We start from the raw sequence: 144179 nt of genomic DNA, 5'->3' as shown, positions 1-144179 counted from the left end.
GTGAAGTTATTTCTGATGTAGATTCAAAGATTTTGGCAATGGAAACTACCTGGAAACAGAATTTTAAGAAATTACAGCTTAGTTTAGATAGAGATATTTCAGCTAAGTTTAACAATCTGTCAGAGAATTTTCAAGAAGCCTTTACTAGAATGTCTAACACTTTTAGATTCATTTTCAGCTCCTCGTCAGGTACCTGTCGACAGCACCATGGGTAACGGTGCGACAGATACCCCGGCTTGTGAACCCCGTCGTGGTGAAGGCCTAGGGGGGATCCGGTCCGGGCAGGTGCCTAACGAATCTTTACCCAACGTGTCCCCTGTTAGTCCCGTAACAGTGCCAAAGGGCGCTTATTTAGGAGAAGGGGGGAGGGATATTAGTGTCAGGCCTAAGATAGCTAGTCGTCAGGATTTTACTTCAGGGGAAGTTTTTAAGTTAGGATCTGACGATGATGATGATGATGACGCGGATTCGTGTGATATTGATGTTTCCTCGAATGGATGTCATGATGTAGAATTCAAGAAACTTTTTGATTTAATTTTGAGTTTTCTTCCTCAGGCGAGGCCTAAAGAGCAGAAGCAGCCTCCGCCTCGTTGTATTACAGAAGGGATTTTTCTTGACGGTCCTTCCCGGTCACGGGAATTTTTACGTTTTCCCTTTGCCCAGAGGTTCGCGAGAGTGAGGGCGGACGTTGCCGCTAAACTTCGAAGGTGATCGGGGAAGGGAAGAGGAAGCTCTCTTCTCTTCTACGACACCGGAGAGGAGTTTACCAGGTGGCGGATGATTCTTCATTCTCTCGACCCCCCAAGCCAAATCCTGATTTTGTCCGACTTTCAAGTCAACCCTTGCCTTCTAAGGCTTCGGTCTCTGTCTCAATTGAAGATTTTATTGCTATAGAGTCTGTTATGAGCTCCTTACAAGAAGCTCAATCCTTCAATATGTGGGTCCTCGGAGGGCTTTTAATGTATATCAAGGACTCCGGGTTTGTTCCTCCTGATGCTCCTCCTGATGCTCCTCATTTCAATCGCTTCTGTACATCAGAACGAGCTTGCTGCTTCAGTGCAGGCCTTTCTTGTTTCTCTAAGGCGTAACCTGTATTTGTCACAGTTACCCTCCTCTGTATCAGAGATTCAGAGAACCCGTCTGTTGTCCTCTTCTTTTGGCGATTTCCTTTTCGATATTTCTGTGCTTTCTGAGGTTTTGAAGGAACATCAAGGTGATGCCTCTTCCCAAGCTCACTGGGCCTTATCAAGAGCTTTTTCCTCTGGTCTTCCTCCCGTTCCTTCAAGGAGTAAGCGTAAGTTTAGGACCAGATCTGTACCTTCTGCTCCAGCCCAACAACCTCCTTCTGGCTCTTTTTTCCAGAGTACATCTCAGGTTGCTGGTGCCTCTACTTCATCCTCTGGTGCTCACCCTTTGAAACGTGGGAGAGGTTCTTGGCGTGGCTCTAAGGGCAGAGAAAGAGCTCAACCTCCAGGAGGACCTTCTTCTTCTTCTTCTTCTTCCTTGTCTCTGCGTAAGAATTTTCGGAAGTAGGAGTCATCACCTCGCCTGGAGACCGCAGTAGGAGCTTGTCTCTCCCACCATTGGTCAGCTTGGCAGGGGAGGGGAAGCAGGCCGGTGGATGCTTGGGTGGTGGAGGTCCTGAAGGAAGGTTACGAGATCCCTTTTGTTTCCAGACCTCCACTTTCCAATCGTCCTCTCGAGTTCAGCAGTTATTACCCTCACTCAATCAGGGGTCAAGCCTTGGAGAAGGAGCTTTCGGCCCTCTTGGAGAAGGATGCCATAGAGTGAGCTCCTCCTTCTCCCGGGTTTTACTCTCGGATGTTTGTAGTTCTAAAGGCCTCGGGTGCCTGGCGCCCCATCATAGATCTTTCGGTTTTGAACAAGTTCATTCTAAAGTCCAAGTTCAGGATGGAGACGGTCCAGACTGTTCTTTCATCCGTCAGGAGGGGGGACTGGATGATTTCCATCGATCTGCAGGATGCTTATCTGCAAATCCCCATCCATCCAAGAAGCAGACCTTACCTTCGGTTTTTCACGGACTCGGGAGTTTTCCAGTTCAAGACCCTTTGTTTCGGCCTCACCACTGCTCCACAGGTCTTTTCTCGGGTGATGGCTCCTGTTTCAGCTATTCTGCATCAGTTAAATGTAAGGATGCTTCGGTATCTGGACGATTGGCTAGTCCAGGCCGAATCTCTAGAGAAATGTCTCCGGTCGAGGGAGATAGTTCTGTCTCTTTGTGTCGAGTTGGGCATTCGTGTCAACTTCGACAAGTCCAATCTAATCCTTTGCCAGATCATGACATATCTGGGGATTGTTTTGAATTCCCAGATTTTGAGGGCTTCTCCCGCTCAGAAACGGATAGACAAGCTTCTGAGTCTGATCGAAGAATTTTTGTCCTCCGTAACGCAGCCAGTTTCTCTTTGGAGGTCTCTCCTGGGCCATTTGTCATCCCTCATCCAACTGGTTCCCGGAGGTCGTCTCAGAATGAGGTCCCTTCAGTCGACACTTCGCCAGTCATGGGATTTCGTGTCCGAGGACACGATAGTCGCCTCTTCTCCACAATGTCGGAAGGATCTCCGTTGGTGGATGCAAGTTCACCGCCTCAAGTCAGGGACATCTCTTCTTTCAGTTCCTCCGGACCTAATGTTTTGGTCAGACGCCTCGGATCAAGGTTGGGGCGCACACCTGGGCTCCGAAGCCGCTTCGGGCCTTTGGTTAGAGGAGGAGAGGAGCATGTCAATAAATTGGAGGGAACTGAGGGCAGTGTACCTAGGCCTTCTTTCATTTCAGGAACAAGTGTTGGAGTCGGTTGTCGCGATCTTTGTCGACACACCACAGCAGTCTCGTACTTGAGAAACCAAGGCGGCACACAGTCGGATCTTCTCACTCAAGAAGCCCAATCAATCCTGTGTTGGGCAGAAGACAGGGGGATTACGTTGGTCCCTCAGTTTATCCTGGGCCATCACAACGTCTTAGCAGAAACCTTGTAGAGACCGAACGAAGTTCAAGGGTCGGAGTGGACACTTTGCCAGGAAGTCTTCGACAGCCTCAGGAAGAAATGGCCTGTCACAGTCGATCTGTTTGCCACCCCACTGAATTTTCGGTGCCAGATATTCTTCGCCCCTTACCAGACTCCTCAGAGTGCCGGGACAGACTCTCTTTTGCAGGACTGGGAGGGACTTCAAGCCTATGCTTTTCCTCCGTTCTCTCTGGTGAGGTCAGTCCTCAACAAAGTGAGGGCAACCAAGCGTCTGGATCTCACCTTGATCGCCCCCTTCTGGCCACAGAAGGAGTGGTTTCCCGACCTTCTGGAAGCACTGGTGGAACCCCCCATTCGCCTGCCAGAGAGACCAGATCTTCTCAAACAACCCCATTTTCATCGGTTCCATCAGAGGCTCCACATGCTTCATCTTTATGCCTGGAGACTGTCAGGAGGTTCTCCAAGCACGAAGGGTTCTCCTCCAGAGTGGCGCGACAGTTGGCTCTTGCCAGACGGCAATCAACCAGAGTAAATTATCAGGCTAAATAAAGGTCTGGTTTACAGACGTTGGTGTAAGTCTCAAGGACATTCAATTTCTAGACCTTCCTTACCGAAAGTAGCGGAGTTTTTAGTTCATTTACATCATGACAGGGCCCTGTCACCTTCGTGCATTAAGGGTTATAGGTCTATGCTTTCCTATGTTTTTAAGGCAAGGCTTCCTGAGATCTCTTCATCTTATGTCATTAGAGATTTACTTCGATCTTTTTCCCTATCTCGACCCAGGCCGCAGTGTTCGCCTCCGACATGGGACGTTAACAAAGTCCTTCAAGCCTTAAGGGTCCCTCCGTTTGAGCCTCTGAATTCTGCCAAATTTAGGGACCTCTCTTCTAAGACATTCTTCCTTGTCTCACTGGCTACAGCCAAGAGGGTGGGTGAACTGCAAGCACTCTCTTTTCTGGTTGCCAGATCTGGACAAGACATGATTTTGTCATACCTTCCTGAATTTGTCGCAAAGACTGAATCGTCTGATAATCCCATTCCCAGGTCTTTCGTACTGAAGTCGCTGGTCGACTTTGCCCTGTTAGGGCGCTCTCATGTTATTTACGCCGCACGAAGGACATTCAGGGTCGTCCCCGTCATCTGTTTGTTTCACCCCGAAATGTCAAGAGACCTATTTCAAAGAATGGTGTATCCTTTTTTCTCAGAGATCTGATCGTTAAAACTGGTGGTTCGGCTGCTGGGGAAGACCAGACGCCGAGAGCACACAGTATTAGAGCAGTTGCTACATCAGTAGCTTTTATGAAGAACGTCTCAGTCGCCAAGGTGCTTGAGGCGGCGACTTGGCGTTCTAATTCTGTTTTTGCCTCTTTTTACTTGAGGGATATTTCTCTAGTTCTAGGCGACCTTCGTTCTTTGGGCCCGTTGGTGATGGCAGGACAGGTCGTCAGACAGGAGAATTAGGTAGTCTTCCTGTTTTACGTTTGGTTGCTACCTGTATATTATTCATTAATTTTTGTTTTGTTGTATATATTTTTTGTTTTTGTATTGTAACCCATGGCAGTTTTTGACGTAGTTATAATGGGAATTAGGCAGTTTGGTATTTAGGTGTTGTTGATGACAAGGACTGACTGCTTGGCAACTCATGCTGCTTCCATTTTCAGTGTGAAATGGTTCCAGCCACTGGGTTGTCGGCACTGGCGACTACGCTTCTCCCAGAGTCGATGCTGACCTAGGACTAGCCACTGGTTCGCTTGTCCTGACGACTCCTGCTTCTTCCACTGTCCTGGACAGGGAATTAGTCGATGGATCGTCTGCTGTCAACTGGTGACTCGCTCACCATCTACTTTTTGTCTCACCTGTCTTCTCGGAGTCAGACACTCGTGTGAGATCAGGCGACATTTAGTAGCCCTGAGTTTCTTGTTGACGAAGTCGGTTGCGTTGATACACCCCCGATGATCGTGTAACATGAGACCAGGTTGGACTGTCAGGCATTCGTCCTTCGGGACTGAATCGCCTTTTTGCTCCGCGCTCTTTCTCTTGGCACCAGAAAGCTCGAGTTAGGAGTTGCTCATGAGCCGATTCGTTGCTGGCGACGTCGGGTTGCGTTGATACACCCCCAAGGTTTGCTTAGCTTTGAATCGCCCAGACAGTCCAGACACTCATCCTTTAGGGAAAGAATAGTGCTTGATAGTCTTCAGGGTGCAGCCTTGCTGTCCGCAATTCGTCTGACTGGTCACCTGGTCGGTCACCTGACTTTAGTACAGACGGACTGACTATGCACTTACTCCTTGTCCTGTGCTACCGCAGTTTGGTGGCATTATGGTAGGAGACTTTGAGTTGTTAGTATCTTAGACCTTGGGTTGAGTTTTGACTGCCTATGATATATATTTCTTTGTTTGTTTTCTCCTATTCTGTCCGAAGGGGAAATTGTATTCAGATTCCCTCCTCCTTTTAAATGTGGTTAATCGGGCTAGATAAATTATATTAAGGTAATGTTTATTAATATGGAATTTTTATTTTTATTAATATTAATAATACTTACCTGTATAATTTATCTAGTCCCACCCATCCTACCCCACGATCTGCCTATCACAACTGATTTGAGGGAAGGTTTTTGTATCTGTCAACGACAGTGTTGCCAACTGGTGGACAGAATAGGAGGTAACAGGGTTGCCAATGTGGTAAATTTTGGTGCGGTTTTTGGGGATTTAGGGCTAGATAAATTATACAGGTAAGTATTATTAATATTAATTTTAGAATAAAAATTCCATTTCTGTTAAAGTCAACTGAAGACTTTTCATAGGTAGCATGTAAGGATTTTAGAGTTGTGAAGTAATTTTTATTGAAAGTAAAATTTCAGTGTGGATGACACGTCAGGATAAGCTTGACTCCTTGTTAAAAATAGCAAAAATTTAATTGTATCATTCACTCATTAGTTATATAGCATTTTCTGTAAATAAAGGGATTTTGACGTAGGAAAAATCTATTTCTGGGCGAAGGGCCCGTGTCGCCCAGTGAAATAGGTTCCTTTAGCATATTTCTAAGGTAAAATATTGTTTTAATACCAGAGAACCGCTAAATTGGAAATGCCAAATATTCTAGCTCGCTCACCTTTATTAATAGGTGTCGGTATGGTTTCTGGGGCGAGTGAAACCACTACCACAGGTCCTTTTCCAATTAGCCTCTCCTACATCAAAAAACCTCAAAAAGAGAGGAGCCGACCTATGGCTCACTACCTGCTACCGTGTAGCTAGCGCCTCTGACGTCATACCTGCAGATAGCACCCAAGCTTGGTGCACAGCTGGGGGGGTGGGGGGGGAAGACAAGGGTGGGATTTCACTGGGCAACACGGGCCCTTCGCTCAAAAATAGATTTTTCCTATGTCAAAATCCCTTTTCTGGGCTTGGCTGTGTCGCTCCGTGAAATAGTACCAGAGAAAATACCAAGCTTGGAAAAAGGAAGAACACAAATTACTTTCCAAAAGGATCAAATGAAAAACAATTAAGGTTAGTTCATTGTAATCTAGATTAAGTTACAAACTAGTAACATAAAGAGTAAATAACCTTAAAATTATCATACAACATAAATTATCATAGTAAATAAACATTTTAGATAGAAGGTTCTTATGAACTAATCAGTATGTACAATATGTTACATCCAAGGACCAGTACGACAGTGACGTAACTGGGGCTAAGGCAAGAATGCTAATGAGGCCGGTAGGAAGGAGAAGGCAAAGGAGAGACATAAGCTGGACTATTGACTACTATCACCGGTGGTATCGGGGGAAACTGTGTTTCCCGCCCCCACCGCCGGGTACTTAAGGGCTTCCAAGGACTTAAGATAATGGCGTTTGAATACTGTCGGAGATTTCCAGCCAGTGTACTTCTTCAGATCTTCGAATTTCATATGTTGGAAAAAGTTTATTGAGGTAGCTATGTAAGTGTTACATAATAAAAATATGGAATGATATTCCATATATATAAAAAAGAGGTCAACCAGATTGCTTCCAGGAATGTGATCAGACCAGAGACGATAAAGTATGCTAAGATGACGCATACAACAAATGGTCCTTCATTTGTTTTGAAAACATTAGTCCAAGCTTCCTGCTTGAGACAACTACCGCGACCTATAATTCAAACGGCCTACGTGATTTGTATCTATGTCATCTGTAAGTATGTTCATATGTTCGAGCTACTGTCTGCCTCCTTTATGATTTGTAACCGAGATGGTAGTCAGAGTTGAATTAGCCATCATCATTGGCAGAAGCGATCAAGCCATCGTCATTAGAAGACCTGTACATCCTTATCTAAGCTTCATCATGTAGATTTGAATTAGCCATCATCATTGTCAGACCTGTACAAATTTCCTCTGATCTTCATCATGTAATCTCAGAGAATAGAACTATTTTTTATACTTCGTGTTTTCTACTAGAAACCTCATATCAGAAAGAAGATATCATCATGAGTTTAACACATCGTCGTCATAACCAAAGAAGATACCGACTTCGTAAGTTATCAACAAAACCCAAGACACTCCAATGAGTATGGAAGTGCATAACCAACTGACTTAGCGTAAGATTATCGCAAGTCTAACATAACCTCATAGGGCGCCTTATTATACAAGGCAACAGCCCTTTCATTGGTGGCAGCGACTTCAGAAAACAACAAGAACTCTTCAACGTCTTCCGAAGAATAACGAATAATGTATCATATCAGAAGTCAACGACGACGAAAGCAAGAGATTCTTCAAGCAACTCAGTATCATCGTTTAGTGAGCGACTTCAGAAAACAACAAGAACTCTTCAATGTCTTCCGAAGAATAACGAATAATGTATCATATCAGAAGTCAACGACGACGAAAGCAAGAGATTCTTCAAGCAACTTAGTATCATCGTTTAGTTAGCAATTTCAGCAGTGCATAACTTCAAGAAACAAACCCGACGTGTCTTCTTCCTACGGCAACGCAAGCTTCGTCTCTCATTAGAATCATTCAAGAAAACATCGTTTATTGAGCGTTTCCAGCACTTCAAGAAACAAACCGAACGCGCCTGCGGCATCAGATCGTCAAGGACTTGAATCATCCAAACAACGCGCACGGGGGAAACTCAAGCCAAACCAGGTCATCCGCTAAACAGAGGAGGAGGGCCAAGGCCGTATCGGAACACCGTGACTTCCCACAAAATCCCCTCCGGTGAAGATCAAAGTGGCCATCTCTTGGGAGAGGATGTATGGCCTCGCCTTGCCTACATTCTGCCCGAAGCCGCCCACCCATACCTTGAGGGTGGAAAGAGCAGCATCCTGAACAGACTGGGCTGCCTGTAAGAGAAGGTTAATGTTAAACTTAAACTTATCTCTTGTACTATAACTTAACTTAGGAGGTATATGTTTGACATATATATTACAATGGTCCACCCTGTATCTCTATGTACACGCTGGAGAGTCACTTACATCAGAGGAGACTCGTTCCACGAGATCGTAGCAGGTGAAACAGTTCTCGTGATGCCACACTACTGAACCTTCTAGTTGGACTGCGCAGGTGGCGTGGGTCCGGCAGACGTTGTGCCCACAGGGATCCTGGAGGACAGCGTTGCAGCCGGTCTCCATACAATGGGTGGCCTGTAAATGGAATGATACATGAGTACCATTGTTAACCATCCGGACAATGTCCGTGGTTGATATGCCATAACACCGGAGTGGTCCGGTGTTGTAGAATTATTCCTGACTCGGCCGTCTCTTGCCATGCACCATGCTGGGGAATCCGATAGAGCTATTAGCAAGTAGTTAACTGTGTTTCCGGTGACACCGGAGAACAGAAAACTACTGAAGCGGGGTAGCTACTATTGTCATACACCAGAGAGGAGTAGTCCAAGCAGGTACCGGGTGTCAAGATTGGAGAGATCAGGTGAGGCGGAGGAGCTTGGTGACTCCGCCATAACACTTAAACTAAAAGGGAGGGGTAGCTCCCGGAGAAGCACATTGGCTTCGACAGTAAAATTAAGCCAAATACAAATACAAGGAAAATTATAAAGGGTAAATGAAACAATGTAAGCCCGTCGGAGGCCGGAGCCTCCGCATAGTCATCACCCTCAAGGAATCCGGCTATGCCGGAATCCTATTTCCGCCAGAGCGGGTGGGAGGGAGTGACTGAGGGCGAGGGAATGGCCCAGAGAGCTGAGGGAAGCCAAGCTCACCCAAGCCTGGTGGCCGGCCGAGGCTGGGTAGAGCCGAGCTCCTCCCCTACTCTGGGATGAGAACAGCTGGGTAGCGCCACCCTCAACCGTGGGGGTCTCCCTCCACCCCCAAGGGGGAGCTCGGATCGGTTGTCAGCGACAACGTGAGCGAGATATCAACCCACTTGGGTGGGAGATGGTGGGGATGGGGGGGGGGGGGGGGGGAGCGGTGCGGTAGCGTGGTGGGTACTACGTGACCACCTGGACTTCTCGCGGTTGGGTGCGGGCACCCACGAGGTGAAGAAGGCCAGGCGAAAGGAAGGCTTATAGGCCAACCAAAGCCAACTCAGCAATGAGATAAAATAAAATAAAATCTACAGTATACACGGGGGGAAAGGAAATAAAATGAGATGAAGAGAAAGAAGAACGTCCTGGAGGGAATAGGTATGACCAACCGGTAAGGGTGGTCAAGACCTGGAAACTCCGAGCAGCTGGCCTAGTGTCGTGACGAATAAACGCGGGACAGGCAGCCAGGGTAGGCTAGGACTAAAAGTAGGACTAGCATAGTCTCACAAAGCCTAACAAGGTAACCTAACCAAAAGGAACAAGCATGCATGAAAACTGGATCGGTAGGGTTCCGAAAGGCTACGAAACTGGAACACGTGCTTGGTAGAATCCCCCGTGTAGACACAATCGTCAATAATGCATTACCAATAATAATAAAAATATAATGACATAACAATACTGCTATAATAATTCAAGCTCACTAGGTATGGGAGACCACGTGAGACACGAAAGGAGGAGACACAAAGGAGCACGCTGCTATGGCGGCTCGGGGCCGACGCCGCGTGGGACGTCGACTAATAAAAACCTAAATAATTCAGTTAAAAATGACGAAGGCAGCCCCTAAATAGTGTCACCTATGATAGCAGTACTTAACTTGGATGCAGAAGCAGATTGACGATCCATGGTGAAATAAAATTCCAAAAAGTGAGAAACACAACACAGCAAAAGAAAACGCGTGTGCAGCGTAGTAGTGCTATCAAAGGAATGACGTCAGAGGCGCTAGCTACACGGTAGCAGGTAGTGAGCCATAGGTCGGCTCCTCTCTTTTTGAGGTTTTTTGATGTAGGAGAGGCTAATTGGAAAAGGACCCGTGGTAGTGGTTTCACTCGCCCCAGAAACCATACCAACACCTTTTAATAAAGGTGAGCGAGCCAGAATATTCTGGCATTTCCAATTTAGCAGTTCTCTGGTATTATAACAATATTTTACCTTAGAAATAGTGCTAAAGGAACCTATTTCACGGAGCGACACGGCCAAGCCCAGAAAATATTCTAACATTGAATACTGTTTATGCTCTAAAATTTTCTGGAAAATTTTTGAAGCTTACCATAAAATCATTTGTGACCATAAAACCATATGTTCTGAAATCGGTAACATTTATTTACCCTGTATTAGGTTGGGCGGGAGGAAGGTGAAGATCGTGAAGAGGTTCTTGAACGACTTGCTGAGTTGGAAGCCAAAAAGAACGAACTGTTAGGAGACATCCAGAAGTATCGGGACTGTGATCCAGAGGTTCTCAATGAAATGAAGAGTGGTATATTGGTAAGACTGAACCTGTTTACTTTTAGCCACTCGCAGAAATTCACTTTACCCTATAAGTTTGAATTCAAAATCTTCTGAAAGCTGCTGGTTTTTTAATATAAATTTGTAAAATTTTCTTCAGAAGCCTGGGTAATTTTTGGGAACTTTAAAGATTAAGCAATATCACAGGATTACAAAATGTGTTCATACTTTGTACATGGCACAATATTTTACATGAGCTTTTACATGTCAACACCTGCTTTTACTGTTAATTGGTTACTTAGGTTTCAGTAATGTCAACTGTAATGGCTGGTCCACTTGAAGGCAGGTACTGCTCCTATGACTGGCAGGGGTATATACATATTTTTATGAATAGAACTTACCTGGCAATTATATATATATATATAGCTATAGCCTCTGTCGGTCCGGCAGATTTTTCAAAACTCGCGGCAACCTCTGAGTGGTAGTTGTTCGGTTAGGTAGTTAACAACCCTTACAGGGTGGTACTTGGAATCATTCCCGTTTTCTGTTCCTCAGATCATCTCTGCCGGTTGGACTGACAACATCGTTGCTAGTCCGCCGTCGGGTTTTTCGCTCGCTTCCCTGTGTCGCTGTATTTCAACTGATAATTGGTGACGTATACTGTGGATTGGCAATCGCTTTTGTGGCTTATTCTTTTGATTGTTCTTTGGATACGATGTCTCAGAAACATTTTCGAGTGTGTGTGAATGAAGAATGCAAGGTGAGGTTGCCGAAAGCTTCGGTGGACCCTCACACTGTTTGTTTGGGGTGCAGGGGTTTTGTGTGTGCTCGGATAAAAGGTGTAAAGAATGCGAGGTTTTGGATGAAAAGAAATGGATGGAGATGAAACGCTATGTGCATAAATTAGAATTGGATAAAGTATTCTAAATCTAAATCTAAGTCGAGGTAGTAGCCCCTGCTCCTTCTACAGGACCTGTAGCTACTTTGGATGACCCTCAGTATGTCAGGATGGCGGCTGAGATGAAGGACCTTAAGGACCAACTTGCAGCCTTGAAGGAAGGTAAGAGTGCAAGTGAAATTAGTGAAAGTGCAGTGGAGGTGGCAACTGATTGATCCCGTCACGCCTCTAGGTCTAGACCTCTACCAAGCTCCCAGGACCAAGGGAGAAGGTACGTCAACGACCGCAAGGGGGTGAGAGGAACGTATCCTCGGTCAGCCGTCGCCTCAAGCAATCCTGTTGCTATTTCCCAGGCTGCTTATGACCGCCACGGAAAAGGCGTGTCGGACGTGGTAGTGTCTTCTCTGAGCCCCTCTCCAAGACGCAGATGGCAGTATGAGGAGTCGAGGCCGACCAAGAGAAGGTGGATGCAACAAGCTGACCAGACACGTACTTGCTCCCCTTTCGAGTAGATGGAGTAGCCCGGAACCTTTTCCTTCCAATGACGATTGGGACGCCTCTCCAGCGAAAAGGTCAAGACCTAGAACGGACGATTCTCCGCAGGACGCATGGAGGAAGGAGAGATCTCCTCTTCCTTCAGGTTACGGAGAACTCTCGAGAGATCCTTCTCCTGCTACCAGCATGGCTCGGCAGCCTTCTCCTTCGGAACCGCAAGACCCAGCAGCGGTTGCGAAATCCTTCATGACCATCATGCAAGACCAACTGGTTTCTATAGTGCAAGCTTTTAGCCGCCCTCCCCCCCAGTCGGGCAGACGTAAGGACGACAAGTTACCAGTGAAGAGGTCAAGGAAAGAAACGCCTGCAGAGGTTTCTTCAGTTTGTAAGAGGGAACGGAGTTCCTCTCCCTTTCGGGACTACAGACAACACCGTTCTCGCGGTGAGGGGAGGATACGTCACACTTCGCCCAGGGAAACACCCCTCTCTCAGCACCGCGAAGTTCCTGTCACCATTCAGGGTTCTTCTCCCGACTCTCGGCACCGCGATACATCAAGCTCTCGTCGCCTCGCGGCTCCATCCTCTAGACGACAGGAATTTTCTTCCTCTCGCCGATATGATGATTCCTTTGCTCGACACGATGAGACATTCAGTTCTCCACGCCGTGAAGACATCAACTCTCGTTCTCGACAGACCAGCACTCGACAAGACGGTTCCAGCTCTCGACGACAGGACGCATACAGCTCTCGATGTCAGGACGCATCCAACTCTTTACGTCAGGACGCATCCAGCTCTTGACGTCAGGACGCAACCAGCTCTCGGCGTCAGGACACATCCAGCTCTTGACATCAGGACGCATCCAGCCTGCTACTCCAGGACGCATTCAGCTCCCAAGGTCAGGACGCATCCAGTTCTCGACGCCAGGACGCATTCGGCAATCGGCTTTACTCCCCTGACGCAGGTGTACAGCAAGAAGAGAGTGATACTTGTGCACACCGGACGGAACATAATTTGGATGCACAAGAGACCTCCGACTTAGTTCCTTCAACTCAAAGGGAGACTAAGGAGTTGGAAGGAATTCTTGAATTAGAGGATATTTCGGAGGATGAAGATAAACCTGCTAATGCGGCTGCTGATTATAAGGTTCTCTCTCGCTCCCTCCTAAAGCTGTATGGAGAGGAGTTTAAACCGGCTGCTCCTCGTTCTCCTCAGTCACAGTTCATCAGGAAGAAATCGAAGAAACAGTCAGCTTTCATCAAGATGAAACTGTCGATTTCGGCAAAGAAGGCTCTAGTAAGGATCAATGACTGGCTTAAAGAACGTAGGCAGGCAGTGAAGTCTACCTTCTCGTTTCCACCAGCTAGGCTTGCCTCTAAGGCGGGCATGTGGTATGAGACTGGAGAAGCTCTTGGCCTGGGAGTTCCTGCCTCCTCCCAGGGGGACTTCTCCGGCATAGTAGACTCGTCTAGGAGACATGCCCTCAATTCTGCCAAAGTGATGTGGTCTATGACGGAGCTAGACCACCTCATCAAAGGAATCTTTAGGTCTTTCGAGGTGTTCAGCTTCTTAGACTGGGTACTTGGGGCTCTGGCCAGGAAAGAAGAACCCATACAAGCCACAGGAATGGAAGACCTAACCAATATTATGGCCTGTATGGATAAGGCTCTAAGAGATGGGGCAAACGAGATGGCTTCCCTGTTTACTGCGGGGGTTCTGAAGAAGAGGGCTCTGTTATGCTCCTTCACGACCAAAGCGGTTACAGTCATACAGAAGGCAGAACTCCTATACGTACGCCCCTCTCTCGGAACATCTTTTTCCTGAGTCCCTGGTCAGGGACATTACCTATTCTCTGACGCAGAAGGCTAAGCAGGATCTTCTGATGCGCTCCGCAAGGAAGGGTCTACCGGGGAACCCGTCATCTTCGAAGAAGAAGGAGAAGAAGGTTCTGCAGCCCTTTCGAGGTAGAGCTCCAACTAAGATGGACTTCAGAGGAAGAAGGCAGGAGATGGGCAGTAGAGCGAACAGGAGGACATTCAGAGCCCTCGCTAGGAAATGAGACACAAGTCCTCCAGACAGCAGTAGGAGCAAGGCTGTCACACTTTTGGCAGGCCTGGAAGGGAAGAGGGTCGGACACCTGGTCCCTCTCAGTCATCAGGGAAGGGTACAAGATCCCTCTCATGATAAAGTTGCCACTTTCAAGAACACCAAGAGCCTTAGTGGCTCAATACTTGAACGCTGTGAAACGAGGGGCACTCCTGGATCTAGTAGACCAGATGCTGGAGAAGGGAGGGATAGAACCTGTACTGGAACTAGAATCCCCAGGGTTCTACAATCGCCTGTTTCTAGTGCCCAAGGCCTTGTGTGGATGGAGACCCGTTTTAGATGTCAGCGCACTGAACGTCTTTGTAGAAAAGACCAAGTTTACCATGGAGACGACTCAGTCGGTGCTGGCAGCGGTCCGTCCAGGGGACTGGATGGCGTCTCAGGACTTGCAGGACACTTACTTTCATATCCCCATCCACCCGACTTCAAGGAAGTTCCTAAGATTTGTAGTCCAGAACAGGTGCTTCCAGTTCAAGGCCCTTTGTTTCAGCCTCAGCACGGCCCCTCAAGTTTTCACCAGAGTAATGGCAAACGTGGCGGGATGGCTTCATCAAGAGGGGATAAGAGTATCCCTGTACCTGGACGACTGGTTGATAAGGTCCCAGTCAAAGAACAGGTGTCTGGAGGACTTGCACAAGACTTTTCTGATGACCCAGGAGCTGGGTCTCATCATCAACAAGGAGAAGTCCCAGATCGAGCCGAGTCAGACGATTCTTTATTTGGGGATAGTTCTGGACTCAGTTCGTTTTCGGGCTTCTCCCTCCCAAGAAAGGCAAAACAGGTGCTTCAAGAAGGTGCAGGAATTCCTGGGGAGAGAGAAGTGCTTGGCGAGGGATTGGACGAGTTTGCTGGGCACCCTCTCCTCGCTCGAGCAGTTTGTCTCCCTGGGAAGGTTGCATCTCAGACCTCTGCAACACTTCCTTCCAAGAGTCTGGGACAGGAAGAATCAGGAGGACTCCTTTTCCTTTCCCATTCCAGCGGAGATCAAGAGACATCTGAGTTGGTGGCTGGATCCGTTGAAATTAGGGGAAGGAATCTCCCTGCTCAGGAAGAACCCAAACCTAGTGTTGTTCTCAGACGCTTTGGAGTCAGGATGGGGAGCAACACTGGGGAGCAGGGAGGTCTCAGGCTCTTGGGAAGTGGAACAGAACGAATGACACATCAACAGGAAAGAGTTGATGGCCATTCTGTTAGGATTGAAAGCCTTCAAAGACTGTCTCGGGGAGAGTAGTAGAAGTCAATTCAGACAACACCACAGCCCTGGCTTACATAAAAAAGAAAGGAGGGACTCATTCTCTGTCCCTGTACGAAACAGCAAGAGAGCTCCTTCTGTGGGCAAAGGAGAATGGCGTAGAGCTTTTAACAAGATTTGTGCAGGGACAGAAGAATGTAAGAGCAGACAGGCTCAGCAGGAAAGGGCAAGTTCTGCCCACAGAATGGACCCTCAACCTTCAAGTTTGCCAGAGACTGTGGAAATTATGGGGGAGGCCTTCAATAGATCGCTTCGCCTCCAACCAGAAAAAGAGAATCCCCAACTACTGCTCCCTAGTCCCGGACAGGGAAGCAATAGCAGTAGACGCCTTCTTGATGGACTGGACACTTATGCGTTCCCTCCCTTCAAGATTATCAACCTGGTCATCAAGAAATTCGCTCTCCTCGAGGCAGGGAGAATGACCCTGATAGCTCCATTCTGGCCAGCAAGAGAGTGGTTCACAGAGGTAGTGGAGATGCTAGTGGACTTTCCAAGAAGCCTTCCTCCAAGTCCAAGGCTTCTCAAACAGCCCCACTTCGAGAGGTATCATCAAAACCCCCTTGCTCTACAACTGACTGCTTTCAGACTATCGAGAAGCTTGTCAGAGCGAGAGGCTTTTCAGCACAAGCTGCGAGTGCAATCGCCAGAGCGAGGACGGTATCTTCACAGAGAGTCTACCAATCAAAGTGGGAGACCTTTAGATCATGGTGTAAGCAACGCAAAGTGTCCTCAACCTCTACATCTATGAGCCAGATAGCTGATTTTCTATTGTTCCTCAGGCAAGACTCTAAGCTGGCCGTATCCACCATAAAAGGATACAGAAGTATGCTTTCGGCGGTCTTTAGGCACAGAAGCATAGATTTATCGCAAGATAGAGACTTGAAGGATCTCTTAAAGTCGCTTGAAACGACTAAACAGACATTAGGACGGACCACCGGCTTGGAATTTGGATGTGGTTTTGAAGTTCTTATGCAGCAGGAAGTTCGAGCCCATCTTGCAAGCGACCCTTAGAGACGTAACTAAGAAAACACTATTCCTGATGGCTCTTGCCACAGCAAAAAGGGTCAGCGAGATTCAGGCAATAGAGAAGCAGGTGGGCTTCAATCAAGATGGAGCAGTATGTGCGTTAAGGCTCGACTTCCTCGCTAAGATTGAGAACCCATCCAAACCCTGGCCGGGGACGTTTGAGGTTCCTAACCTCACAAATTTAGTGGGCCAAGAGGAGGAGAGACTCCTCTGCCCAGGTAGAGTCCTCAGGGCATATTTATCGCGGACAAGGAATTTAAGAGGTTCATCCAGTTCTTTATGGTGTTCAGTTAAGGATCCTCAAAAGTCCCTCTCAAAGAATGCGTTATCATTCTTCTTGAGGGAGACGATAAGAGAAGCTCACCTCTTATGTGAGGAGGAGAACTTCGGTCTGTTAAGTGTGAAGGCTCAAGAGGTGAGAACCATTTCAACGTCACTGGCATATCGGAAGAACATGTCAGTTAAGCAAATAATGGACTCAACATTTTGGAGAAGCAACTCTGTGTTCACTTCTCATTACCTCAGAGAGGTAAGAGTTGATTACGAAAAGTGTTACACTTTGGGCCCATACGTAGCTATGTCTTCGTTATTGGGTAAAGGAGTTACTACCTCCCCTCAACCTTAACTATGGTACGGTATGCCTGTATTTGGGTTTGTGTTTTTATGGTTGTCTGAGGAAACTAACTTGTGGGAACAGCACCCTCAGACTAGCTAGATAGGTAAGATATCTAGCCTGCAAGGTTAGGTGGTTAGGTTGAGTAAGGTTGCAGATAATAAAAGGGGAAATAGATAGTGCAGAAGTCTAGTCACATTGTTGGTCTCGCCCCGTTTGACAGACTCGAGTGAGTTGTTTCAGCATAACAGGTCTCCACCTGGCTGGTGCTCCTAAGGGAAAGCGACTCAAGAGGCAGGGACCTTTGAAGTCAGCGACCTTAGCAGGTAAGGAATCAAGGTGATTACCTACAACTTTTAGTTGCTTCCCAACGATGTTGGCTGTCTTTCACCCACCTCCAAATGTGTGAATCAGCTATATATATATAACTGCCAGGTAAATTCTATTCGTAAAAATGAAGTTTTTATGATAAAACAAAGTTTTTTGAATACTTACCTGGCAGTTATATATATATTTTAAGTCCCATCCACCTCCCCTCAGGAGACAGGTTGGGCAAGAGATGATCTGAGGAACAGAAAACGGGAATGATTCCAAGTACGACCCTGTAAGGTTTTTTAACTACCTAACCGAACAACTGCCACTCGGCGGTTGCCGCGAGTTTTGAAAAATCTGCCAGACCGACAGAGGCTATAGCTATATGTATATATATATATATATATTAACTGCCAGGTAAGTATTCATAAAACTTTGTTTTTATCATAAAAACTTCATTTTAGGCTCAGAGTAAGTTAGTTACCCAGCCTCAAGATTTGTTTCTGTTACTCTCCTGGCTCACAGTAGTCAATTGCCAGATTAGCTGTCATTGTTGCTGCTGTGGATGAGATTTCCAGAGTTTTCTAAGGCCCCCACCCACAAGGTCGAGTTTTGTTCGATGTGATGTCAGAAGCACAGATAAAGTAGGAAGAGTTCCGACTTTCCCCGCTTCTGACATCATATCGAACACAGCCGTCAAGCAAAGCTTAATTGTGTGGAAGGGGCTTAACACTCTTTGGACAGCTTATTTCATAACTGCTTTGGCAGATGTTTTGAAGATGGATGCTCTTCTGCATTTCATCCCTCCCTATCCAGCCTTGGGAAATGGTTGTGGTGCATGGAATGTTAATAAAAAAGATAAACTGTAGGATATCATTAGTCACGTTAAACAAAAGTGCAAAACAGGTATGCAGTGCATACTGTTGTAAAACTGAACATTTATAGATTCACAACACAGATTCTTATTTCTCAAGAAATAAATGTCTAGCACATAGGCTTAATTACTGGACTACTAATTAAGCACCTCATTCTAATTTTTGTAATGCTACTTAAAAACTTCTCTTCCAGTGATTGAAAAGACTATTTATTAAAACACCCAAAAAGGATGACATGTCAACTGCAAATGAAAAAAGTAGAAGACAAATCATGTAGCAAAATTTTGTCAGAATCTTTAGCATTGTCCTTCACTCATTTGCTATTCTTGATTAATTATTATTTACTAAATAATTTTTCCTACCCCATATCCAAGTAAAACTGTTGTTCAGGTGGAAATAATAATGACATTTTAGGGCCTATGAATTTGACCTGCATGTCGTACCAAAATTATCACCATCTTGTCTTCTGACATTATTCCTTAGGACATCTTGCTCATTCCCCAGGCATTTTTTGAGTTGGTTGCATTACCATTTGGTGACTAATAAATGATGGTTAAGGATAGTAAGGGCTGGCAGTTAATGATCTCACATGGGTATAAGTAGAGTTCCTTCTTAGGTCTTTAAAAGAGAGAGAAGCTCACCAACATCTATAATGTTGGTGAGCTTCCATAGTTAAAAAGTGCTTTTTAGAACAACCATTTTGGCTCTTCTTTATTCTCCAATTTTTCTGTTCTTAGGGACCCTTTCCTGTTTTTCATTATACGTAGTTGTAAGAGTGGCTGTTGCCAGATGAAGAGGAGGAATCTACAGGTGTCCAAGAACCTTGCCTACTAGAGGTTGAGGCATATTAGGTTGGGTGGGTACTGAGACAGGTATGCCTTCTATCTCCAGTGTTGTTTGACCTCATTTTAGAGAAAATAATGCAGAGTATCAAGGTTGAGGGTAGGATCATCTTCGGAGATACAAATTTCAGTCTTTCATTTCCAGATGATGTTTGTCTGTTTGTATGGTGTTTTTACGTTGCATGGAACCAGTGGTTATTCAGCAATGGGACCAACGGCTTTACATGACTTCCAAACCACGTCGAGAGTGAACTTCTATCACCAGAAATACACATCTCTCACCCCTCAATGGAATGCCCGAGAATCGAACTCACGGCCAACTAGGTGGCAAGTCAACACCATATCGTCCATGCCACTGAGGCACTGATCCAGATGATGTTGATTTCTTAGGTATAGATATACTAAATATAGAACATTCGTAAATACCATTCAAAGAAACTGCTGCCAGAGTGGGACTAGAGATTAGTGGAAGTAAAAACAAAATTACGTGTATGAGATTGTCAAGGACCAACAACAAAATATGGTAGATACTGAGAACGTGAGGGAATTTAAATAGAAGGGAACAGATGATTTAGCAGTACAACATCTTTTAAAGAGAACGCCACAAGGTCTACCAAATTAAGAATTTTGCAAAACCACTATCAGGCCAGTAGTACTATTATGTTTATGAGACCTGGACACTGACTAAATGTCAAGAACAGACTGCTGGTTTTTTAAAACACCATCTTCCATAGATTAACAGGTCCCATTTACGATATTAAATGAAGATGTTTGGAGAAAAAGGCACAACAAAGAAATGAGAAATTTAAGCAGACACCACTAACTGGCTATGTCTTTGGGAAGCTCAGGAAAACAAACCTTAGCAGGGTAGTAACATTCATTGTTTTTACAAGACATCACCACAAACAAGAGATGCATTTTAGCAAGTTGCTGATAGTTCCTCTTCTGGAGACAATGTGAAAAGATTTTGCAACCAGAATTTTCTGATAAGTGTTAAAGAGGTATGGAACCCATAAGCTCGAATAAAATGGCAGCATTATGTTATGCCTCCAAAATGACAGATGCTGTGGTTACCATAGAAAGTAAATTGAAAGGAGTGTCATAGAAACATTAGAGAAAGAGAAAACTCTAGTTGGTTTCATGAAGAGGGGCTTTACTATGCACGAGCTGTCTCACACCATGTTATACAGGTGCTTGTCAACCTCACTCTTCCTCAAAAAGCAAATGGGAGAAAAAAAAAGCCATATAGGTGTTTTCAGGAAGAATGATTCCATTGCAAAATGTCCCAAAAAGCTTAAAACACAATTGGGAGCTAAAATTTGTCTTCTTTTCACAAGTGAGCTTGTGCAAAACAAAAAGATAACCATTACAAAACCATGACCTAAGCAGAAGACCTGAGAAGGTATTTACACAGTAAATTAGTTTTATCATATAGTTAGGGAAGACCCAAAGAATGAAGTTCTGACTGATTAAAAAACATATTACAGAAAAATTGTGTTTACATATACTATGGTAAGGAAAATAAGAGATGGATCTCTGAATCTCTCATGTTTTCTTACTTTTTGTACAGTTCTTAATTGACAGAAACCATTATTTTATTAAAGAATACAGGAATCTGAGTAACATCACCTGATGCATACCTGGGAATGTATCAGGTGATGATTTTGAGAGATGAGTTACAATAAACTCTGTAGCACTCCCGATACTTCCATTGATGAATCAATGGAAGAAAAGGAAGGAGACACAGGAACACCAGAACCAGCATCAGGAAGAGTAATCGAGGGAGAGGGAGCAGCCAAATCATCCAGACGAGAAGATACCCCTCCCAAGAAGGAAGAGTCGAAACCCTGTGATGTTCCCTCTTCCTATAAAACGCCATCAGGAAGAGTAATCGAGGGAGAGGGAGCAGCTGAATCGTCCAGACGAGAAGACGAAAACCCCTCCCAAGAAAGAAGAGTCGAAACCCTGAGATGTTCCCTCTTCCTATAAAACACCCTCCACTGTGACTTATGCCAGGCACAACATTCTGGGCAGGGGTTAGTCACTGTACAAAAATTTGCTCTGCACCTACTGCAAGTCATATGCGGATCTGTAGCTAACAATGCCAAAACCCTTGAGCACGAAAAACCCTGTATGCCTGGGCACATGCGTTGACAAGGCCATGAAGACTTGGAAGAAGCCATAATAACAAATACAGACACACTGAAAGACAGAACACGGGCACAAACAACCGGCTTGGAAGGAGAGCAATGTGTAAGCGTCTATACTTCCCGAGGCTGTTAAGGAAAGACTAAAGCATTACGAGGTCCAATACATGGTCTCTGACCAGCTTTCATCTCGTATGCGCAGGCGTTGCCAGATCTCACAGATTTCTTGCTTCACAATCTGTGATTGTTTTAACTGGTTACCAGCTGGCACTTCCAAGAAGGAGGAGTCAAAACTCTGCGATGCTCCCTCTTCTTATAAAATAACTTCCACAGAGCCTTAGGCCAGGCACGGCATTCCGGGCAAGGGTTCGTCACTATACAAAAATTAGCTCTGCACCTACTGCAAGTTGTATGCGGATCCGTAGCCATAGATGCCAAAAATCTCAAGCACGTGAACCCTCGGATGCACGGGCACATTTGCTGGCGAGGTCGTGGAAACTCTGAGGAAACCATAACTCAATAACACAACACACTGAAAGAACAGAACATGGGCAAAAAACAACTGGCTTGGAAGGAGAGAAAAGCGTGTCTACTCTCCAAGGTGGTTAACATCACGAGGTTATGCACGGTCGCTGACCAGCTTTCACCTCGTACACGCAGGCTTGCCAGATCTCACAGATTCCTTGCTTATAATCCCTTGATTGTAATAACCGGTTACTAGCTGCGCTTGGAAAATACAGTGGTACCTCGAGATACGAAATTAATCCGTTCCGAGGCGCCTTTCGTATCATGAGGTTTTCGTATCTTGGACCACATTTTACATGTAAAATGGCTAATCCGTTCCAAGCCCTCCAAAAACACCCAGGTAAATTTCATAATAAAGCTAAATTGACCTATAAACAATGAAATACTACAACAATTTGGACCATTCAATACCTAAATTAATAACGTACTGCTAATTACCTGTAAATAAAGTGTATTAGTGTACATGGTATACAAGAAATACTGTACATATGTAGTAAAATGTGGAAGCTTACCTTTCGAGTGAGGCTATCTCCGAAAGTGGTGACAGAGGAGGAGGACAAACGGCAGATACGTACGTACACTTAACTTTACGAAACACATAAAAAAATGTAAGGAAAACTAAACTAAAATTTACTAAACACATTAGCAAAACTGTAACACTTTAACTACAAAAAACTAAAATAAAAAAAAATATTTTTGTCTTTCTTTTTATTTTTTTTTACTTTTTTATACTTTACGTAGGTTTTTTTTTTTTTTTTTTTTTATACAAAATTTCAACTTCATCACCACTTTCAACTTTCTGTTTTTTAGTATCACTTGGTTCTTCCTTTTTACTTACTCCTGCTAATACTAAAGGCCTCTTTAAAAAATAACTATCCAAGGAAGATTGCTTAAGCCTACTTTTCACAATGTTCCTGAATTGACTCAGGCAAAAGTCATCGAACTGAGCAAGCATACGACCTGTGTGAGCCTTTTCGGGGTGTCTTTTTTTCTACAAATGATTGCACTTTATGAAAAGCGGCTAGAACATCCTTAATTTCTGCCGTTGTCATAGGGTTGTCCTCCTCCTCCTCCCCGCTGCAAGAGAACTCCTCTTGAACGACGTTATGTTACATGGCCTCCAACTCCTTCAGGTCATCCATTGTAAGCTCCTCTTGGTGCTCCTCGAGAAGGTCGTTGATGTCGTCCTCGTCGACGACCAGCCCCATGGACTTGCCGAGTGCAACGATCTCGTCAAGATCTGGTTCCAAAACAGTTTCAGGATCGTCAACTGTTTCTGAATCTGCAGCACCAGCTTCGCCCACATCGAATCCCTCAAAGTCTCGGGCAGATACGGCATCAGGCCAGAGTTTCCTCCACGAGGAATTCAAGGTTCGCCTCGAAACCTCCTGCCAAGCTTGGTCGATGAGTTGGATGCATATGACGATGTCGAAATGCTCCTTCCAAAATTCACGCAAGGTGAGGTTTGTGGTATCGGTGATGTCGAAACATCTCTTGAAAAGATGTTTCGTATACAGCTTCTTAAAGTTCGATATCACTTGCTGGTCCATGGGCTGGAGGAGAGGGGTGGTGTTAGGCGTAAGATAAAGAATCTTGATGAAGGGATGCTCCGCTAGGATATCTTCCTCGAGGCCAGGAGGGTGGGGAGGGGCATTGCCAACACCAGCAGACATTTCAGAGGGAGGCGCATCTCTTCCAAGAATTTACCCACTCCGTGAACAAAAGCCTCGTTACCCAGGCTTTCGCATTAGCCCTCCACATCACTGGAAGCTTCTCCTTAAGCACTTTGTGGGCCTTGAAGGCTTGAGGAGTCTCAGAATGATACACCAGTAGGGGCTTCACCTTGCAATCCTCACTGGCGTTTGAACAAAGTGTGAGCGTAAGCCTGTCTTTCATAGGCTTATGCCCGGGTAGCTTCTTCTCTTCCTCCGTGATGTACGTCTGACGAGGCATTTTTTTCCAAAAAAGGCCAGTCTCATCACAGTTGAAGACTTGCTGAGAACTGTAGCCTTCCTTGGTCATCATCTCGTTGAACGTCTTTTTAAAGGCTTCGGCCGCTTTCGTGCCCGGGCTGGCAGCCTTCCCATGCCGCACCATCGAATGGATACCAGTCCGTTTACAGAATTTCTCGAACCACCCATGCGAAGCCTTGAACTCTGGGGTTGGTGTTGATGTTCCTTCTCCTCCGTCGTCTTCCGCCTGGGCAATCAAATCGCCGAAAATAGCGCTGGCCTTGTGGGAGATTGCCATCTCCATTATTGTATCGGCAGCAATTTCTTTGTCTTTTATCCAGACAAGAAGCAGCCGTTCCATCTCGTTGTGCACGTGGGTCCTCTTGCTGGACAAAATAGTGATGCCCTTGGAAGGTGTAGCTGCTTTGATGACATCCTTCTGCTTAAGGATGGTGCCTATTGTCGATGGATTTCAGCTGTATTCCTTGGTGATCACACTCAATCGCATACCAGCTTCATACATCTTGATAATCTCCATCTTTGTCTCCAAAGAGAGCATTCGCTTCTTTCCGTGAATTTCAACTTTCTTGGGACCCACCCATGACTACGTTATACTGTACGTAATTTACGTATAAGTAGAGTAAAGTTTTCACACAACATGATAAAGTACGTATACTGCAACGAAATCACTAACGAATTTACGTTAAACGAAATCGTTAGACCGAACGAATACCTAGTGCGTACGATAACGATGCTGGTACCGAGTGGCCGAAGAAGCACGCCGCTACGTAGATGCATCATGGGAGGGATGCTGACCAATAGGAGAGAAGGATCTCATGGCGGTGACTAGCATCAGGAACCAATGGGAGAGCAGGAGGATGGTGGCGAGTCTACTCAGTTGGCGGCGCGCGAGTTTCAAAATTGTTATCGGTGGTTCGGGCGAATCTCGGACTTTATAGAAACCTTTCGTATCTTGAAAACTTTTTGTATGTAGAGCCGTTAAATTTTTCGTGTTAGCTTTCGTATCTCGAGTTTTTCGTAAGTTGAGCCTTTCGTATCTCGAGGTACCACTGTATCCTGTTGTTAAGACCTCAGGTTTATTAGCTATGAAAAATACAAATTGATTTTTATAATTTGTTGAACAAAATATATGTATGGATCACCAAATTTCCTCTTATGACCCATTAGTATCATAATTTCAGATAAAATACCATGGGAGAAATATTCCTGGGTAAAATAGATTTTGTTTGTTTGGAGAAATTTAGTTGGAGTAGATATACATTCATGTTCTTTAAAACCAGCTTGGACAGGAATAGAACAAAGTATAATGTGGAAAAACTCAGATGAGAATATATTACTGAGATTAATCAAGACTGTGTAAGGGTCAAGTCAAGAGTAATTAGCCCTGGTGTGTAACAGTGTTATTAAATTTTCTTACATCTCTACCATATGCTGTACCTGCACAATTAATTATTTTAAGTCTTTATCTTGATCTAGTATTTTCCTCTTGATCTAGTATTTTCCTCAAAAAACAGACTTGTGCTAACAGCTTTTGATGTATGGATTCCACATGACTGGCAAATTGATGTACGTACTTAAATATGCTATTCCTTGTCAACTTGACACTGTTACTCTTTTTAGGTTGCCCGTGATGCTGCTAACCGATGGACTGACAACTTGTTTTCTGTAAAGACATGGTGCAAAAACAAATTTTTCATTGAGGAGTCTGTTATCAATAAGCAGTTTGGTATACCAGAAGATCTTGACTATTTGTAACACACAACACTCCTATTCTGTCCCACATGAAGTATTTTATGACCAGAAGAAACTACAGAACCACTAACAGTCAATACTTCAAAGGATAATTGCATAATTATATATATATATATATATATATATATATATATATATAGATATATATATATATATATGTATGTATGTAGAAGACAGGTACTATGTCGTACCTCTAAGTAAATGGGGATACAATCTACAATGAAGTAAAATCCTCTTGTACAAGTAATATATACTTTAACCTGCAAGAGGATTTTACTTCATTGTGGATTGTATCCCCATATATATATATAGATATATATATATATATATATATATATATATATATATTATATATATATATATATATATATATATATAATTATAGGTACAGTGCAATTGAACTGTTTTAACAAGCTATTCTGCAACCTTTAGTTCCCATATCAACATTAAAATTCATATATGACATTGCTCATGAAAAGAAAATTATATTCAAGGAATTAATAAAATACACAAGGCCCCATAAAAGTTCAAATGTACAAACTGAGGATCATTTATGTAAATTCAAGAAGATCTAGATTTTGAAAACATCACAGATGTTTATACAATGGCATGAATACTCTATAAAAATTTATCTTTCATTGTACAATACATCATTTCAATCTATAAGTAAAGAGACAGAAGACAGTCACTGCAATTACGTAGTTTTAATATCCACAATTTTCTACATCAGTGATGGCTATCATTTATGCTAAATGAACAGTTAAGAAAGGTCATACATTGGCATATGAAAAATATATAACTTATGTAAGTAATTATAGTGAAACTACAACTGATACATTTTTTATTCTCTTACATAGAGTACAAAAATATTAAATGCAATTCTAAATTATCATAATGGAATAAACTCTATATAGTCCTAACATATGCCTGTAATTTTTCTCTCAAAGTTTTACTCATGGAAAAAAACGATACTATTTACCTAAGTACAGTGAATGAGTAAACTCTGGAGGGAGGGTGGTAAAAGTTCCATTAATTTGCAAATTTTCATAACATCAACCAGTGATGTAATATAACCTCATGACCACTAGTGTATTCTCACATTCATTTGTCTGTTGCAAATGTATGTTATACACACATTGCTGTTAATAATATCTGTAGTATTAAAAAAGCAGTACAGAAGCCTAATGATTTGTTCGAGGTGTTACTTTGTTGTAAATGGTATTTTTGGATTGTCTATTTTTATATTACAATTGATATAAAATATGCTGTATCTCATTTTTGTTCCCTATTTAGTAGAATCTTACCCTTTCTTATGTTTTTATGATCTTTTATTCATTTCATACATTAATGACTTCAGTCTCCTAAACTATATTTTTCTGGGCTCAGCCCGTGTCGCTTCTTGAAATATCCTTTTAGTTCATATTTCTAAGGTAAATATTGCTAACATTACCAGAGAAAAAACTAAAATGGGATGTCAGAGTATTCTGACTCGCTCACCCTATAAAAAGAGGATGTCGGTATGGTTTCTGGGGCGAGTGAAACCACTACCACGGGCCTCTTGTCATTTAGATCCCTCCTTCACAAAATCCCCCTGCTAGAGAGAGCTGATACACAGCCCGCGCCAGCGATTACTACTACCAGCGCTCCCATGCCTACACCAGCGCCTCCAGCGGACATCCTTTTCGTTAGCAGCATCCCCCGCACGTGTTTTTTCTCGCTGTGCTTTTGTGCTTCCGTTTTGTGGATTATCTTTCTCTATGGAGCTTCAAGCCATCGCCGCAGCTAAGTTAAGTACTGCCTAAGTGTTTCACGTAATTTTAGCCGGCTAGGGCCCATTTTACCGCTTTTATTTAGGTTATATGACGGTGCCTTCTGCGACATGGCTACAGGCTCGCCCCAACCGGCTCGCCTCGTGTGATTCATTATTCAAGCTCCTTCGGTCTCCCATACCGCTGTAGCTATGACTGTGCAGTATTTATGATTATATTTCCGTGTTGTGCAAGATGTGCTATTCTATTTATTATGGGAATCTAGCTCGATTGAGCTTATGCCTTGTTACCTTAGCTCAGTGTTCATGCATGCATGTGCCTTTGTCTAGGTCTGTTAGGCATTTAGGACATGTGTCCTTCTATCTTTAGTCCTACTACCCTGGCCGTCGCCCTCCGTTCTTACGTATCAGCAGAGGCCAGCTCCTGAGTAGTTAGGCGCCCTCCTTCCCAGGTCGGTTAGCCTAGCTTCTCTAGGACATTTCTTTTTCTATTACTAATGATTCCTTTCCTTTCTGTTATGATAACTATGCTTATTTTATGTTGCATGTTTTAGATGGTTAGTTGTAGCCTAAGCTATCTCAGTTCGCCTGGCCTATCCGACCGCGTGGTCCTACCACGTTCACGGTGGACCAGGCGATCGCCATGAGCCACCCGCTCAGTCCCCCCTCCCTGCTTCCCTCTCCCCTACGGGGGGTGGGGAGGCAGGTATCGCTCACTCATGTTGCCACGGCAACCATCCGGGCTCCCTCCCCTCTTCCTCTCTACTTGGAGAGGATACAGGAGTCATGGGGGGGGGTACATTTGAGACTGTCTCTTCATACCGTTCAAACAAAAAACCCTGGTCACCCCCTTTATACCCACCACGCCAGCGGCGGGCTCCGCTGGCTCTGCCAGCTCCTTTAGGGGGTGACGGAGAGTAGCTCCGCTACATGCATCCATATATTGTTTTTCTCTTGTTGTCATTTTGTATTTTGTATATGCGTAATTTCCAAAAATTCTGCTAGCCGGCGGAGTGCCCACTCACCAACCAGGTTCTCCTCCTGCCTGCGAATTTTTTCTACGGCGGAGCTGTGCTCCCTCTAATCTTGTTATGTCTTATTACTGGGTTAACCCTCTCATGTTCCTCCCCGCCGTCCTTGTACTCTTCACCCCAGCGTATAGGCTGGTTACTAGTTTGGTGGAACTCCTTACCCCGGTACGCCAGGAACTTCTAACTAGTATACCAGACCTACTGGACACTCACCACTACAGGAGAACAGGAGAAGGTTAACACCTATATTTCCACTCTGGCATATGGCGGAGTGTCATATCTCTTAACGGGCTTGCCCTGTTAGTCAGTGTTGATACTCATGTATCTGTCCACTTACAGGCTACCAATTGCCAGGAATCCGGTTGCAACGCCGTGTTGCAGGACCCCTGTGGCCACGAGGTCTGCCGGACCCACACCGTCTGCGCCATCCGCTATGGGGACATAGCAGTTTGGCACCATGAAGCCTGCTCGATCTGTTATGATCTTGTGGAGCAGTTTTCCTCCGATGTAAGTATATACCGGAGTCTATTCACTATATAATTTGACTATACAATTGCAGTCCTATAAGAGATACATAATGATATTTTGACTTATATGATTAATCATAGAACTTTAGACTTCCGCCTTAGGGCTTACAATAACCCTCTCTTCCAGGCTACCGCTGTGAAGGACGCCGCATCGGCCACCCTGAAGGCCTGGGTCGACGGTTTTGGTAAGAACGTAACGAAGAGGCAGCCATACATCCTGGACAAGAATATGGCTGTCCGTCTCTTCCCGGGAGGCAAGTCAACCTGTTACGTCGACCCAGCAGTGGCGGCCCCGTACATTGCCACCATCCAGCTTCAGGTGGCCCAGGCGCTGGAGGCCCAGGGCAACCCCGAGATTGCAGACGACGTGGCGACATTGGATTTGAACCTGGAACCAATGGCGGTAGGTGATACAGGTAGTATGTTGGATGAGGCAAGTTTGTTGGGGGCTCAAGGGCTTTCCTTGGGTCCTTCTGGATCTTCTTCCCCTGTTCCGTCTTCTACTTCCTTCCAAGGCTTTTCAGAGAGTGAACGTTTGGTCAGACCGAAGTCCACTCAGGCTATCCCTAAGGTAAAAGGGAAGCGTGAGTTGAAGACCCTTGAGAAGACAGCGTCCAAAAAGACCACGTCTTCTTCATCTCATAAGCCTTCGACTCACCAACCCGGAGCAGAGAAATCGAAGTCCTCTTCTTCATACTCAAAAGGGTCCAGAGGCAAATCCTCGAAGGATAAGGCCCAGGCATCTACGGATCCTGAGCCTTTGACCTCTATGGGGGCACGCCCCAAGACTCCTACCGTGGTCAAGGACCCTAGTCCTTTTGACACAAAAGCGTTTGCTGCAAACATCATTCAGCAAATGGGGAACTATGTCAGGAACTTAGTTCGAGACAAGTTCGAGCAGATGTTATCACACATCTCTACTTCATTCGAGGAGTCGGGTCAGTCAATCCGGAACATTTCGGAGAGACTGACCAACCAAGAGAATCTGATGGCAGGTCTCCGGGAGAACCCTGCAGCAGTTCTACCACAGCCTGGTATGGTGGTGCAAACCATGCCGGACTACGATACCCTTCCTCCTTTCACAGCAAATAACCCATGGAGGGTGTCATCGTATGCCCCTTTCAAAGACGGCATGCTGACGTTGCCGGACTGCGGTACTCGAAGGCTGGAAGACTTCGAGTTTCACCTCGCTGACCTACAGGTACCATTCATTGGTTATGCCCGTCTTACAGAGACGGCGATGAGAAGGGAGGACAGGAATCCCAAAGAAACAGTAATCTACTGCTGAGATCAGGCCCAGAGGGAGTGGCTGAGGAGCTTGGAGGATTGGGATTGCGTCAATACCAAGCTTCAAGCTTTTAAGAGCCCCTTTACTATCTTTTACCAAGCTTCAAGCTTTTAAGAGCCCCTTTACTATCTTTGTGGCAGACGGAGAAACCCCTATTCACCACAAAGTTAGCGGAGTTGACTCTCCAAGCCGCCATGAAAGACGAGCCCATGCCTCAACTCCAGGAAACGGAGCCCACATCCCTTCTCCTCCCAGGCACCGAAGACCTGTGGACAGATCTCCCAGCTACATTCACGGTAGGGAAACTCAAGCCGGATTGTGCAATAACACAATTCAGCGAGAGGCTTCCCAGGCTCCCAGACAATCTTATTCAAGCCGAATTTGATGCTAGGACCAGGCTAGGGAGGACCTTAAATGCCCTAGTAATGACGGAGGTTGCGGCAGTAACGTACGGCACGGAACCTCTGTTCAAGTTGTTGGCCAAAGCACAGACTCACACTGTTCAGTGTGATCTGTATGATTTTACAGTCGCAAGGCACAATTGCAGGAAACACGTACTGCAAGAGGCGACTATTCGCCACGAACCCAATAGGTTGCTCGCGGCTTCTATTTGGGGTGCTGACCTCTTCCCAGAAGCCTTGGTCAATGAGGTTCAGCACGAGGCAACAAGGCTGAATCAGAGCCTTAAGGTCCGTTGGGGTCTGTCAAGTAAGAGGAAGACTGAACCTACTTCCTCTTCGGCAAAGAAGCTGAAAAAGCCTAGGAAATTCCCACCTTTCCAGGCTACCCAACAGCAACAGGTGGTACAGGCTGTGCCGGTCTCCCAGATGGTACAACCCTCCACCTCGAAGAGTCAGTCTCAGCCTTTCCTCCTACTGACTTCCCAGAACCAGCCTTCTACCTCGTTCGTGGTGTCACCGGCCTTCAACCCAGTCTTTGAAGGGCAAGCGTTCCAACTCTTTAATAGATTTGGAAGAGGCAGCAAGGCTAGGGCTGCCCCAAGTCAGTGAGAACCCTCAGGTAGGAGGGAGACTGTTCCTCTTATCGCCACAGATGGGGGTTCAGCAATTGGGCACAAAGTATTGTGTCCAAAGGACTGGGATGGAGCTGGATCAAAGGTCCTCCTCCATCCAAGACCTTCCTTCAGAGACCAACATCGGAATTGACGGAGTATGCTCAAGAACTCCTTCAGAAAGGGGTAGTATCAAAAGTCAAGCATTTAAAGTTTCAAGGTCGCTTGTTCAGCGTGCCAAAGAAAGGCTCAACAAAACGAAGAATAATCTTAGACTTGTCCCGTCTAAACTTATTCATTTGTTGCGACAAGTTCAAAATGCTGACTATCTCGCAAGTGCGGACCCTACTTCCCCGTGGGGCTGTCACCACCTCTATCGAATTTACAGACGCATACTATCATGTCCCAGTGGCCAGACACTTCCGCCCGTACCTAGGCTTCAGGCTAGGAAACCAGGCATTCTTCTTCAAAGTGATGCCCTTCGGGTTGAACGTAGCCCCCAGGATATTCACGAAGATCGCGGAGTCAGTAGTTCAACAACTAATATCTCAAGGGATAATGGTAGTGGCGTATCTGGACAATTGGCTTGTTTGGGCAACAACCGTCGAAGAATGCCGCAAAGCTACGGTCAAAGTAATACAGTTTCTGGAACATCTGGGGTTCCAAATAAACAAGACCAAGTCCAGGCTAACGCCGGACTCCCGCTTTCAATGGCTCAGCATTCAATGGGACTTAAACTCCCATACTCTGTCAATTCCGTTGGTCAAAAGGAAAGAAATAGCCAAGGCAACAAAACAATTCCTCAAATGCAAACAAACATCAAGGAGAAACCAGGAAAGAATCCTAGGTTCTCTCCAGTTTGCCTCAGTTACAGATGTTCTGCTGAAGGCAAAGTTGAAAGATATAAACCGGGTCTGGCGCTCGAGAGCAAACAACAAATCTTGGGACAAGTTATCAGCCATCCCGCCAATTCTCCGCAAACGACTCCGCCCCTGGGCGGAGGTCAAGAATCTATCCAAATCGATTCCTCTTCAATTTCCCCCTCCGTCGTTGGTTATCCACACGGATGCTTCTCTAACCGGATGGGGAGGATATTCCCAATTCAGGAAAGTACAGGGGACTTGGTCTCCTCAGTTCCGCCAGCTTCACATAAATGTATTAGAAGCTATGGCAGTGTTCCTCACATTGAAGAGGCTTCTACCAGCCAAGAAATCTCACATCAAGCTGGTATTGGACAGTGCAGTAGTAGTACACTGCATCAACAAAGGAGGATCCAAATCAAGTCATGTGAACCATGTCATGATAACCATATTCTTACTAGCAGCCAAGTACAAATGGCATCTATCCACCACTCACCTGGCGGGAGTAAGGAACGTGATAGCAGACGCCCTGTCTCGTTCAGTTCCTCTAGAATCAGAGTGGTCTCTGGACAGGCACTCATTCCAGTGGATATGCCAAAAGGTCCCAGGCCTCCAGGTGGATCTTTTCGCATCACAATCGAACCACAAGCTCCCGTGCTATGTGGCTCCCAACCTGGACCCTCTGGCTTATGCCACAGATGCCATGGCCATAGATTGGAATCAGTGGAAGAAAGTATACATCTTTCTTCCAGTAAATCTTCTGTTGAAAGTCCTGAACAAACTCAGGACTTTCAAGGGGCAAGTTGCTCTAGTAGCCCCAGATTGGCCCAAGAGCAACTGGTTCCCACTACTTCTGGAATTGGGTCTCCGGCCTCAACGGATTCCCAACCCCAAGCTATCTCAACCAGTACAAATGAGGACTGTGTTCGCTTCCTCAGGAATTCTCAAAACCCTAACTTTATGGACTTCATGAAGTTTGCGGCTAAAAGAGATGAAAACATTGATCCTCAAAACATCCTTTTCTTAGAATCGGATAAAAGAGAATCAACTTTACGTCAGTAAGACGCAGCTGTTAAAAAGCTAGCAAATTTCCTGAAGGAAACGGAATTTCGAATAATGACTACTAACCTGGCTATCTCCTTCAGATCCTTATTTGAGAAAGGTTTAGCAGCCAGTACTATTACTACCAATAAGTCAGCTCTAAAGAAAATTTTTTAATTTGGCTTTAAAATAGACTTAACAGATTCTTATTTCTCGTCTATTCCTAAAGCTTGTGCTAGGCTCAGGCCATCAGAGAGGCCTAGCTCAGTTTCATGGTTCTTAAATGATGTTCTCAGACTGGCTTCAGATACTGACAACGATTCATGTAGCTACATACCACTCCTAAGGAAAACATTATTTCTTTTAAGTCTGGCTTCAGGAGCCAGGTGGCTTCAGGAGCCAGAGTATCTGAACTGTCGGCCCTTTCTAGAGACCCAGGCCATATTGAATTTCTCCCATCAGGAGAAGTTCTCCTCTCCCCAGATCGGAAATTTTTGGCCAAAAATGAGGATCCTTTAATGAAGTGCTGACAGTATTCAAACGCCACTACCTGAAATCCTTAGAATCTCTTAAATTTCCAGCAGTGGCAGCGGGAAACACAGTTTCCCCTGACACTGTTTAAGTAGTTTAGTCGTAGATCCAGATCTCCTTTCTACCTGCCTCACTAACATCCTTCCTGTGATCCTGCCACCAGGTTCTACCCTGTTTTCAGCCTTAGCTGCCAAAAGGCTATATCGTGATGTTTTCCTTATTTTTATGCTAGGATTACTCACATTTGTATATAATCTATCATTGTATATTTTAAGTTATCGTAAGTTAGCATAAGTTTAGTTTTAATAAAACTCCTGTTATTTAATCATAAGGCTAACATAAGTTACTATAAGTTATTTTAAGTATGTTTATGATAACTTCTGTAATTATTACTCTAGATTATACTCATTTAGTATATTTGGTTTTTTCTTATTACCTTATACTATTGAACTTTCCCCAGCTTGTGGCCATTTCTCTGGTACTATTTCACGAAGCGACACGGGCTGAGCCCAGAAAAGGGATTTTGACGAAGGAAAAATCTATTTCTGGGCAAGGGCCCGTGTGTCGCCCAGTGAAATATCCTTTTAGTTCATATTTCTAAGGTAAATATTGCTAACATTACCAGAGAAAAAACTAAAATGGGATGTCAGAGTATTCTGACTCGCTCACCCTATAAAAAGAGGGTGTTGGTATGGTTTCTGGGGCGAGTGAAACCACTACCACGGGCCTCTTGTCATTTAGATCCCTCTTTCACAAAATCCCCCTGCTAGAGAGAGCTGATACACAGCCCGCGCCAGTGACTACTACTACCAGCGCTCCCATGCCAACACCAGCGCCTCTAGCGGCCATCCTTGAAGTAAGAAGACCAAGCTTGGGCCCAGGGGTGGGAGTAAAAAAGGGGGGGATTTCACTGGGCGACACGGGCCCTTGCCCAGAAATAGATTTTTCCTTCGTCAAAATCCCTATTTTGTATCTAAGGTCATTTTCTAGGAAAAGTACAGTTATTATCACCAGTTACTTCAACACTACTGGAATGTTTCTTGATCCAATACTTATACAACTCAGCCAATTTTAGAATAGAGACAGAATTTGTTTGCATTGACTAGCATTCAGTACATAATGTCATCTACTCAAGTATTTAGACGTATATTTTGTTATTGTTAAATGTAGCATCATCTCGGTGCACATCAACATATCAAAAACCTTAATTTTAATTTCTGGTTTGGAGCAAGGATGAATCTACTGTAATATATTATTGCGGAGACAACAAGTAAAAATGATGGTGAACGTTCCAGTATAAATGTACAGAAAGTATTCATAACTGATTCTGACAGCAGTGTATCTAAAGAAATATACGTATATGTAAAGGTAAATTTTATATTAGGCCGTGGATGCTATCTTTCAATTTTTTTTTTTATCACGCAGGCCTCTAAAATGGGCTGTCCAAGGGGTTCTTGTACAATTATAGCTCTTACTGAGATTAATGCAATAAAGCTGATTTCTATTAAGAGTAACACACAACCCAAAGAATCATGTTACTTGTAATTCTTGAATCTAACTAAAACACTTTAAAGGAACTTGCATATTCAACTTTGGTGATTCTTCTTCTTTTGAAGTCACTGAAGTTCATGGATTAATGTGTCAGTAACATATTGCTAGTCCTGTACTGGATTTGGAAGCTTCGAAACAACCCAAGAGTTTGGAACTGAAAAAGATGGAGTGATAGCTCAAGGACTAAGTTCAGCTACATGAAGATATGTATATACAGGCACTTATAAAAGTGCTGGTTTGACATTTATAAATGCAAAAGCATAAATTAGGATGAGAGAATACAGACATAAGCTTGGAAAAAATTGCCAAATCAGACATATGGCAAAAACTGAACATGCCATAATATCAGTACATTGAGAATTTAAATTAACTTGAAAAATATTACATCATGCTAAAGTAACCCAAAGCGCCTCAGTGGCTTGGTTGGTATGGTATTAGCATCCCACCTCGGAGGTCGCCTGTTCGATTCTCGGCCATTCCATTGAGGAGTGAGAGATGTGTATTTCTGGTGATAGAAGTTCACTCTCGACATGGTTTGGAAGTCACGTAAAGCCGTTGGTCCCGTTGCTGAATAACCACTGGTTCCATGCAACGTAAAAGCACCATACAAACAAACAATAAAGTAACCCAAAACTGTGATAAAAAGATAAACCAATGGCAATGGAAAATCTGCCAAAAACCAAGAAAGATGGCTGTCATGACAAAATTCAAGTACCAATACACAAACAACAACATTTAAATTTCATGACATGGGTCTCAACTCACTTCCAAAGTGCCTCAGAGAATTTTTGTAGACCTGTCTATCCTGAGGAAATGCCTTTACAGTAACTGGATAAAAACTTTTGTTTTATTAAAATTTTTTATCCCAAATCTTAGTATTAAATAGCGTGTTGTTCATGCTTTAAAAATTCTTCATAATCTGACCATTCTTCATATTCAGAGCTTTCTAAACTATACCATCCAATACATAGTGCACAAGTTACAGTTAATTCAAACTGTCTTGCCCTTCCTTTTGCAAGGCCCAGTACAAGTTTTCTAGAAGTTGTGTTTTGGCTGCATCCAAAATAAGGAATGATCATCAAGTCGGGTAGTTCAATAAGAATTTAAACCTGGATGCAACTGCTTTTTTATTGCTCATGCTCATACATTTGATTTTTTATCCTATTTATTTTGTTTATTTCTATTACAACTTATTCTTTATTACAGTATTTTTTCTTATTGGAACCCTTGGGCTTGTAGCACTCTCATCTCCCAAGTTGTGCTGAGGCTTTGCTTGTGAAAATAATAATTTCTGGGTTCTACCTGTGTTGGCCGGTGAAATGTTCCTATAGCACACATTTCTAGGTATAAATAGATGCTAAATATACCAGAGAAAAAAGCCATATGGAATGCTGGAGTTACTACCTCCAGCTCGCTCGCCCTCAAAGGGTGTCGGTATAGCACAAGGGCGAGTGGAAGCCACTACCACAGATACTTTGCCAATTAGAAGTCTCCTCTCAAAATCCCTCTCTAAAGAGGTGCCGTTACAACATCTACCTTCCGCTCGCTACTACTACTACCTCTGCCCAAAACCTTCATTCCTGTAATAGCACTTATCGTGCCCGCACGCGCCGTTTTTCGCTGTTCCCAGGAAGTGTTTTTTGGCGAAGCATGTCTTCTCTAGATCTTCAAGCTTCTTCAACTAAGTTGAGTATTCCATTTATCATTTTTTTAATCTCATTGGGGCACGATGCATCCAATTTTGACCCTTATTTTTAGTCCTTTTGTCCTCATGAGCTGGGTATGGCACTCTTTCGATCCGCCATTTTGGGTGCATGACTGGCGGCGTGCATGATTATTTCAGTTTTTATCTTGTGATGTATTTTGTCCACCGTTTAGCACTTCACTATTTAGGCTACTGTTTTCATATTCTTTTTCATCATTCTCGCTCCTGTCGAATTCTGGAGCCTTATTTTTACAGTTTTTATCCTTACGTTATTAGCCTATTATAGGGCCCATCTCACTCCTGACGTATTTTGAGACCTTGTTTTTTACGATTATCTTACGTTATTAGCCTTTTGGGGCCCTTTTTCGTTATCCTCAGCCCCTCAGGAGCTTGTTGGTTCCCCTTCTTGCGTAGGTTATATGCTTCATATGTTATGCGCGAGTATTGTGTTTTTGGCATTCTAGGCTAGCCTAGCGGTACGCCAGTTATTGTTGGAGAGGAAGATTCCTCTTTCTTTCGCGGTACTCATGCATGTATGTTTCTAGTTTAGTTTTCGATTATAGTCAGTAATGCACTTGATTATATGCACTTTTGTGATAAACTACTCAAATAATTGTATTACTTTTTGATGAGGTTGGAAGTTCTTCGCGATATCCTTCCCTGGCCTATCCGACCAGACCTAGGCTAGGTTTTGGAGGGTAGGCCAGGCAGTCTTGTATATCCCTCCACCCTTAGTGGCTCCTTTTAGCGCCACCCGACCAGGCAGATATGTTTGCTTGGAGGGTGGTCCAGGTCTCTCTCTTGTCATGCTTGTAGGGTATAGATCTATCATACCTGACCAGATCGGAAGATTCGATTTTGGAGGGTTGAGTTAGGTTCTATCCGTCCTCTTCATGACGTCCATATTGGGGCCATCCTAGCCTACCTGACCGGATCTGTACCGATCTCGGAGGGTTAGACTGGGATCTTAGCTGGGTGCATTCCTCTCTCTCCCCCTTCCCCCCCCTCCCCACCCTTTTCGCAGTTCTTCCAGTAATTCCTCATCAATTAATTTATGAATTGTCTTTGTTGAGTGTAGCATGGGCCGTTGCCCCCTTTAGGGTGTCATTTGGCCTACCGTCTTCTGGCCTTTTAGTGGTAGGCTAGTTTACGGCTCCCGAGAAGTGGTTTTCACTGATCGGTTGCTGTGGCCAGGCGATCACGACCCGTCCACTCTCCTCCAGACACTCCCCCCCCCCGTCCCGCACTCGTTCCGGCGCTGCCTAGTTAGCTCGCTGCTCAAGTAATCCTACCGATGAACGACAGCTAGAGCGTAGAGCTTGGTCCAGGGGATTAGTCGGAGGAGATTGGGGGATTAGTAGATTATGTAATCTCTATTGGTATGTCTCCAGGCCTGTGTGTATTCTGGCGTGGTGTGGTCTACCATCACACCCGCCAGGAGGCTCTATGCCAGATTGTACGTACCGCTGTTCCGCCGCTCTGTTTTCCGTTCTCCTCTATGTTATCACTGCTTTCCCACTCTAATGGGGGCGGAACTGGGCTTAGAGCTGCGTTTCTAATTGACTTGGAACTGCTTCTCTTCTCCAGTGCGATCAGACTCAGGCCTAGGTTTTACCTATTTTCCCTGTTCTGCTCGTATCAGCCCAACCCCGCCGGTTTTAGCTATTGTGATAATGAGATTATGGATTCCGGAGTAGGGAGAGACGTTCAGAGCATAATGTTAAGAAAATTCTTTTGTGTAGCCTCTGTTGGTATGTCCCCGGGCCTGTATTTATTCCGGCGAAGTGTGGTCTACCATCACATGCGCCAGAAGGTATACACCGGAGTTCTACGTACTGTTGTTCCCGCCGCTCTGTTTTCCATCTTCTATGTTATCGCTGCTCCCCACTCTGGTGGGGGCGGAACTGGGCTCAGAGAATGCGCCTACAATTGGTTATGGATTCCGGAGCAGGCGGAGACATCCAGAGCTTTATTAATAACAAGTAAGTTGAAGATTATACTCTATATTACCTTTAGCTGGTTAAGTAACTAGTTGAAGTGTACTCATACCGCTGGAATAAACTCTAGCAGCATTATCTGACGATACTCATTTATCTTTCCAACTTACAGATGGTTCGATGCCAGGAGACGGGTTGTCCGGCCGTCCTGTACAAGCCGTATGGGCATGAGGTGTGCCGGTCTCATGCCAGCTGTGCCATCCACTTGGAGGGATGCGCGGTCTGGCACCCGGAAGCCTGCACAGTGTGTTACGAGCTGTCGGAGGAGATGTGCGCCCTCCTCTACCCCAACGCCCAAGTTTCGGCAGCAGTAGCGGCTCCCATCATTGAGCGTATCCGCCAGGAGACCCAAGCCCCCCCGAAGGACCAAGAGGGCTTCTGTGATGTCGTGATGGAGGAGGTGGCGGCCATCAGCCTGCACCGAGAGCCTATGGCAACGGAGGAACAGGACGTAGGTAGGGAGGTAAGTGAGGCAGGTAGTCGTGGGACTAATCTTCTCTCTTTCAATCCAACTCCTTCTTCTTCTCCTTTTCAGGGTTTCCCTGGGAAGTCCACTTCCACTTGGAATAGGTCGGGCTCGGTAATCCCCAAGGTAAAAACCTTGAAGACGAAGTCCCTGCCGAAGGCGGGTAAACCAGCCAAGCCTTCTCCGGCAGACTTCGCCAGGTCGTCATCGCCCCCCAAGCCTTCGACTTCCTCGGCCAAAGCTACTCCCCCGCCCAAGGGGTCGAGAGCTAAGTCTTCCAAAGCCAGACCGGCAGAGTCTGGCTTCGACCACGAGGCTTTCGCCACTCTTCTCGTGCAGAAGATGAGCGAAGTAGTGGACTCCAGACTCCAATCGATGTCCACTCAACTCGACTCAGGTCTAGAGACATCGGGTCAGTCCATCATGTCTCTGACCCAGAGATTACAGGCCCAGGAGGAATTGGTGACTGGATTCCTCCACTCCGGAAACACACCGCAGTCCTTTGCGGTGCCGGACGCATCCAAGCTTCCGCCATTCGAAAATAGCAACCCATGGCGGTTGGCTCTGCATGCCCCGTTTTCAGAGGGCAAGCTTACAATTGAAGGTTACGGAACCCGACCCGTGGAAGACTATGAGTTCTTCCCGCTGGGCCTACAATTCCCCTTCCCAGGCTACGCTAGACTAGCCGAGGATGCATTGGTCAGGGTAGACAAGGTCCCGAAAGAGACGGTTATCTACCCTAGGGATCAGGCTCAGTCAGCATGGGTCCGCACCCTCACAGAATGGGAGTGTGTCAACACCAAGTTGACACCCCACAAAGGTTGCTATACCATGTTTGTAGCGCCGGATGACGTTCCGACTCCTTGCATGTCAAAGATTGCAGAATTGACACTGCAAGCCGGAATGGAGGAAAAACCTATGCCTCAGCTAAAAGAGACGGAGGCTACCTCTTTGCTTTTTCCCGGAGATCTAGAGTGTTCTAGGCTATGCCAACGTGGGCAAACTCGACCCGGAGTGTGCCTCCACACAATTCAGTGAACGTTTGCCTAGAATTCCGGACCCCATGGTTAAGGCGGAATTCGAAGCAAGATGCAGGCTGAGCAGGTCAATTAACTCAGTCACCACTGCAGAGTTGACGGCCACGGTCTTTGCAGATGAGCCTCTATTCCAGGTCCTGACAAAGTCACTACTGCAGGCCTTTCAATCGGAGCTGTATGATTTTATAGTGGCTAGACGAGCCTGCAGGAAGCATGTCTTTGCTATGCCTCCATCAGGCATGAGCCGAACAAGCTCATAAAGGCGTCAATCTGGGGTGCCAACCTCTTTCCTGAGGACATGGTTAACAGCGTCCTCAGCGAGGCAGCTAGAGCTAACCAGAACCTTTGTGTCTGCTGGGGACTTCCCTTCAAAAGGAAGTTCGAGACCCCCGGACCACAACCCAAAGGTAGGAAGAGGCCTAGGAAGTATCAGCCTTTCCAGACCTCTCAGTCTCATGCAGTAGTGTAGGCAGTTCCTGTCTCGCAGATCATCTGCTGCAGAGTCAACCGACTCAACAGCCTTCGAGTTTGGCTGCCCTTGTAACTTCCCCAGCTTTCAACGCCTCCTTTGAATCACAAGGGGTGTTTCGGGGCTTTAATAGATACTTAAGGGGTAGCAGAGCCACAGGTGCCTTCCGGCAGAGAGCTGGCTCTAGAGAGAGGCTTTAGAGGAGGCAGAGGAAGTAAGACCTCAACCAGTCAATGAGGCCCTGCAGGTGGGCAGGAGACTGTACCTCTCCCGGGACCATTGGACCTTCAGTACATGGGCCCACAGTATTGTATCGAAAGGTCTGGGGTAGAAATGGAAGAAAGGGCCTCCTCCACCAGTCAGTTTTCACCAGATTCCAACGACAGACCTTCTAGACTATGCCAAAGACCTTCAAAAGAAGGCAATAAAGAAAGTCAGTCACCTGAAATTTCATGGACGTCTGTTCAGTGTACCGAAGGAGGACTCGGACAAACGAAGAGTGATTCTGGAGACTTGTCCCATCTCAACTCATACAGTCAATGCGAGAAGTTCCGCATGCTGACCGTCTCGCAGCTGCGGACCTTACTTCCCCATGGGGTCGTCACCACCTCTATCGATCTTACAGACGCTTACTATCATGTACCGATAGCAAGAAATTTCTCCCCATACCTAGGCTTCAACTAGGAAAACAAGCTTACTCGTTCAGAGTCATGCCATTCGGGCTCAACATAGTGCCCAGAATATTCACCAAACTAGGAGAGACAGTAGTTCAAGAACTAAGACCTCAGGGGGTAGACAGTAGTTCAAGAACTAAGACCTCAGGGGGTAATGTTAATAGCTCATCTAGACGACTGGCTCATTTGGGCAACCATCGACGTGGAATGTCGCAAAGCAACAGCCAAAGTAATAAAATTCCTAGAATACCTGGGTTTCCAGATAAACAAGGAAAAGTCCCGTCTCATTCCAGCGTCTCGCTTTCAACGGTTGGGAATTCAATGGGACCTAACCACACACAAACTATCTCTTCCGCCAAAGAAGTGCAGAGAGATAGCGAAAGCTACGAGACAATTCCTCAAGAACAAACAGGCTTCAGTTTGCCTCAATAACAGATGTTCTGTTGAAAGCCAGACTGAAGGATATCAATCAGGTTTGGCGGAAAAGGGCCAACAACAAGTTCAGAGACAAAATCTCCTTGATTCCGCCGATATTAAATAAAAGACTCCGCCCATGGACGGAAGTCCAGAGTCTCTCCAAATCAGTACCACTACAATTTCCCCTGCCGTCTCTGATAGTCCACACGGACGCCTCTCCGAGAGGTTGGGGGGGCTACTCCCAGTACAAGAAGGTTCAAGGAACGTGGTCAAAAACATTCCGCCAGTTCCACATCAACGTCCTAGAGGCAATGACCAATTTTCTGACCTTGAAACAACTAGCTCCAGTCAGGAACATTCATATCAGACTAGTCTCGGACAGCACAGTGATAGTTCATTGCATAAACAGAGGGGGCTCCATGTCAAGCAAAATAAATCATGTAATGATTGCGATATTTTCGTTGGTAATGAAAAATCATTGGCACCTGTCAGCTACTCACCTGGCAGGAGTACAGAATGTCATTGCAGACTCACTATCCAGACCAATTCTGCTGGAGTCGGAGTGGTCCTTGGACACAAAATCATTCCATTGGATTTGCCAACAAATCCCGGGCCTTCAGGTGACCTGTTCGCCATGGAGTCCAATCACAAACTTCCGTGTTATGTGGCTCCCAATCTGGATCCTCTCGCTCAGGTCACAGATGCGATGTCCATAGACAGGAACAATTGGCAGAAGATTTACCTATTTCCGCCAATAAACCTCTTGATGAAAGTTCTACACAAACTCAGATCTTTCAGAGGACAGGTAGCATTGGTAGCACCCAACTGGCCGAAGAGCAATTGGTTTCCTCTTCTACTAGAGTTGAAACTCCGTCCCAGATGGATTCCCAACCCAAAACTGACTCAAATAGTACAAACTCGGACTGTGTCAGCTTCCTCAAGAATTCTGAATGCCCTAACTTTATGGACTTCATGAAGTTTGCGGCACAGAAGGATGCTAGTATTGACCCACTAAACATCCTTTTCATTGAGTCAGACAAAAGAGAATCAACACTCAGGCAGTATGATTCAGCAGTAAGGAAGCTAGCCATCTTTCTAAAAGAATCAGATGTCCAGAAGATGACTACAAATCTGGCAATTTCATTTTTTAGAACTGTTCGAAAAAGGCCTAGCTGCTAGTACCATTACTACGACTAAATCTGCCTTGAGGAAGATATTTCAGTTTAGTTTTAATATTGATTTGACAGATTCGTACTTCTTGTCTATCCCTCGAGCATGTGCTCGTCTGAGACCAGTGGACCATCCTCACACTGTCTCCTGGTTTTTAAACGATGTACTCAGGTTGGCTTCAGATACTGATAATGAATCATGCTCATATATAACCCTTCTCAGGAAAACATTATTTCTAATGAGTCTGGCTTCAGGCGCCAGAATATCTGAACTGTCGGCTCTCTCTAGAGAACCAAATCATATTGATTTCCTCCCGTCAGGAGAAGTTCTGCTCTCCCCAGATCGGATATTCCTAGCAAAGAATGAAGAACCACAAAACAGGTGGTCTCCATGGAAGATTGTACCTCTCCCACAGGACCCACCATTATGTCCTATCGTTACATTAAAATCTTATCTAGGCAGAACTTCTAAAAGATCTTCAGGTCCTCTTTTTATTAGAGAGAAAGATGGAACCATTTCCTTGAAGGCAATCAGACAACAAATTCTTTATTTTATTAAACAAGCCAATCTGGATTCAGTCCCTCATGTCCATGATATCCGGGCAGTGGCTACCTCAGTTAATTATTTTCATAATATGAACTTTGAGGATCTTAAAAAAATATACGGGTTGGAAATCCCGACAGTATTTAAACGCCACTATCTGAAAAATTTAGAGGCCCTTAAATATTCGGCAGTGGCTGCAGGGAGCATTGTCTCCCCTGATATGGCCTAGTTTTGTAACTCTATATCTGTATGCTATTATTTTACCAATAAATTTTCTTTTGATACTCACTCTCACCTGCCTGCCTCACTTGTAAATCCCTGCCTTTCTGCCTTATGTTCCGGTCTAGATTGCTCATCAACCCACTCCTGGACATGTACATAGTTCATTATTATATTTGTTTTCATTTTCACTACCTGTTGTTTTTTCCCAGGATAGTATGGATTTGGTCATATTTGGTACTTTTTACCATTTGTAATTTGCTTTCCTTACCTTGGTTATTAAAACAATAATTTTAAGAAAATTTTTTCTGGGCTCAGCTCGTGTCGGCCTATGAAAGTATCCTTAATATCATTCTTTCTAGGCAAAATTAATCTAAAATTACCAGAGAAAAACAAAATTAAGAAAATGTCAGTAAAACTGACTCGCTCACTATAAAAGAAGTGTCGGTATGAGGATAGGGGCGAGTGGGATCACTACCACGAGTCATTCACCATTTAGACCTTCCAATCAAAATCCCCACTAGAGAGAGCTGATACTAACGGGTGATGCGGCCGCTACTACTACTACTAGGGACGCCACGGACAGCAGCGCCCCTAGCGTACATCCTTAATCATTAGACGGTACGCGTTGTACGCTTTTTTCCTTGTGCCGTATTATCTTTGGATTTACCTCCTTATTAACCATGGAACGTGCTGCCATCGCATCGGCTAAGTTAAGTGCCTCATAAGTAGTATTTTACCGTATTTTAGTCTTCCAGGGACCAGTATTTTCCTTCTAATAGGTCATATACGGTTTCCCGGTCGACTCGTGGCGGCGCCATGCCGCCTCATGTTAAGAATTCCCGGTCTTCCATACTGGGACTTCTTGTACTTATGGGCTTACTATATCACGTTCATCGTTTTTTACATCGCCTTTTTAGCTAGGTCAGCCCTTTTACCATTTCTCTTAGTTTGGTATTTAGGGCTATTCTGTGTTTCTGACCCAGCATCCCGGCTCTTGCTCTTCATCGGCTATCGCTGGCTCCGAGTAGTCAACTGTTCCTCGAAACAGTTTGCCTCCTCCTGGGCTTCTTTTTCTTTTACTAAAAGTGTCTTTTCCACCTTTTACGATGTAATTTTAGTTTTATTTAGGGTGTTATGCTAGCCTAGGTACATGTCCCCATGTGTTGGTACAGTCTGGTTCACGTGGCCCTCCCACGGTTGTGTTGCTATCGCGGCTTAGGCCACTTGCGGTCACGTGTTCCATAGCACCTTACCCTTCCCCTTCCCTTTCCCTCCCTACCAGGTATAGGGAGGGGTCTGGGGGACCCCTTGGTTGCCATGACAACCTCAGTAGCCTTCCTCCCTCCTTCTCTGAGGAGGCCAGGGGTTCCTCCCAGCTGGGGTATAGGGCGACCACTTGTCTCGGGTACCGAGTCACCGAGCGGGTAGTTGTTGGGACGGGGAGGAGTAGGCCACCCCCCCCTCTCTCTCTCCCGCCGCGTCACGCCGGGAACCCCCCCCCCATTGCTCAGTCCCACCTTTCCCCCACTGTAACGAACGGTTATAGTTCGTCTGGCTCCGCCAGCGGGCGGGGTGGTCACTACTAGTGGTCTATTGCTTGCCTACTATATCCTGCCCTTTTTTCCCGCTACCGGAGGAGAGCTTGCTTCTTACCCGGGCACTCTTCTAGTAGACGGGGGAAAAGATTTATATATATTTCGTTATAATGTAAGGATATACCCTAATTTTACGGTGATTTTAGTATTATCTAACTGTGTGTTTACCATCTCCGTCGTTTTCCGTCGTGGTTTCATAGCTCACCACCACACCTGGTTGGATTCTTTCTCTTGTCTCCGGCGTAGCCTTAGACAACTCCAACCACCTTGTTACCACACGTATTATGGCGGGGCTCTGGTTTAATCTAACTTTCTCGCTCCGGCATGCAGCGGAGCAATTGTTAGGCTGTAAGTGTTCTCCTGATACTTATGTATCTTTCCACTTACAGGCTACCAACTGTCAGGTCCTGGGGTGCAATGCGACGCTGTACGACCCCTGCGCCCACGATGAGTGCAGGACTCACGCCCCGTGTGCCACGACCCACAACGCCATGATCGTCTGGCACCCAGAAGCCTGCACCATCTGCTATGACCTTGTCAGTCAGCTGGTGGGGGGGCTAAGTCGATTTTAGACTTCTTTATCGTATTACTAATAACAATTAGTCATAAGATTGTTAAACCCCCCCCGTCCCCGCCACTAGAAGCTTCATTTCGCTTCTCTTTCAGGCTGCCGCCGTGAAGGAAGTCGCCCTAGCAACCCTGAAGGCTTGGGTGGGCGGCTTCGGGAAGAACGCCGCCAAGGGCCAGCCGTACATCTTGGATAAGAAGCTGGCCGTTCAGATCTTCCCCGGCGGCAAATCAACAGGATACGTTGACCCTATTTCTGCAGCCCCTCTCATCGCCTCCATTCAGCAAGAGGTGCAGCAGTCGTTCGGGTCCGTGGCCACGCACGAGCCGGTCCCAGACGTCGCAACTTTGGACCTGAACATCGAGCCTATGGCGGTAGGGGCGGAGGATTTGTTGGTTGAGGTAGGTGTGTCGGGCGCCCAAGGTCTTTCCTTGGGCGCTCCTGGATCTTCTCCTGTCCCTTCTACTGCTTCTTTTCAAGGCTTTACGGGATCTGAGATCCCTGCCCGCTCTCCCGCTCTCTCTGTACCCCCTAAGGTGAAGGGGACAGAGAGAACAGAAGACCCTCCATAAGACGACTTCTAAGAAGTCGTCGTCGTCTTCTTCAGTAAAGAAGTCTTCGACTTCCTATGCTGACGCGGTGAAGGCTAAGCCGAGCTCTTCATACTCAAAGAGCTCTAGAAGCAAGGCTTCTAAGGAGAAGGCTCGCGCTCCAGCTGAGCCAATGCCTTCTCCGGCCTCCACCGCATCCACTCCGGCAACGCCGGTTGGAGTAGCGGGACCCAGCACCTTTGATCCCACTGCCTTCTCAGCAGTGGTGATGCAACAGGTAGGAGAGATGGTAGGCTCGCAGGTCTCCGCCCTCGGAACCAAGTTCGAACAGATGTTTGCACAGCTGTCGAACACCCTTAGTCAGTCGGGCCAGTCCATCCAAGATCTCTCTAACAGAGTGAGAGAGAATGAGGACCGAGTAGCTGGGCTTGCTCAGGCTCCTCATCCAGTCTCCCCAGTAGCAGGTGCTGGCATTCTCCAGCTACCTCCTTATGAGTCGCTACCAGCCTTCTCCATGGATAACCCATGGAGAGTGGCCGCTTACGCTCCATTCAAGGACGGTATGATCTCTGTCCCGGAGTGTGGAACTCGAAGGATTGAGGACTTCGAGTTTTATCCTCCGGGATTGACTCAGCCTTTCATTGGATATGCTAGGCTGACCGTGGCGGCCCTCACTAGGGAGGACAAGATCTCCAGAGAGAACGTGCTTTATAGTAGAGAGCACGCTCAGTGGGAATGGGTTCACTGCCTGGAGGACTGGGAGTGTACCAACACTAAGCTCCAGGCTTTCAAGAGTCCTTTCACTATTTTTGCGACGGAGGAGGAGGCTTCTCTTCCGTTCGCTACCAAAATAGTGGAAGCGACTCTTCAGGCAGTCCTCAAGGATGAGCCCATGCCACAGCTGAGGGAAGCGGATTCTACTTCTCCGCTCTTTCCAGCCTTCGGAGAATTGTGGGAGAACTTGCCTGCCACATTCACGCTTGGTAAGCTTAAACCAGACTGTGCAATGGACCAGTTTGGCGAAAAGCTTCCAAGGCTGCCTGATACCTTGATCCAGGCAGAGTTCGATGCTCGAACTAGGTTTGGGAGATCCCTCAACTCTTTAATTATCACTGAGATGGCGGCACTATTGTATGGCACAGAACCACTATTTAAGATTCTGGCCAAGTCTCGGCTTCAAACAGTTCAGACGGATGCTTTCGACTTCTTCCAAGCTAGGAGGAACTGCCGAAAGCACGTTCTGCAGGAGTGCACTATTAGGCACGAACCTAATAGACTCCTGGCTTCCAGCATGTGGGGGGCCGGACCTCTTCCCAGAGTCCGCTGTGAATGAGGTGCACCATGAGGCTGCTAGGCTCAACCAGAGCCTTAGAGCTAGGTGGGGTATCTCCTCTAAGAGGAAACAAGAATCCGCCCCCCCCGCTGCTGGTAAGAAAAACTCAAGAAGACTGGTAAAAGGTTCCAACCTTACCAAAAACATCAGCAGCAACAGCAGTTCGTTCAGGCCGTCCCAGTTACCCAACATGGACAACCATCAACCTCAAAACAGACCCAACCCATCCTCCTGTTGTCTCCTCAGTCACAACCCTCGACCTCCTACGCACTCTCGCGGCTTCAACCCTATGTATGAAGGTCAGGCTTACCCTCCCTTTAATAGGCAGTCGAGAGGTAGCAGAGCGAGAGGCCACTTTCGCCAGCGTGGCACAGGAAGAGCGGCAAGGGGAAGACAGTTCAGAGGAGGGCGTGGAGGTCAACCCGCCCAACAACAGTGAGGCTCCCCAGGTAGGAGGGAGGCTGTTCCTCTTCCGTCACAGGTGGGGGTTCAGCAATTGGGCACAGAGCATAGTGTCCAAAGGATTGGGTTGGAGTTGGATCAAAGATCCCCCTCCAATCAAATCATTTTATCAGGAACCATCAAAGGAATTGACAGATTACGCGAGGGAACTCCTTCAGAAAGGAGCTATTGCGAGAGTCAAGCATCTAAAATTTCAAGGTCGCTTATTCAGCGTGCCAAAGAAAGGCTCAACAAAAAGAAGGGTAATCTTAGACTTGTCAAGGCTAAACTCTTTCATTCGTTGCGACAAGTTCAAAATGCTTACCATCTCGCAGGTAAGGACCTTACTTCCTCGTGGAGCCGTCACATGCTCCATCGATCTTACAGACGCATACTATCATATCCCTATAGCCAGGCACTTCCGCCCATTCCTAGGCTTCAACTAGGAAATCAGACATTCTCATTCAAAGTGATGCCCTTCGGTCTGAATGTAGCCCCCAGGGTATTCACGAAAATAGCAGAAGTGGTGGTTCAACAATTGAGAACTCAGGGGATAATGGTAGCAGCATACCTCGAACGATGGTTGATCTGGGCACCAACAGTCGAGGAATGTCTCAAAGCCACGAAAAAGGTAGTTCAAGTTTCTGGAACATCTGGGGTTCCAGATAAACAAGACGAAATCCAGACTTACCCAGAGTCTCGTTTTCAGTGGCTAGGAATCCAATGGGATTTGTCTTCCCACAATCTGTCAATTTCCGGTGGTCAAACGGAAAGAAATAGCCAAGTCTGTGAAACAATTTCTCAAATGCAAACAAACATCAAGGAGAAACCAGGAAAGAATCCTAGGTTCTCTTCAGTTTGCCTCAGTGACAGACATCCTCCTGAAAGCAAGGCTGAAAGATATAAACCGAGTTTGGCGATCGAGAGCAAACGCCAAATCTCGAGACAAGTTGTCAGTAATTCCACAGATCCTTCGCAATCAGCTCCGTCCATGGACAAAAGTGAAGAACCTGGCCAAACTAGTACCCCTTCAATATCCCCTTCCAGTGTTAACCATTCACACGGATGCCTCCCTGTCCGGGTGGGGGGGGATATTCTCAATTCAAGCAAGTTCAGGGGACTTGGTCAGTTCAGTTCCGCCAGCTCCACATAAACGTCTTGGAAGCAATGGCAGTATTTCTTACCCTGAAGAGACTTCTTCCCCCGAAAAAGTCTCATCTAAGACTAGTTTTGGACAGTGCAGTGGTAGTTCATTGCATCAACAGAGGAGGGGGGTCCAAATCCAAAACATGTGGAACCATGTCATGATAGCCATCTTTGCATAGCAGACAAACACAAATGGCATCTGTCCGCCACTCACCTGGCGGGGGTAAGAAATGTGATAGCAGACGCTTTGTCCCGGTCAGTCCCTCTGGAATCAGAATGGTCCCTGACGACAGGTCCATTCCAGTGGGGATATAGCCGGAGAGTTCCCAGGTCTCCAAGTGGATCTCTTCGCTTCACAAGCAAACCACAAGCTCCCTTGCTATGTGGCCCCCAACCTGGACCCTCTGGCTTATGCCACGGACGCCCTGTCGTTAGATTGGAATCAGTGGAGGAAAATTTATGTCTTTCCTCCAGTGAATCTTCTTTTGAAAGTCTTGAGCAAGCTGAGGACTTTCAAGGGACTAGTAGCTCTGATTGCTCCAGACTGGCCCAAGAGCAACGTGTATCCTCTGCTTCTGGAATTGGGTCTCCGACCTCAACGGATTCCCAATCCCAAGCTGTCACAATCAGTACAAATGAGGACTGTGTTCGCTTCCTCAGGAATTCTTCAGACCCTAACTTTATGGACTTCATGAAGTTTGCGGCTAACAAAGATGCTAACATTGATCCACAAAACATCCTCTTCCCAGAATCAGATAAGAGAGAGTCAACTATTAGACAATATGACTCAGCTGTTAAAAAATTAGCATCCTTCCTGAAAGAATCAAACACTACACCATGACAGTTAACTTAGCTATATCCTTTTCAGATCCTTGTTTGAAAAGGAGGGGTTTAGCAGCTAGCACTATTACTACTCATAAATCGGCTTTTGAAGAAGATCTTCCAGTTGGGTTTCCAGATAGACCTAACAGAATCTTACTTTACGTCTATTCCTAAAGCCTGTGCTAGACTTAGACCTTCTCAAAGGCCTACTGCAGTCTCATGGTTCTTAAATGATGTCCTCAAACTAGCCTCAGATACTGACAACTCGTCTTGACATTCATAATGCTTCTTAGAAAGACGTTATTCTTATTAAGCCTAGCTTCAGGAGCTAGAATTTCAGAACTGTCGGCTCTATCCAGAGATGCGGGTCATGTGGAATTCCTCCCCTCAGGAGAAGTTCTGCTTGCTCCGGATCGTAGTTTTTTGGCTAAAAATGAGGATCCTCTTGCAAGAAGGTGGGCTCCTTGGAAAGTCATCCCACTTCCGCAAGATCCTTCTCTCTGCCCAGTATCAACTTTAAGAGCCTTTCTATCTCGCACATCCTCAAGATCCTCAGGTTCTCTCTTCATGAGAAGAGAAAAAGGTGGTACTTTATCAGTAAAAGGAATTAGACAACAGATCCTTTACTTCATTAAACAAGCCAATCCTGATTCATTTCCAAAAGCACATGACATCAGAGGAGTAGCCACCTCAATTAACTACTTTCAACATATGAACTTCGATGATCTTAAAAAGTATACTGGATGGAAATCTCTGACAGTCTTTAAACGTCACTACTAAAGTCCTTGAATCTTTAAAATTTTTCTGCAGTAGCAGCGGGAAACATTGTTTCTCCTGATACTGTATAGTAGTCATAGTATAGATCCAGGTCTCCTTTCTACCTACCTCGTCCAACATGCCTCACCCTATCGCCATGCTATTCGGATACTCTAGCCTTAGCCGCTGAGATCATATTGGTGGATTGTCCCTTATTTTTTTGCTAGGGACATCCACACTATGTACTTATAATGTACTTCAGTGTACCTACCCTTATTTTTATGCTAGGGTAGGACACAATGTGTTTGTATATTATGTAAATACCTTACTTAAGTGAATCTATTTTGTTAATTTGCATTGCATTATTGTATATTACTATGTGTAATATAAGTTAATTTTAAGTACTTTATAGTATTGGCTTTCTTTTTTATGTCATTGTTTAGCATAAGTTAGCTTTAAGTACTTATTTTGTATTCTGTAATATACCTGATTCACTTATATTATATCCCTCGTTTTTACAACTGATTTTCATTTGTCCTTTTTCCCATCTTGTCTGTTTCTCTGGTACTCTTTCATAGGCCGACACGAGCTGAGCCCAGAAAAGGGATTTTGACGTAGGAAAAATCTATTTCTGGGTGATTGGCTCGTGTCGCCCTATGAAACCCACCCTGTCTTTGTTTACCCTCCCTGCAGGACAAGATGTTCATAGATTAAGGATGACCGCTAGGAGGCGCTGCTGTACGTTGCGTCCCTAGTAGTAGTAGTAGCGGCCGCATCACCCGTTAGTATCAGCTCTCTCTAGTGGGGATTTTGATTGGAAGGTCTAAATGGTGAATGACTCGTGGTAGTGATCCCACTCGCCCCTATTCTCATACTGACACTTCTTTTATAGAGTGAGCGAGTCAGTTTTACTGACATTTTCTTAATTTTGTTTTTCTCTGGCAATTTTAGATTAATTTTGCCTAAAAAGAATGATATTAAGGATACTTTCATAGGGCGACACGAGCCAATCACCCAGAAATAGATTTTTCCTACGTCAAAATCCCTTTATTTTCCATATATAAAATTTTGTGGTTTACCAAGCTTGGATGGCCAATTCTCTGCTACTATTTCACCGGCCGACACAGGTCGAACCCAGAAAAGGGATTTTGACGAAGGAAAAATCTATTTCTGGGGAAAGACCTGTGTCACCCGGTGAACCCATCCCTCTCTTTTCCTTTTTTCCCAACCCTCTAGCTGGCCCAAGCTTGGGTGCGTATTCCAGGAATGAAGGTTTCGGGCAGAGGTGGTAGTAGTAGCGAGCAGAAGGTAGACATTGTAACAGCACCTCTTTAGAGAGGGATTTTGAGAGGAGACTTCTAATTGGCAAAGTATCTGTGGTAGTGGCTTCCACTCGCCCTTGTGCTATACCGACACCCTTTGAGGGTAAGCAAGCTGGGGGTAGTAACTCCAGCATTCCATATGGCTTTTTTCTCTGGTATATTTAGCATCTATTTATACCTAGAAATGTGTGCTATAGGAAAATTTCACCGGACGACACAGGTCTTCCCCCAGAAATAGATTTTTCCTTCGTCAAAATCCCTTTTTTTTTCCAACATTTGGGTATTTTCCCTAACAGGGGTGGTTCCCAACAAAATTGAAGACAATGATTAAGGATGCATCTGCAATCAAACTACATAATTGAGGATGAAGCAACCAGATACATCCTCTTACTTTTACCTCCTTATGATTAGCAAATAAAAATAAGGTATGGAGTTGCAGGCCCATGCCTCCAGCCATTTAATGACTTTCACACTGTCCTGTGTGGCGAGAAATATTATAATTTTCTGGGAGTCTGTATGAGTGAGAAAAAGACTGCCACTGGCCAACTTTGAGGAACATTATAACTGCACCACAAACATTGACAGTTTCTATAGCAAACAAGCATACCACTTAATACCAACCCCCGTAGGGAAGGAAGTACTGTCAGTGCCTCTCATGCAGTGCAATGTAAGCATTACTTAAGGTTCTTTGCAGTATGCCTTTGGCCCCTAGCTGCAACCCATTTCATTCCTTTTACTGTACCTCCTTTCACATTCTCTTTCTTCCATCTTACTTTCCACTCTCCTAGCAATTGATTAACTGCACTTGCAAGATTTTTCTCCTGTTACACCTCTCAAATCTTTCACTATCAATTTCCCTTTCAGGACTGAATAACCTCATACCTAGGTCCAAGTTCTTGGCCTTTAGCCTAAAATCTATATTCAATTCAATTCACTTCCTAATACCAACATGACGGCTGCCCAGAGAGAGAATGCGTACTGATCTGATAAGGGGTAGTGGTTGCCTAGGAAGATGAGTTCCTGTGTCATTTCAGTGACATCTTCGCTCATTAGGAATTCACAACCCTGTTATGAGTGCTCTTCAATCTTGAGACAGACTATGTTGTACAGTAATACCGTACAATGGCACAAATTGGGGCATCAGTGCATAGGTAGCACGACTTACTTCCACTAGGCTACAAAGCAGCCAAAGTTAATTGACTGATAAGACCAGTATAGGCTAATAGGAAACAGTACACAAATACCTAATAATACTAATATCATAGGGGTTAATGTTAACTTCAATTACTTAAATACCGCCTTCCAAGCTAACCAATAATAAAATTTATACAAGCCATTAGAAACGGCAAAATAGGGAATTGCCTCTATAACAAACCTTGCCTGACACATTCTACCCTAATCAACTTAGGTAGTATTTTACCTAGGCTTCACATGTTATTGACAGCAGATTTATTCTCTTTTGGTTTTAAAACTATCACCTATCTTTCAGTTGACTGTAATCTAAATAGCCTAATCTATAAAAATTTTGGACTGTAGGCTAACTAGACCCAGCTTGCTATAAAAAATTACTAAACAATACCCCAGGCCTTGCCACTGACAACAAAGATACAATTGGGCTGCCTTGCCTTTAAGCCATTGCACTTCAAATAGAATTCACTGCTTTAAACACGTCTGAGTATATATTTGAAATTAAAAGTTTCGTCCGCACTTGGGCAAAACCGGGATAATTTACACTGAATATATTTTGTTTTTCAGAAGCTGTTCAGCCATGAAGCCAAGAAAATTGCTACCGTGTCTATTCTATCGCTTGGGGCGACCAAACCACGGACATTAAAGTAAGTGACAGCAGTCAAAAAACATTCTCTTCAAGGGTGAGTTGACCTCAGGTTATTTTGTTATGTACCATCTGTGTTTTTTGTTTCTTTCTTTCTTCTTTTAGCATCAACCATCACCAAAGTCAGTCCTTCATAAATGTTGCCATGAGTTGCTGTATTATTAATGGCGTGTAGTAATGTGTTGTGCCATTAAATCTAATTTTTCTTCCGTCCAAAGACAAGTATGATGAAACCATTTAGCCTCTTTATATATACGTGCATACTACATAATACACATATATAAAAACTCACACACACACGTGTCTGTGTGGAATAATTTTCACATTCTATAAGGGGTGATGATAATAAAGGAGAGAATTATGTGGACAAATCTGCATTAGCATATCAGGAAAGGTGCAATGTAGTACAATTTTAACCAATACATAGATGACAGAAACTGATAGGGGGGAGAACTGTGTGGTTTTAGCAGAGACAGGGAAGATGATGTGTGTGGATCAAGTGTTTCTTACAAACAACTAAGTGAGAAGTTTGGAAGTCCAGGGAAAAGTTGCATACATGGATGCAGAGAAGGCTTCTGATAATAAAAAGAAGGGTAATATGAAGCCTGTTAATAGTGTATGATGTTGAGGGTAAAGGTAGGTTTACACCTACGCACTTTTGTGCTGCGGGCTGTTACGCAAGAAACCGCCACAAAACTGATGTGGTGGGGAGAAAAAATGACCGTTATTGGGCGGCGTAGCGCGGACCCGGGCGGTGGGTTACAGGCACGTCACGGCGTGTTCCTGCGGTTTCTAGCAGAGTGTTACGGAATTGGCGCAGTGTTATGGTTGTTGTTGCTATGCCAGGGCACTCCCTCTTGCGGCTTTGTTACTCTGTGTAGCTGTGGGTTGCGGTGTTGTTGAGGAGTGCGTGGACATCCACACGAGACACGACGTGCAACAGTGCATGACTGTTGCACATGCACCGTGCCACACCGTGCCAGATATGAACCTTGGGTATATACAGAGGCCTGCCAAGCACATCCTTCATTCCACGCCCAACCAGCATGCAATATGGACCTAAACAGCCTCTCACCCCAGGAGACCCAGAGATTTTTGGTAGCTGTCCTGTGTCTCTGTGCAGTCCAGGTCATCAATGGTTGAGAAGACATACTACAGTGCCACAGCCACCTGCACCACACAGAAAGGATGGCAGGGCAGGGCGGATTTGGGCTCGGGAGTGGCTGACACGGCGGCAACTACATGGGGACTACAACCAGCTACTACAAGAACTGAACAAGGAGAACCGCAAAGGACACAAGAACTTTCTACGCATCTACCCTGAATTGTTCGAGGAGAGGGTCGAAAGGCTGACGCCCCTGTTGAAGAAGAAGGACACGAAGATGCGGCTTGCACAAGAGGTGGGACTCAAGTTGGCGGTCCCTCTCCGCCACCTGGCAAGTGGTAACGACTATAAAAGCCTGCAATACAGCTTCAGAGTCTCCAAGAGTTCCATAAGCCGATTTATCCCTTTAGTCTGCCAAGCCATTATCGACACATGCAAACCAGAAGTGATGAAGTGCCCCAAGACACCAGAAGAATGGAATGATGTAGCAAAACGATTTGCCTCCAAGTGGAACTACTTCAATTGTGTGGGAGCCCTGGATGGGAAGAATGTCGCGATCAAGAAGCCCAAAGGTGGAGGATCACTGTATTTCAGTTACAAGAAGTTTCACAGCATAGTCCTCATGGCCCTCTCCGATGCAAAGTACAGGTTCCTGTTTGTCGACGTCAGTGCAGAAGGAGGTGCTGGGGATGGAGGAACCTGGCAGAAGTGCAACCTGGCCAGGGGCATCACAAACAACCGAGCAGGACTCCCACAAGACAGAAATCTGCCCAACGACGACGAACCCATCCTCTTTCACATAGTCGCCGACGATACCTTCGCTCTCAATCTATGGTTGATGAAGCCCTACTCCCACCAATCACAAGATCCCACCGAACAAATAACAGCTACAGATTATCTTGCGCTCGTCGTATGGTGGAAAACGTATTCGGCCTGCTGCAGATGAGATGGCGAGTCTTCGGGACGACGATGCAACAGGATGTACAGGTGTGCAAGAAGATAACTTTGTGCGCATGTGTCATGCACAACCTGGCACTGCAACGCTACCCACTTGCTGGCACTGACGTCGACTATGAGGACCAACACCATAACATCGTAGCAGGTACTTGGAGGGAGGAGTCGCTGAACCTCATGGAACGACTCATGGCAAGAAGGGGACCAAACTACACACGTCGAGCAAAGGCCGTCAGAGATTACCTGGCCCAGTACTACTCATCGGATGCAGGCGCAGTGGAATGGCAAGAGCGAATGGTGTTTTCTCTAGGACGACCAGCTACTGACGAGTAGAGGACCCAAAGAACTGTAATAAAACATAACCAAACAAATGTACATAATTGTAAATAAAGATCATGATGTATTTCCCATTGTTTTATACTCCAATACTTTTGTATTGTCCTAATAACAATACAGTGGTCCCCCCGTATTCGCGGGGGATGCATACCAGACCCCCCAGCGAATAGTTAGAATCCACGAATGTTTGGAACCCCTATAAAAACGCTAAAAACAGCCTATTTTGTTAGTTAAAACTTAAGAAAAACCACTAAAAATTTTCATACTTGGTTTTTTTAATAGTTTTATCACAAAAAGTGCATTTGTTCCGATACGTAATACAAACCATCGGTCCTTTAACAATAGGAAGTAGCTAGCGGCAGCTGGAACGGTCGTAAGCTTCGAACAAGGGGAGAACGGTAGTTAACTGCTTGTCCGACAGTCGCGCGGCTGCTTTCGGCCGCGGGTGTGAAGGACGTGTTCGTCATCGCTCTCTGCCCGCTTCATCGTCGTATGCTTTGTTTATATTGTGTTTTCTACTAATGGTTTGTTTGACTTGAAAATGAAACTGTAAGTACACTGTTTTCATTTTTATTACTTAATTATGAACCAACATGGAGCTATCGCCGTAGATGCGGCGATTTCCTCTCTTTTCATGAATTGAACCCTTGAATTATGTCTCGGTGCCGAGGGCGGGCGCGCTCGCACCGAGTCATGTATTTTGGGCGAAAGTGTGTAATTGAAAAATGTAAGTACTCTTTTCATTATATGTTTGCCCTGTGCGTTCGTTGCCGAGAGCGTGATTGCTCTCGGCACGAGCCTCTTATTTTGTATGATAGAATGCAATGAAAGTGGATTCACAATTGCAGTATTCTTTTCATTTTCATTTATTTGCATCAATTTTAATTTGGATCAATTTTCGCTCTTACCCGGGAATTGATCCTTACGATTATTTTCTGTGAAAGTGAAATCGCAAGTGCAGTATTCTGTTTCATTTTCATATATATTTTATGATAGCATCATATTATTATGGATCAAGTTTCCGCTCTTACCCGGGAATTGATCTTTTCCCTTTAAGTTCTATGAAGTGAATCGCAAGTGCAGTATTCTGTTTCATTTTCATATTACTTTTCACTGCTGTGCGGGGGTAGGGGAAGCGAAGGTCTGCCAGGAAGTCGTCGGAAAGCTCTACCGCGACTCCCTTGGTATCCGATTCTTCGTCTTCTTTCCTGCCCCCCGCTCAGCTTCCTCGTTGTATTTTGTATTTGGGGTCTTCCTTGCGTTCGGGGTGGGGCATGTCTTCCCCCCGTGCGTGAGGGAACCCCTCTTACTAATCTATCTGTGCTACCGCAGGTGCTACATCCGTGGGAGACGACCTTGGACAGGTATGGACCACCGCGGCGGCAGGGCGTGCCTAGCATCCACGGGCTGCTGCAGCGTCTAGCGAGGTCTGGGGCGGTCTCCACTACTACCTCCACGGCCGCTTATGCTGCTCCCCCCCGCCTGGTCTACACTCCCCATGCTGTGCCGCCGTACCGAGGGGGGTATGCCGCCGCCGCCTGTGTTCTTCGTGTAGCCTGCCCAGACTTCCGCTGTTCCAGCAGCTCGCCCCTGGACCGGCCACCAGTACCCAGGTTCCCGCTGGCTGCCGATGATTCTACGAAGCGATGGCTGGGCCTGCCGTACCTGCCGCTGATGTGGTTCCCGCTGCTGGCTTGGCTGTCCCTTCTGGGTCTACCGCTGCCGCTGTTCCTGCCGCTCCTGAGCTGGTTGCTGTACCTGTCGCTCCTGGTTCCTGCGCCTGTCCATGCTGGTCCTGCCCACGGTGTATCTTCCCCAGTCCCAGGTCCTTCCGGACAGGTGCAGTCGGGCTGTGTTGCTTCGGCAATAGCCCCGGCTCCGGCCTGGATGGAGGACCTGACGACTGTCCTGCGTGAGCTGACGAGGAAGAGGAAGAAGAAGAGGAAGGTGTCATCTTCGTCTGCTGCTGCCTCTTCCCCTTCGACTTCTAAGGCCCATAAGCCGAAGAAGAAGAAGGCTGCCTCCCCCCCTAAGAAGTCACCTTCGGGAACTTCTAAGGGCCCGTCCCACCCCGGTGGGACGGGGGGTCCTTCTGCTGGTCCTCCTGCTCCTCGGGTAGTCCCTTCGGAGCGGGGCCCGTCGTCCCCTTCCGTAAGGAGAGATAGACGGGGACCAGAGGAGTACCAGTTAGCGCTGGTACTTCCTCGCCTGGTGCTAGCGGCGATGCCGCTACGCCAGGTTCCGGCTCGGTCTTTCGTTCGCGAGAGATCCCGAGTGTACGCTCTCCCTCGGGAGACCGTGCAGCCAAAGTTTCGGCGCCAGAGTTCGCTCGGCGCCAAGACCACGGCACGGAGCAGAAGGCTGGTGAGAGCCGCTCAGGTGACTCTCGCCAGACCAGCGGCCGCTCTCGCAGCGACCACCTGGTAACTCGGGTTTCCCCCCTAAGAAGGCTCCTTCGGGAACTTCTAAGAGCTCGTTCCACTCCCGTGGGATGGGGGGTTCTTCTGCCGGTCCTCCTGCTCTTTTGGGAACAGGGCCCGTCTCCTCTTCCGCAAGGAAGAAGAAGACGGGGACCAGAGGCATACCGACTACCACCGGTATTTCCTCGCCTGGTGTTTGCGGCGCTGCCGCTACGCCAGGTTCCGGCTCGGTCTCTCGTTCGCGAGAACTTCCGAGTATACGATCTCCTGCGGGAGAGCGTATAGCCAAATTTTGGCGCCAGAGTTCGCTCGGCGCCAGAACCGTGGCACGGAGCAGAAGCTGGTGAGAGCCGCTCAGGTGACTCTCGCCAGGCCAGCGGCCGCTCTCGCAGCAACCAGATGGTAACCCTGGTAGACGTGACTGTCTCTGACCAGCCACGGGCTGAGGCTGGGAAGAGGTTCCCCCCTCTCGATCGTTGGTGCCAGCCTCGGCTATTACCAGCGGTATGACGCACCGCGATGACACGCACCGGACTCACCGCGACAGTGGTCTCTGCAGGTCTCCTGACTGCCGCTCCCACAGGGACCAGGCGGATAGGGGGACCAGCAGTACTCCTCTGCACACGAGATCGGGGCCGCTGTTCTCAGTCCAGCAGTTTCCCTGGGAAACGGCTCGACTAGGCCTGCAAGTTGGCGATCGCCTGCAGCCCTCCAAGCCCGCTGGTTCTGCCAGCGAGCGAAAGAGGAGCGTGTCATGTCTTCCTCTCCTGTGCCTGCAACTTCCTCGGTTTACACCAGGAAGAGCGAGGCACAGCGGGGTGATCGTGAGGGGCATGCCCCGCATGATCCCATCACGACGCCGTAAGTACCAGGTACGATCTTCTGACCGACCAGGACATACGCGCAAGTGGCAGGAGGAATCCGAGAGGTATCTATCGCAGTTCCTCCTCCTTAAGGGGGAGGTTCTCGGAATGCTCTTGTTCGAGGGGCTTGACGGTCCTACTCTGCAAGATGCTATGACTTCCGAGATCCAGAGGAATTTTGTCGAGGTTATGGCGCTGATTCGTCAGCGCAACAACCTCGGGGAAGGATCGCCGCTCCCACCAGCAGAGCCCACGTCTCGGCTCGAGTCGTTTTGGGGCCCAAGAGGGAACCCAAACCGACGGTGGGCCTGCCGCGATCAGAGCTTGCCGATTTTGTCTTGAACCAGAGTCTCTCGCCTCCGGATAAGAAGGCTTTCTCAGATCTGGCCAGTCGATCAAGCTACTTCCACCTCCTCTACTGCAACAGCGGCGTTTCTACGTGTCTTCGGACACCGTATTTAGATACCCCTCCGGTCCTCCTGAGAGGTTTCGACCTCGATGAGGACTGGAATGAGTCGGAGGACGGTATCGGTTCTCTCCTGACAGGTGTCGATCAGCCCCACCCAGACGACGTTCACAGTGGCGGCAGACCCTTACCTACAGGGCGAGTTCGTAACCCTCCTTGGGAAAACGTTTTCTCCTGACGATACGTTTTCCCAGACTCTGAGAGGCCATCGCCGCAAGGCGATGGCTGCTCCTACTCTTCTCCAACCTAGTTCCACTGGGAAGGCGAGCGAGTATCCAATTCCTCCCCCATTCCCTCTCTCCTTACGGCTACGAGGGAAAGGGGAGGGATCCTACAGAGATTTCTCTGTAGGATCCCACGTTGGGGACTGCGCTACCGGGGGGACCTTCGGGTCCTACCTGACGTAAGCCCTGGTCGTTGAGGAGGGATCCTGCCCCATTCTCGATTTCTACGGGAATCGAGAGGACCACCAGCCAATATCGTTTGACGAATTCAGTGGGGGTTTCGCAGAGTGCTTAGAATTCTACGGAATTTCTAGCGCATTCAGTGTTCGAGTTTTTTACGATCTCCAAACACTTAGGCGAGACCACGGTCCAAAGTGAGCGAGACGAGAATCCCCGATAATTGTTACACGATAATCGGGAACCTCGCCTATGCTCGAATTCCTGGAATTTCTAGCATTGGGAAGAAGACTGCTGCTGAAAGAAGACTATCTCACAGTAGGCGACCAACCTGGAATAGAGAAGAACGGACGGGAACATCCAGTTTGGCTTGAACTATTGTCTTAGTATTCTGTTCACCATTGAAGCTTTCCTTCGAGGAAGACTTCTCCTTCACTCTCTTTGATAGAGATCGAAGGTGGTCGATCTCCAATCCTTATTTTGTTTTCTTGAAGGAAAGAATTTAGGATGGAGATCATTGTTCAGAATCCTACAAATATACTACGTATATTAACCTCGCGACATGTTTCTGCTAAGCAGTTGAATTGTCCGAGGGGTAGGCGCATATCCTAGTTACTCTACGGATTGCGACTTAGACGAGGAGTATTCTAATTGAACTGCAACTCGGGGTTGCCTGCAACCTCCCAGGAGTTTCCAGTTTCAATTTTATATACTTATGGTCTTGTCACGACAACACCATTTCAGCTTTTGTATTTAACGAAATTCGTTTCGCCTAAATATAATTGCTCGAGCATATCTTTTTATGCTCGGTGGTTCTAGCCGAACGCATTCCTTCGTGGAAGGATTACTTGGCAACTCAGGATGACGAGTCAGCGACAGCTACTGCGTATTGAATTGCCCGAGGCATTTCAGTACCAGGTGCCGCTTCGAGATGCACGGTTGGTTATGTCTTTCTCCCCTGCTTTGATTGAATACCAACCGTATCTCTGCCCAACAATCACGGACTTAAGTCTCTGATTAACGGGGATTCACGCATACATGAATGACCATCTACTGCTGTGACGCTTGAATTCATCGCCTTCAGTATTGCGAGAATTTACAACAGAGATATCTCTTCGACTTTCATCTTTCTGTTTACCGCACGGTAACAGAATTCTGTAATAGTCTCTTGCTGCATCGCACTGCGATAATGCGAATGATTTTTGCGGAATCTGAGTTTGTCCTCAAAATATCTCATATTCGTAGGTGTGCAATTATTCATTGTTCACCCTGGATTAGCAGATGTATTGAAAGACATCGCCTACTCCCACACCTGCCAGCTCTACTTCCAAACGTTCAGCCCATGAGAAGCAGTTCTTCAGGCGGCTCTCCCCTGTGTTTCATTACTGAAGAACGCCCCGCTTTCATTGCAACTACGACTTCTCACCGGACAGCAATGAAATAGCGGTTAGCGTTTTCAGTCATTTGTAAGCACAGGTTCTGAATCTTGAGAAGACGTAGGTTGCATTCAATATCTACCTTCGTCTTCAACGGCATAGTGTTGTTTCTCCTTAGCTGAGAGTCAACAACTATGAGATATTTTGCCTTCAGGGACCTCGGTCTCTAGAAGGCAAGACTTTCGCCTGTTGGGCACATGCCTTAAGAGAATCATCACCTCGCTGTCCGGCATTGGTGACAAACAAATACATTATTTGTTTGGTCTCTTGGCATAACCCTTTAAAGGCGAAGGACACGTGACTTACTCGGATGCTTGGACAACTTGCCTCACTTCCGATACCGAACCAGTCAGTCGGCAGCTGTCAGAGCGCCCGAGTCAGTTACGAACTACGCTGTGGACTTAGTTCGGTTGTTACAGAGCAATCATTACTTCGTCTTATTAGCTTGTCACAGTACCCATACCATCGACACCCACCATGGAGTGTCGGTGTCCTATCCACTACCGAGAACTTCGCTGCATGGGGATAGAAGGATGTGAGACTCTTCGTGGCAAACGGACAGACCAGTATGGGTACTGGACATCACCGAAGTCGAGAAGAGGGATAGGTCATGCGACTATTCCCTTCTTTTCCTCTGAGGAAACTGCATGACTTTTCCTGCGAAGTCAAGCATCCAGGGGATGGGGATCTGTGACGCTCGATTTCGTATCGAACTTCGTAGCGAAGACTCAGAACCCTTCGGTCCCTGACGATCGGTTCGAGTCGTTCACAATCCCCTCCCTAATGGACTTCACCGCCTTCGATGCGAAGGAGATGCTGCTTTGTTCGCAAGAACTTCTCCGTGGTGCAGGTACTGAAGGCAGGGGTCTGGTCCAACCAGACCACATGCTTCTCCTTCTACCTTCGGGATATTGCCCACAGGTCCTTGGATCTTTTTCCTTGGGACCCGTGGTGGCTGCTCAACACGTTGTGTAGCGAACCTAGACCCTCGCAGGCTGAACAGCATCAAGTCCTGGTGTGACCGTAAGAATGGATGAGTGAATGAGAGTGTGACTGGCTCCTCTTCCCATCTTTTTCTTTCCCTCTACCTGTGGGTATAGGGACACGGTCGTCACCCTGCTGGATAAGACGAGATGCAGGTGAGCTACTCAACAGAGCCCCATCCTATCCCTTTCACTAGGGATAGGAGCGTATATCCACCACTTCCTCCAACAAGGGGGAGGAAGTGGATGCCAGCTTGAGACAAACCCATACTTTATGTTGCTTCTTGCAAACAGGAACAAGTTCTTGCTTGCTGGTACGAAGAGATACGCTTGCCTCTCTCTTAGTACTCGGCCCAGAGGTCTGACCATTGATCCTGCGGTGCACACCCCGATCAATCGGACAGAGGCTTGGATCCCTCCCTCGCTCTTACGACCAGGGAGGCATTCCAGGGATGGACGAACACCAGTCTGTTCATCAAAAGACTCAGATTCCTCCCACCAAGAAGTGAGTCTTCCTATTGTTAAAGGACCGATGGTTTGTATTACGTATCGGAACAAATGACAATTTGTCGAAAATTGCATTTTTCCTAACTATACAAACCTGAGGTCCTTTACATATAGTCCCTCCTCATGCCACCCCTCACTCTGCGTATTTTGCATGGGCCAAAAGCAAAAGTGATTTGTTTGCCGCGCAGTTAACTTCCGTTCTCCCCTTGTTCGAAGCTTACGACCGTTCCAGCTGCCGCTAGCTACTTCCTATTGTTAAAGGACCTCAGGTTTGTATAGTTAGGAAAAATGCAATTTTTGACAAATTGTCATTTTATGATGAAATTGATAACAAAAACCAGGAATTTGTGGATATTTCTCATAGAAAAATACCGCCAATGCGCGAATTTTCCGCGAATAATGCAGGGAAACGTTCCTGAGAGAAATCCGCGAATGTGTGAGTCCGCGAATCCGGAGAACGCGAATACGGGGGGTCCACTGTATTAATATAATAAATAATATTGGAATGATGGTTGGTACATATAAAAAATGATGTTGGAAAATAATTAACTGAAAGTTATAATAACATAATTCATAAAATAATGAGACAAATGAGAAGCATATGATGGACATAACAAAAATACTTTTACTAAACAAACATGAAAAGCATAGAATATAAGAAAATGAAAATAAAAAGCATAGAAAGTAAGAAAATAAACTTGAAAAGCATAGAATATCAGAAAATAAACATGAAAAGCATAGAATATAAGAAAATGAACATAAAAAGCAAAGAAAATAAGACAATAAACATGAAAAGCATAGAATATCTGAAAATAAACATGGAAAGCATAGAATATAAGAAAATGAACATAAAAAGCATAGAATGTAAGAAACTGAAATTGGGACTTGGTTTTTACCATAACATGTTCAACTGCAAATATCATATATGATCAACTGAGGCCAATATGTCTTTAGTATCTTACTGATTTTTCATTGTTCCCCTGTTAACCCTTGAACGCCAATTGGACGTATTAAACGTAGACGAAAATTGTCTGTCAGGTGCCGAACCGACATATGGTACGTCGAGGCAAAATAGTTTTTTAAAAAATTTGCGGAAAAATAGTTATAGGCCTACTAGGCGAAAACTTTTGAATCACACGCCTTGAGGGATGCTGGGAGCTCACGGATCAAGCTGTTGTTTTGTTTACAAGCGTTACTAAGGTGCACATGCGCGAAATGCTTTCTTCTCACACCAGCAAGCATCAGCGACGCGTCATCCAAGAGCAATCTTTTGCCGCAATCGTGTTTTGCCGAACTTTTGTGAGAGTTTGAGTATTTGTGGTGGTACAAGACATACATAGAGATGTCTCAACGTCGAACAGAGCGCGAAAGGCGCATTTTACCTCTCGGGAGGGATCATGTGAGACGTATTTTGGACTTAGATGCTGGCGAGGGACCAAGCACCCAAGATGACCTCACTCCTCAACGCCGTTCCGTGCGGCCTTGTGTGGCCGAAAGTGTTCAAGCACCACATCGTGTGTCTCGTGTGCCTTTTATAACCCCTAGGAAGCATCGGGGTGTCCTGAGGGGCATTCATAGGCATTTGGTAGGCCTCGAACCAAAGGACATAGACGATTACTTGTTAGAGCTTGATCGGGAGCATGTTGCAAGTCCTCATTTTGATGGTGGTTGGTCATCTAGTGACGAGGACATCACTCACGATGTTAGTGATGATGAATATTTGCCCCTAATGTCCGTACGAGGGTCACAGGCTGAAAGTGAGTTGGAATTCAGTGGTTTTAGTGCTTATGAGGGGGAATCTGAGGAGGAGGAGGAGGAGGAGGAGTTGTCATCATCTAGTTTTGTTGTCGATGACGACACAGAAAGCGAGGGCCTAAGTGAGGGAGATGCCCGAGCACGCGCACGTGCGCGCACACGGGCATGTAGAAGGTCGGAGCGTCGCGCCAGCCAAGGTGAAGGCCGGTCGTCCGAGAGTGACGAGGGGTGGTCGGAGGACCCAACCCCACCTAACATGCACCCATTCATGGCAGCACCTGGGCTCACCGTACCTGTTCCTCTCACTGCTCTGGGGTTCATTCAGCTGTTCCTTACGCAGGAATTGCTGGAATACCTGGTAGCAGAGACACCGGACTACACTCGGTACTGCCGTGACGAACTACGGACGACATTGTCATATCGCTGGCGGGGCTGCAACCTCACCAACATGGCGCATTTTTTGGGGCTCCACATTTTTTTTGGAATGATGCCTGCTGCTGACGTCAGGCAATATTAGAGGCGGATTTTTTTTTAAGTGCACCCAATGTGCCTGGCATTATGTCCCGTGATAGTGTCCTTCCATTGGACAGGTATTTCAACGCCTTCAACCGAAGGGCCATACCCCGGAATAACCCCGATTGCTTCATCTTAGTCCACCCAGTGTTGGAGTACATTCGTGAATGGTGCCAGTTTCTCGTGGTTCCTGGCAAGAACCTTTCTTTGGATGAGGGGATGATGCCTTACAAAGGACGTCTGAGCATAAAAGTGCACAACCCCAAGAAGCCAAGAAATATGGTGTGAAATTGTTCTTTATTACGGAGTCCAACACTGGATACGTCATGGACTTCTCAGCGTATTCCAGGGTCTTCTCCACGCTGCGTGACACTGTGTTCGGTCTTGTGGATCGTTTCCGTAACCAGGGATACCACCTGTTTATGGATAATTATTATAACTCGGTATCCCTGGCCCAGGAACTGTATGAAGCAGGTGTGCACGTCAGTGGTACCCTACGGTTGGTGCGTGGGGCCCCGAATGTCCTCAAGAGGTTCGCTAACCAGCCGCAACATCTGGCAAGAGGAGAGACAGTGGCCGCGGAAGGGAGCTGTCTTTGTTATCTGTTGGAAGGGGGTCCGACTCGTCCCCATGATTACGACGAGTCATGATACCATCCAAGAAGAGGTCATCCAGCGGAAGAAGACACGTCGGCAGGGCTGAGTTATGTATGAGGGTGCGGTGCGGACGTGTTGGAGGTCTCTCTCGCGTTTCTTCACAGAAAAGAAGGGTTTTTCGCCCTTGGTGATTATACCTCTTATAGTAAGCAATGTGTTAATAGTGTCTCCACGTAATACCCGGCGTGTAAGCCGTTGAGTGTTGTGCAACGGCAGATATTCTAATATTCTCTCTGCTCCAATCAGTGCCTTAGAAATCTTTCAAATCTCAGCTACTCGAGGCCTATTGGTCCTGTGAAATGGGTAAAAGAATGCAGTGTATGTGTTAGTGCTTGACCCCTCCCTTACCGCAAAAATGTCACCCGACCAACCTCCAACCGTTGCGCAAGTGACCCTGGCACCTACCGGTGCCTGTGCCCCACACACAAGTTCCGTACTCGCGAACAATTGTCTTTTTTATTTACAATACCAATCGAACCGTTCCGACGTCGAGTCCGCTATACAATCTGTCAGTGATGCCTTCTCCGATGAGGAAATCAACGTTGCATATACGAAATGCAAAGATCTGATACCAGAGAGCATTCTCAAGGAGCGATCTGCGAAGAACTTGTCCTCTCACAAAAAAATATCGTATATCACTAAGTGGCTAAGGACCTGCTCGGTGGAAATCTACGCCGATGACCCTTACAACCTGCCACCAAAGGGCCCTGCTGACCTAAGCCTACCTGCGGTGTACCACACGGCAGAAAATGCCTTCAAAACAGCAAAATCTCTCTCAGATATAATTGGAAAAAACTCAGAAAAAATTGAGGAGACAAATGATAAACTATCAAGAATTTGGGACGTGATCAAAGGACTACAGGAATCCCTAGACAGTCTTAAAACTGTGGAAACAAATAATCTCACACGGATCTGGGATGCGATCAAAGGAGTGCAGGGATCGATAGACAATCGCACTGATAGCCACCAGACTACTACGAATGCAGCATCCAGTTTTTCCTCGCCTCCCAGCAACACGGAAGTGCCCCGTTCCGAGGGGACTGTTGATCCCCAACCGCTTCTCCCTCCTCAGTACCTCCGGTGGAAGATATATCTCCGGTGATGATTACTAGCCCTCGTAATCCTCCCCACCCTATCTCTCCCCCCCAACCCCCCATCGTAGATGCAGATGAAACTGATCATGAGGGGTCTGGCGGCTGGCAGATACAAACAAGCAGAAAGAAGAGAAGAACCTCCCGTTTGGCCGCCGGACCGGAGCCCAACATTCGTGTTTCACCTCACCCGACACATGAGAAGAGATGTCACGTGGTAATTCACAATCTGCGCTCATCGGTGACGCTAGATGCCATAGTGGAGAGAGTCAAGTTTCTCACCGGCTCTGACCCACTCATCTCCCACGAACTCCCATGCAGGATTAAACATAAAGTGGCTTACAGGATTACCTGCCTATTTCAACACCTCGACGTTCTTAAAGGCGAGAATTTCGGCCCTAATATATTAGTTTCAAGATACAGACTAATCCGGGATCAACCACCCCCAGGGGAACTTACTGACACTCCAACCAGGGTCATTTCCACTGCAAGTGCCAGCCAACCGCCCACGGCGAGTGACTGCCCACTCCCCCTGGCTAACCCCCCATCCACCCAAATGATCAGCGCATTCATCTCCCATCTTCGTGAGTAGCCATGGATACATTAAACATAATCTCTTGGAATATCTTTGGCCTCAAGCGGAACATTCCTCTCCTAAACATGTTCTGTAAAAATTTCAAAGGCATCATTGCACTGCAAGAAACGCTCCTCTGGCCACATGACCTTGCCATATGCGATTCAATTCATGAAGACTTCAGAACCTTCTCGACTTCATCAATGCAAGTTACAGACCAAATCATAGCCGGTCGCCCGAAAGGAGGCCTTTCTTTCCTGTGGCACAAATCGTTAGACAATACGATAAAGGTGATGACCTACAGGAGTGACAGATTGCTGGGGATTCAAGTGACAATAGGGAACTCTAAAATCCTAATTATCAATGTTTATATGCCATGGGAAAATAACAATAATTTTGATCATTACTGCATGATCCTAGGGGAGTTACACAGTATTATTCAAGATTCTCCTGCTGATCATATTTGTATAATAGGGGACCTTAATTCTCACCCCACAGAACAATTTTATAATGAACTTACTCGCTTCTGTCAAAATCATGCTCTCCAAATTAGTGATGTAATGCTCCTCCCTCCCTCCTCCTACTCATATGTACATAATAGAGCGGACGCAATTACAACCTCCTGGCTGGACCACTGCATCACATCCCCACAACTTCATGATTCTATTATGACCTGCAATATTCGCTATGACCTTGCAACGGGTTACGATCACATCCCATTACAGGTGTCATTCAGTACCCCATCCCTCCCTACCGTGAACCCCCTAACTGATCGCCCACCAGCGGTAAACTGGGATTTTAAAAACCAAGAGAAAACCAGATACTTTAGAGCGACCACGGAAACCAGGTTGCGGTCAATAGTTCAACCGGCAGACGCCTTACTTTGTACTAACACAAATTGTAGAAATGACCACCACAAGAGGGATCTGAATGAATTCTATTCGAACATAATCTCCGCTTTGCTTGCTTCGGGCAGGACTGCCTACAGATTTCGTCAAGGTAATTCTCGTAATATTCCTGGATGGAATGACTTGGTTAAAGATCTGTATACATACTCACGAGAAATGTTTTTACTGTGGAGGCAAAATGGTAGCCCCAGGGAAGGGCACACTGCATTGCTAATGAGACAGGCGAGAGCGCAGTTCAAACTTGCTCTTAAGCACTGCAGGTTATATGAAAAACAACTAAGAGCTGATGCAATGTCTAGAAACTTAGAATCTGGTGATTATCCTCGTCTTTGGAAAGATATCCAGTCTTTAAATCCCAAAACTAAAAAGCTATCACAGAGAGTAGGGGAAGCAGTCGGAGACGAAGCTATTGCAAGTATGTGGGGCGATCACTTCAACAATATCCTGAATTGCATAAATGATCAAGATTCCCGAAGGGATGTAGATAACCTCCTTACTGACAACATTCAATTTCATTTTGCAGACCGTTTTACGCCAGGTAACATCAGCGATGCCATAAACAGCCTACTTAATAATAAATCGCCCGGCTGTGATGGTCTTCCTGTAGAGGCCTTCAAACTCTGCCATCCGATAATTTATATTTGCTAGCTGCCCTATTCAATGCGTGCATAATTCACCGGTTTCTTCCAGACTCCCTACTCTTAGTTCACCTGATACATTAATCAAAAACAAGCTAAAGGATGCAGCTGACCCTGGCAACTACCGGCCGATTGCAATCACAACGATCGCATCGAAGATACTTGAGTCTGTTCTTCTAGTGAGACTTCTCCCCTTTCTACACACCACTGACAACCAGTTCGGGTTTAAAGCAAACCACTCAACCGACACCTGCATCTACATACTGAAAGAATTGCTGAACTACTACCTATCATCAGCCTCTCCTGTTTTCCTTTGTTTTGTGAGAAAAGCATTTGACAGAGTAAACTACCTGAAGCTCTTCCTGAAGCTGCATAAAAGGGGCACACCCCTTTATCTAATTGGCATTTTACATTGCTGGTTCTCCACACAGCAATTCTGTGTCAAATGGGGAAACGTATTATCTTACACCTTCGGCTCCCTAAACGGGCTTCGGCAAGGGGGCATTCTCTCTCCATACCTGTTTAATACGTACACAGATGCCTTGAACGTCAAACTGAACTCGCTCCCAATCGGATGCACTGTCAATGAAACAACTATAAACAACCTCTGTTACGCCGACGATATGGTTCTGATTTCCCCATCAGTGCAAGGTCTCCAACGACTCATCGACACTTGCCGCCAATATGCAGAGGAATTTGATATAATCTACAACGAAACCAAGACCCAGTGCATGTCGCTGCTCCCGAGATCGCTTAAGCATATTGCAGAACCTCAAATTTTCCTCGGAAGCCATCGGCTGGAATTTGTGCACGAATTTCCGTACTTGGGTCACATTATCACCGACGACCTAAAAGATACGGCAGACATTGAACAGAGGCGTCGTAAACTATGTGCAGCGGGCAACATGATTGCAAGGAGGTTTGCCTTCTGTCACCGAGACGTGAAACTGCTGCTCTTCCGCTCGTACTGCTACAGTATCTATGGGTGTTCCCTCTGGACGAACTATACCCGAGAGACGATGCGACGCATCACTGTTGTGCACAATGACATTCTGAGGCGCCTCACAAACACTCCCCGCTACCACTCCGCCACACAGATGTTCATAGAAAACCACCTGGACAATTTAAAAATCATTGTTAGGCGAACAATGTCCAGTCTGGTAACCCGAGTGAGAAACAGCAGCAACTCGCTCATACAAAGCATCCTAAGGAGTGAAGCAAGAAGAAAATAAAAATTGTGGGAAAGATGGGAAAATGAGTCCTTTGTCCCCTAAAGGACTTAATCTCTGTATTGGCAAGATGTCATCTGAAGTTTTTGTCATTATTACATGTATTGCTGATATTTTAATTTTTCATTATTACTGTGATTACTATCAAGTTAAAGTTTTATTTACATTTAATTTATGTATTAAGCCCTCTGGACCCGACTACTGTAACCACCTAAGGTCTCTAGTTGAAATTTGAGTTATATAATATATGCACCATCTGTTATTACTCTCAATGCATATTTTTTTTTTTCTCACCAATATTATTACTATTATTACCAGTATGATGATTACTAGCTTTTATGCTACTTCAGCTACCTTGTGGATAAGTGCCGATTATTCATTTTCTTTTTCTATTTTATCATGTCACATGTATCTAGATTGTGTTTGCTACTGTCTGTATTTTGTATATTCAATGTATATGGCCCCGAGCCGAAATAAAGCATATTATTATTATTATCATTATTATTATTTTGTTTCGAGCGGCCTACCGTCATTGGGCACTACAATAGGCACATGGGAGGAGTTGATCTCTTTGATCAACTCATCCAGTATTATCCCTTCGCCAGGAGAACCAGGAGGTGGACACAGAAACTCCTCAAATACATTCTTCAGTTGGCCCTCCAAAATGCCTACATCCTCTACTGTGGGTACTATAATTCAGACCTCCGGAGTTTGTCCCACATCCAGTTTCTCGAGGCAGCTGGGAATGCCCTCATCAACTTTAATCCCGATGAGTGGCCTTCCATCACCGCCCCGAGCTCCAGATCTGCCCCTAGAGGAAAGGGCAGATGTTAGGAGGGCCAACTTATGTCGTCCTGCTCCTGCCACTGCTGCCACCGCCCTTGATGATCCCGCCCCTGCTCAGATTCCGACTTCTCGTCGGATAGTGGACCCTGTGTATCGGCTGCAGCCAGGGAATCACACACTGGAGCTCCTACAAGGGCGCAGGCAGAAACTGTGCCGGGTTTGCCATATGAATGACAGAAGGAGAGACACCCGGTTCTTCTGTCGCACCTGCAATATAGCTCTTTGCAGGTTCGGGGAGTGTGACTGCAAGTACCACACTGCGGTCATATATTGGAGTGCGCCTATCCTAGGGACAACAGAGGGCCGCCGAAGGGTGGCGGCCCATCAGCAGTAAGGACGCGCGTCTCACTCCTCCACCTGTCCCTCGTCATGTCGAGAAGAAAAAATGCAAGACTCTTCAATGGAGGAGGGAGACAACAAGAATAGAACGAAGAGTCAGGATTACGAGTGAGTATTCAGCATTGATTTTATATTTAGTTTTACATTTATTACAAGTTTTTATATATCTGTCTTTATTGATGTATTTTATGTTATTTCATTCTTTTAGTTATGTATTTGTACCAGAATAAAAAAAATGTAATATATTATATATCAATATATATATATATATATATAATATATATATATATATAGATATATATATATCTATATATATATATATATATGGGTATTTTTTGGGTAAGCAAAAAATCTAACATTCTAGTAATATTCAATCATTTACCTTCATTTTAAAACAAATTGGAAGTCTCTAGCACAATATTTCGATTTATGGTGAATTTTTGAAAACCTTTTTCCTTTCCTCAGCGCGCAGAATCTCCGCCGCAAATCTCCGAAATGCTTACGTCCACATTGTCGTAATATTTGCACCATTTCATATTAGCCGTTACATAGAGTTCTATATATGAAAATGTGCGCAATTTCATGTAAAATACAACAAAAAATATTTCATGGTCATAGCTTTTACCTTTTTAAAATATTTGCATATAAATCACGATAAATAGAAAAAAATCGACGATTGGTCAAATTTAACTTGACCGAAATGGTCGAAAAACGCAGTTTTCAGCTAAAACTCTTACAATCTAGTAATAGTCAATCATTTATCTTAATTTTGAAACAAATTGGAAGTCTAGCACAGTATTTCGATTTATGGTGAATTTTTGAAAAAAAAAATTTTTCCTTCCCCCTGCGCGCGGAATCTCCGCCGGAAATCTCCAAAATGCTTACGTCACATTGTCGTAACATTTGCACAGTTTCATATTAGCCGTTATATAGAGTTATATATATATAAATGTGCGCAATTTCATGTAGAATACAACAAAAAATAATTCATGGTCGTAGCTTTTATCATTTTTGAAATATTTGCATATAAATCACGATAAATAGAAAAAAAATCGATGTTCGGTCAATTTTGACTCGACCGAAATGGTCGACAAACGCAATTATAAGCTAAAACTCGTACAGTCTAGTAATATTCAATCATTTATCTTCATTGTGAAACAAATCGGAAGTCTCTAGCACAATATTTCGATTTATAGTGAATTTAAAAAAAAAAACTTTTTTCCTTCCCTCTGCGAGCGGTATCTCCGCCGCAAATCTCCGAAATTCTTACGTCACATTGACGTAATATTTGCACCGTTTCATATTAGCCGTTATATAGAGTTTTATATATGAAAATGTGCGCAATGTCATGTAGAATACAAAAAAAAATAATTCATGGTCGTAGCTGTTATTATTTTTGAAATATTTGCATATAAATTACGATAAATAGAAAAAAATCGACGTTCGGTCAACTTTGACACGACCAAAATGGTAGAAAAACGCAATTGTAAGCTAAAACACTTACAGTCTAGTAATATTCAATCATTTATCTTCAATTTGAAACAAATTCGAAGTCTCTAGCACAATATTTCGATATATGGTGAATTAAAAAAAAAAAAATTTTTCCTTCCCTCCGCTCGCGAAATCTCCGCCGCAAATCTCCGAAATGCTTACGTCACATTGTCGTAATATTTGCTCCGTTTCATATTTGCCGTTACCAAGAGCTTTATATATGAAAATGTGCGCAATTCCATGTAAATTACAAAAAAAAAAATTCATGGTCATAGCTTTTATCATTTTTGAAATATTTGCATATAAATCATGAGAAATAAAAAAAAATTCGACATTTGGTCAAATTTAACTCTACCGAAATGGTCGAAAAATGCAATTGTGAGCTAAAACTCTTACAGTCTAGTAATACTCAATCATTTACCTTCATTGTGAAACAAATTGGGAGTCTCTAGCACAATATTTCGATTTATGGTGAATTTTTGACAAAATACTTTTTTACGTCCGTGTGTTACGAATTCATGCATCATTTTGTGATAATATTTTCTCTGTGTTGCTTTGATCGTTTTACAATGTGTTATATACCAAAATTATCGCAATTTAGTGTACAATACAACGAAAAAAATTAACTCGTTAGCTTTAACCGTTTTGCTCACAGCACGATTTGTATGCAATTATATATGAAATTTTTTTTTCGCTTTGTCATATATTCCAATATTCATATATGATAATGATATTTTTTTCATTTCTGATGGTTGCATACTAAACTTCAGGCAGTGACAAAAAAAGGAGCCTAAAATAAACTCTTAATCTTGAAAACTAAGCGTGCTTTGATTTTTTTAAAAAACTTATTTTCCACTTCAGCGCTCACTCCCGAACCCTGCCGGCATACAGGAGACGATTTCTGAAATACTGCTTAGGCGTTTAAGGGTTAATAACTATGTCCAGTCAATGTTAATTATTGTTTCAATATCATATTTGTATGTGTTCATGTTCATTTGATCATGTTCTCAACATGATATTATTGTTCTTACCTTGTATGTTATTATATCATTTGATGGCCATATTTATTTCATGTTACATTTCATTTTATAGTTTGAGTTATTTTCCGAGTTGTATTCATTTCATATTTCATATATTATTTTTCATGTTAAGATTTCCTGTTATATTTATTCATGTTATTATTCTTTATGGCCATGCTATTTCCTGCTATACTTCTTCATGTTATTATTCTTTATGGCTATGCTTTTTCTTATTCAATCTCATTTCACCCAATCATATCATATATATTGTCATGACATATAAATTAAGCATCAATAAGGAAAATGTAAATGCAAGTCACTCTTTCGATGTATTTATTACAAAAAGAAAAATTAATACTTCTAAAAGTTACAAAAATAATTGAATATTACGAAAATCACTAAAATACAATTTATTCTTTAAAAAATAACATATTTATTTACATAATTTACAAAATCACTCCAATGATTCGGGGTCAATGTCCTCCTTATCACCTGGGGCGATGGTCAAGTCGTAGGTGGGTGGATCCTCTGTGGCAGAAGGTTTCGGTGTCAAAATACTGGCGCCAGGGGTAGGGGGCCACAAGTCTGCCAAGAGACTGTTGACCAACGGCGACAGCGCAGAAGTGGAAGGTCGAGGAGAGAAGTTCAGTGGTGTCGAACATTCACTGGGGAAGAATGACGGTGTGCCTACCCTTGGTGTCTGTGTCGAGTACACCTGTTGAGATACCTGCTGCTGCGGTTGAGGGTGCGGATCATAAAAAAACACAGGTTGGGGTTGAGACATGAACCACTGGTGTGGTGATGCCCGAACCGGTTGCCCTGCAGAAGGTGTTGAAGTTCCGGGTTTCGTCTGCATCTCTTTATCAACTCGTGGGGGCCTCCAATGGGAACAATCCCCATGAGCCATGGCCTCTTTCGTCGTGGCATCCTCTTCCTTGGGACCCTCCAAACTATGACAAAGCCTGATGACTTGCTCGGAGAATGGCTTCTGGTATCGTCGAGGCACGTACTCCAAGCGCTGTGTCAAGTACTGCACGAACACGGTGATATCACGATGCATGCTGTCCTACGCTTGTGGCATCAGTGTGTTTATGCTCGTCATAATCTGGGTCAGTTGAGTCTGCAGACCTTCTGTAGAGTCAACTGACATGTCGCCGGATAGCCGTCGGTCCTCTGGCAAGTTAGTTGGTCTCTTCTGCTTCAGCCGCCTCCTCCGCTGGATCGAAGCAGCTTATAGGCCCAACATGTTGTTAGAGGAATCGTCTGCGTCGGTCCTGTGCGACGATACAGGTGAGAACCGATCGCTGGCTACTGTGGGTTCATGGGCGATGTGTCCTCCCAGGAATGCCCACATGGTCATCACCTCTTCCTCCTGTGGTGTCCTGTTGCATGCAGCCGACCCACTCTTGTATTCCCTCTTCTTGATCTTGCCGAAGTCCGTACAGCGAGCCTCGAAGAACTTCCGAACTTGCTGGAAGCTGCAATTAATGAAATTTGCTGCCAGTTCATGCCAGAGTTCCTCCTTCCTCCTGGGATTTGACCATTCCCTGTCCCGCTTGTCGTACAAGGTAGGGTGTGCCTTGATGAATTCCACGATGACTTCCTTGTCCTCTGGCGTGAACGGGTAGTCTTGAATGTCCTTCTTGCTGGGGCAGTATCGTTGCTTCGGCTGCATGACGATACCATTCAGGTCTGTGATGTCCTGGGATTCGACAATGGATATGGTCGGCTCAACGTTCAGCTCTTCCTCATTTTCAGATGTCTCCGACCCTTGTGAAGGCTGGATGTCCCGGGTGTCCTGGGACTGCTGGGTAGGCCTGGGGGTGGTCTTCCGTAGAGGCATCGTGTCACGTGGCTGGGTAAACGTCCCTGGGTAGTAAACGTCGTTGGGTAGACGTCCTTGGGTGAGTGTGCGTGGGTGAACGTTGCTGGGTAAACGTCCCTGGGTAGTAAACGTCCTGGGTAGACGTCCCTGGGTGAGCATCCGTGGGTGAGCGTCCCTGGGTTAACGTCCCTGGGTGAACGCCGCTGGGTGAAAGTGGCTGGGTGAGCGTCGCTGGGCGCGAGTGGCTGGGTGGGAGAGGCTGGGTCACGGCTGATCAGCAGGCTGTCACAGCGAGAATGATGCCTGAGTGGTCAGTCAAGCCCCTTTTATCCTCCCCAGAATGCGCAGCAACCTTCCCTCCAATCGACCTAGGGAGACGCCGTAACATGCCGCACGCCCTGCAACATGTGCGTGGCATCTATTAATCGTGAATGACAGCGCCGTGAGGGCACTGCACAGCCACTGCACGGCGCCATGTCATCACGCCGTAACACTCCTTTGCAGGTGGTACGACGTCGCACCACGTGCGGTGTGGCACAGCACAGTGCGGGTTCTTGCCTCTTTGGTTGCGGGGCCGCGCCATACCGCTTACGGCTTCGCGTGACTTCACCAACCAACCAGGCGCTGCACAGAAATTTGAATGATTCAAAATCTGGGCAGCGTTGTGCGGCTTTAACAGTCTTCGCCCCCCGCCAGCGAGGTGGCGCACTTTTGGTGCGTTTATAGTGCGCTTTCTTACAGTCCCAGCCGTAACAGCCCGCACCACAAAAGTGCGTAGGTGTAAGAGAGTCTTTATAGTATGGAAGTGATGCATGTACCACGCATGTGGAAAAAAGATAGTGGCTATTTTGGTGTATGATGGATTTGAGATAAGGTTGTGTTATGTATCTGTGGCTTGTTATTACAGTATATTTAATGGAGAATGTTTTTTTCTATAAGGATAAAGTTGAGAGCAAATGAATTTAAGAATAAATATTCTAAATGACGGTATTGGATTAATGCTGGATATATATATATATATATATATATATATAGATATAATATATATATATATATATATATATATACACATATAGTGTGTGTGTGTGTGTGTGTGTGTGTGTGTGTGTGTGTGTGTGTGTACAAGCTCAAAAGACCATTTTTCCAAAGCCAGCAAACTTACACAAACACAATTCTTGTATATGGAAATAAGAGAAAGAAAATGAGAAAATGAAAATAACAAATGAATGGAGACAAATTAAACATAAGACAAGCGCGCAGCACATAATATACTGTGTGTGTGTGTGTGTGTGTGTATATATATATATTATATATATATATATATATATATATATATATATATATATATATAATCTGTATTTATTATTGCCTTCTTTTCTATTTTCATGTATAATCGATTTTATGAGAACCTGCTTTGCAATATGATGATGCATAATCTTTGTATGCAGACGACATCTAACACGAAATTTAAACACAAATTATACCAAGTCTGTCAACTACTTTTCTAGGATCTTACGAATAATCGTTAGGGAGAGGGTGGATAGCGAGATGGAAGAAAGTTAATATGAATGAATGTACAGTAAGCTCCAGAAGTGAAGTGACAAATTTAAGAGGATTTCGTTCGAAATTCTCTAACTGGCAACTACAACTCGTATCTGAAAAACTTATTATTTTTTTTTTTACATTGAAAGCTCTATCAAGCAAAATAAAGCTAACATATGATGCACATATAACAAATTATGATATTTATGACAATCATAAGAAAAAATTATGGTACTAGTAATTACTTTAAAGTATAGTAATTACTTCAAACTATAGAAACGAAACAATTTGAAATTTTCGTTCAACACAGGATTACCAACATTACCAATGTATATTTCGAGCAATGTGGAAACAAATATTTAATATCATAGTGTATTATCAATTATTTTAGCGAAGATGCATAAAACCATGCAAGTATCAATAGAATGTAAAGGGAAAATCTCCGCGACATTAAACATAATCGGCCATGAATGCACCAAGATCCAATAGAGAAGTTAGGTGTAGTTGGTAGTTCTGATTCTAGCTTCCAAGACCGAGCATAAACCAATCTTCGAGAAAGGCTCTAACTGCTGCTGTTACCTTCAGGTGACTAGGCCTAGTTCCGGGCATTGCAAGGCTTACAATGCAGGGCAACTGTCTGTTATTTAGACAAAGATAAAGCCTTCAGGACCGACACCAGGACCTGTCCTTTCACCTGGGAAACAGGTTCGCTGTATAAAAAATAAGAAAGACGGTCGCAAGCACCAGAACACCCGCAAAACCACCACTTTGTTAAGTAGGGAGACAACAGACCCCAACCAACCCTCCAGTCCTCTACCTTCTACCTCTACCCACAATACTAACTCCACCTTTTTCACTTCAACCTTTTACCTCAAATCTTCGAATCATATCCCAACCGTGGAATTTAAGATTGAATTTGCGTAAGTGGGCGTATCATAAGGGAGTGATATCACCCAAATTCATATTTCCATGGACAACCAGTAATCAGTTCGATCCAGTCAAGCATTATTGTTTAACAGAAATTTATGAGTTTTTTGGGTTCAGGGTCGCACAAAACAAGTATTTTCGTAGGCTTCCACCTTTTTTTTTTCAGTGCATAAGTGCGACTATTCTTGTCCATACGATCCGGAGTGTGAATATGCTTGGCGAGTATTATTTTATTTGTTTGTGTGGTGTTTTTACGTCGCATGGAACCAGTGGTTATTCAGCAACGGGGCCAACGGCTTTACGTGACTTTCGAACCACGTCGAGAGTGAACTTCTATCACCAGAAATACACGTCTCTCACTCCTCAACGGAATGGCCGAGAATCGAACTCGCGAACACGGAAGTGGGACGCCAACACCATACCAACCACGCCACTGAGGCGCTTAGCATTATCTCTATTCGAGTATCTCCTATTATGTGCTCTCTCTCAGGACCTTTTGATCTAGTCAGGAATAACCAGAGATCTGTTTTAAGAATCGAGCACTAGGCCTATTGGTCATGCTCGGGTGCTTTATATATATAATATATATATATATAGATATATATAGTATAAAGAAACACCCGAGCATGACCAATAGGCCTAGTGCTCGATTTTTAAAACAGATCTCTGCTTATTTCTGACTATACTCTGTTTTTTTCCATCTGTCCATCCGCCTGTGGTGGTCGCGCATGGTAACACTGCTTCCCGGGCTTTATATAGTTACGCTATGTGTAAGTTTTAGGTAAATAAAAGGATATCCTGATGTACATTTGCAACTGAAAAGTGTTTTAATAATTTACTGTATGCGAATTACACCGTTAATATTCGAAATAGGATGTTATTTAAAGCCCGGGACGCAGTGTTACCATGCGCAAACACCACAGGCGGATGGACAGATGGAAAGAAACAGAGTATAGATCAAAAGGTCCTGAGACAGAGAGAGAGAGCATAACAGAAGATACTCGAATTAAAATAATGCAAAGCGCCTCAGTGGTGTGGTTGGTATGGTGTTGGCATCCCACTTCGGTGGTCGCGAGTTCGATTCTCGGCCATTCCATTGAGGAGTGAGAGACGTGCACTTCTGGTGATAGAAGTTCACTCTCGACGTGGTTCGGAAGTCACGTAAAGCCGTTGGTCCCGTTGCTGAATAACCACTGGTTCCATGCAACGTAAAAACACCGCACAAACAAATAAAATAATGCTCGCCAAACATATTCACACTCCGGATCGTATGGACAAGAATAGTCGCACTTATGCACTGAAAAAAAAAAAAGGTGGAAGCCTACGAAAATACTTGTTTAGTGCGACCCTGAACGCAATTCCACATGCAAAATTTTGCACAATTGAGAAATTCGATAAAATTATTAACTAACAAGCTGGAAAATATATTTCCTTGATTCTTCAAATAGGTCTAACCATGTAACCAATGCTAAACGCGCATATAACTTGGATTTTTTTTTTTTTTTTTCTTACACCAACTTGTCTTATTTATATTTCATTAAATCAGGGGCTAAACTTCTCTGTGCTTTATCAAAAGAAATCATAATAACTTTGGATATAATGTTATAAAAATAGAAAGTTAATTTACAAATATTAGGCGAATGCTTATGCACTCGGTTCCTGCTGCCACTCTGTGGTGAACATTTGATATCACACTTTGAGAGCCGCAAATGTTTCTTTGGGGAAATCTTTTTATTTCTTCTTCTTTTAATAAACAATTATTGAACTAACGTTGATCATTCACTGGGGAAATACTTTCTGCGCTCATACAGTTAATCACTGATAGTATTATCAGATAAATAGGATAACAATAATTGAAATAAAATATTCTAACTGGCAACCCCACGAGGTTCTAAAGAAGTACGATCAATTCTGAGATTTGTCGCTTCAATTCTGGAACTTACTGTACGTAAAAGGATGAAAGAGGGTTGCAGCTAGGGGCCAAAAGAAGATTTATGGCGCCGAGTCATGGCGCAACAGCGTACGGTGTACAAAGAAAAACGACTAAAAAAAAATTTTCGAAAGTGAATTTCAGTTGACTGTGCTATTCTGCGCACAGTATTTGTATAGGTACTATAAGAAGATAACTAAAAAACCTTCTAATTTTAAAGTTGACACAAAGGCGAAATTGTGGTCTCTAAATCCTCGAGTAACACTTCAGACAGAATACGTTTCAAATAACGAGTTCGATAATCCTGTCTCCCGCGGTACTACCTGGATGACTTCCCCACCTTATCGAGATACGATTCAAATCAAGGCAAATCAATTCGCATTCATAAACGATGTTTTCGTTATGGATGCAGCATCAACAGGAAAATGATTAAGTTGTACATATTCAAGTATTATATATCAGGAATATGCAAGAAGACGATGCTTTATTTGAAATTTGCACTAGTAAGTCACGTTCGGTACGAGATAACGTGAGATAAGGTGTTGCGTTGGTAGGTGTACTGTACCGACTGCGCAGCATTTGCCAACAGGCAAACGAGAGTCAGTCACAACTGTCATTCTCACGATAACGAAACAAAACGACTTATATTCGCTTGACTATTGGCCCCAGACTCGTCAAGTTGCTAAAAGCGACCTTGCAGTTTGTACGTCCACCTCCGCTACAAAGCGTATATGAGAGGAAAGGGGGAAATAAGCCTTTTTGAGCAAAAGGAAAGAAGACATCGACGACGCTTCTCCTCTTCGACAGAGCGAAAATGCAGTTTGAAATCCAGTGGCAGACGGTTCGTGTTTTGTGATGAATTTCATCTTTCTCTTTATTTATTATATTTCTTACTTTTCTTCACATTATCACTCGTTACCCCTGAGTGTTTTCAAATGTGTCCTGTACCATGACAGTCAGTTGTGTCAATGTTTCATGACAGTTTTATTTGGTCTTGAACGACGCGATGGAAAGACCGAAATCAGCTGATACTTGTAAACAAACTGACGTCTCTCGGAACCGCACTGATTAAATAAACAAAAGCAAATAACTCTTAATGTAATTACCTAACTTGGGTACCCTTGCACTTTCCAACTTTATGGTAAATTGATTATTGTAGATAGTGCACCAGTAGAAAGGCAATGACATTTTTTTTAATCGTATAACAGAGGGTGATATTGCTAGCTACATGCAAAGTTTTACTACTTAGCTATTTTAACCGGTTATAGGTTTCTATATACTAGGCCTATTTAGTACATAGGTACTATAGATGACGACATTAAAATAATTTAACTCTAATCGCAAACGCCTAATTTGTAAGATTAGAGATTATAGACGAATGCCATTCAGGACGCGACAATACCCATGCCATTTTGGATGTAAATGATACTTTAATTTTTAAGAGACTTACAGTTGGCCCACAAAGAATTGACGTTGGCATAGTTTCTTAATTGATTGTTTATGGAAATATTGCCGTATTCATTAGCTAGATTATTTACTTTTCAATAAATATTTCCTTCCAAAGATGTTATACTTAAAATAAATTAAATTAGAATTAAGTAGATTTATTCAATATACCAAAGATAATATTTTGAAAATTCTAATTTAAATCCCAATTCAAACTTTAAGAAATACCAAACTTCGTGACAGGATAAGCATTGCATTTTGAAGTTGGCATTGCTGTCCTTGCCACATTTTGTTCTGTACTGGGGTGTCATCAGTTCATCACCTACAGCCGATAAATAATAGGTACATTAAGCCTGTCAATATTCTTTAATAGCAATATTCTTTAATAGCAAAGTGTAATTAAACTAATTTTGTCCTTTGGTCAATAAAATAATTTGCATGATTTAGTGGGCCTAAATTTGACTTCTGATTTTGACACCTGATTAGCCTAGGTCTATTTTCAGCAGCATAATCTTATGGATACATAATGTGAATGAATACTTGAATTGACAATAACTATATTAATATGCTTTATTAGATTATTCCCATTATTCTTTTTTATTGTCCTTGTTCTCCCTTTTTCTTATCCTTTTCATAATTGCTTAACATAATGTACTCAGACCTAGTATCTCAAGTTATAAAGCAATCTTAAAAAATCGAACGAGTACAATTTAGGTGGTTTTTTTTTTATCTAATTCCTTGCATAGCATCCTCTTTCACCCAGACACGTTGGAAAGCTGTGGGAGTCAAAGTTGAGTAGTAGTTAAGAAAGGCTTACTTTCATATTATAAAAGATTTCTAGGGTTAATATTTCTGTAGCTATTCATTTCTTCTAAATGTAAATTAAGAAATTGAGAAATTACTCTCAGCCTACCCTGGAGCACTTATCATTTCTTACCATTGTGTGGCACACATTTCCTGATTTCCTTCCTAATCCTGATAATCAATTCCTCCAGTTAAAGTTTATTTAGTGGTGTGGAGACCATGTCTGGGACAGCCTCACTTCCAAATAGTTAAAAAGGGTATTTTATGGATCTGTAATTTCCAAATAGATAAAGGGTATTTTATGGATCTGTAATTTAAAATATTTATAAGTAAAGTTCCCTGTTAACACTTCTTAAACAGGTAGCAGACAGATGGACAATTATTATGAAATAAACATGTAAAAGTTCCCATGAACACTCCCAAAAATGTATGTATTAGAAGTGCCTAGTACCTTTCAGTATCCAAGAACTATGTAAACCTTGAACAAGCCCTTCTCCCTATATTATTCCTTTTGAAAATGGCCCAAAATTACCATTATTTAACCTTTTAGTATTGAACAAAAGTACATACTATATTATAGGATAACCCTAACTTATGTAATATGGCTAATACCTAATCCGGTATTTATTGACCTTTGTGGCACCTCCGAGGAACTAGTACTAAACATGGGAGCTTAGTTTAGTGCTAGCCCCTTGGGGATCAAAGTATTAGTATATAGTACGTACAACCATTTCTATTTATTTAGGAATATTATTAAGTGCTAGCCCCTTGGGGATCAAAATATTAGTATATAGTACGTACACCCATTTCTATTTATTATGATCCCCTAGGGGCTGGTACTAAACACAACATCCCATTGAGCTTCCACCATATTTAGTACAAGGACATCGGAGGTGACGCGTAGGTGGATACATTATTGGGTTAATACGCATCTAATCTGAGCACTGGTGTATTTTTATATGACAAAGAAGAATTTCAAACCCGAGCTTAAAAAACTTAGGCCAGTCTGCAGATGGGATTCTGTGAAAGTTTCATATGCTAGACATACGTACTGTGATTCATCAAGTTTTACATTATATAAAATGGCACTTTAGTATTTATATTTCACCAATATTTTATGGTACTTGTCATAATGACAATGTTAGGAAATCTTAAGCATTTAAAGCCTAGTACATGTGCCACACTGAATCCACTGTGCAATTTCTTAAGTTTCTATGATGCAATAGTTCTCAGGATGGTCCCAAAATTTTTGGGACTGTCCAGCCATCAATCATTGGGGACCTGCTGTCAGTTACAAAAATGGATGTTCATAGTATTAAGTACAAAAGTATGTATAAATAGTTCAAGTGGAACTTTTACATGAAAACAATAAAAATTTTACTTGAAGTTTTAAGAAGAAACAATGAAATTTAAAAAGTGTTAAATAACATTATAAAGTGAAACAAAAATTTCTTGGAGGTGCTAGGTTCTTCTAGCACCTCTCAGTATCCAAGAACTTGTAAACCTTGAACAAAACTTTCTCCCTATATTCCTCATGAAAATCCACCAAAATGACCATCATTCAACATTTTATTTTGGTACTGAACTAAAGTACTAGTATTTTATAGTATAATCCTAACTTTACATAATACTGCTAATACCTATATCAAACTGGTATTAACCCGGTATGTACCAACCTACTCAAAGAATTACTTGACATAGCAACTTCATTGCGCACAAAGCTTTAACCTATCACACACAGACCATCAGCGAGTAATGCGAAGTAAACAAAAACTGCTAGGCTAGGTCAAAGTGGGTTCCAGTCAGATAGGATCCAGAACCTTAGGTAAGGTTAGGACATATTGCTGTAATTGTCCTGGCCAAAATGTTTTCAGATACAATTTCCTTTGTGTTTGCCAATCCTTTCCTTTCACGGAGTTTGGCTTACCTCCAACCAAAAACCACCAGTTTCCCACTGTGGTCCCATTGTAATGAATAGATATAGGTGGAACGGAAATGCATACTAAATAAATATTTTGCTCAAGTAATAAGAAAAATACATAAAACCTGAGATAAGCAATGAGAAAAAATATGTGGTTCATGACTTAGGTAAAAAATTTGTGTATGTTTATATTTACCTTGGCCTTTCATAGAAAAGTATCTGATTTTGGACTAGTATTTGATTAGCCTATAACCATAGCCTAAATGGATGGATAGGCAATTGAGCTCTGGTACCAAACTCTGGCTGTGCAATTGACCTATTTTTGATGACTGTTACCATAATTTAAGATTGGCATATAAGGCTAACAGGAAACACTTTTTGCACTGACAAAGTTTTCATCTTAATTCACAAGTTGACACTAGTATATTTAGAAAGTATTTGTGCTGAGCATTTTGTCATAGGACATCCCCTTGGGTTATCCTATTATCTCTTCTGTCTACATGGAAAGGTCCTATGTTAGACCTTTTTCTTCGACAGGAAGCTGGAGGTCTTCTTTTCATGGTCCCAGAATTGTTCATTGGAGCAGAGAACTCACCTTCTGCCTTCTGGGAATTCTCTCGGAGGCTGTACGATGGAGTGCCCACACTTACCTTCCTCAAATTTTCTAAAGTCCAAGGAAGTTGCGCTCAACTCCAACTCCCAGATGTGGACTTGGTTGTCCTGTACACTTCATGCCCCCAAGGCCAGGAGCTCTTCAAGATACACACCCCAACCTTCAGAGGAGGCTCAAGAGTAGAGAGATTCTTCCCATGGAACACCTTCTTCGCCAGTTTCATGTGGAGAGATGTCAGCAATTACTAGGATCTTTATCTCTTCATGTATTCAATCCAGTATCTAACAGGAAATCTTTCTTGCAAAGCAGTAACTCAATGTAAGGCTAATACTTCAGAGGATTTTCGTCAGCCATATGTAAGATGAACCGTCTGCTACTGTGATTGGTGACATCAAAAGGATTTCTCTACACTCAAGAGTTCCTGTTCAGTAGACAAGATCTTTTGAATGTTTTTCAGAACGGGGTTCCTTCTGTTGATACTGGCAAGGTGTAACAAGGCTTACCTGGGTTTAGTTTGTCTGAAGGATGTAGACCTCTCTTTGCCCTCAGAATCCTCAGTTTGGTTCAAGAGCTTGGAGCGGTCTTGTTCACCTATTGTTCACCTAGGAAACTCAAACCTCCTACTTGGGACCTTACTCTGGTACTGAGTTGGCACCTTAATCTAGTACTGAGTATTTTCTCTCAACCTCCCTTGAGCTCATGCATCAATCATCTCCCAGGAAACTAACTTTGTGAGCAGTTTTTCTTCTGACCTAGGCTTCCTATGTAGGGTTGGAAGGCTTCAGGGTCCTGTCAAGCTCTGCATAGTTATCTGAACGTCTCATCTCCTAGAGGTTAGGTGTCATAGACTTCATGTGAACATAGGCCAGGTCAAGAAAGAGCAGTCCTAGAACGCCATTTTGGTTTTCTATAAGAGTTGCTTAAACAAGCTGCCTCCTCATCATTAAGTTCTCCCACTGAGATGGTGCATGCAGAAGAGCATGACACCATAGGAGTATGTCCCTCCCTGGTATTTTAAAGTACTTATCTGTTCATAGGATATGAATGTTGGTTCATGATTGCCTCAAACCACTTTCACTTTCTTCTGCATGAAGAGCTTTGCCCACAGATCCTTGGACTTGTTTTCCTAGGGTCCAGTGATGGCTGTTCAACAAGTGTGACTCATCCAGTGCCCCTGGCTGACATTTTGTATCTTGCCTAAGGTGATTGTGTGGAGTAGGGAATGGGGGAGTTGACTGGCCTTTTTCTTTGCCTTTTCTCCTTTCTTCATTCCTGCAGGCAGTTGGAAGAATAGACACATCATACGCTGGAACTGGCTTGATGCAGGTGACTATAGAGCACTTTTCATGTTCCATGCAACATGCAAATCTACTTGTCAGTAGCTTAAATTCCTCTCTCCAGCAAGGGGAGTGAGGAGTAGTGGCAAATCTGTTTCTTGTGGGCAACATGGTTTGTTTCCTGAACAGATATAGTTCTTTTGGACTTCCATGAATGCAATGAATGCAGTCATGTTTCATTGTATTTGAACCCAGTGGACTGAGCATTAGATATCCAAATATTTAACATCTCAAAGACTTAGGTCTACTTCTTTAGCAATCTCATTTCCAAAAAGAATGATTGGATGTGTCGAACCTCCAGTCAGTTCAGGATTATCATACCTCCCTCCATGTATGAGTCTATCCTATCGTTAGGACCAAAGTTTTGTTCCGCATATGAACAAATGGAAAATTTTTAATCAATTTGTATTTTTCATAGCCAACAAACCTGAGGTCTTAACATTGACCACCCACCTCTAGCTGCCCCTCTTACGTTTCATCCTCGTTGGAAGAAAGACTGATGCGTCACTGGATTTAAGTACATTCTCTTAACTTGCTTCCACCTCACCTGTGCAACAGATGCCAGATGCCACATATTTCTTGCATTTACAATCTTAGCTTGTTTTTAACCAGTTTCCAGCTGGCACCAAAAGATTTATCCTATTGTTAAGACCTCAGGTTTGTTAGCTATGAAAAATATATATTGATTAAAAGTTTGTCATTTTCTCTATTGAATCCAAATTTACAGTCTTTTACACAAATTTTAATCAGTTTTGTTAAGGTATTCTTAGAGAATGGTCTATACAGCTGCCTGCAACAGTATCAAGGTTGCCAGATAAATGTTTTAACAAATCATCAAATGGTACTTTTGTGTTAGTTACTGAAATGTTTTAACAAATCATCAAATGTTACTTTTGTGTTAGTTACTAATCCAAACTCACTACCCAAAAATCACATTTAATACATGCACTATTTAATTTATTTACTAAGCCTATGTTATTTTTATACACTATTAGAATCTAATTTAGTACCCACCAGTGGATAAGAATATTCATAAACCACTAGTAAATTCATTGTCACAAAGCATAGCTATAATGATGGAGCAAGAATGCAATATCATAGAACACCATTTTGGTTACAGGCAGTGTCTGGTTATCGGCAGACTCGGTTACCGGCGATCCAGTTTTATCTTGTCTAGCGCCATAAAATAGGCAGTTTGTGGCGCCATAAAGGGACGAGTTCTGGTTATCGGTGCCATAAGTATTATTATGGCGCTGATAACCGTTATTGGTGCCATAAGCACCATTATGGTGTCATAAATCACTTGAGTTTCAGTTAATGGCAGTTTTCACTTCTTGGCACCCCCCCGGGGACCGAGTCCCTGCCGATAACCAGGGACTGCCTGTACTCGATTTAGTAGTTTTTCTTTTTTTCAAATGACATTCTTTGGATTTCTCATATTCATCCTTTTGTCCCTTACTTATAATAGTTCTGTAAAAAGTCAGGTTTTACAATTTTTCCCTGGTTAAGCTATACACTTCTTCCTTTTTTGTTTCCCAAACCTGAGCCAAGAAAGGACATTGGGTTTCACAGCCTTTTGACCTTTTCTCTTTACAATATTACAATATCAGAGTGAAAGTAGTAAAAGATCTTGCTTTTCTCAATTGAAAGGTTGAAGGGCAAATTGCTCCTTGGGCAAGGATGCAAGAGGTGACGACTGCACTCAAGGACTATGAAAAGAACTCCAGGGTAAAGGTTCCACGCATATTTACCGAGGTGAAGGTAACGGTGAGAGTGCAGACTTGCATTTTAAACCTGGATGCTGTTTCTAGGGCGTTAGGCCGCCCTCTGATATGTAAGTTTTCAAGAGAACTCGCTCAACCAAACAGTAAAATAGCAATATCACTATTTTCATGTTTATTTGAATGACAACTATAATTTTACTCAATTTTGATACAGTATATTTATTGGCCCATTGTTGATATACCGGTATATTTGCTCAATCTTGTTTTCAGTGTTTGTTTGTAAATTATGGTAGCTAAGGGATTTTCAATTGCCTTTCGCTTTGTTTATTCTAAAGTTTTTGTTGGCATTGAATCATGATAGACTATTTTCAGATTGGAATATGCAAAACACTTCTTGGTAAGGCTATTCTGTCTACATGACTGTGCTGGGCAGAAGAAAGTTAAAGCATGAATGTAATTTCATAAAAACTTTAACCAGTACAGTAAAAAGAAGATGGATGGTTAAACTGGAAAATGTGGTGTTAACATGGCTGAAATTTTGTCAGATTTATTAGGTGGAAAGGAAACTTAGAACAGAAAACAGTTTCTTTGGAGACAGAAAGATTTATGGAGTAGGTGTCAGTCGAGACAGGTGGGTAAGAACGAGGAAGTTAAGAAGCTGGTGTGGGGATGGTGGAATGGGAGAGGATTAGGAAGAGAAACACAGATTGTTAAAAGTGAATTTCCATTATAGATGGAAGCCTGATGAAAATAAAATAAATAAATAAAAGAAATGGTTAGAAAATAATTACTAAAAAGATGTAAGTAATAAAAGCAGTTTAAGCAAAAATTATTTAAAGGGAGTGATTTGTTAGGGGGTCAATAAAAAATATAGGCAAAACTGAAACATAGGCGAACTGAAGAGGATCATTGATGACTACAATGAAGTCCAATGCATATATCAGCAAAATGAATTTTATTGATTGATTTAGTTCAACAAGCCAGCATCACAGCAGTTGTGGTCACTGATGCTTGGAACGCTGCAGTGAGGTGAATGGCTAGGAAAAAGGGAGACAGGCATCATCATATCTAAGTTTGGGATAGTTTACATAGTTCACAAAATGTTGTTTCAGGCAGTATGTGCATCAACATTCTTTTGTTTAAAAGTCAGTGAATTGCAGACAAAAGATCAGAATCCAAACCTGCAGTGGTTAAAAGAGAGAAATTAACACAAAGTTTAGTAACACTATTCACACTGATGTAAAAAAAGAGTGGTTGAAGTATAAAATACATTGGGATACTGGTTATAGAGTTTGGAAGTCTTAGAAGGAAAGGGGAATACTATATGATTTCAAAGAAGTACGTAATATAAATATACTTTAGTGGCAGAAGTGAAGGATATTAATATTGTTGTAAAATAACACAATTCACATCATGTTCCCTGAAATGGACAGTGGTGTCAATGTACCTAAGAGATGCAGTGTAGGTACTAATAAAAAGGTGTTTGTATCATCCCTTTCAGCCCCTAAATTCACTTTCCTTTTAGCCTTTTATACTTAAGACACCCATTAGTGCCTCCATTTTTTTCCATCTTGGAATTAAACCTCTCACACTGTTACCTCTTAGTGCAAATGTGTGTGGGTTTTCTTCTCAGTTGCAGTTTTAGTTACTTCTACTTCATCTTATTTATTTTTGGGATCTCTTGTATCTTGCTGTCCAATCACTCGAACTCTTACTTTTTTCCCCTTCAGAGCGAAATGTCTGGAAGTGCCCCAGTGATTTACTTTATAGCCTAAATTTCATGATTCAATCATTCACATCTATTGGTTTTCTGTTTCAGATATAATGAAATATTTTTCATACAAACTGGGAACAATGATTTACAAAAAGAAAGGTAGAGTCATCATTCATGGGCTTCATGGGAAAAAGAAGCTGTACCAGCTGCTCAAGGATTTCAGCCAGAAGTTTGTCCTCTGTCCTATATGTAAAAAAATGACTGCTCTAAGTGCAAATGTAAGTGTATATCTTTTAATTTACACTTTTTAATTACATATTGATTTTCTCCAGTTTTCCAGTTTAACTAAATGTTCAGGAATACTGGGCTTAAAAAATGTTCAAGCTCTGTTGTTTTTGTGAGAAGAAAAGTGGGGTGTTGCTGCCAACAGAAGTTATTTTCTGGGCTCAACCTGTGTTGCTACGTGAAATGGTTCCTTTGATACTCATTTCTAAGGCATAAATATTGCTATATATACCAGAGAAAAAAAGAGAAACGATAGTGCCAGATTATCCTGGCTCGCTCACCTTTTAATTAAAGGTGTCAGTATAGTAAAAGAGCGAGTGGATACCACTACCAGAGGTCCCTTGCCATTTAGTCTCCTCCTCCGCCAAAATCCCTCACCTACAGAGGAGCCGAACTAAGGCCCCGCTACCACTACGGTGAGGGTCTTTGTCGTCATTCCTTTCGATAGCATTGTAGACGCCACACGCGTTTTTGTTCTGTGCTGTGTTTTCGCTAGGAATTTTATCCTTTGTGTCCAAGATGGCTCAACAAGCTTCTGCATACAAGTTAAGTACTGCTATTAAGGTTTTAGACCCCTTTTTATGAGGATCTACGTTTTTTACGTGTTTTGAGTCTTAGAAGGGCTGTAGCGGGAGCGCCATTGTTCTCGCGCCGCCTTCTCTCAGCTCGTCGACCGCATGGCGGTTTCACGTGCTCCATTCGGACCTTACTATGTTCAGCAGTATATTCATATATATTTGTTCCTATTAACCCTTAAACGCCGACTGGACGTATTTTACGTCGAGATAAATTGTCTGTCGGGTGCCGACTGGACGTATTTTACGTCGACATACAAAAGTTTTTTTTAAAATTCGCTGAAAAATACTTATAGGCCTACCAGCCGAAAACTTTTGAATCACGCGCCTTGGGGGATGCTGGGAGTTCACGGATCAAGGCCTTGTTTTGTTTTGAAGCGTGACCCAGGTGCGCATGCGCGATATCCCTTCTTCTCGCTCCAGCCAGCATCAGTAGCGCACCATCCGAGAGCGATCTTTCGTGAAAAGCGTGTTTTTCTGGACTTGTGCGAGACTTTGAGCATTTGTATTGCTACAGGACATTCATAGATATGTCTCAACGACGTGTGAACCGTGAAAGGCGCGTTTTACCCGTCGGAAGGGATCGTGTAAGGCGAGTTTTGGACCTGGATGCTGGCGAGGGGCCAAGCACCCAGCATGACCCCGCGCCTCAAGGCCGTTCTGTGCGGCCACGTGTGGCTGAAAGTGTTTTAGGAACACAGCGTATGCCTTTGGTTACCCCTAGGAAGCATGTGGGCGTCCTTAGGGGCATTCGTAAGCATTTGGGAGGCCTCCAACCAAGGGACATAGATGAGTATCTATCGGAGCTTGATGGGGAACATGTCGCAAGTCCTCATTTTGATGGCGGATGGTCATCGAGTGATGAGGACATCAGTCCCGATGAAAGTGAGGATGAATATATGCCCCCAATGTCTGTTCGAGGCTCACATCCCGAAAGTGAGCTCGAATTCAGTGGGTTCAGTGCTTACGAGGGGGAATCTGAGGAGGGGGAGGGTGGGGATACAGGGTCAAGTTTTATCGCAGAGGACGATACAGAAAGTGAGGGCCTAAATGAGGGTGATGGGCCAACGGGGGTGGGTAGTGTGCAATATCGTGCCCGCACCCGACGTAGAAGGTCGGCTCGTCGCGCCAGCCAAGGTGAAGGTCGGTCGTCGGAGAGTGACGAGGGGTGGACGGAGGACCCCACCCCTCCTAATTTGCACCCCTTCACGGCAACCCCTGGGATCACCGTACCAGTACCCCTGACTGTTTTTGGGTTCATCCAGCTTTTCCTGATGCGGGAATTGCTGGAATACCTGGTACACGAGACGGTGGACTACGCTCGGTACTGCCGGTATGAGCTGAGGACGACCTTGTCGTATTACTGGCGGGGTTGCAACCTCATTGACATGGCGCATTTTTTGGGGCTCCACATTTATTTTGGTATGACACCTGCTGTCGACGTCAGGCAATATTGGAGGAGAAATTATTTTTTATGTATGCCGAATGTGCCTCGCGTTATGTCCCGTGATAATTTCCTGGCGTTGGACAGGTACTTCAACGCCTTCAACCGAAGGGCCATACCCCGGAATAACAGTGATCGCCTCATTTTAGTGCGTACAGTGTTGGATTATATCCGTGAGCGGTGTAGTAATCTCGTGATTCCTGGAAAGAACCTGTCTTTGGATGAGGGGATGATGCCTTACAAAGGACGTCTCAGTATAAAAGTGTATAACCCCAAGAAGCCATAGAAATATGGTGTGAAATTCTTTCTCATTACCAAGGCCAACACTGGATACGTTGTGGACTTTTCAGTGTATACCGGGGTCTTCTCCACGCTGCGTGACACTGTATTCAACCTTGTGGGACGTTTCCGTAACCAGGGATATCACCTGTGTATGGATAATTATTATAACTCAGTATCCCTGGCCCAGGAACTGTATGAAGCAGGTGTTCACATCAGTGGTACCCTTCGGTTGGTGCGTGGGGCCCCAAATGTCCTCAAGAGGTTCGCTAGTCATCCGCAACACCTGGCAAGAGGAGAGACAGAGTGGCGGCGGAAGGGCGCTGTCTTCGTCATCTGTTGGAAGGGTGTCCGACTCGTCCCCATGATTACGACGAGTCATGAACCCATCCAAGAAGAGATCGTACAGCGGAAGAAGACACGTCGACAGGGCCGAGTTGTGTTTGAGGAGTTTCGTACCGAGCGGCCTACCGTCATTGGGCACTACAACAGGCACATGGGAGGAGGTGATCTCTTTGATCAGCTCATCCAGTACTATCCCTTCGCCAGGAGAATCAGAAGGTGGACACAGAAGCTCCTCAAATACATCCTTCAGTTGGCCCTCCAAAATGCCTACATACTGTACTGTGGGTACCGCGGTGACAATCTTCCGAGGTTGACCCACATACAGTTCCTAGAGGTAGCCGGGAATGCCCTCATCAACTTCGATCCCGATGAGTGGCCTTCCATCGAACTGACTCCACCCCCTGCCCCGAGCTGCAGATCTGCCCCTAGAGGAAAGGGCAGATAGGAGGGCCAACTTCGCTTGACCTGCCGCTGCCCCTGCTGCCGCCGCCCCTGCTGACGACGCCCCTCTTGCTGCCGGCCCCGCCATCACCGCTTCTCGTCGGGTAGTGGACCCTGCGTGTCGGCTGCAGCCAGGGGAACACATACTGGAGGCCTTACAAGGGCGAAGGCAGAAACGGTGCCGGGTGTGCCATATGAATGGCAGAAGGAGAGACACCCGGTTCTTCTGTCGTATCTGCAAAGTTGCTCTTTGCAGGATAGGGGAGTGTGACCGAAAGTACCACACTAAGGTCATGCATTGGAGCGCGCCCCCTAAACCGACAGCGGAGGGCGCACGGGGCCGCCCGGGTCCATCAGCAGTAAGGGCGCGCGTTGTCTCCCTCCTCCACCTGTACCTCGTCATGTCGAGTGGAAAAAAATGCAAGACTCTTCAATGGAGGAGGGAGAAAACAAGAATAGAACAAAGAGTCAGGATTACGAGTGAGTATTCTGCATTTATTTTATATTTAGTTTTATATTTATTACAATTTTTTATATATCTGAATGTGTGCATGATAAAATAATAATAAGACATTTCATTGTATGCGAAAAGAGAAGTGTCACCTGCATTCCTTTTATTTATGTATTGGTACCAGTATCGAAGAATGTAATATATATATTTTACGTATAAAAAAAAAAATTATACATATATACATTATATATATATATATATATATATATATATATATATTATAAATATTTTTTTTTGGGGGGTAAGCAAAATTACTTACAGTCTAGTAATATTCAATCATTTACCTTCACTTTAAAACAAATTGCAAGTCTCTAGAACAATATCTCGATTTATGGTGAATATTTGAAAAAAAATATTTTTATTCCCTCCGCGGCGCCGATTCTCGGCAGCGAAATCTCCGAAATGCGTAGGTCACATAAGGTTTATATATGGAAATGTGCGCAAAACATGCACAATATAACAAAAAATATTGGAAGGTTGTAGCATTTCTCATTTTTGAAATATTTGCATATAAAGTACGATAAGTACGAAAAAACTACGATCGGTCAACTTTGACTCAACCGAAATGGTCAAAAAACGCATTTGTAACATAAAAATCTTATAATCTAGTAATATTCAATCCTTTATCTTCACTTTAAAACAGATTGCAAGTCTCTAAAACAATAAATCTCAGATTTATGGTGAAATTTTTGAAAAAAATATTTTCTTTTTCCCCTCCTCGCGCCGATTCCTAGGCCGAAAAATCTCCGAAAACGCGTAGGTCACATTCTTCCATAATATTTGTGCCTTTTCATATTACTCTTATTTTATAGTTTTATATATGGAAATGTGCCCAAAAACATGCACAATATAACAAAAAATATTGGAAGGTTTTTGTAGCATTTCTCATTTTTTGAAATATTTGCATATAAAGTACAATAAGTACGAAAACAACTACGATCGGTCAACTTTGACTCAACCGAAAAAGGTCAAAAAACGCATTTATAACATAAAATCTTTAACAGTCTATAATATTCAATCATTTATCTTCATTTTAAAACAATTGCAAGTCCTCTAGAACAATATCTCGATTTATGGTGGAACTTTTTGAAAAAAATATTTTTTTCCCTCCGCGCGACGATTCTCGGCTGAAGATCTCCGAAACGCGTAGGTCACATTCTCCTAATATTTGAGCCTTTTCATATTACGCTTTTTTTAAAGGTTTATATATGGAAATGTGCGCAAAAACATGCACAATATAACCAAAAATATTAGAAGGTTGTAGCATTTCTCATTTTTGAAATATTTGCATATAAAGTACGATAAGTACGAAAACAACTACGATCGATCAACTTTGACTCAACCGAAAAGGTCAAAAAACGCATTTGTAACATAAAAATCTTACAGTCTAGTAATATTCAATCATTTATCTTCAATTTAAAACATATTGCAAGTCTCTAGAACAATATCTCGATTTATGGTGAATATTTGAAAAAAATATTTTTATTCCGTCCGCGCGCCGATTCTCGGCCGAAAATCTCGAAACAAACGTAGGTCACATTCTCCTATTATTTGTGCTTTTCATATTACGATTTTTTAGAGGTTTATATATGGAAATGTGCGCAAAAACATGCACAATATAACATTGGAAGGTTGTAGCATTTCTCATTTTTGAAATATTTGCATATAAAGTACGATAAATAGGAAAAAAACTACGATCGGTCAACTTTGACTCAACCGAAATGGTCAGAAAACGCATTTGTAACATAAAAATCTTACAGTCTAGTAATATTCAATCATTTATCTTCAATTTAAAACATTGCAAGTCTCTAGAACAATATCTCGATTTATGGTGAATATTTGAAAACAATATTTTTATTCCGTCCGCGCGCCGATTCTCGGCCGAAAATCTCGGAAACGCATAGGTCACATTCTCCTAATATTTGTGCCTTTTCATATTACGCTTTTTTTAGAGATTTATATATGAAAATGTGCGCAAAAACATGCACAATATAACAAAAATTATTGGAAGGTTGTAGCATTTCTCATTTTTTTATATTTGCATATAAAAAAAATTTTAAAAAAAATTCGACATTCGGTCAACTTTAACTCGTTCGAAATGGTCGAAAACTGCATTTGTAAGCTAAAACTCTTACAGTATCGTAATATTCAATCATTTTCCTTCATTTTGAAACAAATTGCAAGTCTCTATAACAATATTTTGATTTATGGTGAATTTTTTAAAAAATTATTTTTTTATGTCCGAGCGCTACAAATTCATGCATCATTTTTGTGATAATATTTTTCTCTGTGTTGATTTTATCGTTTTACAATGTGTTATATATCAAAATGATCGCAATTTAGTGGGGCAGCCAATGGTTTTCAAACGAAAAAGAAACGTAATACTTGTTACCTCTAAAACCGTTTGGCGCACAGCGCGATTTGAATACAATTATATATGAAATTTCGTTTTTGCGCTATCATATATCGCATTATTTATATATATGATAATGATAATTTTTTTCATTTCTGATGGTTGCATACTAAACTTCAAGCAATGACAAAAAAAGGAGCCAAAAATTAACTCTTAATCTTGAAAACTAAGCCCGCTGTGATTTTTTGAAAAAAATATTTTTTCCGCTTCCGCGCTCACTCTCAAACCCCTCCGGCACACGGGAGTCATTTTTTTATTTACCGCTTCGGCGTTTAAGGGTTAATGCAGTTAGCTTTGTTTTTACATACTAGTCCTTTCACGGGGTTTTTACTCCGACCACATGTTTCGGATCTTAGCCTAGCCTGATTAGATCTCGATTCTCTGTCGTTAGGAGTTTTTGGCCCTCATGCCTTTACTTTAGGACCTTGTCCCTTCGTACTCTTGTCCTTCTGCCCCCTAGTCACCTGCCCCCCGATTCTTTCGGTACGGCATACTGACTAGCTGCTATGAGTGGCGCAGCTAACACACCCGAATCTTCGGATTTGCGATTAGCCTACCCACTCTAGGACAACATCTTTCTCTCATTCTTATATTTATTTCCCCCCGTGTTAGGCTAGCTAGCTATCTTATTGTTAATTTATTGATATTTTATGTGTTGCTATGCTGTGCGGCTTTTGGTTGGCCTATAGGCCTTCCTAGTTCGACTGGCCCTTCACACCTCGTGTCTGTTCACCCGGCCGAGAGGGTTTCCAGTTGATCGCGTCCAGCCACCTGTGACCCCCCCCCCCCCCCCCCCCCCCCCCCCACCTACTACGCGCACACCACCTCGGTGCGTGACGACTTGCTCGCTACCCAGCTAGCCTACCCGAGTCTACGTAGAAGGGGGAGAGACCATTGGGAGGGGAGGGGGATACACTCGGTCTCAGGCATGCTGTACCCAGGGTACAGGGACACACTCCCCCCCCCCCCCCCCCCCCAACCCTGGTGGGCCACCAGGCGTGGGAGGTCTGGATCTCCCCTTCCGACCCTCCGTGTAGCGATCGCCCTGGGTTACGACGCTTGTTCTGAGATTACGACGCTGACGCTTCCGACGCTCTGAGTTAACGACGCTTTTTTTTTTTTTAAAAAAAACGAAAAAAATATTACTATGATAAGAATCCTTTATAGTTTAGCACAGTATATTAATAAAAATAAGTTTTTGGTTAGATTACAACAAAAATTTTGAGGTTATGATGATTTTCAACACTTTTTATGTCGTATATTTTTTTAGTGACGCCTCATATGCGGAACTAGTTTCTGAGCGAATGAATACACTAGCTTGGGATGCGCAGTTTATAACAGTCCAAAAGCGCAAATAATGAAAAAATCATTGCTTGTTTCCAGTTACATAATTAACAAAACTAAGTTTCTGGTTAGATTACAACGCAAATTCCAAGGTTACGACGGTTTTTTATGCCTTTTAACGATACCTCATACGCAGAACTAGTTTCTGAGTCGGGGAAAGGACGCATAAATTAATTTACGCTATTAAACTGTATGGTAACCATAGTCAGGATAAGGAATGCATTCTCAAACAGTATACAATATCCTTTAAGTACAAAACAGCAAAATATCATTGAAACATTATTTCACTTAAAGAATCCATTTATACTCTACTTAGACTTGGATATAAAAACCATAGTTTCTCTCTCTCTCTCTCTCTCTCTCTCTCTCTCTCTCTCTTTTGTATTTTCCGACGAAAATAATCACTATTTATTTTCATGACTAAATACATTTTTATAATACAAAAATGATTTACTAATTTTCAAATATTAATTTTGATTAATACTGTATTAGTAAGTTTAATAAGTTGAAATGATATCACATAATAAAAATAATAATTCTCTCTCTCTCTCTCTCTCAAATCTCTCTCTCTCTCTCTCTCCTCTCTCTCTCTCTCTCTCTCTCTCTCTCTCTCTCTCTCTCTCTCTACTACAAAGATGTATGTTTTTTTGAATGATAAATATATGATTTACTATTTTCAAATATTAATATTAATTTACACAGCAATAATATCAATACATTAAAGAAAATACCATAGTGAATTAGTAAGATTTTAGCTTATATTTAAAAAATTATGGAAGAATGAAGGAAATCCCAGTCTTCTTCCAGTAACCTTTTCTCGAGATCGAGGTACTAAAACTATCAGATATATCAAGTTCTGTGACAGCCAGGAGGGGGAAGTGCTCATGAAATTTCCCCCCCTCTCTCTCTCTCTCTCTCTCTCTCTCTCTCTCTCTCTCTCTCTCTCTCTCTCTCTCTCTCTCTCTCTCTCATTTACTGAGACTCGAGATTTTTTATGTACTTGTACTATTTGTTTTTAATACTTTCAAATAATAATAATAATAATAACTGTAATTACAAAATTCATATGTGATAGTATTTTAAAGAAATACAATATGTACTAATCTATCCATGTCACTTTTAATTAAGGTTAACTCTCTCTCTCTCTCTCTCTCTCTCTCTCTCTCTCTCTCTCTCTCTCTCTCCCTCTCTCTCTCCTCGTCTCTCTCTCTCTCTCTCTCTCTCTTTTGCCACACAAGATAATAATGTGTCATAGTGGTAACTCCCTCCCTCTCTTTCGCTGGAAGCATTATAAGTATTTTTTGAGAGAACAGAGAGAGATAAACACTCTCTCTCTCTCTCTCTCTCTTTTACCGAGATGAAAGAATTTTTATGGCACTAGTATGTAAAATGTTTATTCATAATTTCAGTTATTTAATAATAATAATAATAATAATAATACTTTAATTACAAAATTCATAATGGTTGTATTTTAAAGAGATGAAAATGACCTTTCCATTTCACTTGTAAGGATAATTCCTCTTTCTTACTGAGATGAGAGAATTTTTATGGTAGATGCACATATTTATTATATTTTCAAATAATAATAATAATAGAAGTAGTAATAATACGATAACTAATTTCAAAAGAAAATTCTTCCCTTCGTCTTTTTCTGTATCAATTTCCCTACCTCATAACTCCAGTGACACTCGGAGCTTAACAATGCCATACAATGGTCAACAAATTTAATGATTTTATGTAATCTCTCTCTCTCTCTCTCTCTCTCTCTCTCTCTCTCTCTCTCTCGTCGCTCTCTCTCTCTCTCTCTTGTATTTTAATGAAAATATACAGTAATTTGTGAATACACAGTGTTGCACATGAAAAAAGTAAATTAGTGATAATTTTAGAGATACGGCCCTAAGAAAAATTGCAAATTAGTGAAATTTTCCCTGTGGACATGTTTTCAAGAACGTCGTTCCAGCTTACGACGATTTTCGGGTTACGACGCGTCTTAAGAACGGAACCCCCGTCATAACCCGGGGACTGCCTGTATATTTATGTGTATATGTGCATACTGCCGCCAGAGCTACTCCGGCGGTAGTCTTATACTTCACAACCTTGGAACTATTCCAAAGGTTGTCGATGATACTCGTGTATCATTTGACTTACAGGTTACCTGTTGTCATGAAGGGGGCTGCAATGCAGTGCTCCAAGACCCCTGCAGCCATGAGGTGTGCCGTTCTCACGCCGGGTGTGCAGTGAGAGTGGACGACTTCACCGTGTGGCACCACGAGAACTGCTCCGTGTGCTACAGTCTAGTGAATGAAGCCTCCGCCAAGGTATGTCGCATTTCACGCCGTTTTTATATTGATACGATGAGTCTCATTTATACTGGTTTTGGTTTTTATACTGAGTTAATTCTGTCTCTAGTTTTAAGTACTAATACTAACCCCTCTTACAGGGCCTGGAAGTGGTCCGGACAGCAGCGCTGACCTCCCTGAAAGCCTGGGTCGGAGGGTTCGGGAGGAACTCTCCCAAGGGACGCCCCTACATCCTGGCCCAGGACATGGCGGATCTCATCTTCCCCGGAGCAAAGAAGGGCTCGGTGGTGGATCCGGAGGTAGCTGCTCCCCTCGTTGCCAATATCCAAGCCATGGTCGCACTCCCGGACGACGGTGCCATCGCCGAGGAGGTCACGGGCGAGGTTGCGGCTCTCGACCTGGATTTAGAGCCCATGACTGTTGACGTTATGGGCAACGGTAAGGGTGTTAGTGAGGCAGGTCCCGTAGAGGCTCAGGGGCTTTACTTGAGCCCTTCCTTATCCTCTCTTCTTTCTACTTCCACTTCTTTCCGGGGTTTCACGGAGAAGCATAGGTCAGTTAGACCAAAGACTTCTTCAGTGATCCCCAAAGTGAAGTCTTCTACAGACTTCAAACCCAAAACCAAGACCCTGCCAAAGAAGTCGAGCTCTTCCCTTGTCACTAAGCCGCCAGCTCACCATCCCGGTGCTGTCAAGGCGAAGGCTATCCCTTCTTCCAAGCCTTCCAAACATAGACCTCGTAAGGAGAAAGCTCAGTCTTCCTTTGACCCTGAGGCTCTCTCCTCTACTATCCTGGAACAGGTGGGCAATGTCGTCGGGAACTTGGTCCAGACCAAGTTTCAGGAGATGTTCTCCCAACTCTCCAATACAGTCGAGGCTTCATGCCAGTCGATCCAATCCCTGACGGAGAGGGTTGTGGCCCAGGAGAATGCTATGACGGGCATCCGGGATACCTTGGCGGCAGGGCATTCTCAGTCTGGCCAAGCGGCCCTACCTTCGCTTATGCCAGACTCGTCCAACCTCCCCCCGTTTAAGCCCAACAACCTTTGGAGGGTGGCGGCATACGCTCCATTCTCGGAGGGTACGCTATCCATTGAGGGTTGTGGAACTCGAAGGCTTGAGGACTTCGAGTTCTACCCCGAAAATCTCCAACCCCCGTTCATGGGCTACGTCCGCCTAACTGACGCAGCCATGATGAGGGAGGGTAAAGTCCCAAAAGAGACTGTTATCCTTCCCCGAAAACAGGCTCAGCAGGCTTGGTTACGGAGCTTGGCGGAGTGGGAGTGCAAAAATACTCGCCTCACCGCTTTCAAGAGCCCCTTCACCATTTTCACAACGGTGGAGGTCACGCCACTCCCTCTCACACTTAAAGTGGTGGAAGCCACCTACCAAGCAGCTCTGAAGGACGAGCCAATGCCTCAGCTCCGGGAAACAGAGCCAACCTCCCTCCTAATCCCGGGTTCTGAGAACTCCTTTGAAGGGGCAGCTCCTACTTTCACCATAGGTAAACTCAAACCTGACTGTGCCACAGCACTGTTCAGTGAGCAGTTACCAAGGCTCTCGGAAAACCTTATCCAGACGGAGTATGACGCCCGGACTAGGCTAAGCAGGTCCCTCAGCTCCTTGACGATGGCGGAAATGATGGCTCTTGTTTAGGAACAAGAACCGTTATTTAAGGTTATGGCTAGCCATAAGTCGCTACTGCATACAATGCAGTGCAACTTCTATGACTTTGTCATTGCAAGGCGGAACTGTAGGAAGCATGTTCTGGCGGAAGCCACCATCTGCCACGAACCGAACAAATTGACGAATCCACTGGATCCAACCCTAAATCGAAAAAGAGGCCTAGGAAGTTCCAGCCCTTCCAGGCCCTTCAGCAAGCTCTAGTACAGGCAGTCCAGGTACCTCAAGTACCACAGCAGGCTGCGTCAAAAACACAACCGCAACAGCAGTTCGTGCTTCTGACGCAACTGTCGCAACAGCCCCAACCGTCAACCTCCTTTGCTGTCTCGCCGGCCTATAACGCGGCTTTTGAGGCCCAGTCCTTTCAGCCGTTCAATAGGTTCGCCATAGGTTCCTTCCGTCAGAGAGGAGCCGTAAGGGCCGCCAGCAGGGGCAGAGGTTTCTGGGGAACACGTGGTGGACGCCCATCGGCAAACCAGTGAGAGTCTAAAGGTAGGAGGGAGGCTGTACCTCTTCCATCGCCGGTGGGGGTTCAGCAATTGGGCTCAGAGCATTGTAACCAAAGGTCTGGATGGAGTTGGCTTCAAGGTCCTCCTCCATCCAACAGCTTCTATCAAAGACCAACAGCGGAATTGGTAGAGTATACCCAGGATCTTCTTCACAAAGGTGTAGTATCAAGGGTCAGGAACTTAAAGTTTCAAGGTCGCTTGTTCAGCATGCCAAAGAAAGGCTCAGAAAAGCGAAGAATAATCCTAGACTTGTCCCATCTAAACTCATCCATTCTCTGCGACAAGTTCAGGATGCTGACCGTTTCGCAGGTACGTACCTTACTTCCCCGTGGGGCCGTCACAACCTCTATAGATCTTACAGATGCCTACTACGTATCATGTTCCAATAGCCAGACACTTCCGCCCCTTTCTAGGCTTCAAAATAGGAAGGCAAGCTTACTCCTTCAAAGTGATGCCATTGGGGCTCAACATTGCCCCCAGAATTTTCACAAAATTGGCGGAATCAGTCGTCCAAGAATTGAGGACACAAGGAATAATGTTAGTAGCCTATCTAGACGATTGGCTCATATGGGCAACAAATCCCAAGGAATGTCAAAAAGCAACGGTCAAAGTAATCAAGTTCCTGGAACACTTAGGGTTCCTTCCCTTAGGAGAAATTCTCCTTTCCCCAGATCGTTAATTTTTAGCCAAAAATGAAGACCCACAAGAAAGGTGGGCCCCATGGAAAATTATACCACTTCCAGAGGACCAGTCACTTGTCCAGTCAATTCCCTTAAAGCATACTTAAGCAGGACTACCCTGATATCCTCAGGTCCATTATTCATTAGGGAAAAAGGTGGTACGATTTCCTTAAAAGGAATTAGGGAACAAATTTTGTATTTCATAAAACAGGCCAATCGGAGTACGGTTTCCCGACTATGGGCTCATGATGTTAGGGCGGTTGCCACCTCCATCAATTACTTCCAACATATGAACTTTGACGATCTCAAGAAATACACAGGCTGGAAATCTCTGACAGTATTTAAACGCCACTATTTGAAGTCTTTATATTAGGGCTTTTGCCTTGTATAATAAGGTGCCCTATGAAGTAATGTTAGACTTGCAATAATCTTACGCTAAGTCGGTTGGTTATTCACTTCCATACTCATTGGAGTGTCTTGGGGTTTCATGATTACTAACGAAGTAAGTATCTTCTTTCGTTATGACGACGATGTGTTAAACTCATGATGATATCTTCTTTCTGATGTGAGGTTCTAGTAGAAAACACAAAGTATAAAAAATAGTTCTATTCTCTGAGATTACATGATGAAGATCAGATAGGATTGTACAGGTCTTCTAATGACGATGGCTTGATCGCTTCTGCCAATGATGATGGCTAATTCAACTCTACATGATGAAGCTTAGATAAAGATGTACAGGTCTTCTAATGACGATGGCTTGATCGCTTCTGCCAATGATGATGGCTAATTCAACTCTGACCACCATCTCCGTTACAAATCATAAAGGAAGCAGACAGTAGCTCAAACATATGAACATACATGCAGATGACACATTACAAGTCACGTAGGCCGTTTGAATTATAGGTCGCGGTAGTTGTCTCAAGCAGGAAGCTTGGACTAATGTTTTCAAAACAAATGAAGGACCACAGGTGACGGCATGTCATCTAAGCCTACTTTATTGTATACGTCATCTTTGAATACTTTATCGTCTCTGGTCTGATCACATTCCTGCAAGCAATCTGGTTGACCTCTTTAGTTTTAGTTTTTTATATATATGGAATAACATTTCATATTTTTACTATGTAATCTCTTACATTTAGAAGCCCTCAAATTCTCTGCAGTGGCAGCCAGAAACACAGTTTCACTTGACACTGCATGATATCTAATTACTTAGCCTATATCTCTGTAGCTCTTTCCCTTCTGCCTGCCTCACTAGCACCCTTGCTTAGCTCGGTCGTCTCTGTATAACTTTGCCTTGGATGTAGTTATGTACATACTGAATTTTATCACTTTGGGTTCGGGCTTAGTTCCCTTGTCTATTTAGGGATTAGTTACCATTTCTGTTGTTATGATTATATGTCCTTTTATGATTAAGTTACTTAAATTTAGGTTTATTAAAACGCAATGTTACTGTGTATGTTTATCACTTTATTGTAAGTTTAAGCTTTATATTATAGCAATTAACCTTACTTGTGTTTTAATTTACCTGATATGATTGTTTTCTCCACTTCCTTTCCAAGCTTGAAGGGGCCAATTCTCTGGCACTATTTCACATAGCGACACAGGTTGAGCCCAGAAAAGGGATTTTGATGGAGGAAAAATCTATTTCTGGGCAATGACCTGTGTCGCCCAGTGAAATCCCACCCTTCCTTTTTGCATTCCACACCCTGTTTGGCCCAAGCTTGGGTGCTATCTTCAGGAATGACAACAAAGACGCTCACCGTAGTAGTAGCGGGCAGCGGGGCCTTAGTTCGGCTCCTCTGTAGGTGAGGAATTTTGGCGGAGGAGGAGACTAAATGGCAAGGGACCTCTGGTAGTGGTATCCACTCACTCTTTTACTATACCAACACCTTTAAAAGGTGAGCGAGCCAGGATAATATGGCACTATCGTTTCTCTTTTCCTCTGGTATATATAGCAATATTTATGCCTTAGAAATGAGTATCAGAGGAACCGTTTCACTGGGCGACACAGGTCATTGCCCAGAAATAGATTTTTCCTCCGTCAAAATCCCTTAAGTATTATATGGTTTCAGTTCAAGTGTCACAAATCATCCAAGTGACAACTTGGCCATTGCTGTCTGATAAGGATCTTTTTCATAATTGAGTTAACAGACACCACCCTATGTACTTACAAACTAGTTATTCTCTGGATGACTGCTTGTAGGTTGGTTACTATATTCTTCATGCCTATTTAAGTAGTACATAAAATCAATACAGTACTGTAGGTTTTTCATCCTGAACCACAATCCTCCTCACGGTGTCCCAGACTGGTTAATGGTGCCTTAGACAGTGTCACGGTCAGATATTTTACCCTAATATGTAATATCTTAAATGAAAATGTGGAATTTCATAAGCCTAACCCTTTACTATGTTCTGTACATAGTTCTACAAATTTTTAATGTCAGATTTGATGAACTTACAAGTAAACCTTGGCTCAGAGAGAAAAAAAGTTTCACCTATTTTATTAGAAAGTTTAGCGATGTCATATTTCATCTCCATTGATACCATCTTCCTTTTGGTGGAACTTCCATCAGAGGCGGCATTCTTTTGTTTGGGAGCCATGGTGAATTAAAGCAACACACTTTAAGGTGACAAAGCATCAAGCAGTTAAAACACCATATAGACTTTGTAATGCTCCATCTCGTCTATCGTGCAACCCCAAAATTTTTACCCTTAAAAAATTATTTTATCATAAAGATCATGTACTATTGTGCGAGTTCCTTTTCTGAGAGACCAAATTACAATTCTATGTATTTCTATCTTCTAGTTAAGTAAGTTAAAAAAAAAAGTAAAAGAGAATGATAAAAGTATCGTTAGTAACATTAAAATCACTGGTTAAACACGAACAGCCATAAACAACCAAACAAAAACAGTTGTTTTGCTATGAACAACTAAATCAGATAACACTAATTGTTTTGCTTGCATTTCAACCATCGTACGATAGTAGAAAATTACCATAGTTATGTTGAAAATGACATTACCTTACCTTAATTAGAACAGGACTGATATATTTTTATATTACTGTATACCTTTATTTGCTGTGGAGAAAACATCAGCAAGGAAATATATACAGGCAGTCCACAGGTTACGATGGGGGCTCCATTCTTGAAACTCGTTGTAAGCCGGAACATCGTCAAAAATCCTAAGAAAACCTTACTTTTTAATGCTTTGGGTGCATTAAAACCTATGTAAACAGCATTCTTATTGCATTTTCATCCCAAAAACCTTCAAATATTGAATAATTTGCATTTTTGGTGTCATATTTCTTCTGGCAGATCAGCATTGTAGGCGCCGTAACCCTGGAACATGCGTTGTAACCCTGGAAATAATTTCTGATGAATATAATTGAAAAGCACCTTAACCTCGGAATGTCGTAAGTCGAACCCGTCATGACCTAGGGACTGCCTGTACTGTACTGCTAAATTTAAGCAGCAAGTTGTAGATGAAGCTGTGAAAACAATGTTCAAACTGCTAATGACTATAAACGACCATGCACTGGCAACATGGATGCAACTCGTCCATAAATAACAGCAGAGAAAAAATATTTTAATAAAAAACTACTAGGCATGAAAGAACATTTTTACTGTTGTTTTCACACCGATAAAAGATAAATACGTAAAGTTCGTATTATGAGGAAATTAGGTGAAAACAGCGAATGGAATCGGTTTTTTCAACACAAAAAACATGCCCTCAGTGCAATCTAGTAACAAAAAATAACTAAATGTCACTCACAACGAGAGGTATGTAAGTCATACTTTGATTTAAAAGCATTTCATATAACAAAAAATAACCTTGTCCAATGTATAAACAGATTTTCTAGAGACTCATTTACTTTTAACTAGAAATAGTAATACATGTATGAGAATACATACAATATTATTGGATACAGTGAAGTAAAGCATGACTTTAAATTATGAGGGGTCTCACCTCGTGGCACTTGTAAGCCGATGATCATCGGACAACTGTGCCTTTATCCGGTTCACACCACTGCAAACCCCAGTTATGAATATCTTCGACTACCGTAAAACCTTAATGCCAATAACTGGGGGCACACAAACAAAATTGGAACTTACAGGTGGCAAAGGGGAGCTCTGAACACAGTTCTAATTTGCGATCCCATACACTTGTATCTGAACGTTTGTACATAAGTAGGGTGTGTCTGTACTTATGTTGAAACAAAATGAAGGAGAAGCTTTTGAGGGTAATATTTTGCTATTTGCAGGAAGTAGTGGATACACTCCAGAAGAGATGCAGAGAATGTGATTACAAGGGACATCTAGACAGCACTGATAAACTGTCAAGGTTTATTTGGCGTCATAAAACAATGGAATCTATGAGTGAACAATTAAGAACAACACTTCCAGAATCAAAGGAAACTAACTGTGCAGACAAATTAAGACAAAAAAGAATGCTACTAAACTTAAGAAGAACAGACTGCCAGTGGTTCTTGGGATTCCTGATATCCCAAGACATGACATGGATACACATATTCAAGATGATGATTTTATAGTGTTTGAAGAACGTGAAGCGTTACCTATTGTAGAAAATAAGATTATTATAAAAAATGAAGAAAATAATATAAAAAATGAAGAAGAAAATAAGATTATTATAAAAAGTAAAAAAGTTAAGACTACAGCTTGTGGGAAAAGGAAATTGTTCCCCAAAATCTTGATAACCAGAATCCCAAAGAATGTGAAAGAAGGGGATATCATAGAAAATTTAAAAGACAAGAACCCATGGCTGAGGTATCTGATAAAAAATGAAGATGACTTTAAATTGGTTGCAACACTGAAAGCTGACACCTACGGAAGGCCACAATACGCCATAAAGTGCTCACCACAAATAAGAAGGAATATAGCAGCATGTGGTGATGAGTTGAATATTCTCGGTACGTTTTGCAAAGTATATGACAAATACCATGTTTTACGATGCATTAAATGCCAGAAATTTGGACATAAGCATGACCTATGTAGAGGAGAACTTGTATGCCCAAAATGTGGGGGAGAACACTGGCTAAGAGAATGTATTTCAGAGGTATCAACATGCTTACATTGTCAAGGACCACACATTACAGGGGACAGAGTATGTCAAAAATATAAAGAAGAAGAAGCAAGCGTAAAAGATAGAACTGACCATGGGGAACATCTAGAAGTTTTCAAACCAGACTTACAAAGTGAAAGAGCAGAAAGAGAAAATATTGCAAAACAACAAAAAATTATCAAACAAGAAGCACAAAGAAAGAAGAAAAAAGCAAAAAGCAATATTACAGTTGTCCTTGGAGATCAAGTTATTATAACAAACCTATGCAAGACTAGAAAGTACAAAAAAGACATGTACAGGTACTTTAATCTGATCGATACATTACAGCTGACAGAATGAAATGAAATGATGCTGGCTGCATCATTATCACATACAAAAGGTAGGACATTAGATACGTATAAAAGGTACAATAATCTGATGGGGAATAGTCGTTCTTCCAAAGTCACTAGGAAGTGCAATAATCATAGATAAACCACGGTCAAAATCAGTTCGTTAAATGTACAGATGAGTGAACTGGTGAAATATTATCTGTTGATTTTGATTTTTCATATTTTATCAGATTGATTATATTTTACTTAAGTAAAGGCAAGTCAGAGGTGAATAAAGGAAAAAATTTATATCCAGATAAAAAATTAAAGTTACTTCATTATATGAAGAACTGTTATATATGTGTATGGATATTGTGCAACTTCAGTCCTCTAGACACTACAGAAGAGGAAGAATGTTTCTAGTTTCATCTGTCCGAGTATGCATACAGGTCCCATAGCACTTTTGACATGATTATTCTGTCTGTGTTGTCTGAACCAGCTGCAAGGAACAGAGAAGCAGGCTGGGAGGAGGGAAAGTCTTTTGAGTTCATTGAATATTGTTGAAAATATTATTATTTTCATGTAAAAAGTCATCATTCTTTTATAAATGAATCATTGCTTTCCATTACCTTGAATAGCTGCTTAGTTTGGTATGAAACTGTCTCCCCCCCCCCCCCCTCAGGGTAATTAGAGCCATGAATTCTGGAACCATTTAAATTGATGTACAAGTTCAGTAGTAACAAAATTCTGAGAACGGGATCATGAATCGGACTATGGCCTTGTTACTAGGTTCGTGGCTGTACATTCTCAGCTGGTCAAACAGATGCAACTGGCCAAACCAGTGAGGTATAAGTGTTATTACTCCAGGTCACAGTGCCAGGATGTACAGGAGTATGGTTCATAAGGATGAGAAAGATAATGTTACATACATATTACCCCTCAGAGACTTAAAAGAAAATGGTTTGTCAGTCCTACAAGTCCAAATGAAACTATATTGAGAGATTTATGAGTCTCTCATAAATAAAAGTTAACTAATACACTTCTTTTAAAAGCCTGGGAGACTGATGCATCTCTAATCTCAATTTTCCTCACCCCAGTTTAGGATGCTTGGTCTCCAGTGATACGGGTGTAATCACTTTAGATGACTTGAATCAGCCAGACAGAAATGATCTTTTCAGATGCCTCCCCCTCTAAAAGTGTTGGGTCTTCATAAGACACTTCCATATGGTTCTGATGGACACAAAAGGTCTTATTTATTCCTTGCTTGTACTACTGCTAAGGAAAGTATACAAAGAATAGAGGAACTTGAGGCTGGATGAAAGTTTTTTGTCTGTAATAAAACTTTGGGCATGTGATTCACCAATATTCTGCCAGTTGTTGTCACACATGGAAAAAGTGAGAGACACCAGGGTTACCGTCCTAAAGATGGGTCTTTACAGTTCAAGGAGGGACTAATCTGGAAATTGATCAGATTTAAACTTGATAAACCCAAATCTATGCCCATTCATTTATATACTGTAGGGTATTGCAGACTTATATCCTTTGGTGGCTGGCACATGATTTCCTTGGGCAACCTGAAGACATTATGGTGGTCAGAGCATTAAGTACCTCCTCTACAACAAGAACTGTGAAAGAAACAATCCTCAGATTGTCACAGCTTGACCTGGTTGTGACCTCGGCTAATGGATCATAAAGCCTCTATTTATGAAGCATCACTTGATCATATTAGTACCTTGGGGTGTTGGGTGTCCACCAGAAGATCAAGAAGATCTAAAGATAACTCTTAATGAGTCCTTTAGGGGCTGCTAAGTGTCACTGACACATAAATGGTGGACTGTGTCAGTGACTGTTGGAATTTGAGAGGATAGGAAATTTGTAACCCTCCAAGTTTTCCATACATGCCATGTCAATGAATTTAAAGAGCTCTGCAATAATATGGTAACTTCTTGCTTAGTTGGGTCTTGAACATGGCATAGAGTGTGCCACACAAGTGCCATATTGTCTTGCATACTTCTGGCTGGAGCAACATGATTTTGTCTGTTTAAGGAGTGCCACTACACTGTGTTTTTCTGTATTAGTCGTGGGAGTTGTATCACCTTGTATTCTTCAGCCCAAAGCAATATCTGCATGACCAGACAACACATCCATTAGGACTCGCTTCTTCCCAACTTCTTTGACAGGCCACTATGCCCACTACTTAGCTGTAAAGGTGATAAGTTCTGCTTCTATTTCCAGGTAGCAGGTACCTCTAAATACCATCTAGGTCTAAGGTGAGCACTGCATTCTTTCTTGATGCATCTGTAAACAATAACAGGTAAGAGGTTGATGGCACAAGAGTAAGTCACTCTAAAATATTTGAATTTTGCCACCAATAGAGATCTTGCACAAGAGAGCACTTGGGCACTAGAAAAGATAATTTGTATGGTGGGAAGAGTGGGGACTACATTCAGTTCAAGAAAGGCTTGAGAAATCTCATCGGAAGGTAGCTATAGTGGCACTAACTTTTCCAAAGATATTAGATGATCTATCAGCTTCTGCCCTATTAAGTTGGAGGAGCTGAAACATGAGCATTTTTATTAGATGTAGGCTTCATTTTAGAATAAAAATATTAAACTCTAAGAAGGAAAAATTTCGTAGCAACGGTGTGAAAAAGATAAAAAATGTTATTCAGTAATATTGAAAATTAATTTGATTGAAATGAGACAGAATGCAGAAATCCCATAAAAAAGGTATAATTAGATGAAAACAAATTGTTCAGTAATCTTGAAAAATCACTTGATTGAAACGAGTGAGAGAGAGAGTTAACTGCAATGAGATTTCCAATGAAATGTTAGGAATAAAGCTTATATCATGCGTAAGTTTTTATTTCCATTGTTATTATATTCCCTATCATATGTATTTGTATTTTGGAAATATAGCCATAAAGACATTAATATTAGCCTACTTTCTTAAATGCAATGTTAGGAATCCAAAAAGAGGCATGAACAATAAGGCCGATGGTCAAGATCATAGCTACAGGGCAGCGTCACATGTACACTCAGAAGTCTCCAGGTGACGTCACAGAGCACAGCTGAGCTCCCGGCACCATGCGCGGTAACTCACCTTATCTTATTCCATCTTGGCGCTACATACGAGCCTGGGCCTTGACTCCCCGAGATCATGTGTTCTTGCCTCACCAACCTGACATTTCTACTTCATTCGAGGCTCATCCTTTTTAGAGGGCTGGAGGATGTCGTGAAAAAATACTTGCACATATTTTTCTCAACCTGAGTCCGCTTTTGGGCGCCAATTCATAGTTCCATGTCAGTCAGTTGGCAGCAAAAATGCCATGGTTATCTCAGTAATTGTGTGAATTACTGAGCTTTTTATTACATCAACGCCATCAAATCAATGAGAGTAGTTATATTCATTTTGATGAGATTGAAATTGCTATTGCAGGATGAAAATAAGTTGCCAATAAAAATCATAAATTGTAAATTAATGGCTAGCTGGCCAGCCAGCTAGCATGGAAAATCGCACTCCTCACCCTTGTCGCTACAGATCCGATGCTGTGAAGACATCTGTGTGATCGCTCCTGCGTTCCACGCCAAGAATACGGCCTCCACCATGAGAAGGTTGTGAGCTGGGTATTTGAGTTCACGTTTGCAGCTAAGGTTTTAGATATTTACTTGTTAAAGATGCAACTACTTTTAAAGATGTGATCATTACTGAATTAGAGTTCATTTCATTATGATAACTTTATGACCACGTGGTCACAAGTTCACCGAACGAGTCTTGGGGCGGGAAGCCTGTGTGGTTCAGTTATTGTTGATTTGTACATAGCCGTGAGATAGGTTTTTATTTTTGTAATAAAATTTTTTAAAATTAAACGGCCTTAATTTTGTTGTCCTAGTATCTGAGATGGAAGATGACCCATAAGGCAGGTCTGTCGAGCCGAGAACATCCGGCATGTCGAGTAGTATAAGTCACTGAGCAAATCGCGACATATACAGTTATGAGAAAACAAAACGGAAATATATACTGCACATTTGGTGCTTTTCCATACTACTCACTGATTGCCCGTTGCTTAGCCTAAGACCACCACTATAGCTTCTTCCTCTTCGAAATTGGTGCAATGAAGAATGGCACATCTTTTCTGGGTGGGTAATATTTTAGTCATACCTATGACGATTTTCTTCCCTAAGGTGGTATTGCCATCAGAGCACCTCATGCTGTGCACTGTGGGCATTATTTAAGGTTCTTTGCAGTGTGCCTTCGGCCCCTACCAGCAACCCCTTTCGTTCCTTTTACACTATCATTTCATGTTCTCTTTCTTCCATCTTACTTTCCACTCTCTTATAACGATTCATTGTGCAACTGCGAGGTTTTCCTCCTGTTTTGCCTTTCAAACATTTTACTCTCAATTTCTGTTTCAGCGCTGAATGACCACATAGGTCCCAGTGCTTGTCCTTTGGCCTAAATTCTATATCCTATTCAACCCTACGACGACTTTCGCTAACAATTATGAAATCTGAATCCAGCGTAAGCCCGGTGGCAGGTCGGCAACAATTTGGCCGGTTTTCTTAAAAAAAAAAAAAAAAATGACCTTGGTGGTGAATATATAATGTAGTTAGTTGACTTGTGGGTTACTACCAGGCTTTAGCTTGAGTGATACAACTATGAATACTTACTGTCAGTCTATAAAAACTGATTGTAAGAATTTCAGGTTTCATTGTAAAGCCATCGATAGCTAAGACCAGCCAGCTTTGCAGCTAAGCCCCGCTTACTGAATCACGACCATTCCTTGAAGCTGATTGGTTGGAAATAGTTTCGAAAAGTTGGTTAATCTGTGGTTCTTTTCATCTTCATATATTTTGCAATCAGTGGCGATTTTACCCTTCAAAAAGTTGGGGGGGGGGGCATCATAGGAAAGGTAACTGTAAAAATGATTACAATATTGGAAACATTTTGAAACTCATGGAGGAATGAATTTGACTAAAGGTAAAGGTCATATAGAATTTTGTTTGATTCCTAAGCAAAACAACTGTAAATCATCCATCTGATATTTTACCTAACTTGCATGATATGAAAATTTAACATTCAAAACTATATACAGTATCAAACAATACGCAAGCATTAAAGAATGGATAGTATGTATTTGAACCAAATAAAGAAAGGTAGTAACTACATGAAATGAACAGATATACATGGGGCATGTCATGACAATTCTGAAAAGGTTCAGTTTGACATTCAAAATATATACGATCCCAACCAATATGCAAATTATTAAAGAATGTTAAGTGTAATACACATTTGCACTACTTAAAGAAAGGTATTAACTAATGAAATGAACAGACAGATATGGACCATGTCATGACCATTCTGAAAATGATGGTTTGACATTCAAAACTATATACAATCCCAAAAAACATGCAATTATTAAAGAATGGCAAGTTTGTATAATGCACATTTGAACAAAGTAAGGAAAGTTATTAATTAATGAAATGAACAGACAGATATTAGGCTTATCATGAAAATTCTCAAAATGTTGTTTCGACATTCAAAACTATATACAATTCATAACAATATGCAATTATTAAAGAATGTTAAGTTTTTATAATACATATTAAAGAATGTTAAGTTTTTATAATACATATTTGAACACAAAACAGATATGGACCATGTCGAGACAATTCTCAAAATGTTTAGTGCAGTTTGATTCTACGATTGTTATGTCGGCTGTCAAACTCTATCTACAAAACTATTTAAGTCAATACTCTCAGCCCATTTACTTTAAACTGATAATAATGCAGTGTTACTTAGCTCCTCACTAGTCATTGAATTTCTAAGAAATGTTTTTACTGTTTTCATTTTGGAAAAACTTCTTTCACAAGAAGCACTAGTAACACGGAGTGTTACAGCTCTCAATAGTAACCTGTACTATAAGCAATCAAAGGCAGATTTATATGGGTGAGTAAATGACAAAAACTCCACCAATGATGTAGGTGGCTGATGTTCTTTCTGGAGCAATTTCTTAACTAAAGATAGCTCGTGTTTTAAATCACTTTGATTAACTGAATATGATAAAGCAAATGACTTAAAGTCATCCTCATGTAAGAACGTCTGTCCTGCAGGACAGAGAGCTGAAATGCCACAAAAGATCACACATGACTTTGGAAAAACGACGATCTAATTCACTATTTAAACAGTCTAGTACTTCATACAAGATTGTGACGTGTTGTGCATGACTTGGCTAAAAACAACTCTCTGGCCAGTTGTTTCCAACATGATAAAATACGGAGTTGTCGAGGTTTTCTTGAACGTTTTCTCGTCACTGTTGGTGAAATGTCACATTTTTTACAGAGTTCGTCAACCCTATTAGAGTAATTCTCAATTAAGTTGGAGTTTCTTACATCAGCTAAATCTTCACGAAGACAAGAAATAAGTTTAGCTGTTTTTCCAAGGTCTGCCTGTTTGTCCTGCAGCTGCTGAGATACTTTATTTATTTTTCCCAGAATTTCAGAGAAAAACTGCAATAAACAAACAAATTCTGCATCCATCTGGGCAAGTAAACCTCTAGCAGATACAGCTCGAGCTCCAGTATCATCTGCAGAAGTCTCCTTCAGAAGTCTTATAATACATTACAGACGTGCATTATCACAGGAGGTAGCCTGACACCACCAGCGAGTATCACTGAGATGTTGAAGTTCTCGAATTTGTTCTTCTGGAAACATTTCATGCTGTATGGAAAGGAACTTCTCAGGAACCACTGCATTACTAGCAAAGATATAGACTTCTTCAAGAAGACTGAAAAATCCAGATGCTTGTGATACATTCTTTGCAGCACTTGTCAAAACCAAATTGAGCTAATGAACATAAGCAAAAAGTGCTTTATCTTTTATACGTTGCTGAATGCCACTAATTCCTCCACTCATGACTGATGCTCCATCAAATCCCAAGCCAACAAGAGAAGATTTATAATAATCTAAGCCTAATTTTTCTAGAGTTTTCAGTATTATGTCTGTGATATATGCAGCATCCAATGAAGACATGGGAGTAAATAAAATAAAAAATTCCTGAATACAGTGTGATTTCATCATAAAATCGTACTACTATTATAGTACTAATTACGCAATTTTGCTCACATCCTTGGCTTCATCGGCTTGAACAGAAAAGTAATGGCAGGGTTTTATGTTTTCAGCTATTTCTTCCCTCACAATTGATGCAAATGTATCAATCATGTCATTTTGTATTGGAGAACTGGTGTACTTCTCATTTTTTGGACTACTTTTGACACGTTCAGCTGTAACAGGATCATGTTTGGCAATAAATCTAAGAAGTTTACAGATATTTCCTGGATTTTGTTCATCGTCACCCTCTCTCTGGCCTCTGTGCTATATTTTGTTGGTATCAGGAGTATAATCTCGCTAAGAGTTTTTGTGTAATGACGATTTTCACGGACTTTCTTCTGATAGCCCTCACTTATACTCTGTTTAATGGATGTTTTATCAGTTTTATTGTGTTGATAGTCAATCCACGCAGTATAGAGGATTTGTGGATATGTGAGTTCAGGTGCTTTGCAAAGGCCCCATCTTTCCTTGTGCCTTTTTCCATCGCCTAAAGCCACTCTTTACAAATGCATTGTCTACATTGCCATAAGAAAGTGATGCAAAGTGCCTACAAGCAAAACAGAACATTGCATCACGTTCTTGAGAGTACTCAGCCCAATTTTGTGTGACTAGTTAGTGAATATTGTTATATTCAATAATGATTAATTTTATATATAATATTTCATTAAAAAAGTGGGGGGGAAAACCAGGGGCAAGGCCTAAATCTGGGAGGGCAGCTGGCCCCCCTTAGAATCGCCACTGTTTGCAATGGTTGTTTTACCGAACAAAAATACGTTGTGCTGATTATCAGAATAAAGCTTTATATTATCCCCTGAAATAAAATCATAATATACGCATATCCCTAAAAATGGTAAAGAACAGGAAAATATGTATGAAGTCAGAAGTGTTTTGCGTTGTTGCAATGTTTATTTCGTAAATGAGGTTCACCTGAATACAGAGGTGACACGGGGATTGTCTGCGTTCGAATCGGTCCACTTGGCCCCAATGGACAGTGGTCATTACCGTCTGATATTGTCAAGCGTGTTCACCGCTCTAAATTTAAACACAAAGACTTTCTCAGAGCTATGCAGACTGGTATTTCATATTAATTTCAGGAAATTTTTACTACGTTTGCAAAGTCTTAAAATCAATTTCATTGGAATCGTTGACACATTCGGAGGGATGACACGCAGTGACTGCATTTTATAAAACCAGAAGATACTTTTGTTAAAAAAAAATTACAGTATGATAGGCCGTATAATTCATATTGGATATAAATTGCTGTGATTTTTCTTGAAGACAATTAACTACTTTCGAAATAACAGGATCATAAAAAATGACGTAAACCTTTAAGGTCCTGTCTTTTTGTCAGTTTACGCAGATTATGACTTTTATTTTGGTTCTTGTGGTCAGGGTTGCCGTTTTGAGGAATTTCATCTATTAGTGTGGCTTTCTGGTGACATCTGGCAACCCTCCGTGGCTTTTCCGACCACAGGCCACGGCACTGAAGAAAAAAATTCTTCACGTTGCCTTTTTATGTTTTATTATGAAAATAAAGATATAAAACATATCCTGCTTATTTATACAAATGAATTTTATTGAAATCCTTTATTTTTCTTCGTCAATACTTTATATTTAATCTAGTGACGTGTAGTTTTCTAACATCACGGAAAATAATTCTACATCGGAAAATACACATTCTAACCATTAAATCATAAACAAAGTAAAAATCAGATGAACTGCCTATGGTAACACTGCTGCAAGCCAATGTTGTGAAGAAAAAACGGCATCACTGCAGTTGTGGTTATTCTTGTTTTTGTAGCTGGTGTTATGGTGCTTGAAGCATCTTCGAAAATTTTTCATATGGTATCATAACACTTCAGAATAAACATAGACCTATTCATAAAATAATGGCGTAAAGAATTGCCTCCCTACTCTTGTTAACTGAAAATTAGTCATTTGTTTGAATTAAAAGTATTCCAGATCTTTATGAATGTAGGCTGTGCTAGAATATTCTCTGGCATCACCAAGTGATTCATGGGCTACTCGCAGACTGCCTTGGATCATCTCATGCATAACTTTTCAGCTATCATATATTTTTCTAATTGGTTAAGTATCTTATGATGTCTTCCTACCGTAACCTTCATTTTCATAGAAATGCTACAACAACCTTATGTTTACTCGTCACAGTAATATAATTTGTTATCCGAAAACAGTTTGGTATAGTTGTGGATAACGTTGAGGTAGTCCCAAGATTTGGCCATCCACTCAGTTATGTGTATGTGCTCTTGCTTATACGTGTACATTCCACTTTATGCATATAGTATATACATTATATATCGTGGAGTTGAAACTACTGTATTAATTAAAATTGATGTGTAGGCCCTTGCCCTGTCATTGTCTCAAATTATAAGAATTTTGTGTAGGCCTATGCCCTGTCATTGCCTCAAGATATAAGAAATTGACGAGTAGGCCTATGCCCTGTCATTGCCTCAAAGTATAAGAATTTGACGTGTAGGCCTATGTCCTGGCATTACCTTAAATATACGAAATTGACGACTAGGCTTATGCCCTGTCATTATCTCAAAATATAAGAAATTGAAGAGTAAGCCTATCCTGTCATTGCCTCAAAATATGACAAATTGACATGTAGGCCTAATCTCTCAATGATATTAAATGACTTGCAGAATTATGATGAATTAATACCCTAACATCGGAACTGGCTGCATAAGTCTATGTTTTATTTAAATTAATGTAATCTATGTTGGATCCGCTAATGTAGGTCAACACCAATTAAAAAGAAAAAAAGCAAGATGCGTGTGTATTTAGGCTGAGCATAATAAAAAAATAGTAGACAAAATTATCAAAGATCTTTATAATGATATATATATAACTTAATATATCTTTTATCGGAGATCTCAGTCGACTGCTTCACAACTCCGGGGACTCAAATCTGTGGTGTCATGATCCATGCACGAAACTCAACATCACCGACCGGAGTCAAATCTGTACTGACTGGTGATCATCATCTGGACTGTTAACTAACTATAGCTGGTTCACTTAAGGTATATTCTTGGGTGAGCCTTAAGCCTATGAGACATTTGTTTGGCGGCCGTTGATTGGCTGGGAGCTGCCTAACTCCTGGTACTAGCCAATCAGCGGCCACCAAACAAATATCTCATAGGCTTAGGGCTCATCCAAGAATCTACCGTAAGTGAACCAGCTATAGTTGACGTCATTCTCCCTTCGAGAGCTTTAGTAAATTCACATCAGCCGTGCGCAGCATTTGATGTCTTGGCCAGCCCCTTACGATGCTCCTGATTGGCTGTTGATAAGCCAATGACAGGGCTGGAAACTCTCAGTCTCTCGAGAGAGTTCATATAGGCAGGATGTATGTTACACCTCTCCTGATGGATGCTTTTGAAAGACGTATCCCTCAGCAAGGTGGTTGCATCTAGAGCGAAGGAAATTGACTAGTCGGCATCTCTTGACTGCCTAGGCCACGCCCCATTTACATAGGGCTGTGCATTGACGGTAAGTTTGTTGTAATTATAATTGAAATGTAATTAATTACACACTTTTAAGGTAATTGTAATTCTTTGTTTCTATTTAACCCTCTTACGCCGATTGGACGTATCATACGTCGGCTCAAAAAAGTTTTTTTAAAAATTCGCGGAAAAATACTTATAGGCCTACCAGCCGAAAACTTTTGAATCACGCACCTTGGGGGATGCTGGGAGTTCACGGATCAAGGCGTTGTTTTGTTTACAATCGCTACGCAGGCGCGCAAGCACGAATTTCTTTCTTATCGCACTAAAAAGTATCAGTGACACATCTCGGAAATTATTTCGTCACTTTGACATAATTTTTGCACCATTTTAAATTATCCTTTACATGAAGTATTATATATGAAGAAAATGTGCGCAATTTCATTTAAAAATACAACAAAAAAATACTCATGATTGTAGCTTTTATCAGTTTTGAAATATTTTCATATAAATAACGATAAGTGCAAAAATGTCAACCTTCGGTCAACTTTGACTCTACCGAAATGGTCGAGAAACGCAATTGTAAGCTAATATTCTTATATTATAGTAATATTCAATCATTTGTCTTCATTTTGCAACAAATTGGACGTCTCTAGCACAATATTTCGATTTATGGTGAATTTATGAAAAAACTTTTTCCTTACGTTCGTGCGATAACTCTTCCGATAATTTTTTCGTGCGATTGTCCTAATGGTTTGCACCCTTTTAAATTTGCCGTTACATAAAGTTTTATATATGGAAATGTGCGCAATTTCATGCAAAATACAACAATAAACAACCCATGGTTGTAGCTTTTATCAGTTTCGAAATATTTTCATATAAATAACGTTAAGTGCAAAAATTTCAACTTTCGGTCAACTTAGACTCTACCGAAATGGTCGAAAAACGCAATTGTAAGCTAAAACTCTTATATTCTAGTAATATTCAATCATTTACCTTCATTTTGCAACGACTTAGAAGTCTCTAGCACAATATTTCGATTTATGGTGAATTTATGAAAAAAAAAAAAAACTTTCCTTACGTCCGCGCGGTAACTCTTCCGAAAAAATCAAATTTTTTTGTGCGATTGTCGAAATGTTTGCACCATTTAAAATTAGCTGTTACATAAAGTTTTATATATGAAAATGTGCGCAATTTCATGTAGAATACAACTAAAAATGATTGAAGGTTGTAGCTTTTCTCTTTTTTCGAAATATTTGCATATAAATCACGATAAATAGAAAAAAATCTCGTTCGGTCAAATTTGACTCTACCGAAATAGTTGAAAAACGCAATTGTAAGCTAAAACTCTTACGGCCTAGTAATATTCCGTCAGTTTTCTTCATTTTGAAACAAATTTGAAGTCTCTAGAACAATATTGTGATTTATGGTGAATTTTTGAAAAATATATTTACCTTCACTCCGCACGCCGATTCGCGGCCGCAAGTCTCCGAAATACGTACATCGCATTATCCTAATATTTGCTCCTTTTCATATTAGCCGTTTTATAGAGCTTCAAAAATCAAAATGTGCGCAAATTCATGAAGAATACAATAAAAAAATAAGTGAAGGTTGTAGCTTTTTCCATTTCCGAAATATGTGCATATAAAAAAATATATATATAAAAATTTCGACATTCGGTCAAATTTAACTCGTCCGAAAAAGTCGAAATCTGCAATTCTAATCTAAAACCCTTACAGTATCGTAATATTAAATCATTTGTCTTAATTTTGAAACAAATTGGAAGTCTCTAGAACAATATTTAGAATTACGGTGAATTTTTTAAAATAACATTTTTTTACGTCCGCGCGTTACGAATTCGTACATCATTTTGTGATAATATTTTTCCGGTGTTGCTTTTATTTTTTTACTATGTATTATATATCAAAATGATTGCAATTTAGTGTACAATACAACGAAAAAAAAGTAACTCGTTAGCTTTGACCGTTTTTTGCACAGCATGATTTGAATACAATTATCTTTTTTTTTTTCGCTACCATATCTCGCATTATTTACATATGATGATGATATTATTTTTCATTTCTGATGATTGCATACTAAACTTCAGGCAATGACAAAATAATGAGCCAAAAATGAACTCTTAATCTTTAAAACTAAGCGCGCTGTGATTTTTTTAAAAAATTATTTTTTCCGCTTCCGCGCTCACTCCAAACCAGCATACAGGAGAGGTTTTGATTTTTAGGGCTTCGGCGTAAGAGGGTTAATATTAATTTTAGTTGTAATTGTAATTTGATAACACGACTGGTAATTACAATTGTAACTGTAATTGACATCAAGCATAATGTAATTACTCCAAGCCTGACTGACAGAAGTTCGTATGCTAAACAGATAAAGACATCATTTACAGATATGATGCCACATACAGAAATATTTCTTGGAAAGCAATAAAAATCTACAAATTTCCTTCTCGCTTTGACTATTGAAAGATGACGAGCATGGTATAAATGGGGAGGAGCTTAATGACCTCACTAATAGCTAGCCAATCAGGACAGAAAAAGTTTTCAATCACAGCTTGTTTTTTTATTTTTCAGTCATTGTTAGTATCAGTATCAGGTGTGCAACAAAAAAATTTACTTTCATTTAAGCATACAAAACTATTTTTATTATAGCAAAGCTTAAAAAAACAAACAGGTAAAAATCATGTTTTGGTTTGTGTTACCACAGCGTCCTATGGGGATGACACTACCTCTTTCTCTAGATACCTTATCCCCCAGGAGAGATGGAACATACATCCTGCGTATGTGAACTCTTGGAAGAGACTGAGAGTTTCCAGCCTCGTGATTGGCTTATCAACAGCCAATCAGGAGTGTCGTAAGGGATTGGCCTAGACATCAGATGCACCGGTGGTGTAAATCTACTATAGCCAATCACAGGCGTGCAGTGGGAGGGGCTTAGCTGCAAAGCTTGCTGGACTCTGCTATAGTAGAAATAACTTTCCACTGCAGTTCTGTAATAACTGATGTGCTTAGATTTGTCTAACGTTGTAGGAAGCCAGTTTCAAGGCTAAGAACAGATAGTCTTGAATTCTCATGTTTCCATCTGACGAACTCTTAAGCTGGTATCATACTAGTCATTTCTTGCTCGCGGTTTTGGCCAGCATCCAGCTGATGCTCGTGAACAAAAGTGTTGTATCGTCCCACTAGGACCTTGTGGTTTCGAGGAACAGTATGAAAAAGTTAACAAAACTGATCAGATGATATCATCATGGCGCCCAGAAATTGTCGGACTGTTGCAAGATGTGCTGCAGTGATGATTTTTCTCGGAATCTTCCATGAATGCAAGAGTAACAAAAACCATTTGTCGGTTCGAGAGTGGCTCAGGAGAAGAGAAGCCAAAGGTCTGAGAGTACGTCCTATCAGCAGTAGCCATCTTGTTTGTTTACACTATGTGGTCGCTCACGGTTCGTGCTCGCTGCTTCCCGCTGCTTCCTGTCCAGTCGGGAAGCCAAAATCTTGAGCTAAAAGCTCCCAGCTTTCCATTTTCGGTAGGAACAGCTCGCTGCTGGAGAAAAAAAGGCCTAGTGTGAGGCCACCATTACAGGTTTGAGATATGATAGGAGTCTATCGTTTCCTTTGAGTCTTAAGGACCCAATACACTGAAGGATTGTATGAACGATTGTCGTTATCGACACGCACACACTATTCAAACAGCATGAACGATCTCTACACCGATTTCAGTCAAAACAAAGATTTTGTCTCGGGAAGACATGGTCATCTCTAGAAGAGACGTGCCCGATAGCATTATATCGGCAGACAAACCCATACATTGAACAACCTGTGTATGGCAGACTTAAGTCGCAAGCCAGCAACCTGGTCTTGACTCTTGACAGATTCCCGCTGAGATCGTTCAGACGTGAAGCTCTACCCACTTTTGCATTCAGATAAGCCCATACACAATATTATTGCGAACGATACAGACAGTCGTACAGACAATTGTTCAGTGTATATGGGGCCCTATAATCAATTCTTTTCCCTTCTCTTCTCGGTATCTTAAAGTCTGGTAAAAAGGATTTTGACGTAGGAAAAATCTATTTCTGGGCGATTGGTTCGTGTCGCCCAGCGAAATAATCCTTTAGTTCATTATTTCTTAGGTAAATGATCTAACAAATACCAGAGAATAAACAAAATAAAGAAGAGGTCAGTATAACTGACTCGCTCACCCAAATAAAAGAAGGGCGTCGGTATGAACACTAGGGAGAGTGAGACCACTACCACGAACTTCTTGTCATTTAGAAATTTCCCACAACAAAATCCCTCAAAGAGAGAGCCGACCCACAGAACGGGGCAGCAACTACTACTACTACAACCCACGCTAAGGTGACTGCTGCGCCTCTGGTGGCCATCCTGAAGTTAGCAATCAATTTTGAGCGAAGGGTTGGGAAGAGGTGGGATTTCGCTGGGCGACACGAACCAATCGCCCAGAAATAGATTTTTCCTACGTCAAAATCCTTTTTCTGGGCTCAGTTCGTGTCGCTGCGCGAAATAATACCAGAGAATTAGCACAAGATTGAAAATAAAGAGGGTCTCAATAAAACTAAAATTTAAGTACATACAATAATTGTATCAAAATATTCATACAAATTGTTCAGACAATTCTGAATAAAGAACAATAACTAAATGTAACTTATAACTATAATTATTTACAAAGTATTTACATAAGTTACAGGTATGAATATGAAAATTAACATGTGTGTGAAAATCTTAACCTAAAAAACACACTGAGTTTTATAGATACTCATATAAAAGACAATAAACCATTGATAATGGGGGTGTGGAACCCTAGCATAAAAATAAGGGGACCACACTCTAATGTTAATATATACAACCAATTGTGGGTGACCATAGCATAAAAATAAGGGACACCCAATAGACAATCATAAGAGCAGCTAAGACTCAAGGCAAGTGTAGAGTAACATGGTAGGTTAGACAAACTGTTGGCTGAGGTAGGTAGAAAGGAGATCTGGATCTTCAACTAAACTACTGGGCAGAGTCAGGGGAAACTATGTTACCCGCTGCAACTGCTGAAAATTTCAGAGATTCCAAAGACTTCAAGTAGTGACGCTTAAATACTGTCGGCGATTTCCATCCAGTAAATTTCTTCAAATCATCAAAGTTCATATATTGAAAGTAATTTATTGAGGTGGCCACTGCCCTGCCATCGTGTGCCTTAGGGAAGGATTCAGGGTTAGCTTGTTTAATAAAGTATAGGATCTGTTGCCTAATACCTTTAATTGATAAGGTACCACCTTTTTCTCTCCTAAAGAGGGGACCCGAAGAGGAGGAGGATGTCCTAGACAGAAAGGCTCGTAAGGTCGTCACTGGACAAAGAGAAAGGTCTTGGGGAAGGGGTATGACTTTCCATGGTTCCCACCTCAACAAAGGATCCTCATTTTTTGCTAAAAAGCTGCGATCCAGAGAAAGCAGAACTTCTGAAGGGAGAAATTCTACATGACCCGCATCTCTGGATAGCACCAACAGTTCTGAAATTCTAGCTCCTGAAGCCAAGTTTAATCAAAATAATGTTTTTCTTAAGAGCATTATAAATGAACATGTCGTATTATCTGTATCTGAAGCCAGTTTTAGAACATCATTTAGAAACCATGACACTGAAGTAGGCCTTACTGAAGGTCTAAGTCTAGCACAAGCCTTGGGAATAGACGAAAAGTAAGAGTCTGTTAAGTCTATATTAAAACCCAACTGAAAGATCTTCTTCAAGGCTGACTTGTTTGTCGTAATAGTGCTAGCTGCGAACCCTTTTTCAAATAAGGATCTGAAAAAGGATATAGCTGAGTTGATTGTCATGATTTTAATGTCCGATTCCCTCAGGAAAGATGCCAACTTTTTAACTGCAGCGTCATACTGCCTCAAAGTTGAATCCCTTTTATCTGATTCTAAGAAGAGGATATTTTGTGGATCTACATCTGCATCCCTCTTGGCCGCAAACTTCATGAAGTCCATAAAGTTAGGGCTTTGAGAATTCCTGAGGAAGCGAACACAGTCTTCATTTATACCGACTGGGAGAGTCTGGGATTGGGAATTCGAAGGGGGTGAAGACCCAATTCCAGCAGCAGGGGGTACCAGTTGCTCTTCGGCCAGTCCGGAGCTACTAGAGCTATTTGACCCTTGAAAGTCCTGAGTTTGTTCAGCACTTTCAGGAGAAGATTCACCAGAGGAAAGACATAAATCTTTTCCCAGTTGTTCCAGTCTATGGACAGAGTGTCTGTGGCATAGGCCAGAGGGTCCAGGTTGGGAGCCACATAACAAGGAAGTTTGTGGTTCGCTTGAGATGCAAACAGATCTACTTGCAGGCCTGGTACCCTCTGGAGTATCCATTGGAACGAACTGTTGTCCAGCGACCATTCCGACTCCAGTGGAACTGAACGGGATAGAGCATCTGCTATGACATTTCTCACTCCGGCCAGATGGGTGGAGGAGAGGTGCCAACCGAACTTGTCCGCCAGGGAAAAGATGGCTACCATGACATGATTCAGGTGTCTTGACTTGGAGCCCCCCCTGTTTATGCAATGAACTACCACTGCGCTGTCCAGAACTAACTTTATATGAGAGCTTTGGAGGGAGTAACCTCTTCAGAGTCAGGAACACTGCCATTGCTTCCAATACATTTATGTGAAGCTGGCGGAATTGGGGTGACCATGTTCCTTGAACTTTCTTGAACTGAGAATATCCTCCCCAGCCGCTTAATGAAGCGTCTGTGTGGATAGTGATTCCCGGAGGGGGAAACTGAAGAGGTACTGACACGGACAGGTTCTTCAATTTTGTCCAAGGGCGTAGACGATTCCGAAGAATCTGCGGTATTGCTGACAACTTGTCCCTGGATCTGACATTGCTCGTGAGTGCCAGATCCTGGTTAAGTCTTTCAGTTTGGCTTTAATCAAGATGTTTGTCACTGAGGCAAACTGAAGGGAACCTAGGATTCTTTCCTGGTTTCTCCTTGAAGCATATTTGTACCTTAGAAATTGCTTCACTGACTTCACTATTTCTTTCCTCTTGGCTAGTGGAATCGACAGAGTGTGAGAAGATAGATTCCATTGAATGCCCAGCCATTGAAAGCTGGACTCCGGAGTGAGTCTTGACTTTGTCCTGTTTATCTGGAACCCCAGATATTCCAGGAACTGAATTACCTTCTTTGTGGCTTTGTGGCATTCCTCGACTGTTGGTGCCCAAATCAACCAGTCGTCGAGGTACGCTACTACCATTATCCCTTGAGACCTTAGTTGTTGAACAACTACTTCTGCCAATTTCGTGAAAATTCTGGGTGCTACATTCAGACCTAAGGGTCTCCTTGAAGGGTCTCCTTGAAGGAGAATGCTTGGTCTCCCAGCTTGAAGCCCAGGTAAGGGCGAAAGTGTCTTGCAATAGGGATATGATAGTATGCGTCTGTAAGATCGATAGAGGTGGTGACGGCCCCACGGGGAAGTAAGGTCCGCACCTGCGAGATAGTCAGCATTTTGAACTTGTCACAGCGAATGGCCAAGTTTAACTGGGACAAGTCTAAGATTACCCTTCTTTTTAATGAGCCTTTCTTTGGCACGCTGAATAAGCGACCTTGAAACTTTAATCGCTTGACTCTCGCTATTGCTCCTTTCTGAAGGAGCTCCTCTGCATACTCCGTCAATTCCTTCGATGGAAGTTGAAGGAACGGTCTGGGTGGAGGGGGGCCTCCGATCCAACTCCAGCCCAGGCCTTTCGACACAATACTTTGTGCCCATTTGCTGAATCCCCACCGATGCCAGAAGAGAAACAGCCTCCCTCCTACCTTGGAGATCTCACTGCTGCTGAGTTGAGTGACCTCCGCGGCCTCCACGGAAGTGCTTTCCCCTATTAAGTGACCTTCCTGATCCTCTCTGACGAAAGGATCCCCTAGCCCTACCTCATCTGGCGAACCGGTCAAAGTGTTGGAAGGCTTGGCCCTCGAACACCTGGTTAAAGGCCGGGGAGACAGCATAGGAAGTGGAAGGCTGAGCCTGAGGGGAAATCATGTAGATTGGTTGAGCTGGTGTCTTCGACGTAGAAGGCTGGCCTGGCTGAACGACCGGGACAGCTGACACCGCCTGGCTGAAGTGTTGAGGCTTCTTCTGGTAAGGCTGAAACCGTTTGGTCTTTTTCAGCTTCTTGCCTGCAGAAGACTGGTCTTGGCGCCTCTTAGCAGAGAGGCCCCAACCATCCTTGAGGCTCTGGTTGAGCCTCGTTGCCTCGCTTTGGACCTCCCTAACCATTGCTTCAGGGAAGAGGTCTGCCCCCCAGATGTTGGAAGAAAGCAGCTTATTCGGCTCATGCCAAATAGTTGCTTCCTGGAGGACATGTTTGCGACAGTTGACCCTTGCCGTCACAAACTCGTACAAGTCCGATTGGACCGTACAAGTCTGCGATTTGGTCAACAATTTGAAGAGCGGCTCTGAAGCGTAAGATATAGCCGCTACCTCCATCATTGCCATGGTGTTGATAGACCTGGCCAGCCTAGTTTTAGCCTCAAACTCGGCTTGGATGAGGCTATCAGGAAGTCTTGGGAGCTTCTCGCTGAACTGGTCCATCGGGCAGTCCGGCTTGAGCTTGCCTACCAAAAAAGTATTCGGCAGGTCCTCCCACAAATCTCCAAGCGAAGGGAGCAAAGGTGATGTGGGATCTGCTTCCCTTAACTGAGGCAAGGGCTCTCCCTTTAAGCCAGCTGGGATGGTAACGCTGGCGATCTTAGTTAGAAAAGGGAGAGGAGTCTCTTCCTCCATCGTAAAGATGGTGAAAGGACTCTTAAATGCCTGGATTCTGGTGTTGGAGCAGTCCATCTCATCCAGACACCGGAGCCACTTTCTTTGAGCCTGGTCCCTGGAGTACAGCACTGTTTCCCTAGGGACCTTGTCCTCCCTGTTCATAGCTGCCTCCGTCAGCCTGGCGTAGCCAATGAACGGAGGCTGAAGATTCTCTGGGTAAAACTCGAAGTCTTCAATCCTTCGAGTACCACACTCCGGAATGGAAATGAACCCGTCCTGGAAAGGGGCGTAGGAAGCCACTCTCCAGGGGTTGTTCATCGAGAAAGGAGGAAGAGAATCATGGGGAGGAAGTTGGAGCAGGCCGACGCCAGGTGCCGGGGAGGCAGCTTGAGAAGCCTGATTAAAGCCGGACATTAGGTTCTCTTGAGTGGCAATCCTGTCCGAAAGTTGCGAGAACATCTGCTCCATACTTGTCCTCAAGGAGCCTACCAAATCTCCCATCTGCTGCATCATCCCGACAGAGAAAGCGTTGGGATCGAAGCTAGGGGCAGATGTAGAAGTGGATGGGTAACTCGCTAGAGGTACCGAAGGGGAAGGAGAGACCACTGACTCCGCCGGAGTACGGGGCCTCTCCTTGGAGGACTTGCTCTTAGAAGTTCTAGAGCTCGAAGCAGATGATTTACCCTTCTCTGCTCCGGGGTTAGAAGCCGGAGACTTACGAGATGACGACTCCGAAGAAGTCTTTTTAGACGACGACGTAACAGGTCGTCTACACCTACCATTGGTTCTACATTTAGATCTAGTGTGGCGACTTCCACTGAGATGTCCTGGCCTGGTTCCTTCATACACGCGGCGACCTGCCGCTGGATCGTCGTCATCGTCGGGGCTGCCTCCGCCGGGTCGACGTACCCCGTCGACTTGCCGCCAGGGAACAGCAGGACTGCCATCCTCTTCTCCAGGATGTAGGGCTGTCCCTTGGCGGCGTTCTTGCCGAAGCCGCCGACCCAAGCCCTCAAGGTTGCAAGGGCGGTCTCTCTAACCGCGGCAGCCTGGAAGAGAGGGTGTCTGTTAGATTTTAGTTTAAAGTTGAGGGTCAACCTTAGACTAAAACAGCCTTAAGACTAGACATTACCGGTATATATTCACAATAATATGGGGAACTTAAACTTAAAAAGTATGTTTCAGAACTAAAGCTTAAGATATAATTCAGAATTTATATCGTATGTATATACTGATGGAAATACTTACCCTGTCCAAAAACTGACTCACAAGATCATAGCAGATCGTACACGTTTCGTGGAACCAGACCTGCAGATTCCCGTGAGGAATCGCACACGGAGCATGAGACCTGCAGACTTCATGCCCACAGGGGTCCTGGAGTACGGCGTTGCACCCCGGGTGCTCACAGTTGGTAGTCTGTAAGTGGAAGGATACATGAGTATCGATATAACACTCACAGGGCTACTTTAGTACTCCGTTGCATGCCGGAGAATGAAAAATTTTTGGGCATAACCCCTCCCCTACTGCCTTAATAGGCATAAATGAAGGATCCGGTGTATGCCGGAGAGGGAAAACAGAGGGCAAGGGAGGGACTCAGCTTAAGATAACTTATAAATAACTTATAATTAACTTAAGCATAAAATAGTAACAAAATTTTGGAGGACGATTCCGAATCGCGGTGCTGTCCGACTCCGCCAGCTACGCCGGAGAGACGGGATGGTGAAAAGCAAAAGTGACCAACTGGAACACATACACTCCGCCAGTAGGCGGGGCTACCATAGCTCCCTCCCCTGTAATCGATGGAACTCCAGGAAAGAGAACAGAGATCCGACATCACGGGGAAGAAAGCGAGGAGGGGCGAAACAGTACTCAAGCATACAGCAGAGCGCCGGAGCAACAAAGGCGGGGGGAGGCCAACCCCCCGACTTCGCCACAGCAAAGCACCGTGAAGCAGGGAGACAAGTGTCTGTCCAGACTCCCCTACTCCCTCCGCGTAGGGAGAGACGGGAACTCATTCTTGGGCCCGGATGGGAGCGATGCAATGGGAACAGAACCTCCTCCCTCACCCCCCAACTCTATGGGGAGAGGCAGGGGCGAGCGGCCAAGGCGACTGGGACGGGCGTCTGGCTGTACCGCGATCACCGGGTGACCACGGTACGGTAACACCAAATAAATAACGAAATCGATAGCCTAGGCTAATGCAACCAAACTGATCAGAAAGATGCAACAAACGTGATGCAACAAAACTGATAATGAGGAAGCAACAAAACTGATGAGGACCATGGGACCATAAAACCTAGGCTAAGAGAACGGACCAGACACCCTAGGCTAATCAAAAATAATAAATAAAATAAAAGTAGGGGAAATAAAATATAGAAAGAGAAAAAATCCAGGAGTGTACGACTAACCCGAAAGAAAGTCTACCACTCAAAGCTAGCCTGGGCCGATACGAAGAGCGATGGCTAGGGTCTGGATAGAAAATATAATGCCTACGTAAGGTAGAGACATGCATGCATGACCTAAAACCAATGCAGGCTAAATCCCCTAACGATATGATAATAATAAAGGCTAGAGACACACGGTAAAATAAGGGAAAAGTTCCAGGTATGGGAGACCGAGAACCAACCCGCCATGAGGCAGAACAATGCCGCCATGCTTCCGACCGGGAACCTGTATTTATACCTAAAAAACGGCAAATACAGGCTCGAGGAAGGAACGAACTAAATAGGAACCTTTCGGAATACTTAACTTAGCTGCTGCGATGGCAGAACGTTCCATGATGACGAGAAAATACGTAAATAAGCACAAAAACACAAGAGCAAGGAAAACGTGTGCGTCTTGTAGCCTTCTAACGAAAAGGATGGCCACCAGAGGCGCGGCAGTCACCTGAGCGTGGGTTGTAGTAGTAGTAGTTGCTGCCCCGTTCTGTGGGTCGGCTCTCTCCTTGAGGGATTTTGTTGTGGGAAATTTCTAAATGACAAGAAGTTCGGGGTAGTGGTCTCACTCGCCCTAGTGTTCATACCGACGCCCTTCTTTTATTTGGGTGAGCGAGTCAGTTATACTGACCTCTTCTTTATTTTGTTTATTCTCTGGTATTTGTTAGATCATTTACCTAAGAAATAATGAACTAAAGGATTATTTCGCGCAGCGACACGAACTGAGCCCAGAAAGTTCTTATTAAAGACACTTGCGTAATCTGGCTCCACATCAGGAATGCTCAAAAGTAATTGCCACTGCACCAAAAAAAACTTATTTAAGACTAAAGGTAGGTTTACACCTGCGCACTTTTGTGTTGCGGGCTGTTATGGTGTGGGACCGCAAGAAACCGCATGAAAATTGACGCAGTGTGGAGAAAAAATGACCGGCATGCCGCAGACCTGTGTGGTGTGCTACGGGCATGTTACGGTGTGCTGTTGCGGTGTCTAGCGCAGTGTTACAGCGTTGGTGCGGTTTTATGGTGCGTGTTGCTATGCCAGGCCACGCCCTCTTGCGGTTTTGTTACTCCGTGTAGAGGTGTGTTGCGGGTGGCTTGTGGTGCTGTTGCGGAGTGCATGCACATCTGCACAAGACACGACATGGAACGGTGCATGATTGTTGCACATGCACCGTGCCACAATGTGCTGGATATGAACCTTGGGTATATATAGAGGCCTACCAAGCACATCCTTCATTCCACGCCCACCCAGCATGCAATATGGACCTCCACAGCCTCTCACCCCAGGAGACCCAGAGATTTTTGGTAGCTATCCTGTGTCTCTGTGCAGTCCAGGTCATTGGTGGGTTGAGAAGACGTACTACAGTGCCACACCCACCTGCACAATTGCGCAGAAAGGACGGCAGGGCAGGGCAGATTTGGGCTCGGGAGTGGCTGACATGGCGGCAACTACATGGGGACTACGACCAGCTGCTACAAGAACTGAACATGGAGGACCGCAAAGAACACAAGAACTTTCTACACATCTAACCTGAATTGTTCAAGGAGATAGTCGAAAGGCTGACGCCCATTTTGAAGAAGAAGGACATGAAAATGCGGCTTGCACAAGAGGTGGGACTAAAGTTGGCAGTCAATCTCCACCACCTGGCAAGTGGGAACGACTATACATGCCTCCAATAGAGCTTCAGTCTCAAAGAGTTCCATATGCTGGTTTATCCCAATAGTCTTCCAAGCCATTATCGACACATACAAACCAGAAGTGATGAAGTGCCCCAAGAATGGAACGATGTAGCAAAACGATTCGCCTTAAAGTGGAACTACTTCAATTGTGTGTGAGCCATGGATGGGAAGTACATCGTGATCAAGAAACCCAAAGGTGGAGGATCACTGTACTTCATTTACAAGAAGTCCCACAGCATCATCCTCATGGCCCTCTCCGATGTAAAATACAGGTTCCTGTTCGTCGAAGTCGGTGCAGAAGGAGCTGCTGGGGATGGAGGAACCTGGCAGAAGTGCAACCTGGCCAGCGCCATCACAAACAACCAAGCAGGACTCCCACAAGACAGAAATCTGCCCAACGATGACGAGCCCATCCCCTTCCACACAGTCGCAACGATGGCTTCGCTCTCAAGTCGTGGATGATGAAGCCCTACTCCCACCAATCACAAGATCCCACCGAACGACTATACAGATACAGATTATCTCGCACTCGTCGTGTGGTGGAAAACGCATTCGGCCTGCTGCAGATCAGATGGCAAGTCTTCGGCACGACGATGCAACAAGATGTACAGGTGTGCAAGAAGATAACTTTGTGCGCATGTGTCATGCACAACCTGGCACTGCAATGTTACCCATGTGCTGGCACCGACGTCGACCATGAGGATCAACATCGTAACGTCGTACCAGGTACGTACTTGGAGGAAGAAGTCGCTGAACCTTATGAAAAAGAAGTCGCTGAACCTCATGAAACGACTAATGGCAAGAAGGGGACCAAACTACACACGTCGAGCGAAGGCCGTCAGAGATTTCTTGGCCCAATACTACTCATCAGATGCAGGCGGTGGAATGGCAAGAGTGAATGGTGTTCCCTCGAGGACGACCAGCTACTGACGACTAGAAGACCCAAAGAACTATGTAATAAAACATAACCCAACCAATGTACATAATTGTAAATAACGATCATGATGTATTTTTCATTGTTTTATACTCCCATACTTTTGTATTGTCCTAAGAACTAATAACAATATTAATATAATAAAGAGTATTGGAATGATGGTTGGTACATGTAAAAAATTATGTTGGAAAATAATTAACTGAAAATAATAACATAATTCATAATAATGAGACAAATGATGGACATCATAAAAATATTTACTGAACAAACATGAAAAGCATAGAATGTAAGAAAATGAACATGAAAAGCATAGAATATAAGAAAATGAAATTGTGACTTGGTTTATATCATAACATTTTCAACTGCAAATATTACATATATTATCAACTGAGGTCAATATGTCTTTAGTCTGTTACCGATTTTTCATTGTTCCCCTGTTAATAACCATGTCCAGTCAATGTTAATTATTGTTTCAATATCATTTGTATGTGTTCATGTTCATTTGATCATGTTCTCAATATTATATTATTGTTCTTTACCTTGTATGTTATTATTATATCATTTGATGGCCATATTTATTTCATATTACATTTGTTTTTATAGTTCAAGTTATTTTCCTAGTTCTATTTATTTCATATATCATATATATATCATATTTCATGTTAGATTTCCTGTTATATTTCTTCATGTTATTATTCTTTATGGCCATGCTTTTTCATTATTCAATTTCATTTCACCCAATCATATCATCATATATACTGTCATGACATATAAATTAAGAATCAATAAGGAAAATGTCAGTATTTCAAGTCAGTATTTCAACATATTTATTACAAAAAGAAACATTATGAATGATATGAAATTACAAAATCATTTAATATTAAGAAAATAACTAAAAAAATCATTTATTATTAAAAAAATAAAATTCTATTTATTTATACATTGTCGACAGGCTGTCAGAGCACGAATGATGCCCCCGTGGTCTGTCCGGCCTGTTTCATCCTCCCTAGAATGCGCGGCAACCTTCCATCCAATTGACATAGGGAGATGACGCACACACCGCACGCCCCACAACATGTGCGCGCCATTTATTAATTGTGTATGAATGCGCCGTAACACTCCCGCACGGGAGGTACGAACTTGCACCACACCGCACGTGGTGCAGTGTGGCACGGCACCGCTTGGGTTCTTACCTCTTTTGTTGCGGCGCCACGCCACACCGCTTACTGTTTCGTGCTACTTCATCATGCCATGCAGAAATTTGAAAAGTTTTAAAATCCTGGCGGCACCGTGCGACTTCAACAGTCTGCGCCAGCCACCACCAGCGATGTGGCGCACTTTCGTGCAGTTTCTTGCAGTCCCACGCCGTAACAGCCTGCAACACAAAAGTGTGTAGGTGTAAACCTACCCTAAGGACTAATCAACTGGAAAGTAATGTAATTGGGAACTTTTTAAACTTCCCTACAACAAACAGCACCTAACTTCCAACGCCCTAAATTGTGCACGCTGCTGCTGCTTCTTTGGTTTTATTATCCTTCCCCAATATAGTATCTAAAGTATCTACGTAACTCTGAAGTCCCCCAAAATAACTGTTGTTTTCAACAGACCACCAGAAAACTAGAGAGCCCAGTATCTATGATGATCCACTAACTGTCATTAATAAACCAACCTGATATGTAGTGCTATATGGTTCTCCTTTCCGCCTAAACAAATGAATTGGGTTGTACGTTCTTCCCCAAGCAGCAATCCCTGTAACAGACAAGTTACATATAAGCCCATCAGCTTCTTTCACCAAAGTAACTAAAGACTGGTTTACACCTACGCACTTTTGTGGTGCGGTCTGTTACAGCATGGAATCGCAAGAAACCGCACTATAAACGTACCAAAAGCACGCCACCTCGCTGGCAGGGGCAGGCGAAGACCGTTAAAGCCATGTGACGCCACCTGGATTTTAGATCATTTCAAATTTTTGCACAGCATCTGGCGGGTGGATGAAGTCACACGGTGTGGCACGGCCCCGCAACAAAAGAGGTAAGAACCCGCACAGTACCATGCCACAATGCATGTGGTGCGACATCGTACCACCAGTGAGGGAGTGTTACGGCATGATGTTACAGTGCCGTGCAGTGCCCTTACGGCGCCTTCATACACGATTAATAAATGGCGCGCACATGTTGCGGGGCATGCGGCGTGTTACGGCATCTCCCTAGGTAGAATTTTTTTTTTTCCTTTTTTTTTAGGTGAACCTCAATACTTATTTTTTCTTTTATTAAGAAATATTACTTTACAAAATTATATTTTACAATTTTGTATATACATTATAAGATCTATGTATAATACAAAAATATTACAATTTATTATTTTTCTAAATATGTTTTTAAATTAGAAACATACTGATTCGTGAAAATTTTTTTAACATTAGACTTAAATCCTATAATATTTACATTAAATGTATTTAACAGTCTATTCTTTATACATTTAATAATTTGTTGGTCAGTACTGATTCCCCAATATCTTGCCATCCATATACTTGAAATAAAATCTGCTATTATTACCATTGCTGTGTTTTCATCCCTTTTTGAGTTTGCTTCAAAATCTAGTTTTAAAATCCTTAACCTGCTATTAGTTTTTAATTTACAACATTTTCTAAGCAATTCGAATACCCAGGACAACAAATTCTTAATCAAAGGACACAAATATACCATATGCATATTAATTTAGTTTCTATGCATCCACAACTGCATTCCTTAACATCTTTTATTTTCATCATGGCTAGCCATTCATTTGTACTTGAAACTTCATGAACATACTTAAACAAAATTTCTCTACTTTTATTTTCTATATACTTATTATTTACATGTTCCCAATTTAGTTTCCAGTTGAGTAGTGGATACAATTTTTCAATATTTGGAACATACTCACTGTTTTTCATTAAATGTTCATATACCACTTTTGTTTTTATCTGTGGATAAGAGGTCATCTTACTAGCACTTCGTAATATATTTATCATACTTTCATACAAACTAGGTGTAAAAATAGTGCAATCCTGATAATGGCATTCAACGATCTTTTAAACATTTTAGAAATGTACTAAACATGATTGACTTCGCTTTACACTGAATATCAATAATTCCACAACCACCTCTTAATTTTGACAAAAACATAGGTCCATTGGATGGAAGGTTGCCGCGCATTCTGGGAAGGATAAAAGGGGCCGGACAGACCACGGGGGCATCATTCGCGCTCTGACAGCCTGTCGACAATGTATAAATAAATAGAATTTTATTTTTTTAATAATAAATGATTTTTTAGTTATTTTCTTAATATTAAAGGATTTTGTACATTTTATATCATTCATAATGTTTCTTTTTGTAATAAATATATTGAAATACTGACTTGCCTTTACATTTTCCTTATTGATGCTTAATTTATGTGTCATGACAATATATATGATGATATGATTGGGTGAAATGAATTTGAAAAATGAAAAAGCATGGCCATAAAGAATAATAACATGAAGAAATATAACAGGAAATCTAACATGAAATATGATATATGAAATATGAAATAAATAGAACTCGGAAAATAACTTGACAAGGTAAAGAACAATAATATAATATTGAGAACATGATCAAATGAACATGAACACATACAATTATGATAATGAAACAATAATTAACATTGACTGGACATAGTTATTAACAGGGGAACAATGAAAATTCAGTAACAGACTAAAGACATATTGACCTCAGTTGATAATATATGTAATATTTGCAGTTGAAAATGTTATGATATAAACCAAGTCACAATTTCATTTTCTTATATTCTATGCTTTTCATGTTCATTTTCTTACATTCTATGCTTTTCATATTCATTTTCTTACATTCTATGCTTTTCATATTCATTTTCTTACATTCTATGCTTTTCATGTTCATTTTCTTACATTCTATGCTTTTCATTCTATGCTTTTCATGTTCATTTTCTTACATTCTATGCTTTTCATTCTATTCTATGCTTTTCATATTCATTTTCTTACATTCTATGCTTTTCATGTTCCTTTTCTTACTTTCTATGCTTTTCATCATTCATGTTAATTTTCTTACTCTATGCTTTTCATGTTCATTTTCTTACATTCTATGCTTTTCATGTTCATTTTCTTACATTCTATGCTTTTCATGTTCATTTCTTACTTTCTATGCTTTTCATGTTCATTTTCTTACATTCTATGCTTTTCGTGTTCATTTTCTTACTCTCTATGCTATTCATGTTCATTTCCTTACTTTTTATGCTTTTCATGTTCATTTTCTTTGCTTTTCATGTTCATTTTCTTACTTTCTATGCTTTATATGTCCATCATTTGCTTCTCATTTGTCTCATTATTATGAATTATGTTATTATTACTCCGCAACAACACCGCAAGCCACCCGCAACACACCGCTACACGGAGTAACAAAGCCGCAAGAGCGCGTGCCCTGGCATAGCAACAACGACCGTAACACCGCGCCAACTCCGTAACACTCCGCTAGACACCGCAAGAACACGTCATGACATGCCCGTAACCAACCACCCGGGTCCGCGCCAAGCCGCCCAATAACGGTAATTTTTTCTCCCCACCGCTTCAATTTTGTAACGGTTTCTTGCGGTCCCACGCTGTAACAGCCCGCAACACAAAAGTGCGTAGGTGTAAACCTACCTTAAAAGAATCAGTATTCCTATAGTAACTTCACTTTTAACAGACCACCAGAAGAGATCCGTAAGTTTCTCCTTTCACTCAATAAATTTGAAAACTCTTATAAGCTACTTTTTCCTTGGAAGTATCATCACACATTTGTGTGTCAACTACTTTCGCCATAATACAGTACGGTACCTTGAGAACTCGTTACCCTTAACTTGAAAAAACATTTTTGTTCTTTCATTTTGGGTTAGGAAATGCTAAAATGACCAAACCAACAAATTAAGACCGCAAATTAAGGTCTAAATTCGCGTTACCCTTTCTGTTGCACAAGAATTAAGAAGCCCTTGGGCCAGAGGGCGCAAGAATTAGACGAAAACATGAAAAGACGCACGCAATCTTAATTTTGTAGGGCAAGGGCAAACGCAAAAGTAACCATATTTGATCTATATTAACCTCTATAATAGTCTTACTATTTATATTTCTTTATTTTACATTACGATTTATATTATGTATATACTGCTCTCCCATTCATGTTTTTCTCTCTTTATCCAAGTGGAAAAGGGACGCAGTACATTGACCGCTTACGTAAAACATCATCACATTTTACGGTAATTGCTATAATGAGCGTAGACAGCTCCTTTAATTCCTCTGCAGTTTCTCTCTCTCTCTCTCTCTCTCTCTCTCTCTCTCTCTCTCTCTCTCTCTCTCTCTCTCTACATATGTGAGCGTTGCATCCTGGGAATTTTTTCAGCCAAAGTCTTGTACAGTAATAACATTTCAACGAACCGCAGTCGTAGTATATATATATATTATATATATATTATTTTTATATATATGATATATATATATATATATAGATATATATATATATATATATATATATAGCTATAGCCTTTGCGTAGACTGAACCCCTTGGGAGGGAGCTTGTTACACAGTTATGATTATGCTTAACTTCCACGTAGTCGCAGACGAAAGTAAATTTTCATTGTTTTATAGCTGGCTGCGACATGAAAACAAAATTAAGAACATGACTGTCAGTTTGCTCTACATGTGCCTTGTGTATATAAGGCCTAATATCTCGTGGAAACTAAACGCCTACTATCTATAGAAGAGTATAGGCCTATTGTCTCGAGAAAACTATAGGCCTACTATTTTACAAAAATCATATTAACTGACGTGGTAGAATTCAAGTGGAAGGAAGAGGTGTATTGAAGGAGGGGGGGGGGGGGAATGATTCATCTTCATGTAAGTGGAACGTATGAAAACATTGAAATGTCTTGCGAAAGTCATCTCTCGTCTGGGCAATTCTAGTCTATGTATCTGCCTAAATAGAGACAATTACTATGACCTACCTACGTCCGACTTGACAAGTCACTCGTTCTGAGGTCACGTGGACTACCCTTACTGTGCCACGCACTATAAACGAGCTGGGTACAAAGGACAAAGAGCTTTCTCATGCCCAGGATGGGAAAGTATGGCACCTAATGTAGCTTGCGTTTAAACACTTCAAACTCCGTTGATTTATTTATTTGATAAAATTCCCATTTGGAGCTTTATCTGAAAATTGTAGTGGTTTAAAAACTTAATCTGAAACTTAATGACTGATATAATGTAAGAATGTCAAAATCTGGCAGGTTCAGTAACTGAAAACTTCCTTTGAAAGCATTTTGTGGTTTAGAACTCTAATGTAGCCCAGGACTGGCTGGAACAAGGGGGGAAAATAGGGGTAAACCACAGCCAGTGAGAGAATTCCAAAACTAAGAGATTTTTCTTATCATCATAATCCATGACTCCCTTCGCAGGAAACGGGACCACGAACTCGAGAAGTTTATAGAGATTCGCAGATGAACTTCTTGGAATGTTTCCACAAAACATCTCAAGAGCAAAGGAACAAATATTTACCGTGTGACTGGAATGTAAAATTCACTCTCGCTCAAACCGGTAGTAGCTGAATTCCCGAGGGAAATATAAATAAATCAGCGAAATAAAAGATCATGACGCCTCCTCACAGGGTCGATAACCCATGGCCGCACGATCACGCAGTTGACTGTGAAAATGTTTGCTGAACAATGACTGCATAAATTGTCAAGTGATGAATTTTACTGCGCATTAAACCTGGATTACGCTGTCCCAAACCACTGAAAAGAGTTAAGCAGCGAATGATTTGGTAGTTACTGTTAGCCTGTGATGACTGCATCATAAGGAAAACGAACCAACTTCTCGTAAGTAATGAAATATTCGAGTAAATCATTGTTCAGCCTATTGCTCTGAACTGGATATGGGCATTGTACCACAGTTCTCAAGCAATTGGTCTGGAGTGAATGTGAGCAAGGCACGTCCATTCTCTGACGATTGCACTAACTATCCGCATGATTTGTGTGCCCAGAGCGTCAATAAACAAATAAGGGAATCAATGAATAAATAAATAAAGACTAGGCTGATGTTTAACATGTATCGTACTAAGCCGTCGACCTCTCAAACTTGGCGTGTTCGCACAGAGTTCAAAATCAATAGTCGTCTGGTCTAGAATACAATGAACCAGTGATAAAAAGAAGAAAAAAAAAAGTTTCTATGTAAGTCAGAGTAAGATCACATGCTGAAATTGGTCAAGTGAAATCCTGATTTTGGCAACGCCGAACAATAATGTCCCAGGAGGAAATATTCGAACAGTATTTTCGAAGCAGTGATTATATTGGGACCTTGACATATGAATAAGCTGTACTGATGATGAGTAGCCATAATTTACGAAAGTGGAATGGTGGTTGATGGTCTCAAAAGTGAATATACAAGAAAGAACTAAAATGGGGAAATACTACAAATTACAAAATACATGAGATCATCTTAAAATATTCAATGTAATATTACAGTAATATTATAATATTCACTAAATGCATTACGTAAATACAATGGTTTCTCTTATGGTAAAAATACTCTTGATAAATAGGTTTTAAGTGACAATATATTCAAGGTCAGACACTGTACGTATAATTGTGCGTTCAGTACAATTATATCAAGACGCTACAATCGGCCCGCCTCTCTCTCTCTCTCTCTCTCTCTCTCTCTCTCTCTCTCTCTCTCTCTCTCTCTCTGATGTCTATGACCTTTTTAAAAGCTAAAATTTCATTTATACTTGAAGATATTTTCTTTCATAAAAACGCATAAAAATTTGTGGGAGTTGTTAAAAACTTCTGTAACCCTCCTGAGGTTGGTGTTAACTTCATACCCTAATCATACCCAGTCACTAATGGTTTATGGTGCAATAAAATTTGCTCATCACTGATGAGAGAGCAATTCCCTAACGAAATTTACCTGTAAGCAGTGCCATCTGGTGCTATTTTATCGAGGTAGGCCTGGGTAGTCGTTGGTGCACCGCGAATGAAATAAGCCGTGCTTTTAGCTTAGAGTTGACATAAGCACCAACTTGCAACATTCTCTCTCTCTCTCTCTCTCTCTCTCTCTCTCTCTCTCTCTATCTCTAAATATATATATATATATATATATATAATATATATATATATATATATATATATAAACCAGAAGGCTGGGTTCGAATTCTAGCTGGGGCAGATGCACTTCAGGTAGAGTGAATTCGATATATTCAAGGCATATTATAGCTTAATGTCTGAAAGTACAAACTATAGTACTAATGTGTGATTAGTGACAAACACACACACACATTATATATATATATATATATATATATATATATATATATACTATATATATATATATATGTATATATGTGTGTGTGATTAGACTCAGCTTCACGCACGGGTAAAATCTCAAAGTTAGGTTTCGTGATATGAATGAATGGTTCAAACGACAATTACTGCTAAAGGTATGCGAACAACTTTGTCTCGCCACTTCTGCGGGCTGTGGCACGCATACTTGTCGTTAAAAGAAGAAGAAAAAAAAAAAAAAAAACAGATCAGGTTCGCTGCCAGCAAGCGTCTACAATGCAACGCTGATTCAGTGCTTCAGTTGATTTTCGTTCAGCCACTGAGCTGGGAAGTAAGCCAATAAATAATTGGTTCCACTGTCGAGCTATCACTGTGAAAAGACCGCTTCAGAATGAGAGTACCGAGCGGAAATCTTTTAAATAAACTCGGCATCATTCTTTTTTTTTCTTCTTCTTTTCCAAACGAGTTTTTTTTTATAGTTTGGTATTAATGTTTACACCCCCCTTCCCCCCGCTAATATTCTTTTATTTTGTAAGGTCCAAGAGCCGCCCAGCTTGTCAACCTGAATCAGTGGAATGGAATACTATAGAATTTAGGCCAAGCGCTTGGACCTATAAGGTCATTCACAGCTGAAAGGGAAATTAAGAGTAAAAAGGTTTTAAAGGTTTAATAGGAGGAAAGCCACGCAGTTGCACTATGAAACAACTGTTATGAGAGGGTGGAAAGTAAGATAAAAGAAAGAGAATATGAACGGAGGTGCAGTAAAAGGGTTGAAAGGGGTTCGGCTGTGGGCCGAAGGGATGCTGCAAAGAACTTTATGCAATGCCTACAGTGCACCGCTTGACGGCACTCACCCCGCAAAGGCATCTAGAATGAGTATTATACTCATAACCGTCAAACTGGTTTAAATAATCTAATGAAGAGAATTGTTTATTTTATACCATATCTTGAAAGGTAATGCTTTCGTTACCCCTCATCTTGGACACTCAGAACCCAGCTAATCCTTGCCTCAATCCACGAAGGAATGTAACAATCCGGTTGTCATAATCTAAAAAACTTGGGGCTTCTTGATTCTTTCTAAATATTCTTTTCTTGTGTTATTTCTCAATTGAAACACACGTGGTAGAACTGTCAAGGTTGAGGAGATAAAATATCACTGGAAAAAAATAAATAAAAAAAGTCTTAACTTTGTTTTTCAAAGATACGGATATTGACGCCTGTGAAACTGCCGTCCTTATCACCACATGCACCCTCTTCAAAACAAAAGAAACAAACACACACACACACACATACTCCTCTTCTCACGTGGTACACCGTAGGCATTACTTAAGGTTCTTTGCGGCGTGACTTCGGCCCCTAGCTGCAACTCCTTTCATTCAGTTTACTGTATCTCCTTTCCATATTCTTTTTCTTCCACCTTACTTTCCTCAACCCTGTCCTTCCACAGTGCAACTGTGAGGTATTACTCCTGTTGTAACTTTCAGACATTCGCTCAAATTCTATCATTCAATTCCACAAACACACACACACACACACGCTATACTATGACTCTCACTTTCCGACAGTCGTTTTTTTATCATTTATCAACTACAAGGGGTGACATTTCATAATCATTAAGGTCGTATGATTATTTTCTCACACATTCCCACCACCTACTGTGAGATATCTTTATCTTCAAAATAAAACGAATTAAAAAAGTTCTTGTCAAGAGGAAAACGACACGACCTTGCAATCATGCAGCTGTTGATTGGCGCACCCTTGTGAAGGAGGTTAAAATGACTCTCATAGTGACATCTCTTTTGGAGTTACAAGGATTGGGATGTCTCAAAGACTTATTAGTCCATCCGAGGAGACATCGTGTGCTCACTTATCTCTAGGAACAGGTTTTACTGTTCATTCACAGTGTCCTCCTGATAACTTTGTCTAGCTTTTTTTTTAAACTCTTCCACATTCAGCTGTTATAGGAATACAGAAATTAGGCCAAGCGCTGGGACCTACGAGGTCATTCAGCACTGTCAGGGAAATTGTCAGTGAGAAGGTTGAAAGGTGAAACAGGTGGAAAACCTCAAAGCAGCTGCACTATGAAACAAATGTCAGGAGAGGCTCGAGGAAAGTCACATGGAAGAAAGAGAATATGAACGGAGGTACACCACTAGCCCTCTTAGAGGTGACATGTATTTTGTCCTTGTAATAATTTTTTTTTTTTTTTAGTTTTTAAAAAAAAATTTCAGGTTCAAAATGAGGAACTTCAAAGATGAAAGACAGAAAAAAACGCTGATAAAACACTGAACACCGTTAAGATAAAGTCGCAAGAAAAAAACATTTGAGATAAAAAAAAAAAAAGAAGAAAAGCAGTTCCTACCTGGTGCGTAAGTCATGAGCTATCTCACTGACCAGGAGAGAGAGAGAGAGAGACGCTGTGTGTTGATATTACTCGAGACACCATGAACATTTTCATCTGAATAAAATCCGTTTATGAGTATGTACATCGAATTACGAGACTAAATCAAGAATTTCTCGATTAAGTATAAAGTCATCTCTCTGCATCGGGCATCCCTCTCTCTCTCTCTCTCTCTCTCTCTCTCTCTCTCTCTCAAGAGATTCCCTAGGCATGATACCAAAAATGGCAGAAGGTGCCCTATACGTAGAATTCGTACTTGATGGTCAGTCGACTGTAGTAGGTCGCAGACCTGAGA

General features: G+C 42.8%; 3 protein-coding genes across 12 annotated transcripts in view; 2 read left to right on the top strand and 1 right to left on the bottom strand.

The window, feature by feature from the left end:
• Positions 1-25662, top strand: part of LOC135216985 (meiotic nuclear division protein 1 homolog) — an 81389-nt gene extending 55727 nt beyond the window's left edge. For 3 of the 5 annotated variants that reach the window (XM_064252536.1, XM_064252533.1, XM_064252535.1), the window contains exons 5-6: positions 10614-10760; positions 25403-25662. In XM_064252536.1, the coding sequence (XP_064108606.1) occupies positions 10614-10760; positions 25403-25537 (282 nt within the window). In that variant the 3' untranslated portion in view covers positions 25538-25662. The remainder of the gene's footprint in view (positions 1-10613; positions 10761-25402) is intronic. The other 2 variants (XM_064252532.1, XM_064252531.1) reach the window with 2 other exon arrangements.
• A 28475-nt stretch (positions 25663-54137) lies between these two features.
• Positions 54138-117484, top strand: LOC135217034 (uncharacterized). Of its 5 annotated transcripts, none has more exons than XM_064252629.1 (4): positions 54138-54212; positions 88737-88920; positions 90630-90802; positions 107594-117480. In XM_064252629.1, exons 2-4 carry the CDS (start codon positions 88767-88769, stop codon positions 107879-107881), a joined length of 615 nt encoding a protein of 204 aa, XP_064108699.1. In that variant the 5' UTR covers positions 54138-54212; positions 88737-88766; the 3' UTR covers positions 107882-117480. The 5 variants fall into 5 exon arrangements, with proteins under 5 accessions (XP_064108699.1, XP_064108700.1, XP_064108698.1 ...); XM_064252630.1 differs by lacking the exon at positions 54138-54212 and adding an exon at positions 81420-81806 and having other exon boundaries at positions 106647-117482; XM_064252628.1 differs by lacking the exon at positions 54138-54212 and adding an exon at positions 81437-81806 and having other exon boundaries at positions 107594-117474.
• A 16594-nt stretch (positions 117485-134078) lies between these two features.
• Positions 134079-144179, bottom strand: part of LOC135217035 (uncharacterized) — a 91188-nt gene continuing 81087 nt past the window's right edge. For both annotated transcript variants that reach the window (XR_010315009.1, XM_064252631.1), the window contains exons 3-4: positions 134798-134877; positions 134079-134503 (exon numbers count right to left, since the gene is read on the bottom strand). Coding sequence is in view for 1 of the 2 variants with exons in the window: in XM_064252631.1 (XP_064108701.1) it covers positions 134318-134503; positions 134798-134877 (266 nt within the window). In the remaining variant the exon portion in view is untranslated. The remainder of the gene's footprint in view (positions 134504-134797; positions 134878-144179) is intronic.

Source organism: Macrobrachium nipponense, chromosome 7, assembly GCF_015104395.2.
Source record: "Macrobrachium nipponense isolate FS-2020 chromosome 7, ASM1510439v2, whole genome shotgun sequence".
NCBI lineage: Eukaryota > Metazoa > Arthropoda > Malacostraca > Decapoda > Palaemonidae > Macrobrachium > Macrobrachium nipponense.
The sequence above is the reverse complement of the archived record's forward strand: the minus strand, read 5'-3'. Positions and strand labels throughout refer to the sequence as shown.

What these genes read in the sequence shown, in the direction of transcription:
- LOC135217034 (XM_064252626.1), top strand. Translation starts at nt 107,848, where the DNA reads ATGGATACACATATTCAAGATGATGATTTTATAGTGTTTGAAGAACGT.